Here is a 144,179-nt window from a genome sequence, read left to right on the forward strand (position 1 = left end):
CCTTTCGCCTTCATTGCTCTTGAAATTTGATCAAAGATCACGGCTGCGTTTTTCTCCTTTACTTTTAGCTTTCCGTGTATGTGTCGACAAAGACTGAACAAAACACATAGCCCAAGAAACGCGCACTCAAGCCCTTTAGTACAAGTATTTCACCGACAACAGATAGGCTGCCATCATGACGACTGGGTCGAGCGACACTGCTCTTATGTCAGTCCACTCAGGCCCACACAAAACCGGTTTACTAATGCAAAATGAATAGCTGCTCTGAAAATAAAGTGAAATACTTGTACTTACCTGCTGTCATTAGGAACTGGAATTACCGGTGTTAAAACATCACAGGCCAGCGCAACGCTTGTGATGCCCCGATTTATGCATCATTGTCTAATGCTTTGCTAACCTCGTTTCCTGCGTCTTCCGTTTATTGCGCGCCTGATAAGGCTTCTGTTTTATCTTTCCCATGTTGATACTTCGGCCGACGACCGAAGCAGATCACCAAGCTCGATCCGAATTATCGCTGAGCGAGTGGCAGGGCTGAGCGGCGGTAAGCTCGACGAACGCACGAAGACAACCACTTCCCGCGTTTCGCCCGATTTAAAAGTCACAAAATAGAAATAAAAAAAGTAAAGATCACCGCGAACCGGTTGGAGCGTGCATGTTGCTGGAAACGGAAACTAACACACGCCTTTCGGTGGTTGCGTTCGCTGTGTGTGCCTGGACACGGTGCACTGTCGCGTCTAGCTGGTTGATCCTTGATCCGTCTAGCAGGTTGATGAATCGATCCTTGCTAGAATATTACCAAGCGTATTTTCGAAGCTACATCACGCATGGTAAATGTCCTTTAAGTAAGTTATTATGTAAGCATATCTGCGCACATGAAAAAGTAAGTTTTCCGAAGGTCTATAAAGAGGAGGGGTGGGGGAGGTGGGGAGTCATGTAACTTTGGCGGTACTAAAGGCGCCATGTGCTGGAATAGTATAGAAACAGTGAGCTAGACCAACTCTCGCAATACCAGCGATCTGCGCGATTTCAATGCGAATGGTCGAACGAGCTCTTGACTCCCGAGTCTAAAAGAACGGACAGCAACAAAGCAAGTGCGCAGCCGTTCTTATGCCATTATCGCCACGCAGTCGTGATTGCTTTTTCATTGTGCCATTTTGGCAATGCTGCTGCAGTCATCGCGCCGTAGCCCTTATGCTCGTCGTTCCATGGTTCCCACGTCGTCGTCTTCCCACTGTCGTGCCGCCTATAAAAGATTGTCCGCAATAATGTGTGTTGCCGTCTTCAACTAGCATACTTGTGAAATGCGGAGGCATGAACTACTCGCTTACTTTGACAATTATCTTCAATGGCTTCTAAAATGCGTAGTTTTAGTATAGCGATATCTAACAGCACCGCCTTAGCTGCGTAGGGGGCCCATGAAATAGCAAAAAAATGCGCTCACCAAGTGAACAGGTAGATAACCGTGTCGTTAGATCGGCTTGTAGTTTGTCCGTATGTTTTCACATTCTGTAGCGTTTTAGTTACACTTAATTCCGTCGTGTCCCCGGAAAAGACCATTAGGTTGTCGTTCTGTAAAAAACACGTTTAGCCTATTATAAACTTTTTAACAGTACCTGAAGTTACCATATGAACAAATTCATAGCCTCTGATTTTGTGGTTACATATTCTGGTCAAATCCAAGCATATAAAAAAGCTGGCGTCGTATACTTGAGGATTGTTGTTTAGAAAATAAATACTCACACCGTCAGCAAAATATGAATAAACGATTATACCATACGTCTTGTGCTAGTGATTTTGTCCGTGGACACTTCCGCTGTAAATATGAAAAAAAAACATTTCCCCCCATTTGACCACAACTTATAATGATCCCTTTTTAATATTCTTCAGCTTTGTAACCAAAGAATATATTGTTTGGACAAATGCAAATTGTCCGTCGAGGAGTTTTTATAAGGATGTTACCGGTACGTCTTACCGATTACCTACAGGAAATAACATTTATTGGTTTGCTTGCTGCGCCGAAATGATTATTTTGAGTACTTCATGTTCAGTCATTGTTCAAGCTTACTTCAGCAACGGTTCCCACGGTGATATTGATCATTATAGAGTTATTGTGGAAATATTCTTCAACCTGTGTTAATAAAAAATAGTACAGAAGATTAGCGACCTTCGAGGACTGCACCTAAAACTACAGCCAAGCCTAAAATAAATTACATTGTGGTGTTCAATGTTCCAAAACCACGATGTGAATGATCGGCACGGCCTAGAAGGGGGACTTGGATTAGTTTTGACGACCATAGGTTACCTAGCTGAACACGTTGTACACGGGAGTTTTTAGATTTCACTCCATCGAACTATGGCTGAGCTGTTACTGTGGCGACGCTTCCTGCCACGACAACTGTTGCACAGCGCTCTTAGATTACGCCCTCCTAAAATTAAATTGTGTCAAATCAAGTAATTTTGTACAGCATGAATTTGTTTTTGCGCCAGCAACTTCTGGTCAACGTATAATGGTCTCCAGCAAGTACGGACGCGAGCACACGTAAGTAGAAACGGACAGGACAACGCCTGACTTACAACTTGTCCTGTCTGTTTCTACATACTTGTGCTCGCGTCCGTACTTGTGGGAACCATTATACGTTCACCATGCACCAACTGGCCCAGCAAACTACTCTTCTAAGCAATTTAAGGGCCGCAACCAATTTCCTGCAATGGCAAATTTTAAAAGGTCAAGTATTTTTGTTTTCAAACGTTTCAGCCTGCACACCTACTACTCTCGCCATTTCCATCATAACCTGATGATGGCACTGCAAGAACGGAATGAAATATTTAATTTCTAGTGCCCAGATACAAAATCTTATTATTGTAGGGAAAGCGCGTCACCCCCCCCCCCCCCCCCGTCCCTCCTGGCAGCAGTTCAATTTTAAGGAGACTGTGCATTTGCGCGCATGCTCTTTTCTTAGGCGCAAACTTCTTGTGGCACCATCATTCACAGCACCAAATCATACTTTCACAGGCACATAATTCAGATGTGTGTTTACTCTTCACACTGTTTATGGCTATACCTCATTGGTCGTGTGGTGTTTCGCACGGAAATTCAAGGCTTCAGTCCTCACACATTGAAATTTGCAAATGAGCTCATCACAGTAACAAAACTACTGCGAAGGCAAAGAAGTCGAGCAAAAGGCGCTTCCATCACGACATGGCAAGCTTTGAATGCAACGTCGCTGTTTGAACTATAAGGAATATATCTGCAGCAATTCACGTGCATGTTTTTTATTTAAGATCTACCATTTAATTTCATCGTATTTTTCACTGCCCTGTGGGCACGTCTAGACTTTCTTTGAGATAACGTTTGCTTGCTACCTTCAAAGCACCTTGGGAAATTTAATACACACATGTATGCGTGAGAGTTTACGAGCTTTGCAGATAAACTTCCTTAGCTCATGGGATTTGTACGGTATATTAAAGCATTCTTGGTGTAGAGATTTTTATCTGAAATCATGCACATTCTACACTATTACATTTTTGTATCAGTAAGGAAGCTTGCTGAATAAGTGAGACGCCAATCGCAAAGGACAAAATCTTGTTTGTCTGTCCATAATTTATTTAAAGAAAACAGGCTGGACTGATTGGATTTCCTGAAGAAAAACAGCGCGCAATGCGAAGACAAATGGAAGGTACACACAAGTCACGGCGCTGTCTTAGAATTGGAGCGTTTTATTTCGATGACACAATAACAATTATTGCCGTGTTCTATATTCCGCTAAACACAGATATATCGAGCGAAATGGCAGGTGAGGGACTGCGCAAACGTAAGTGGCCGGCACGGTGCCAAGCCTGCTGATGGTGCAGAGCGCCACCAGACAAACACAGACCACTAACTGCAATCACCAAACGTGTTCTAATTCACTGGTGGTGTAAAGTTTCGTGCGCGGCGTAATCGTGAAGACAATTGGGCTGGCATTTGAACCCGCGCCCTCGTACTTCGCAGCGCAATGTCCAAGCCGCTAAGCAACCATGGTTGTTGGCTGCACCCTACAGGCCACTCGCATTTGGGCTCCTATTGTTTTGTTAAACACTAGCATATCAGGCGGAATAGTGGAATAAAGCCCTCAAAGGGCGTCAGTAACCGTTCGTCGACGGCTACTGCGCGTGGGAGAGATACGGGTTTTTGTTTGCTCGTCGCGTAAGCAATAGGTTCATTCACCTGTAGTGTCCATATAATCGAAATCGCAATGAATACGAAATACGGTAAATTAACGCTAAACGTAGGACTAGGCACACCTACATTTCGAAAATAAATACTTGCCTTCGAAAATAGCGACTTGAAATACCCTTCTCCGACGAAGTTCATATGACTCTCGCTTGCAGTGGAATACTTCCTTGTGCTCTCTGATTTCTCGCGGTACTTTGAATCATAAACGACGTTGGCTTGCAATACAATGCCCGTGCCAATTTTTTCAGGACTCCTCCTTGCTGCGGAAAATGGCATAGCATTTTCTGAATTTTTCGACTATACGTAACATACGCTATGAAGTCGCAGTTGACATCAAAGTATTACAAGAAGGGACAGGTCGAAAATAAATACATGTTCTCTTTACCCTGTAGCATCGCTCAAGTCCTACTATACATATATATATATATATGAATAAAGCATTGCAATATTAAAATGCCTTACGGTGGGTTGTTAACTGGGATCTCCCACAAAGAAGCTTCGTGCGTTACCAAAGGCGCATTTTAACAATTTACTCACAAAAAGTGACTGCTGCTTCTTGCTGATGATGAAGAAAGAAGCTACGGTACATGTTCACCCCCGAAATATGTTTTGCATATCTGATCGTACTGTAACGCTGCGTCGTGTTTCTGAAGGCCAGGCCCGTCCTGCCTTGTAAGTCAACCTGTCATAAAGCCTGACAAAAATGGCACTTTGTCTATACGATCCACCACTGAGTCTGAGGGACGCATAGTTCATTGGACTTTGCAGCATGCCTGTTTTCGTAACTCGCAAGTTAGCGCTTACAAACTTATTCACTTAAGATTGGTTCTGCGGAGATCTTATTATTCCAAATTGCAAAGCATTGTGAAGATACTGCGTGTTCTAATGCGTATCTTTTAGCCTGTGAACGCATTTTCTCCCCGTGAAATTCACCCTTCAGAAAGCAGAAATTTGAGCAATATCATTCAGTGCGCCAAGAGAAAGCTGCGACATTTAATAATACTTAATCAAGGGCAGGTCCTATGATTTGTGAATAAATTTTACACAGAGGCGCTGGTAATATCAACTTTCAGATGACAACTAAAGCATGGTTTCTGTCATGTTCTGCAACTGCCATGATTAGGTTTAGCCACAAGACGAGTCGCAGGATTTTTTTTTACGGTTAAATGTGGATAGCCCGGCCCAGCTTGTGTGCTTAATAAAGGAAATTTCGCGGACGAAAATAATATTAGCAAATTGTTCCGCATCTTCTTGCTTCTTTGTGAGGTCGAAGAATTGCGCGGTCACATTTTATAAGTAAGCTGTTGCTACGCGACGTCCATAACGCACCAATCATCTCAAATGCTGCCTTGCAAAAGAAATTTTCTTAAGGATTTTTATTCTCGCTTCAATCGTGCATTCGGATTCTATTGGTGAGAGCATAGAGCTTGTTTACTGGGGAACGAGAGTTCGAAATAGGTCTTCCGTTATCGATATTTGTTTACCTATATATATCAACAGCAAACAACCACATGACACACACACACACACACACACACACACACACACACACACACACACACACACACACACATATATATATATATATATATATATATATATATATATATATATATATATATATAGCTGTAACGCAGATTGGGAGACGGAGTCTTGCAAAATATACGCTTCTCTTTAATGGCGGGCCAGGACCAGAGCGTGCAGCTTCCACACTTCATCGTCTTTCGTGAGGCCGACCTTTGCGCGCGCCGTCCTGCAGTGCGGGAGCCCCACATCTTTGTGTCAATTGCTCCCCCCCTCCCCCCACCCCGCCATGCGAAAAGCGACCGTCTCGGTTGCGTCAAAAAGTTATTTCAGCGACACAAGAAATGGAGCTCCTCAGGTGCATTTATTTCGGCGTTCACGTACGCGCATAGTATGGTTTCATGCGCACTACATGAACTTCTGTGCGAGTACGACGACGGAGTGAACCGGGGCCAGAACCTCAGGGGACGACTTCGTAGGTCACGTCAGTGAGGCGGCAGTAACCTTGTAGGGACCAAAATACCGGCAGATACACTTTTCCGAGAGTCCACAGCGACGGTCCGGACCCACACGCATGCGCCGGTATTGTAATAGACCTCGCGTCGACCCTAGTTATATCGGAGGGTGTCGGTATGCTGTTGGCTCCGGATACGATGCCGAGGAAGCTGTCGTGCCTCTTCGGCTCTTTGTACGAACTCTTCCACGTGTTCGCTGGTCGGGCTATTATCAGCCAGAGGTAGCATGACGTCAAGTGATGACGTGACGTGGCGCCCGTATACAAGTCTGAACGGGGTAAACTATGTAGTCTCCTGTACAACAGTGTTATACGCGAAAGTCACACAGGGTAAGATCTCGTCCCACGTCTTCTGCTCTACGTCGACATACATGGAGAGCATATCAGCCTGCGTTCTGTTCAGACCTTCCGTTAATCCATTGGTTTGAGGGTGATACGCAGTGCTCTTGCGGTGAGAGCTATGCGTCAGCTGGAGAACGTCCTGCATAAGTTCCGCTGTAAATGCTGTACCGCGGTAGGTGATCAGAACAGACGGTGCACTATGTCGTAGGACGATGTGGCGGACAAAGGACTTACTTGGCCACTTCATACGAATTTGCTTGCGGGATACCTTCTGTTTCGGCGTACCGGGTTAAGTATTCGGTAGCGACGGCTATTGCTATTGTATAGCGACGGCTGTTGCGCGAAGGGGTCCCTGGGAATGGTCCAAGTAGATCCATTCCTATTTGTTGGAGCGGTGCTTGAAGAGGGTGCACAGGATGGAGAAAGCCAGCTCGTTTAACTGGTGGTTTCTTGCGGCGCTGACAATTCCGGCAGGTCTTCACGTACCCTTGCACAGAAGATTAAAGTCGGGGCCAGTAATACTTCTGTCATATCCGTGCTAATGTCTTAGCGAATCCCAGGTGTCCCGCGCAGGGCTCATCATGGCAGGCTCGCAAAATGTCTTGGCGTAGCGCCGACGGCACGACAAGGAGGTAAGTATTGGGACCGCTTCCGCAGTTTTTTTCTGTAAAGGACGTTGCTATGCAGGTAGTATGATGATAAGCCGCGCACGAGCGAGCGGGGTAAACCACCTTCAACTCCTTGAAGGTGCTCGATCAGCGGCACAAGCTCAGTGTCAGCGCGCTGGTGCTAAGCCATCTTTATGGCGTGGATAACGCCGACAAATGGCAAGTCATGGTCAGGGTCCGATGACGTCGTAGAAACTGGTGCGCGAGACAAACGTTCAGCGTCACTGTCCTTCCTTCCAGATCGGTAGACAACTGTAATATCGTACTCTTGTGAGCGCAGGCTCCAACGGGCTAGTCTGCCTGAAGGATCCTTGAGGTTGGCAAGCCAGCACATGGCGTGGTGATCGCTGACACCCTTAAAGGGTCAACCGTACAAGAAGGGTCAGAATTTACCAATTGCCCACACAACCGCTAAACATTCTGTTTCAGTGGTTGAGTAGTTTTTCTCAGCCTTAGTGAGACAGCGGCTTGCATAAGCAATGGTGCGTTCCGCACCAACTTGCCACTGCACAAGAACTGCGCTAAGACCCACATTGCTGGCGTCAGTATGAATTTCAGTGTCAGCGCCTTCGTCAAAATGAGCAAGCATTGGGGCCGCTTGCAAAAGTTTGCGCAATTAATTGAACGACTGCTGATGCTTGTCCGCCCAAATGAAAGGCGCATCGTCACGTGTAAGCCGTGTCAGAGGCTCAGCAATTCACAAGAATCCCTCGACGAAGCGCCTATAATATGCACAGAAACCAAGAAACCGTTGGACAGCCTTCTTGTCTGTGGGGAGTGAAAACTCGGCGACGGTAGCTAAATTGTCGACGTCTGGTCGGACGCCTTGAGGACCAACGACATGGCCAAGAAATTTTAGCTCTCTGAACCTGAAGTAGCATTTTTCAGGCTTGGTGGTGAGGCCGGCAGTATGGATCGCGACGAGGACACTCTCGAGTCGTGCGATATGTTCGTCAAACGGGCTCGAGAACAAGGCGACGTTGTCCAAGTATACGAGGCAGGTTTGCCTTTTGAGTTCAGCAGGCACGGTATCCATCATTCGCTGAAAGGTGGCAGGTGCGAAATAGAGACCGAAGGGGAGTACTTTAGACTCATAAAGCCCGTCAGGTGTCACAAACGCTGTTTTTTACGATCCTGTTCATCAACTTTGGTTTGCCAATACCCTGACTTAAGATCCAACGAAGAAAAAAACGTGGCATGTTGTAGACGATCCAATGAGTTGTCGATGCGAAGCAATGGATAAACATTGCGCTTGGTGACACGGTTCAACGTTCTATAATCTACACAGAAGCGTAGTATGTTGTCTTTCTTTCTGACTAACAGTACAGGGGAGGCCCACGGGCTAGTGGACGGCTGGATCACATCGTCTTGGAGCATCTCTTTCACCTGATGCTTGATCGCTTCCCTTTCCACTGGAGACACTCTGTAAGGATGCTGACGAATAGGACGTGCGGACTCGTCCATAATAATGCGGTGCTTTGTGATGGACGTGCGCAGCACTTTGGATGACGTTGGAAAACAGTCCGAAAATTCATTCACGAGACTCCGTAGACGGTCATTCTGACGGTCTGGCAGAGCGGCGTTAACGTGAATCCCTTCTTTTAGGCTGGGTAACTCAGATTGCTGAGACGATGTGGCTTCCAATGTGGCAATGTCAGTAACATGAGTGATTTCGCGAAGGAATGGGATTTTCGTTCCTCGCAGTACATGCCGACACTCGTTGCTAAAGTTTGTTAGCAAAACAACTGAACATTTTTTTCGCGCCTGAAGAAGCCTTCTGGCTATACAAATGTGGCGCTCAAGAAGCAGGTGCATGTTTGGCTCAGCAATTCCATCGGCGTCGTCCTCCATGTCGCATCGGACAGGCGTAAGCACACTGCTCTTGGGTGGCGACGTGACGGGATCGTCAGCTACGCGAAGCGCGATGTCACGGTCGTTGTCATTACTGTTCGCTATGGCTTGCGTAGTAGCGAAGCTGACTCTAGGCTCTTGCAGGTCGATGACGGCACCGTTCGCCTGAAGAAAATCCATGCCAAGTATAAGGCCCTTTGAACATTCAGGAAGAATGGCGAAGTCGCCGTTGTACGTGAAGGCCGAAGGTTGACTCACGCCATGCGCCGGCCCATTGGACTTATGAGATGCCCTCCTGCAGTCTGAGTGCCGGTCCATTGCGTCAAAACTTTGTTCAGCATACGCGCGAGATTCTGGCTCATAACAGACGTGTCCGCCCCTGGGTCGATTAACGCCGTGATTTCGTGGTCATCTATGGTAATTCGTATGTCGCAGGATACTGACACGGAACTACACAGCTCTATCTGCGTCTCAATTACGTCATATCGTGGTCGTCGTAGTGAAGGATCTTCAGCGTTCGCAGCGTCAGCGACCTCACCACCGCAGGTCGCTGGACTCAGTTTTCCCGGGAGGCAGGGCTCGGTGAGTGGCGCTTTGTTGTGCTGGGCGTCAAGAGGGGCCTGGAAGCCCTGTTTCGGGTGGTTGACATTTACCGGGGTTCACAGAATCGTGGTGCAAACGAGGTCCTGGCGTCAGCGAGGTAGGCTTCAATCTCCAGGGCGCGTTCACCATTGCGCGTTCACGGCGCGTTCAGTGAAAATCCACGGAGTCTAGCTCGGCGGTGAAGACACGCCCTGTAGAGGGGATCGGCTTCACCGCAATGAAAAGACAAGGGACTCCGGTCTGCGGTGCGTCATACGTCGCTCTTGCAGGGTGGTCGTGTTTCAGCCATGAATAGCGCGCGACGAGGCCTGAACTCGCCAATAGCTTGTTCAACGGCGCGCACACCATGAAAGTCCGGGACATTGCTCACATCGCGAAAAATGGGGACAATGAACTTCGCGTAGCTTCCGCATACGACATGCGAGGCTGTGGCTGCCGTACCTCGTGCTGTGGTGTCCCGCTTCGCTCTGGGACTTGGACTGCCTGCCGGATTTCCTCCCGGACGACATCAGCCAGAGCGAGTCGCTGTACCGTTGCTGGAGTCACATGGGGCTTTTGGAGCTCTTCTCGAAGGATAAGCCTGATGAGCTCCCGCAAGGCGTCCGTATTTTCCATGAGTATAGCGAGATAGTCACGCAACAGGGTCGACACGTCGCGGTTGTACTGCCTTGTTCGTTGCTGCGGTGCCTTTCTATTGATATGGCTTCGGCGAGAAACTCTGCAACGGTCTTTGGTGGGTTGCGTATTAGGCCACTGAATAACTCTTGCTTGACACCGCGCATCAAGTTCCTGACTTCCTTTCCTCCGGCATGGACGGATCCGCGCGTTGTAAAAGTCGGCACATATCTTCGACAAACACTGCGACGCTTTCGTTCGGCCTCTGTACTCTCGCCTGAATTGCAGATTCAGCTCGCTTCTTGCGATCGAGGCTGGCGTATGTGCCGATTAGCTGCCGTCGGAATTCGTCCCATGTCGATAGGGCCGCCTCGCGGTTCTCAAACTATGTCCGCGCATAGTCCTCGAGGCCAAAGTATTCACCATACCAGCGTTCTGAGAGGGAGTCTACGCAGTCATCGAGTGAGAAGTACCTTTCAACGCATTCACGGTGTAATAAATACCAGACTGCGGCCGATAGCGCGTGATACGACAGGAAATCATCCAACAGAAACAAGTTTGGTAATTTTAGACATATAAACGCATGTTTCCGGTCTTCCCTCTCGCATGAAGAGCATGACATTGCAAGCCCACGAAAAACTTAATGCCCCAAATAGCAGTGCGGGCCGGCTTACTGCGAACATACCAAACATCCGGTAGGGCTGGTGAAAAGATCTGAAATCACTGAACAGCTCTCTTGACCGCCATGGGGTAATACCACAATTTTAGGAACTGTCCTTGCGGAAGCCTGTGAGACGTTGGTTCGATTCCTTTTAACGTCAAAAAATTTAAGGGTCTTTTTCTTCATTGTAGAGCGGCACATTCTCAGTGACACCTACCTAGTTACCAAAGTTGGCGTCAAAGACGTTCAATGAAGAGCCAATGCCCCTACTGGCACGTATCCGGACACTCAAACTGGCATCAAAGAGGTTCATTGAAAGCCAGAATAGGCCCAGTGTCAGATTGCCAGTGCTCCGAGTCGGCGTCAATAAGTTACTTTCAACAGTGGCGCCTACCGAGTCTCGCATCTACAGCGACCTAAGTTGGAGTGAAAGCGGTTCGTTGAAGAGCAGCATATACGTACACACTGCCACATCTTGAGTGACACAAGTCAATTATGGTTGGAGTCAAACCTTGTTGCCTCAGCAGAACAGCCTGATACGCTACTCACTCGTCTACAGACTAGTCAGTGACGCAGGTAGGTGGAAAACGGTTAGATAGAAACATAGATTAGTAGCTCGATCGGTCAATCGATCGATAGATAGATAGATAGATAGATAGATAGATAGATAGATAGATAGATAGATAGATAGATAGATAGATAGATAGATAGATAGATAGATAGATAGATAGATAGATAGATAGATAGATAGATAGATAGATAGATAGATGGCCCCAGGAAAGTTCGTGAAGTACCATAAGAAAGCAGGTCAATTAGTGCAGCCAGCACGTGCGATTCTTCAGTAACGATAACAAATAACAGGGTGTGATGGTTTCTCATTACAGAGAACTGCCAGCAGTATAAATTTGTTATAAATTAGATACCTCCCAGTTAAACTCAACTCATTATCCTTCTGCAACCGAGTAGTTGTGCTGTGCAGCTCTCAGAGATCGGCTGACGTAGACTGTGACACGGTTGCTACCACGTTGGTGTTGATCTAAGGCAGCACCGATTCCTTCACAGCTTGTGTCCGTAAAGACCATTGTAAGAGCAGATGGAACAAAGTGATACACGATAGGCGTGCAACCAGGATGTCGGGATGGTTCGAGTGTGTGACAGTTTCAGGGGCTCCCCAGGTAAAAGGCACATGCTTCTTTAGAAGGCCAGTAAGTGGCTGCGCCAAATGACGCAAAATCTTGGACGAAGCGTCAAAACTAAAAGAACACTCATACAAAGGTCTGAGTGCCTCGGTTTTGATAGTCGGCCATATGGAAAATAGCTTACCTTGAAGAACGTCGATAATAGCAAGGTTAAATAGGGACATAGCGACCAGACATGTTCGGTACATCGTGCACGAATGTATCGCCGGAATAAGCGTTCTTGACGCATTCATCTGAACTTTATAAGCATTTCAAGCTGCCATTTCTGGAAGATATCGTAAATGGTAGAACAACCGCTTTAGTGCAGTTGACATTTACAAAATGTTCCCTGCCCCCCCACCCTCCCGCATCACGTTCATGAAGGAAAAAAAGACGTGCGTCCCACAATAAATGTTATCATGTGGTTGTTGTATACCACTGACGTATGCGCACTTAGAGAACTAATGTTGTCTATAATAAAATTCTTAGTCCCTATGCATGCACGATGAGCATAGGCCATTGGATCTCTCGTTTTGGCATTGAAGAAAATATGAAAGGAAAGTTTCGACTAGGAGCCTCGGCAGCAGGAGGGTGAAATAAGGGCATAACATTTAATAACACGTGTTGGATATACTTTGCACTGTTCAAAATATGCTTAGTCCTTGTCGACCTTATCATGTGCACGTTATAGACATTCGAAATTGCGATTTCAGGCTCATGTCCTAAATGTCAGAAACGACCGTCTTGGTGCTGCTACTTGCGCATTGATAGGAAAGCACACACTGCGAACTGCTGTGGCCACTGCCATTCTGTGGTTAAAATAACAGAATCTGGGAAACGTTCTCTCTGACAGGATAAAAGAGGAAATGTTTCGTTGCATCTGGTGTTGCACGAATACTCTCAAATCTTCTTTAAATTCCACTTCAGACGAATTTGCGTTGCCAATCTTTTGTTAAATATATCACTAGTTTAGTACACAATACAATTTGTAAGATGTAAATAATTTTAGCGCTTACGCTGCGAGTTTCGTTGGGATGGCTGCACACTGTAAATTTGTTATATTTGTTGCAAGTACGAGTGTATATATCATCGTCCGCGTTATTGTTTATTAGAAAAAATATTATTTACGTTTCTCCCGCAGTGGGCACAATCTAACTCACGTAGCACTGTACCATTGCAATCAAACTATATACTTATTAGTATACAACACTTGTATTTGAGCCCAAATGAACAAGTGAATAGAACGCTTCCTACTCTTAACAATCCTGTTACAGTATCTTGCTAGAGTCATAACCGCTGGAGCTTCCATTTTCAGCATATTCCCTTTGGTATGTGGGCTCCAGCTATGTTACTTGTAAATATGCATAAACTGTCTGTATGCATGTTGTTAATAATAAAGTACCAATGATTCAGTCAATCAATCTAATGATATTTACAGTGCCGAGGTAACTGAGGCAGATGGACCGCTTGAAACCATGTAGGTGGGCGTCCATCATTCGTTCAAATCTGGCCGGGGCATTACATAAACCGAAAGGAATCACTTTGAACTTATACAGCTCATCGGGAGTAATAAATGCTGTTTTCTCGCGGTCCATGTCGTCGAGGGCAATTTGCCAGTAGCCGGAGTGAAGGTCGATGGAATAAAAATATTGTGCTCCATGCAGGCAATCCAGGGCATCATCAATGCGTGGTACCGGATAGACGTCCCTCTTGGTTACCTTGTTGAGGTGTCGATAATCCACGCAAAATTGCCAACTGTTGTCCTTCTTTTTAACTAGTACAACAGGGGATGCCCATGGGCTGCAAGAGGGTTCGATAATGTCTCGAGAAAGCGTCTTGTCAACTTCATGTTGGATGATTTGTTGCTCAGTAGGTGAGTCGCGATAGGATCGCCGATGGATCGGGTTTGCATCACCGGCGTTTATTCGATGATTTACGGCAGATGTTTGTCCTAGAGGGCGCTCTCCAAGGTCCAATATGTCCCAGTATGAGGCAAGGAGGCAACGTATTTCATTTGCACGCTGGGACGAAAGGGCGGGAGCAATCATTTTTGTTAGGGCATTCAAGTCTAAAGTGACAGGGGGCGAAGCAAGAGTTGAACACGCGGAGCTGTTACAAGTTAAACCCGAAATGTTGTAGTCTCTAACCGGTGGTATTTGCGCCAGGGATATTCCACGCGGGAGTACTTGTGTGCAAAGTCCAAAGTTCACAATTGGAAGGCAGAACGCATTGTCCGAAATGGTAATGACGGTGTGAGGAAAAGCGTCGTTATGCGAGAGCAGGACATCCGGATTAGGGTATACGATGTAGTCCCCGTCTTGTATAGGTGGAACGGGGGAGACACCTATGTAGGTAATGGCATGGTGCGGGAAGCGAATCGGCCCTGTTGAACATAGCCGTATCGGAGCCCTATCGGGAGGGTCAATAGCAGCAGGTAGAGCGAGTTACACAACACCAGCAGAACAGTCTATCAAAGTGGAATGTGTATACAGAAAGTCAATGCCCAGAATGAGGTCGTGAGGGCAGTGTTCTAGAACATAAAATCAAACAGAAGTATGATGTCCCGCGACACTCACGCGAGCCGGACACATGCCAATAACGGCTGGTGTTCCTGCGTCCGCGACTTGGACCACCGGTGACGAGCCAGGAGTAAGGATTTTCTTGAGACGATTGCGAAGCTGAGCATTCATCACATATATGTGCGCGCTAGTGTCAATCAGAGCTGTAACAGGTACACCATCCACGTTCACTTTAATGAGGTTCCGATGTGAGGGAACAATCACAAGAGGATTTTTGCGTCGCGTCGGTTTGGCCGCATCACCTCCAGGTCCTGCACCTGTTAGTTTTCCGGAAGTGTGCCCCAGAAGGAGCTAGGGGACGGTGATCGGCGAGATGGGGGCGATAGGGAGAAACGCCGACCTGGCGAAGGAGAGCGGCTATAGCGGGTACGCAGAGAAGTGTCGCCAGAATGTACTGGCTGCGTTTGCGTGGGGGAACCGAGGAGCAGCATGAGGGCCGTGGGATGGGTGGTGGGACCAGGGGGTCGAATTCGACGAAGACTGGCAGTGACGTGAAGTATGGCCGATACGGCCACAAAAGAAGCATATAGGCTTGTAGTCTGGGGTGCGCCATTCCGCCGGATTGCGATACCGCATTGGGGCATTCAGCTGCGAGTGCGTATGACAGTGCTGGACGGAGTGTAGTCAGGTCGATTAACTGAGCAGATGTTAGTCAAGCCAATGTTGGCCAATTCCTGGCGCACGACGGACTGTATCAGTGAGACAGTCGCCTGGCTATTATCGGGGCCTTGGGTTGGGGTTGTGACAGGAGATTCGGCTTCTATTTTACGTCGGATGATATGTAGAACGTCATCAGAGCGATCGGGCTTGGGCGGACTGCGGAGGTCCTTGAAGGTGGACGTACCAGCCGTGTTGGGAAGGCGGAGAAATGGCTGGGCAATGCGGCGACTCCTAGCTCCTTCAAACCGCCGAAATTCGGTAATAATGGCTTGCACAGTGGAAGAATTCTTGAAAACAAAGAGGTGGAAGGCATCATCTGGTATGCCCTTAATTATGTGCTCTGCTTTATGAGGTCTGCACATCTTCGGATGTCCTGGATGTACGTAAGGTAGGATTCTGTGCACGTCTGGACACGCGAAGCGAGGTCTTTTTGGGCGGCGCGCTGACGCCCAACAGGCTTGCCAAACAAATATTTCAGCTTCTGTTTACAAATGTCCCAGCTGGTAAGTTCCTCCTCGTGAGTCTGAAACCGGACGCGTGCCGTGCCCGCGAGGTAAAATATCAAATTAGCGAGCATAATAGTCTGATCCCAGTTGTTGCTGGAGCTCACCCACTCATATAGTTGAAGCCACTCTTCAACATCAGTGTCGTCGGTGCCAGGAAAGGTTCCTGGGTTGCGGGGATGTGCTAGAATGACGGTGGGCGTGGGTGTCGACGGGCACGAAGCATCCTCACCTTGTGCTGGCGTTCTAGATGTAGCCAAGGAGCGCCCGCTGCTTAAATCCGTCTTGATAATGATCCCGCAACCTCCATCAAAACAGTTACGGGGTAAAACACAGTCACACGTATATTGACAGGATATTTACAAAAATTGTAGCGGCTGACAAGATGGTAGATATCGCGCGAAGTCCAGAGCGTCAGCTTATTCCGACCAAGCTGACAACATCTTCTTCGTCAGCGTGTCACAATATTATTAGATGAAAAGGATCAATTAGAAAATATTGGGGCAAAAAAGAAAAACAGCGTTCCATTGCTCGATATCTGCTGCATAAAAGTGTCTTTCCGAGCATGACAGAAGCCGTGCAAAGTCAATCGTTAGTACGTGCGAAGTGAATTGAGGCACCAGTCATGCGGCAATTTCATTTTTAATTTCTAATTTTGCTTCTGTGTCAGTGCCTTATTGCCCGTTTTTCACGGCAATCATGCACAGGTGTCTAAAATATCAAGAAGAACAAGAATATTTTTTGTCTCTGTAATACACTAGATACCCTACAATAATTGCACTAGGTCCTCAGCTGAACATAGAAAAGCTGTCTCGCCATCCGGGCCCTGCGAAAGGAGACGGCCAGCGAAGCTGTTGAAAACACCACAACAACTGCTGAGGGGGTGCTGCAAATAAAGGTGCGCCGAGCACGAGCGGCGGCCACGGGCGCTGCTCGCGCAGTTACTGCCAGATGACAAACGCTTCAGACATCCGGGTCAGGATTTAATGCCCGTCGTTGTTTTCTACGTTTCAAGTGGTGCCGAAAACTACCCTGCTGTCTGGCCCTCGTGTTCCTCCGGGGGAGCAACTCCACATCAAGCGCAGCATTGTCCGGAGGGCCATTATCAAGGCCATTCCTACGACCGACACCCTGCTGACAGATGAGGCCATCCCTACCCGGGTGCTGCACCAGCATCTCGAGCTAGCTTTAGCGAAGGAGGCATAGCTTATCGCATTCGACTTCGCAAGATAGGATCAGGTATGCTGACCTGGAGGCAGGCCTGGTCATAGATTTCTGGTACGAAGGCTGGGAGGCCAGCTTTACAAGCATGCGCCGCGCTACCGAGCCACCTTCAACAATGAATCCCGCCTCCCTCGACTCCACCGCGAGTCCTGCTGCGCAACCTGCTGAGACACCGTGCCCAACTGCCCCTTCCGCCACGCCCCTAGTGTCATCCGCGGCGTCGTTCTCCCACGTTGCCCTGCCAAAGCTACATATGACGATGATTTCTGGGGGGGAGCGCTTCTCGCAACGCTTATGTGACCTTTACCAGGCAAGCATTTACGGTAGTGACTCGCCATCCACGATAGACAAATGCTAAAATGTGCGGTCGTACCTCTCTGGGTCAGATGAGAAGGCAATTCAGGGTATTTGCATCCTCGAGGTAAACTACAATGCCGCCATCAAGGTGTTGTCTGACCGGTTCGGCCGTCGTGACATGCTGGTCTACGACCACCGGGACCATCTGCTCAAAATGACACCTATTCTTTCATACTTCAGGAGATCACGACAAGCTTCGGAATCTTCGGTCACTTTCCCCACAAGCGCATTGGAGGGCCTTGGAGGTTTACTAGAAGCGTATGCTGCTGTTCGGTGACGCATCATCGCGAAGGGCTCAGCACCTGACCTGCATATTCTGTACCGTCAGTGGCCTCTTCGAGCCACGTTGACATGGGAACGGCTACAGAAGACAACTCCTAGCAAGTTAAATGTCTTATGGCCTTCATCCGAATTCAAGTCGTGGCGAGGGATGAAGTCGGTCTTGACGAAGCTTGCTCATCTGCAAGCCAGTGGCATCAGGATGAATCGCGACCTCTGGGGCTTCACCCGCGCTCTGCAGCGGCTTTATCATTTGAAGTAAGTTCGCCGTACAGGCGTTCCTGCCTCCGGTGCAATGAATCGGACCATACAGTTCAGTTATAGTCCACGTCACTCATTTCAAAAGAAGAACTCGAGAAACTCACGCGCAACCATGTCAATGAATGGCGAATCGGCCGGAGTTTGCATCTGCCCACTGTGCTGGACAACAGTTGACGCTGCTGTGAAGTGTACTCCATGTCAAAACTGATCAGAGCGTCGATGCAAGTCCTCGATGCAAGTAGTCCATGCAGCGTGCAAGCGGGAAGGAATCTGCCAACACACCACCTCGAGCAACATACGTGTCTACGAGTAGCACCGGATCCTTGCCCGTACTCTTACATTACAGACGAGCAGAGCTGGCTGTCGCACCAGCACGGTCAGGCTTGCTGCGGTTTTTTCTAGGCTCGGGCACTCTGCGTACTTTTGTTCGGCGAGATGTTGCTACAGAACCTAATTGTCATGTTCAATGCATTGGGCGCCTCAACGTACATGTATCCGAGTGTCCGTCACACCATCGTGCCAGCCCAGTACCAACCAGATCATTATAGATGCCCTTGAAGTGGCGGAAATTTCTGGGCTAACCACTTCACCAGCGGATGGCGCGATGATCACGATGATGAGAAGTCTCGCTCTTTTTCGCACTGATGTTGTTCGCACCGACGAAGCAGGTCCTTTCCGAGAAAACGAGATCAGCACAGTTCATTGGCTCCGATATCTACTGGGAGGTTGCAACTGCCCAGATATCTTTATTATCGCCTCAAGTCATTGCAGAGGAAACTAGCTTTAGATGGACAGTACAGGGAAGCCTTTACGAATTCTACTGAAGTTCAATTGTACAAAGCCCGTCTTTGGTTTTTATACTAGAGAGCCTTGCATAAACAATGAATCGTTGAAAGTAGACAGTTCTATTATGTTGCACCTGAGGTACAGTTGGCACACGAGATATTACTGAGGAAGAGAGAGCGATATGTATAGCAAAGAGAGGAAAGCCAGAGAGGTCAACCAGACGAGCGGCCGCTTTGCTACCTTACACTGGGGGCGAAGAAAGGTAGCGACTACTAGTACACAGCTATCCTCCCCATGGAAGGGCCCGAGACCGCGCCGCAGCTCTTGCAAAGTTTACCAAGCTTCCATACAAAAGTGCTCCTCTCGAGAGCACAAAGCATCGCCATGCCTCAGAAGAACTACAATGCACCAAGTACAATGAAAGCAAGTAAAAGCCAAAGAACGCAACAAGAGCCGCAAGAGTGGCAAGGTTGGCCATCATGGAGCACCGGCTAAAGCAGCCGCCACAGGCGCACCTATGGAACCCAAGTGCAGTAGCGGCGTCACCATGTCTCCCAAAAGCAAGTATTTACCATCTCCTACAAGGCTGTCCAAGCGTAATAGATGGGGCTCAAGGCTTGCCACCGATGGTTTGATGTACTCCAGACTGCAATTCAACGATGAGTGCAGGCACGACAATAGGTGACAACATAAAGACGCAGTTGTGGAAGCCCGATCGTTCCGGAGTGAACGCTAGTGCACAAGTGCCAACGTTCAACGAAGCTCAACACAGTCAGAAACACGTACTCGAAGAACGTTAAATCGAACCACAAGGGCGCCTTTGATGGGCGCCCCTGACACATTCAAGCTTATTACTTGGCAAACGTTCAACTCGCTCTCCTCAAGAGTTGGGCGCTACGCTATGCAAATCAAGAAGCAGTTATTTGCGACGTGGAAGCATACATCGACAAGTTTTAACAGGTCCTCTCTAGAAGCACTGGCGCAAAATGTACTTTATGTTTCTGCGCTGTGCACACCCTGGTGACACCCAAGGTGTCCCCCCATCTTTAAGTCGGAAACGTCGTCGTGGTGCACAACGAGCATTCGCAGCCTACCCTGTGGAAGCTGGCCCCGGTTTTCGGGGTCATAACTGCTTCCTGGTCGTGGCGGCACCCCTCATCCGAGCTGTCGGAAATTGGTGTCCTGATCCGTGATAAGGGTTCCCGTACATAATGGCAACTTTTGTGAAGCCGGTAGCCTTGAGCAATTTGTCGGCCGCGGGAGTGAGTTGCAAATACAGAAGATGGTGCGCCGAGCAGGAGCGGCGGCAACGGGTGCTGCTCGCGCAGTCACTGCCACACGTCGAACGGGTCAGACATCTGGTTCCGGGTCTAATCCTCGTCGTCGTTTACCACAAGGGGTATGCAGTGCTTCATTGCTTTGCAGTAATAGTAGTATTCGTAATTAAGGGTAGTGGGAGTACTAGCAAATTTAGCAGCACATCGGCAATGATGATATTGCGTTTCTTTTTTTTTCCTTTGCCACTCCTCTTATTGACAGTGCTACTCGGGAGTCCTAACTAGGCACAGCGTACACATAACGTACCCATAGCGGTAGCAACTGATGAAATGAGTGAATAGGCTGGTTCTTTTATATATGAAATGCTAGAGCCGTTACTCCCTACATCGCAAGCTGCCGTCACCGGGGCAGCTTGCGCAACAGTAATATGGCCCGACAAACGCATGCGGGGACCGCTACGTTCTTCGCATTGTTATCAGGAATGACCTGTCATAAATTAACTTGTGTGGTTAGGATGCTTATTTTTACTTGTTCTTTATTCAAACGAATGCTGTTCTGTATGTCGTATGCTTGATTTGGTATGCGCATTTCGCTTCACTTTGCTGAGTGCTTGAAGTCTCTGTCTTACGGGGGTACGCGGACAAGAAAAATGTCGGCCACCGAGACTCTAAGAGCTTTGCTGTGAAGAAGGAAAATATTAATTCCGGAGTAGCTTGATTCACTTAACCATGTCGACCTCGTTGCACCTGTCATTAACCTGCCACTCAAGGCAAGCATTGTATCCCACCTACTACAAGCTTTCGACAGTAATCTCACGTTTTCAATGCTTCTTGCGCAAATAGAACGATCCCAAGTTGTCGCATTATGCGTGCGTTGCTGGGATCGATGCCAAGACGTTAGACCGTTTCGTACCTGCGGCAAGTACTTTTTTTCGCGCACTTTCATTGCCATTAATTTACCATTTCTTCAGTTCAATTATTCAGTACAGGTAATTTCCCCTATGTTGCCCTTTGGTTTCCTTGTTTGTTGGATTCCCAGGATATTATTGACTAATGCCATAGAAGGTAAGTGCCGTCATTCGCTGGATCAATCATACCTAACTTATCGATCTTGTGTTCTGTAAAATATACATTATAGATTTGCCATTCTAAAACATACAGCACATGGCTAATTCCTCTGAAGTGACGCACTTTTTTGTGAACTTTTTCAAGACATTTGGAGCCGGCGAAGCAGCGCCTGAAGCACTCCATTTGTGTGTAAAGCACTAGTCGTGAATTCCACCGAACGGCTTCGAACCAGCGAGCCTTTTCGGAGAACACGCCGCGTGCGTTTTGCCTTCAGATGAGTCGACTTTTTCGCCTCCTCAATAATTCTTGCTATGTGGTTTTACGAACCACAAGAATGAGTGCACGTTTTTTCTAGCATAATACAACTATGAATAGGTTCGTGCTTGCCCTGAGCTTGTTGGTAGAGCTTCACGATAAAGGAAAGAAGTGACAAACAAAAGACAGCCATGACTAGCAGTAGTAGTGTTTATGTGTGACCACAAATTTTATCCTGAAATGTATTGACAGAAAAAAATAGTGAAAGTAATCCCCCCTCCCCTCTTCCAAAGCAAAAGCAAAGAAAATGTGTGTCTCTGTGAAACATTCAGGCAAGATAAACAATGGTGCCTGTCCTTCAGTGACGGAGATAGTTCATCTCAGTCACGGATAGTTCATCCCAGTTAAGGCAAGTGTGGTTAAGCGTATGCGTATCAGCCCTTCGAAGGGCATAGTGAAACTCTTCTGGATTTCGCAAGCCCTCACAGGTGTGCTGGATCATAATGTTACGCTACCTTCATGCTAATCGAAGGGTATCTAAAAATTGTCATTAGAGAACATTACGTTGTTTTATTTTATGTCTGCAGTGCACCTGCGTGCAATTTAACGGCAAAGCCTAATAAGAATCAGTATCTGTTGGAAACAGTGCATATTCGTCAGACTGCTTTCATGTGACCAAGAAGAAAATGAGTGCATACCATAAAAATTTATTCAAGCTTACTAAATCTGAAATATTTAGTGGATGCCATAATTTTACAAGAGACTTTGCTTTTTCTATTGTAGCACCATCATCAGTTATGCAAGATGAACACTTGCCACCTCTGCACAATAAGTTTTCCAATTTTCATGTCCTACTTTGAACATTTCGCCTTCCACAGTAGCTTGGCGGACGGTGTCCTATGCCGCGTCAAGGAGTGCCATGCTGTTTTGAAAACCTACAGGAGCCTCAGGCAACATACCTTAATCCATTACAGGAACCAAATCAGCGAGCACCAGGTACACTGCAATACTTATCAGTGTCCTGTGTCTCAATGTTAGATTAGAGACTATAGACCACGTGCACAGACTTTGTTTCGCGTATTTCTGACCACTATAACTGTGGTTTGAATTTCCCTTCTTGTCCGTTTGAAGGTTGTACAAGTGTGCTGCGTCTGGTGTATCATTTCGGACGCATGTGTGTAGATGCCACAATGCGAAGAGCGCTTTAGAGCACACGCAGGCACCAAGCATAAGTCCTGAACTGGAAGACCAAATGGTTTTAGGTAATGAAGTAATAGATGTTTCAGATAAAAGTTCAAAGGATGGTTTTTGTGGGGAGCCCAGCGCACGCATTTCTGAAAATGACTTTTACACAAAATTTTGCTTTGTCACTTCTCAAACTTGAGTGCGAACACCATGTTCCAGCTACAACTGTGCAATATAGAGCAGAAGGCATAAAAATATTCACAAGCTGAGCCAGTAGGTATCATTGAAAGTGGTAGCGACAATGTTCCAAAAGAGAAATTTGCTGCAGTGCAGTCTCGTCTTGCTAATGACAACCATAACACAGCATCGCAAACAGTGGCTTCATGTTATCAACGGTACAAGTACTACAAAAATAGGTTGTGTTATGTGAGCCAATCTGAGATTCATTTAGGCCTCAAGAGGCAAAGCAGTGCTTCAATTTGCCACTATGTACCAGTATCAGACCTTATACAATTCTTGGGGTACTTTTCACCCACAAGCAGTCAGTTGCCTACAACTCGGACTATGTCTGATGAATGTTTCAGTGACTTTAGATTTTGTCAACCTTTCAGAGAACAAGGGATTGTGATACAAATCGTACTGTACCAAGATGAATTTGATATTGTAAATCCATTTGGATCAGCAAAAGTAAATTTCAAGTTGCATGGTGTGCACATGACACTAAGCAATTTCCGACTGCATTGTAGATGAAATGTTAAACGCTTGCCGCTGGTGACGCTTTGTCGTAACAAGGATATAAGATAGTTTGGGTTAAACGTAGTTTTGCAGTCATTGATATAGGATTTGGTATCCCTTGAAAGCTCGGGATTGTCATTTAATTAGGCTCACTATGCTGTGCCTCAGTTTCATTCCAGAAGACAATCTTGGAAGCCACATGGTGGGAGGATTTACACTGAACGTTAGCTCATCCATGTACTTTTGCAAATTTTGCCTTGTGACCCACGCATAGTTTAGGGGGTGGTTAATATAGTTGGAAAATGTCGTACCCCCAAAAATCATATTAAAAATTCAGGTCGCCTTGCCAAAGAAAGTGATGCACAAACTGAGTGTGGTTTGGATGAAAATTTTCATTTCCATGCTCTAAAACACTTTCGTGTTTGCAACCCAGGTTTGCCGCCATGCATTGGCCAGGGCCTTTTTGAAGGTGTGGTGCAATAATATTTGGCATTATGCCTTCAATACTTCGTGAACAAAGGCTGGTTTACATATGGCTACTTGAACAACAGAATCTCTACCATGAAGCCTAATGCTCATGACTTGTGTAACAAGCCTGCTAAAGTATCCCGCCACATTACCAAACTTAGATGCCATGCACTCCAGAACTGGACTTCGCTGAGTTTATTTCCTGTGTATTCGGGCAGCAAAGTGGTAGACATGAATAATGCTGTTTGGGTGCTTGTCATCACTTTGATGCAAATAGTAGATCATCTAATGGCTCCAAAGTTAACAGCTGCCCAGGTTGCATGTATGAAAGTGCTGATTGAAGACTATGTTATTTCTCGTTGTGAACTGCTTCCCAGAGACAAATTCAGGCCACAGCACCAAAACATGTTGCAATACAGTGAACTCTTGCAGCACTTCCGCCCACTTTGTCATGTGTGGACGATGAGGTTCGAAAGTAAGCATCAGTACTTTAAAGAATGTATTCGATCTGTCAGGAACTACAAGACTGTCATCAAGACAATGAGTGAACGGCATCAGCTTTTTCAATCATTCTTGGCGGCACGTGGCTTATTTTGTATTGCCAGTGAGTTCACAGGCATGAGCATGTGTGAGAAGCTGAACATACTCGGCAGTTTGAAGAGAAAAGAGTTCTCTGATGAATGTATGCTGCTAATGAAAGCTACAGTAGAGGACTACACTTATGCAGTTAATGATTATGTGCTTGTCTCCGGGACAGGATCCAATGGAGTGTTTGTTTCCGTGACAGCCATTGTTAAAGACCATAGTGACGCGGTAGCCTTGTTGCTTTACATACACCTGCGGCACTTTTACCTGCCCTTGAACTTTATGGTCTGCAAAACTCAACACAGAAACAGTTCTTTTGCACGCACATGAACTTCTTGACAGAACAGCATATCAGCGGTACTAAACACAAAACTAACTTTTATTGGGCGAACCTTTGCCCACAAAAGAGGCTACACTTATAGCACAACGATAGCGGCGAACACGGTCGGCCATCGTCGAAAATCTGATCAACGGGTCAAGCGCGTCGGCTTTTATACATCAATCGTCGAATGTTCCAGACTAATCGTTGGGACCCGCGTGCCTGCCAGAAAGTTCTACACCATTCGCGTCAGGTGATGAAATCAGATAACGTAAGGTTCGGCGACAACAGACAGCGGATAGAAGCATCGATAACTTTCCAGAAACTTCGGATACATGCAGGCGCGTCCCACGCTGTGCGATTACATTTGTTAGGCGGCGAAACGTGGTTGCCCGATACAGATAAGTACACGTGTCAATATGAACACGTCCAAAATCTAAGGGTATATGATAGACAATATCTGAAGTGCATTCGTTGTAATTGGTTTGGTGGTTAGGATGAAATTGCATGCGTTTCTGGTGCTTCTTGTTTTGAAGGTTACACACTGCTGACAGTTTACAAAGCATTGAATAAACGAGATTGACATTATGTGGGTTTACGACCTTTTTGAAATTATGTGAAACTTCATCGAGGTATGGAATTACATGTCCAGGTCTTTTGTCACAATCATTGGCTGGGCACTTCCTTCCCAACTCACCCAAACAAAGTTCAATCATTTGGTTGTCGGAAACGCTGGACATTGGTGTTTGTTGGTTTGTCACCATGGCCTGGGGGTGTCACAACATGCACACACACTAACATTTGTAAGATGGTAAACAACTGTAGGGCAAAAGTGTGTATATCTGTAGCAAAGAATGTTCTCAACAAACTCGCAATAATTCGGGCATTTTTGATATCTGAACTAAAATCACTCGAGTGTTTGTCATCTCATCCACTGCTACTGTTTAGAGTGGATCTGTTATGATACGAAAAACGTTTGAGGCGTGTGAATGGGAAGTCATTCAGACCTATGGCGATTAGAGATGTTCACATTACTACTGATATTCTTGCAGGCGAATATGTGATATTATTCCTTACAAAGACAGCAAATTCTAGGGCAAGGCCTGCCGTTTGGCTATTCCTTCAAAGGTAGAGAAGCTGGCCCAGTGCCTCCGAAAGGAATGTGACTAGGAACTACATTTCGGTACAGTTACATTTGTGCATGTACACAGGAAGAGACCAATGAATTTTGTATACCTTTATAGGAGCTTTTAGGTTGGCTGTTTTATACCTGCCTTGTAGCAAGCAGAAACATCGCCGAAGCATTACTGGATAGTTTGTGGATAATTTTGTCATCATTAATAAATAGTGTCAGACAAGAAAATGATTGTCATGCATTAGTGAAAAATTCAAGCTGTAGATTTGCAGCCTCTAGAGGTGCAGTTGCGATGCCTAAAATTACCGACTTCAATGGCATTGTATTGTCCTCCTGCGGATGCCTAAATTGAATCCTCAGGCCTCAAGTACAATGCCCCGGTGGCCTATATGCGAAATTGGGAGCAAAACCCCATTGTAAACAATTATCCTAATCGTAAGCCCCATCAAGGTTCTGATAGAGTTGAGCTCACTAATAACGATACTGGTTTTAACAATATATCAGCTATACCAATTAGAAGCTGCTGCACTGTCAACTTTTGTATGCGTTCCATGGTGAAATCACCCGCATACTAGAATGCCCCGATGCCGCGTTATCGGTTATACCGATGAAGTCTGTCTACTGGATGCCTGTGCCGAAAGGTAGTGAAATGTGAAATCCTTGGGAAGAAAAAAAAGAAAACGAGAAATTCGAGCCGCTGAATGGTGGCCCTGATAGCCACCGCGCGCTCATTTTCCAGTCTTCTCCGCATGCCTCTCTCCCGTCGCCTTCGACCACGCTGAACACAAATGGGCTGTGCGCATATCTCTACGCCACACCACCCTCTGAAGCACGCACAGACAGTGCCGACTGCGCCACTCCCAGGTTGCTTGCTGGCTCCTCATTCAGCGCAGTTCTGTAAACAGCTTAATCGATCGTGTTTGTTTTTGTTGGTTGTGTCGAAATTGATCCTGGTTTCCCAGCCTCGTTTCACTAGCCACCGAAATTTAGGATGACTGATCCGCGTGCTGATCATCGTCAATGCACAGTGTTGCGGGGGAAAAGAAAGCACTCGGCGATAGATTAGGAAAATAAAGGCTTCTATCCGATGAGACAAAGCCGGCAATATGATTACTAATATGGATGAGATAGTTCAAGTGGCTGAAGAGTTCCATAATCATTTATACAGTAACAGTGGCACCCATGACGATAATGGAAGAGAGAATAGTCTAGGGTAATTTCAAATCCCACAAGTAACGCCTGAAGAAGTAAAGAAAGCCTTGGGAGCTATGCAAATGGGTAAGGCAGCTGGGCAGGATCAGGTGACAGCATATTTGTTGAACGATGCTGGGCAGATTGTTCTAGAAAAACTGACCACCCTGTATACGCAGTGCCTCATGACTTCCAGCTTACCGGAATCTTGGAAGAACGCTAACATAATCCTAATCCATAAGAAAGGGGACACCAAGGACTTGAAAAATTATAGACCGATCAGTTTACTGTCCGTTGCCGACAAAGTATTTACTAAGGTAATCGCAAATAGAAACAGGAACACCTTAGACTTCTGGAAATCAAAGGAACAGGCACGATTCTGTAAAGGCTATTAAACAATAGACCATATTCACAATATCATTCAGGTGATAGAGAAATGTGCGGAATATAACCAACCCTTAAATATAGCCTTCATTGGATACGAGAAAGCGTTTGACTTAGTCGAAACTCAGCGGTCATTGAGGCATTATTTAATCAGGGTGTAGACGAGCCGTATGTAATAATACTGAATGATATCTATAGCGGCTCCACAGCCACCGTTGTCCTCCATAAAAAAGCAACAAAATCGCAATAATGAAAGGCGCCAGGCAGGGAGATACGATCTCTCCAATGCTAATCACAGCCTGTTTAGAGGAGGTATTCAGAGACCTGGATTGGGAAGAATTGGGAATAGGAATTGGGAACTCATGGGACAACGGCAATGCATGCTCACTGTCCTGGAGAGGCAAAGCAGAAGGGTGGGTATAAATATTAATCTGAAGAAAACTAAATTAATGTTTAACAGTTTCGGAAGAGAACAGCTGTTTACGATAGGTAGCGAGGCACTGGAAGTGGTAAGGGAATACATCCACTTAGGACAGGTAGTGACCGCGGATCCGGATCATGAGACTGAAAATATCAGAAGAAGGGTGCGTTTGGCAGGCAATTTCAGATATTGAACCGCAGGTTGCAATTATCCCTGAAGAGAAATGTGTATAACAGCTGTGGCATACCGGTACTCACGTACGAGGCAGAAACCTGGAGGCTTACCAAAAGGGTTGTACTTAAATTGAGGACGACGCAACGAGCTATGGAAAGAAGAATGATGGGTGTAACGTTAAGGGATAAGAAAAGAGCCGATTGGGTGAGAGAACAAACGCGAGTTAATGGCATCTTAGTTGAAATCAAGAATAAGAAATGGGGGGCATGGGCAGGACATGTCATGAGGAGGGAAGATAATCGATGGTCATTAATAGTTATTGACTGCATTCCAAGGGAAGGGAAGCATAGCAGTGGGCGGATGAGAATTGGATGTTTGCAGGGACAACATGGCCACAATTAGTACATCACCGGGGTAGTTGGAGAAGTATGGGAGAGGCCTTTGCCCTGCAGTGGGCCTAACCAGGCTGATGATGATGATGAACTGATGAGGCGATCGTCGCGAACATGCTTGCATCGGATAGCGATGACAACTACAGCAGCGATGACACCATAGAGCAGGCTGCCCCAAAGTTGTCCTCACAAGAGGCCCAGCAGATGATCAAGTCCCTCCGGTGCTTCGTTTCCACGAGGAAGCTTCCGCTGTACCCCGTCAAGCACCTGGATGCCTTGCAGAAGACTGTCGGCAAGCCTCGCGTAACGCACGCAATGATGACAGACATGGGGTTTTCTCGTGGAAGCTAGTGAGAAGTACGTTTTGAGACGCTTGTGGCAATCTTGCCTCACCATTTCTCCTGGATTTCTCAAGCTGAGAGGCTGCCGCGGCAACCTTCTCACATAATTTAAAAGCCCCCATTTCTGGCTACCAAAACGATGCCTCGGCGGAGCTCGCGTATCGCTTGCCCCCCATGGTCCCTCTTTGCAGTTATATCAGTGCCATTCTTTAACGCTGGCAGCCATGGCTTGCTACATGCGAACGGAGCACCTCGGAAGCAGTTCCACGAGTGAACACAACCCGCACCCGCATGGAGCAGTCTGATGGCGAGGAGCCCTGGCCTGCCCTCCATTATAGATTCCTCACAGCAGGTCTGCCATCCCTTTGTTTGCTTTTTTTCATGCAACCCGGTTATAATAATGATCAATTATAGCAATGGAATTTTCGTGGCACTTGAATATTGTTCTAAATGGGTTCGACTCTAATTGTTTTACAGATTTTTGTTAGTGTTCACTGTGGTTACCTGAACATTTTGCACAAGTTTAGCACAATTTACGGCATAATTGAAATCTCAACTGAGCCCTTTCATTCTCCTGATGAATTTTACAAACTTTTTTATCCTTAATAGTATTTCATTAATTCTTTTCAGAACCTGAATGGAACACCAGATAGTGGCTGCCTTGTGTAAAAACATTGATTGTGTTTTATGCTGTACTTGTGATTCTTTATTAATCTGTGTTTATGTGGGAGCTCCATGCTGGTTGGTTGATAATGACAGGGAAGTCCATTAGGATAGATGGAAATGAAGATAATTATGCGGTGCTCTTTATGTGCTAGTGGCGGCAGGCATGAGGATGCCTTGTATATATAGACTTACTGGTTATTGTGTTCACAAGGCAATGAGAATCTGGATTAGCACTGGGGCCAGAGTTGGTCAAGAAATCTGCACCCAAGACGGTTAGGCATAGAAGGCTTGTCTGAAAATTATCCAACCTTGTTTATTTTAGAGGAGACCATATGACAGAGGTTTGCCACATCGTGTGACGTGGGTGAATGATGACTTCAGCCTTTAGCCTGCAGGTGCGTGCCTTTCAGTTGCTTTGGCTGTTCTGCAAGAGCAGTTTTGTTTAGCACTGTTGTCCTCTCCCAGTGTGATTTTGAGTGAATTAAGATGACTGAGGGACTTCAGCAAAGGTAATATGTGCAATTTATGGGCAAAGCATGGGGACATCTGAACATCTGAAATCTGAACAGCTTTTTAGACGACGCTATCGTAACGAAACAGAAAAAATGGGCTAAAACTCCCTAATTAATTATTATATGGGGTTTTACATGCCAGAACCATAATCTCATTATGAGGCATGCCGTAGTCGCGACTCCGAAAATTTGGACCACCTGGGGTTCCTTAACATGCACTTACATCTAAGTACATGTGTGTTTTCGCATTTCGCCCCCATCGAAATGCGGCTACCAAGGCCGGGATTTGATCCCGCGACCTCGGACTGAGCAGCCCAACATTATGCAATACCGCTAGCTTAAGGCAATAGTCCCTTCAACATGCATTGCCATCTTACATTAGTCACACTGCATAGGCCACCCTTTCTGCACATCACTTTCGTATTCTCAAAGCGTGTTGCAAAGAAACTGTACACTAACATTATGTGAAAATATGTGCGTGCTGTCGGGAGAAATGTTTATGAGTGAGGAGGTTATCCCTGGAAGAGGCTTGGAAAGCTTTTACAGGTTTAATGTAATGGGTGATCATAGATTTATTTATTTTCAATACTGCCAGTCCCATCAGGGACCATAGCAGGTGGACATACAGAAATGAAAGACATGGTAATAAACGTGCACATACAAATTGCTTGTCAATAAGCCAAACAAGGAACGTAAAGGAACAAGGTAAGAATACATAAAAAAACAAATATAGATATCATATTTCTAGGAGACATGCGCAGCAATACAGATAATACATCATGAAAAGAATAGCAAACGGGAACAAAAATAACAGTTAACACCTTCACGATAATCAGCATGGCTTACAAGAATTGCAAAGCATATTATGTGAATAAGACTGCATTACTGAATACTAGGTGTGGATTCTAACTGTGATGTGAACTGAGACAATGAGTCTGCAGAAATGACTGACGGATCGAGGCGATTCCATTCCCTTATCACGAGGGGGAAATAAGAGTACATGAATGTGTCATTATGGCATGAATATTCTGTTAAAGCGTGTGCATGTTTATGTCTCGATGATCGTGACTGCTAAAAACGTATGTATTTTGTTAGGTCAATCTTATAATAGTTGTGAATCAAGTTAAATAAAAATTTTAGCCGTGCTTGCTTCGCCCTTGATGAGAGCGTCACTAAACCCGATATAGCGGCAATGTCAGTGGGTGAATCTGTACGCTTCTACTTGTTGTGAATAAACCGCAGCGCTTTTCGCTGTACTTTTTCCAGTTTCGTTATGTTAATTACTGAGTGGGGAAACCAAACTGTGTTAGCGTACTCCCAAACCGGTCTAACGAAAGTAGTATACGCGAGAAGCTTAGTCGACGTTGGCGCAAGGCGGAGACATCTTCGCAGATAAAATAGCTTGCGTAATGCCTTCGAGGTCACGTAGGCAATGTGTATCGTCATAAGTTGAACAGAACTTTAAAAGATCGCCCGCTGTAGATAACATAATTCTAGTCACTGAGCTGAATTATTCAGAGGTGGACAGCACATGCACAATAAATCGGAACACATATTGAAATAATTATCAAGAATTCACTGGTTAATTTGTTGTTTAATTACTTTACGGCACCTATAGCATATACAGATCGTAGCTGGTGAGTTTGCGAGGCGCATCCACTTGGAATGAATTTGCAGAATGACACCAGTTCGGAGATATGCACCATACCACTCGCTGTAGGTGTGCACTGTTGTTGCGCTTCTTTTTTTAATAGGACACTCATGCCTTGAAGCAAAAAAGTAACTGGAATTTTCATGTATTTCATCGCATACTATGGGTAATATCTCGAAACTAGGGAAATCCAGGCAATTCATTTGAAGTGGACATGTCATGGAATCTCCCGGGGTACAACTTATAAATGTCAATACCTACTGGAAAGTAATTAGGAAGTTAATTAGCAATTTTTGTGGATTAGTTACATGTGTTCCGATTTCTTGTGCTAGTAATGTTTGCCTCTGCGAATAATACAGCTCAGAGACAAGAAATATGCTATCAGACACAGGTGATTTTTAAAGAATCCATAAAGCTTAAACATGATCATCCCTTAAAACAAAAATTCAAATGATGAGACAAAAGAAAAAAAATATGCATCCACTTACCCATTTACTCTGAAAGGGGAAGCAGTGAGCGCCGTTAAATGCAAAAGTGAAAAGTGGACCTTTATGACACCATCAACAGATATCAAGTTATCCATCTCTGTACCTTTCGCTTCACTTTGGAGACCACCAACATATTGTGTTGTAATAACGCTTCACTTTCCAATTTGTTCATTTCATACTGCTCACTGATTCTACTTTCCATGTTTGTGTACCGGTGGATACGCGTGTATTCTTTTTCTATTTTAACGCATCCTTTGATCTTGTTATAAATTAAACCTGTAGTAGCATGCGAAGCCTTTTTTTTGCTCAGTTAACCTCTCCACTTTTCAATAAAAAGCTCACCAGCATGCACATATTTTCACATACTGGTTGATATATTTGGTTTCCTTGTGATACATTCTGGGAATATGCAGGTTGTGTGCAGTGTGTGTGTGGGGGGGGGGCTATGTGGTGTGACTAATAAAGTAATGGAGCGTATCTTCCAAGAGATTCTTGCCGTAGCCTAGCGGTCTGGCATAACACAGCACCAACGATCTGAACAATTAGCTCATGAGACCCAAATAAAAAATATATTTTTTTGTTGAAGGCATCTGTGTTGCAAGAAAAGAAAAAAGAAGCGGTTGTTCAGGAACTAAGGTGCATTCAGACTGTTAAATCTTGAGCTTAGAGCTGAGGATGATGCTGCTGAATGCCCCGCTCAGAACTGTCTATAATTCTGGCTCTTAGTAAAATGCAATAGCATCATAGCTTAGACTTGTTAGAAAAATGGCCCATTTTCTTGTTGAAGTGAGACAGAGCTTCACAGTAAGATGGACATTTAAAATGATCAACAGTCAAGCGATGTTCGGTAATGTGGTAAGTTGGGCTAGTTCGTGATTAACCATCCCACCTCGGCGGTGAAGCAGCGCACTGACAAGGACCAGGCGAAGACACAAGTGTCATGAAGTGTCGCGTATTCTTGTGTATCTTCACGTTGTCCTCGTCAATTTGCTGCTTTACCACCAAGGTACTGTGACAGTCAAAGGAATATAAACATCAATCGACCTTTCTTACGTTTACATCTGGTTAGACGTGCACTCATCATCGCTTGTCTGAATTTAATTTTTGAGAGGCTGTTCACTGCTATATTATTATTACACACTGCAATATTGATGTATTCATTTTTTATATTTGAGTCAGTCTCTGTTTTTGTTTTTTTTTTTTTTGCTTTTGACATGTATATCCATGTCTTTGTCTTCATTTGCCCTGCTCTTATTGGAACAGATCTGGACACAGTCTTTTTCCCCCAGTTTTTACAATGATTACTTTTATATTATATGCACCAGCTTTTGGTCCAGCGTAGTGAGGTTGTGAGTGAGCTATGCATACATAAAATGCAGCGAATTAAAACCATTGCTGCCCTGACGACAAGTACGGTTGTCAAAATGTTGGCTACAGCAACATCCCTTGACTCAACAATATTGATCCATGGTTATGCTTCCCCAACACATAAGGTATCACGTTGTTGTGTTCTGTGATTATCCTTTTGTGCCACTTTCCTTAGGATGTAAGTTCACCAACAATCATACATATTCCTCTTATGGCAGCAAGTTTAGTCTGGCAGGGTTGTAGGGTCAAGAGAACTTTCACCTAGAAAAGGTGTAGGACAAACACTTGACGAGAATAAAGATGATTCTGCTTACTAAAGAACTTGTCGAGTGATTTTTTTCTCTTGGTGTGTTTCATTCATATCACAAAGTGAGAAATCTATGACCTTTCCAGCTGTTCTGCAAACTCAACCCGTACAACCTATGTTTCACAGCGAATTCAAATTTGTAGAATGTATACAAACATCGGTTCGCTGGCCCGACAATATTCCTCAATGGAGACCTGCTGCTGCTGTAATGAGACACCTTCACAAAACTTGCGTTATAGCATACGTACATTCTACAAAATCACATATGCTCTGTAAAAGGTATAACATAGTAATGATTCAATTCACATATTCTTTCTTTTCCAGATATGGGAAGCACCTGTATTTTAACGGTTGGTTCGTTTAGTACAGATTTAGCACGCAGAGTCACCTGCCTTTTTTCAATATGGGAAGTACCTGTGTTTTAACGGCTGGCCCGTTTAGTGCAGATTCAGCACAGAGTCTTTCGTTTTCTTAATACAGAAATTACCTGTATTTCAACGGTTTTTCCGTATAATACTTATTAAGCACACAGACTCTTCCATTTTCTGAATACGAAAGCACCCGTCTTTGTATAGCGATTTATATTTTACAGGTGTCCTTTCCTCTGAAATGAACGTTCTTTAATTACGTAAAAGTGTTGAGTCACAAATTACCGGCCCATCTTCCGTGAATGAAAGATGTTTTTTACAGTATATATATATATATATATATATATATATATATATATATATATATATATATATATATATATATATATATATATATATATATATACATATATATACATATATATATATATATATATATATATATATATATATATATATATATATATACATATATATATATATATATATATATATATATATATATATATATAAACTATATATATATAGTTTCAGTACAAAAGAAAACAAAATACGGTTGCATAATGCGAGTGGTTGGAGTCCCTAGTTCAGGGCTCCACTGGCTTGAACGGTCCATCGTGCCGGGTGGAGGAGCTCTAATTGCATCTCCCGATCCTCGCTGGCTAGCCAAGTGTCCCATTTCTCCCTTCCGGAAAGTATGCCGGCTATATCGGTATATTAATTTTGGGTGGCTTGTTCTGGAAATTCCACGTAATATGGGCAACATTTTCCGGTGTCCGCACCACGGACAGCGAACGCTGTACACTCTGAGGTGAGTGGCATGTTTCAAATAAAGGTTTGGATATGTTTCGGCGCCAGTCACAAGAGTCCCGCCTGGATAGGTAAGGGTGTGATGGACCGTTCTGTCGCCGCTCGCGCCGTTGGTGTTCAAGGAGGTCTCGTGGTAAGAATGGGTTTTCGTCAGAGTGGTTGGCTGCTCGGTTGACAAACGCATGAGCTGCACCACCTGCTCTCTCACTGCCCTCAAGTCCCGCGTGAACCACGCACCAGATTATCATGTGTGGATGCGTTAGGATGAATCGTAATAGGTGAATGGCTCTGTCTGGTATCCTCCCGGTAAGGAAGAGTCTACATGCGACTTGAGAATCAGTAGGAGCTATAGACGATTGTCCCGGAGCATCGTTAGTTTTATTAGCTAGTGCAATGACTGAAGCTTCTGCGGCACTCGCAGATGCAACTCGAGGCGTGGCGCAAGTCGCAAGCCCTACATCTGCGGCCGCTCCTACTTGTGTGTACCGCATCGAGCGACATCTGTGTAGACAGTATACCGATTTCCACTGAATTGGTGCATCAACGTGCGAGCTTGAGCAATTCTACGACCCCGGTTGTATTTTGTACTGGTGTTCTTGGGGATTAGAGCTACTATGATCCTTTCACAAAGGACTTTGTGCAGGGATTCCAGTTCTTCTTCCCACTACTCTGAACGCGTAGGGTAACCTGCGCGGCAGAGTAATTTTCGGCCAGAGGAGTTTAAGTTAATCTTCTCCCGTTGAGATATGAGCACCGCTGCGTGTACTCCTCGTAGTGATTGTGAATACCGAGGGCCAGCAGGCGTTCAGGGGAGGTTCCCTGTGGTAGGTCGAGAGCCGCTTTGTACGACGTTCTGATAAACGTACGTAGGGTCCTTAGTCCTGTTTTCGTGGGTTCCTAGAAAGGGAGGCTATATGCGAGATGACCTAGCACAGGAGGATTAAAAAGCCCGATCGTCGGTTTTCTTGAAATCCTTTCGGTGATAGGTTACTCTACGAATGATACGGGAGATCTGTTTCACCGTATTCCTAAAAGTTTTAATGGTGTGGTCTACTCCTTTGTTGCTTTGCAGCCGCAGTCCGAGATCTCCCATTTCTGGGCCTTCCCTATCTGGCTGTCTCCTAAAAAAAGTTCGACCGGCTCGAGAGTTTGACAGCCGCGACCTCGGATCCTGACACAGTCTGATTTATTGGGCGCGCAGCTCATTGCGCTGCTGCGAGTGAAGGTGTTAACGGTTGTCTCTGCAGCTTGGAGTATTTATTCTTTTTGTTCTAAAGAGCATGCTTGCGTCATGAGCAGTAACGAGCCAGCTGTGGAATACGACGGCCGCGAACACATGAGCAGTGGTGTGAGCGTGTTCACGAGTGTACACCAAGGCGCGCCAACGAGTCAGCTGTGGAAGAGGACGGTGAACCCGCGAGTAGTGGCAGAAGCTATTGCTGATAATGATTGTTTTTTGATCGCGTGCATAAAAATTTCTCGGAACCACTGGCAGAAACAGGTCCGCTGTAAATTATATAGTTATCGAGGGCATATTGCCATTTGCTCACTGATAGCACGTTAGAATTTCTTTTGGATGATCCCCTAGAAACGCTAGTGTTGAGAAGCCAAATAGCTACTTTTTCGCACATTGTTACGGCTTGTTACGATAGAATAAAAGTAATATAGGCGCTGTCCTATTCGTAATCAGCAGGCTTTCTATATAAAAATAAATCACGCGGCCGCATATTGCTCGCAACTCGCCCAATACAAGCCGGCAGAAATTCTTCAGTAATAAAATTCAGACCACCCTGCGAGGTGGTGCTCGAGATATTCAGATAACAGCTATCCTCGTCACTTGTGTTTGGCTCTTTTCGAGTGCCAGGTGGACCTTAAACAGAGGCAAAGTAGCATACCGATTGCACATTGTTAGGAAAAGTGAGTAACCATTCGACTCCTTGTGCGCATATTAGTCGATATTCACATTATCAGATGAACGTGTGAGCTTGCTTGATGAGTGAGGCAGCAAATGTGTCTGAAGAAAGTTCAGATGGCTTTCTGCTATTGCAGTGCCTATAATTCCATCCACTGGGTGTACTGAGCACTGCGCTGTGAAACACAATGGCAAATGTACAATCCCTGCAAGAACACGGACCACCATTCCTACCGGAGGTGCCGGAGGGGCGTCTGCGTCAGCAGGTCTTTTGTCTGTTTCGACACCACGTACCTGAGCACATGAGGGCTGCACCTTGCCTTGTGTAGTCGTGCACGGGTTAGCTGTGTCCAGAGAAAAGGGGATCTAGGGGGTTGATTTCATGCCGGGCGTTCGGACGGCTATGGCCCCCTGGAGGAGACAACAGACTTCTTTGGCCTCTACTTCACGTAGACGGCACCCCCGGACTGATCCACCTGGTAGAAATCAGTACTTGTCTTTTCCTGTTTCTCTCTCCCTCCAACCTTCGTCTTTCTCTTACTCTACACATATCCTGTCTTCTCCTGGCTTCCCCTTACTTCCAATTTTTTCTAGGCAGCATGGGTTAGCTTTTTGTGAATAGCCAGCCTAGGTTATTTTATATTTTGTTATAGTAATAAGCCACAGCTGGAGTTTGCGAGACCTGTTTTCATCGCCTCTGCAGCGTCCCTTGTAGGGCTACATGGCGGGTGTCTGGAATTATTGCCGAAAACTACATATTCAGTTATGGCTAGTTCCTTCCCTTCACTCCCTGATTTTAATTACTTCAACTTTTTCGTTGTGGCATGGGCGGTTAAAATTGATGAGCAGCAGCGGGATCTTCTGCAGCGTCATTCTACGCAGAAATGTCACACAAGAAATTATGATAGACTTCTACAAAAATTTTATGCTGATCCAGCTCAACGTAACATTTTCTTGGTGTACTTTAAGATCAAGTGTGAAAATAAGCTTATTCACGAATATTGAAACTTTCTCCTGGTATTTTTTTACACAAAAACTAAACTTTCTTGTGGAGAATATGCTGAATTTTTTTTCCTATATAGCAATGCTAGTGAAGTTGCCTGAATGGAAACAGTGCAGCGCGCATCTTCCGCTCAACAATCTTTTGTAGCAGTAATGAAAATTTTGTTTTATTCAACGATTTCTTGTGCGCCAATTAAATATGCGCCAATTTGTTTTGACTGCTATTAATACAGATATAGGAGAACTTTAAAGCGAAGATTGGAAATCAATTGCTCAAGATATGGCGAAATGAATTGGAAATTCACAATAAGTAGTTACAGCATTGCAGAGTAAGGTGGCTTGGGAGAAATCATTCATTGAGAGAAAGGTTGATTAAGCTCACTCCCAAGTGCTTACACTAAGTAGAATCAAAGTGTCACCGAAAGCACGCATGCAGTACACAGATCTCGCAAGCTATGTTTTTCAGTGATTGAGTGTCTGGAGCCAAGTGAAGGTACCATGTCGTAATGGGGCTGGACAAATAAATATGACACTGAAACACGTGATCTGCCTAAAGTTTCCATGCGGCTGTGTTTCTTGTGGTTTTTGTGCGCCTGGTGATTGGTATGCCCACAAAAGAAATTGAACGTAACCTCATCATGCAGATAGCCAAGTGAGCTGGATATTTGCTATGTGCGTTGCCTTGTTGAGCGTAATATTCTAGCCATCACCTCGAATCTATGGCAAGGGGAAATTGGACCACCATTTCAAAATTTTTCCATTTCTTTGAACACACCAGGGTAATTTTGGACACGACAGAAGTCTGAATTCAGCGCCCATTGTTAACAAATGCACAGCGCCAGACTCTCTCCTCATATAAGCAATACGAGACGTACAAAGTCCAAGTTGGCTGCACACATGACCACTTTCTAGCACTTGTGTCTTGTTTTTGAGGTGGACCGCATCCGATAAGACAATGCTTGGAATTAGTGGACTTCTAGAGTCATTGGAAGTAAGGGATACCTTAGTGGTCCACAAAGGCTTCATTTTCCCCTGCTTACCTGCTTGTCTCGCAGTGTAGCGACCCTAATTCTGGGGAAGTCAGGAAACGCAAACGCCTGTTCAGGATGTGGAACAAATACCACGTGTTCCCGCTGCAAGTGTTCCCGCTGCAAGAGCAATAACCTGAAATATACGCCTGGAGCGTGCAACGCTCAACGCAAGCGCTGGCAGCTGTGATGGCCTGAAGCCTGCGAACTGCTCGACATGAGAGAAGGCAGTGCGAATGCGGCTGCTTCTGTAGAAGAGTACGCATTTGGGGCTTGTTGGTTCGTGGTTACGAGCAGTAAACAGCCCAGAACAACAGGAAAAAGAGAGGGACAGCGCTGGTATCAGTGTCCCTCTCTTCGTCCTGTTCAGCGCTGTTTACTGCTGGCTTCTCTAGGTTCTTTCAAAATTGATCGAAGTTAATCCTACTGCATACACGAAACTCAGATCACGCGAATGACGCACACGCAAACGGGCGGATGGGTTGCTAGTAATTCATATTGTAAAAATGTGTGCAAGTCCAACGCACCTGTTGGTATGCACGATGAGCGAAGCTTTCTTAAAGCGTGTAATTAAATGCTATACAACGAATCCAATTCTGTCTCTTGTTGCTCAGAAGGCTGTCTCCCGGAGATGGTAACTTCGCGATGATAATCTGTTCAGCGTCGGCTCTCGGAGTAAAGTGGCCTATGCGGGCAAGAGTTAAAGAGACAATTGCGGTTTATTCGGCCGGAGACCGAGCGAACAAAGTCGTCGAGCCCCTGGAAACAGAGCTTAGAAAGATTTTTTTGCTTTTATAGACGATGTGTTTTACAGCGTATATTTGTCACAATGAGGGTATTTATGTACCGTTTCTTTGTGAAAACAATGTGTTGTCGAGACACTGCCGCTTTTCCGCGTATGTTTGATTGTAATATAAGCCTTTTACCCAGGCTTATTCCGAATATACAGCAGTCTACACATCAGGGATTATCCAGAAGGTAACCTTCATTAAATTTCGGCGTCCTTTCTATTGCCTTCACATGAAAGCTGACGCGACATTACAGTGCGGTGCACAGTGAGACAACCATTAGTTCGTGGAGGAGGGCCACGTCGCACTCCCGCCGAGGATATTTGACGACATCGAGTGCTTGGCGAAGAATGAGAGAGGCACTCGCTAGATCTCAACTCGTATTCCCATTGCCATGCCGCACCCGAAGAATCTGCGAACCGAAGCGCAAAATAAGAAGCGGTAGAGCTACATTCAGGCGGTGCCCGACGTCGCTTTGAATGCACTCAGATATGTTGGAAGGTGATTCAATCTACAGCGTACCTGTTATAATAAGCTATACGGTTCTGACATCCTTTGACACTTCCAACTAAGTGACGAATTAAATGGAAGGAGCGCAAGATAGCAGGGCGTGCGGAAAGGACAAAACCAGCGCTGTTGTTTGTCTTTTTCTTGCATCCTTTTACTTCGCGGTGTTCCCTCTTAAGTCAAGAACCCGCGAGCGCAAATGCGTACGCTTCTGTAAGCCACGAAGACATTGTCGTTTTACTAATCAGGTTTAATTTATTAATTACGTTTAATTCATCATGAGGTTTAGACGCAAGGTTTCCGCAACAGATTCTGTAGAAAACGGTGCCAGCAGCCAGCAAGCAAATTTTGGGGTAGTAAAGACGGAGTTTCAGATTTGCTCGCTCTTGGAACAGTGCTGCCCTGTGAGAGCGCTCTCCAGCAATATAGCAGCGGTAGTGTTTTGCAAACTAGAAAGCCAGAAACTAGCCATCGAGAACTACCGGGAAGTACCCACGGCGTAGGATTTCAGCATGGGCGGCACTGTCTGCGACGCTCCTAACCATCATCGATGGTGGTAACTGAGGCTTTGACCTACGCTAAAGATGACATTCCGGACACTCCCACGAAACACGCACTGCTCCGTCTCAATGTGCCAAAAGTATCCAACATCGCTGACAATGTCAACGCAATTGAAGAAGTGACCAAACAGAAGGGCTGCAGGAGTCCTAACACATAATTACAGTGAAGTTATGTGCCGCTGCCGCATGATCAAGTGCTACATCGAAGCTGGAGTCCCGAGGCATCGTTGTTGTCAACGAAGTGTCGGTTCTATTCACGAATATTGGCTCTTCTGTTGTACATGGTGTCTGTATTCCGAATTTATTCGTGGTTCGGAGACGCAGTACTGGCTACGGCATTGTCAGCATACGAAATCTTGCCAAACTTAAGGAAACCCCTCTTAAACAGTGTTCTGGTCTTGCAAAGGCACCTGCGTCGCCCGAGTGGAAATGCTGGAGCGCATCCTCAAATCCCTGTATATGTACTCTCACAACGTCATTCGTGATTATCGTGGCGCGAACAAGGAATGCTTGAGGCGCTGAGAACTGCACATAGTAAATGATTGCAGCAGGCCCGCTGTGTCCAATGTGAATTGTTCGGGCAAGAACCTGAAACCGGTACCCTCCCATCCCACCGGAGCTTTGACACTGCACTGCGGCCCATGAAAACGCCAGCAATGTGCTAGAGTTTCATCGGGATTGCGGAAGTTGCCGTGGACGCTGACTGCGTTCTATCGCGTTCATATGCAGAGGCAGCAGCTCCTCATCGACCACTGAAGCGGCAGTTTCCTAAGAGGCTCCTTTGTCTGCGAAGGACTCAACAAACCGTAGCTCGGCGACACAGCGACCGTTTTGTATGAGGAGATTCCATCAGCAAACAGCACACACAGTGAGACACTTCCATTTCGGGAAAGCTGACCGTCTAAATAGTGATGAATCAGTGCCGGAATCAAATACCACGCAGGATATTTCGACACTACAGTACTTTCGTCCGCTAACATCGACAGTCTACCAAAACTTGTGTGAACACTAGCGACGAGGGAACTGAGTCTGCCGGCCCACCGACGGAATCCTATCCAAAAAGGCACCCGCAACCCCCAGCCTCACGCTTCTAAAATATGGACAGCAGTACGCGTAGAAAAATCACCAACTATGCGTGCTACATCCAACGAAGGAATCTTCTTCTTGGTGCTCGGGTATTTATTGTCCCTTCCTTGTAATGCGGTTATCATAATAAAGTTTATCGCCGCATGCAAAATAATTATGCACCGCTGCTTCTTTTTTGTACACGTGGTCAGCGCTTTTAAAATATTTAGTGTTAAAATGTCCAAATCCAATCAGCAAGGTTGAGTGTCCAGTTTCATTGTATTTGCAGTAACATGTGTACTGCCTGGCCCAAACAACAGTGAGCAAGCACAGCTTAGCAGCGATGCTGATTGTCAGTATAATCTAACAGCCTAAAGCTTTTACACAGGTACTCGCTTTATTATTAAATAAATGGTGCGCTTGAACGCGTACATGCACTCATGGTCGCTCAGGAACACGCTTCTTGTGTTAGTTATGCGGCCTGCGCAGGGGCATAGAGTAGTACAATAGGGCAGTGTGTCGTCCGTATATAGTAAAATAATGGGAGAACCATGGTCGCTTCGGCGATAACGCCACCGGACTGGTGCTGGGATCTACCTGTATGCATAGTGCGATAAATTTAAATGTGTTGTGCAAACATGTGTGCATTTATAAGTTAAACGCTATCTAAACAAAATTAGAATTACTTTAATATTGAATATAAATAGTACAAACTGTTAAGATACATCAATAACGTCGTCTAAGCATGCACGGTTCCAACTACAGATCCTTCACTGTTCCTGATCGTATGCGGTGCATTTCAGTTGCGGAAGAGAAACAAACGCTCTTCTGCTCGTTCCCTGCGGTAAATACGCACGTGTTTTTGCTATCAAAGAATTTTTAGACACGCGAGGGTGAGAATCTCGGAAGGCACACTGCACTGTACCAGGTGGATTGCACGGGATTTCTTTCATGCTGCATGAGACAGAAATGCGGTAGTCAGGTTTTACTGAAGAAAAAACAATAGTCCTGTGTGACGAATGCTGCCACAATAATTTGGACATTTGGCTCCGCGTAAGGGCGCGGAAGCGGGAGAATACAGCCAATGTGCCTAATATTAGCCCAATGTGTGCCCGAAATGAGGAAGCCCGGAGTTTTTTCTAGTCGTTGTGTAGCATCCACAATGGAGTAATAAAAGAACTTTTACAAACCCACCGTTTGCTGCGGCACACACACAAAAAAATTTGCGAACATGCATGAAAAACGGCAGCAAACAATCGGGGAACTCCGCAAGAACATGCATGATCTCCGCGACAACCATAACTGCTTATCCCGAAGACCCTGTGTTGCCCCATTATGCCCCGCTTACAAGCAGACTCCAGAGTGTAACGGCAGATGACATTGCAGTAGACCGGAGAGCTCCAGCACCCCAGGCGGTCATCGTGGACAGAGTCACGGTTTACCGGCCAGGCGAATCACTGCCCTATTCCAGTGCACCATATCACAGCTAACAATCAAAAGCTTGCAAACGCCCAGTGCGGTTGAAGATGCGGGCCCTTCAGCGCACGTAATTGGAGCAGGGACAGCGCAGCGGTGAGCGCAAGATCTTTTTTTCGAACACGTGCAGCGAAATATTCCGGACCCTGTATACTCGTTAGGTGAGGACGCTTGCGAGACGCGATCGGTCAGATAAGCAGCAACGGCGCGCATCCATCGGCCCGGTGACTGCAGCGGATAGCTCTCTGCGGCACGATGGAAATTCAACAAAGGTAAGGTCTACATGCGGGAAGGAAAAAGGAGAGAACATTACGGCACGCAGCCAGCCTTGGCAAGCGAACGCTCCGTGAGCGCCCCCTTTGCACAGTAGTGGCCGAACACGTGACCTCTTTAGTCGAGATCACGTAGCAAGAATCGAGATTTTCTGACACGTTTGGTTCCTAGTAGCTATGCCAGCAGTTTTTATTCGGTTATAGCTCAGGCCGACCTCTCTGCCTTTCTGTAAATAAATTTCTCTCTTTATTCGGTGCACGGTCGTGCGGATGCCCAGCCTTGGCTCAGCCTGCACAGCGGGAACACTAAAACCAACCGCGCGCTTTGACGTGTTATCACGTGTTGGGCCTCCACACTCGGCTTAAATCGCGTTTCGGGATGCTCTCTCCTTTTTCCTTTCTCCATGACGTTTCATTAGCTTTATCTCCCGTTCATATAGCAACCAGCGCTTCGCTGTAAATCTGAAATGATTGAGTGGCATCCGAAAGTAGGTCACTGTATATACAGTAACTTTGTGTACAGGGGTAGCTCTAGGACTGCGTAGTGAAAGGATAACATGGGGGAGAGGCCATCGCCTCGATGGAGTATATACGGTGGCGCGACGCCGCGTTCAGACGCCATTCTTTGTTTGGTTATGCTATAAGCTCACGCCAGCATTCTAACTGAAGTTGCGTCATCCCCCCTATAGGTATTCGCTGCCGTAGTCGGGTCGATGGACGCGCATCGTGGCTACTTTATCTGGTCGATTGCGTCTCGCAAGCAATGCGAGAAATCTCCCCGCATAAAGGACATATACCTTACACCGTGCCTTAGGCACGAGTTTTTCGCTGGCTTCAGAAGGATTTGGCGTATGTGGGATCAAAGAATCTTGTAACTACTTCTGGAAAAAGGATTGATTAGATGACTTGAATATGTCATCCCTAGTGCAAAACCCAGCGTCCAGTGTCGTGCCTGATTAAGGACCGAGTGTCCCGTGCTTGATGATGGAGTTCCGTACTGGCACGGCATACTGGAAGGCGATGGATACGCGGTCCCTGGAAACCGTGTATATATTTATTAAATAAACGATTGCGACATTTTAATGCAATAATAAAACGGTTTAAGAAATGGAAAAAATAAAACTTTCCTTGATTAGAACGCGATGCCCTCTCCTAAGCATCATAAGCTCTGGTACTTTAGCACTAGGCTACACCGAAAGCCGGAAAGTTTGAATAATTTACTGTGTGCCCACCCAGGAATAACTTTAGTTGGTCCTTCGCCGCGTGAGGAATATTTACGCCTCTACCTGAATGAAAAGTTGTCTGCGTTGAACAGTATGCCTTACAGTGTCAGAACACTGATTTTTGTTTTTTATTGGTACTTGAACATCTAAATATGTCTTCAATTAACCACCGACTCGGTATACTGTACGTGCTGATACTGCAGATTTTATAGCCGTTCCTCGTTGTTCGCCCACGGGAAATGCAAGGTTCTCTTAATTAAAGAATGCGTTCTAATCGACACGTTTGTGTTGTCACATACGTCCGTCAGGAAAGCATCTGTTAGTGCGGCTGGCAGCCTTGGGCGATAACACATGTTCTATCGTGAGCTATAGGAGTGGGAACACGCGAATGCGTGACAAGCAGCCTCAAAAGTGAGTTAGTGCGATACGCGGATGGGCGCTTTTGCAAACCGAGGAAAAAGGAAGGGGGGGGGGGGAGCGCGCTTCCGCTAACTTTTTGCACTCCCGACTCGCTAGCGTTGCTACGAAGCAGCAGCTGTTTGATCCAATGATTCAAAGCACGTATTTCCATTATAGAGAGGATTACAGCGAACAGGTTGACCATTTGTTCAAATATAGCAGTTATCCACTGAACATGAAACGCTTCACGTCAGCGGAAAAGTTGTGTACTGCTTTCACATCCGTCGGTATGGCATTTCGAATGGGGGCGCCGCGAAATTCTACTAGCCTTCCAGAATAGGCAGTTCTGTCAATCGGTCAATCGGTAAATTAAAGCGCTCGTTTGCTGCAGTCTTTGTACAGCGCGCACGTAACGTAAAGGTGTTTAGTCGGAGAGGGTCCTCCTTATTAATTATTATATGTATTATATCAGCAACACTTAATATGGGAACCGAGTCAGATGGAAGTACAGGCGCCAGTTGGTATAGCTGTTTTGTGGTATCCGTCCTATTTGACAATGTAATAATTCTCATTGTTCTATTTTGCAAGCTGCTTATAGATTTCAAATAAGTTTTATGTGTGCTGCGCCACGATACTATGCACTAACTCAGATAACTGTGCGCAAATGCGAAATATTGGGTACGCAAAACCGTTGTGTCAAGGCATTCCCAGAATTTCGGAACCTGTGACAACCATACGCGAGCTTGGAATATGTCCTGCCTATGTGCGATTGCCAGGTCATAGCTTCTTCTAACATAACCCCTAAATAACATAACGAGGCTACTAGCTGCAGCAGTGCAGTCTCTAAAAGTAAATAAGTCCTATCAAAATGAAGCTGCATCTTCCTGGAGTGAAAAACTATGTGTTTAGATTTGCCTACATTAATATTTAGGTGGTTTTGTTTAAACGATGAATAAACTATCTGTAGCTCCTCGTTGATTTCGTCTTCTATCTCGTTTAAACTGTCCCCAACAAAGATTAGCGCCCTATCGTCTGCGTACATTAAAGCTCCAGAGTACTATAAAATGGATAGGAATCGTTAATGTACGATGAAAAAGGAATGGGTCCAATAGCTGAGCATTGTGTTACCCCAGAGGCTGCTGACTGAGTAGAGGGTACAACACCATCCATCACTACTCGTTGCTGTCGGTCGGAAAGGCAGCATTTGAGAAGATTGTGAATTTTGCCTCTGAAACAATAGTCATGAACCTTAGTTAACAATATGTTGTGGTTACCGGTTGTTGCATTAACAATATTTGGTGGTTATTGTCGTTAATTCAATCGAAAGCCTTCCTTACGTCTAGAAAAACTACAACGGCGATCCTATTCTGGTTCAGCGCTTTGCTAACTTGTTGGAATAGTACAATAACTACGGTAGATGTGGATATTTGTGACCGCAAACAATGCTGGCTTGGGCAAATTATACTATGCGTGGATGGAAACGACGTAATTTGTGCTGAAAATATTTTTCTCGAATGTTGTCCTAATCACACTTAAAACGGACATCGGTCTGTAACTTGAGGCATTTCAACGGTCTCTGTCTTTGTATACAGGGGCGAGTTGGCCCAACTTAAGTTCCTTTGGGTACATACCACACTCCTGCCAGTGATGGAACATGTGCAACAGGTGGACTGCCTGAATATCTATATCATTTTAAAGTAATTTTACTGGAATAGTATCCAGCCCGGCCGCTTTACTAACGTCTAGATTTTCAGTATCTATACGATATGTGTCATGTCTGCTAGGAACGAGGCTAAACTTTCAGAAACCGCCCATGAGAGGTGCGGAAGATTCGTGGTGTTAGGAAATTGTGCATCCAAAGAGCGCCCGACGTCTGCAAAATAGTTATTAAAACGATCGACCGTGTGTTGGGTTATTACATCAGACAGTACACGTCTATCACAGTCAAGACCAACTGCAGCTTTTACTGTTTTCCAAACTGTTTTGGTGTAGCCCTCAGCCCCTTCGATGAGCATTGTGTAGTATTCTTTCTTTCATTTCGTCATCAAAGAAACTGACCTATTCCCATAACGTTTGAATTGGCTTAAGTAATAACCATTATGTCTATGCTGCTTTCATTTGTGGTACTAGCAGCATTTTTGTTTTAATATTTCCAGAATACTGGGTGTCATACAAGGGCAGAGGGGGTTTGGATATTTAGTGCGGGTTGTAGAAGGGGATGCTTAGTAATACAGCATTTTTAAGAGATCCTATGAAATTCCTATATTCTACATTAACATTCCAATCATACATAGCACAAAAACCCATCTGACTTATTTCGTCTCGTAGTACCTTGTGAGCAACCTTTGTGTTAACTCTTTCCCTGGAAGGTTTAGTATTGAGAGGCTCAATTCTGATGGCAACAAGAATGGGCGAGTGGCCTGCTACCGGAACAGGAAGCACACCAGCATGTTTAGCCACTGTCAACATTGCAAACGACATGATCAGTAAGGGTACTTCAACTGTTAGAAATACGTGTAGGCTAAGTTATTACGTTATGCAAGTTAAACGATTTCAAGAGAAGTGTGTATTCATTCCAGCTATCCCAGGGCAAGTCAATAATAAAGTCCCGGACAACTACAATAAGACTGCAGCGCACGCAGGAAACTCTCTTAAGCACAGACTCAAATTCTTTCAGAATCATTTTGCTCGAAGAACTGGGCAGGCGGTACACACCACCAATGACTGGCCCTCTTTCAATCTTGATTAATAGCGATTCTATAGTTTGATTAGTAACAGACGCATCAAACATTACACTGTACACAATATTCTCCCGTACAAACAAGGCGACTCCATCCCCTTGCGGACGCGAGTTCCTTGGTTGCAACAACAGCCTGAAACCCTGCATACTGCCGGTTTTATCAGCCTTGAACCATGTTTCACTCGTAGCAATAATACCGAACACAGCATCAAGTCGCGCTATATAAGTGACCAGGGCGTTTAAGTTCCTACGCAGACTTCGCACATTGTTATGAAAACCGAAAAAAAATTTACATTTCTGTTTTTTAAGATGTGAAATATTAAGCATATCAATAAATACAGTGCTCAACTGAACACGAGCATCTACACAATTTTGGCGAGGTCACCTTCAGACTGAATATGTAGAACCGTCGAGTTTTCAGCTTTCCACATCAGAATCCGGCCCTGATGTATGTACACTTCCATTTTATTTTGTTTCCGCCTCATGAGTTTCCTCAAGAATATCTTATTTTCTAAGCAAAGATTCTTATTACGCTAGACTGGATCGGTATCCTATAAAGACAGCTGACTCATGTTTAGTCTTGCTTTCTTAGCTGCAGACAAAAATTTGTCGCGGATGTCTTGTTTGCGAATCTTACGACAGCATGTGGTTTATCCTTATCCCTAGATGGGACATGATGGGCCACATCAATGTCGCCATCAGCCAACGCGATTCCCAGGCAAGCAGTCATTGCACCCACTGTCGACTGTAGATTTTCGTCTGCAGTATGTGGAAGCCCAAGGATGTCCACGTTTATGTTGCTTCCGTGCTACTCATGTTCAATTATCTCCCTCTTTGCGCCAGCCAACTGTCTGGTCATCGCTTGCTTTTGTTTTACAATCTCTGGGTTTTTAGTCTTCCCCTAGGTTAGTTCCTGTAGAAAGCTCTCGACCCCCCCCCCATCTTTCTTAAACTCCTAGAATCTGACATTTATGAATTTGACACACTCAACCTTGACTACCTCTTGGATGCTACTAGGAGCCTTTTCAGCTTTCCCTACTTCAATAATACGAACAATATATGCGTCTGCCACATGGAAAGGGGGCAAGGACAGCTACAGGGTTGTAGCAAGTAACCACACAACACTGCAACACTTCACAAAAGACGCAACACACACAAGTAGTTATGGCATTGGGAGCATCGGCATTGCGTAGCAGAAAAAAAGAAAAGTACAACCTACCTGAGAAGCGGACGAGCGCTGTTAGCCTACGTCCGTGAGCCACTGCCGCCGCGGTCACAGTGAACAGTTCCACGCCCACCAGCCACCAATGACAAGATTTAAGAACTTTCGTCTGTTGTTTACAGATAGCAGAATCAGCAGCGACTCCCATGGGGGGGGGAGGAGATGAGTTTAGGATTAAAAAAATGGGCTGTGGCCTGCCAAAAGGCATCTTCAGTCTGTAAATGCACGCCAGCATGTTATTGCAGCCGAGCCTGAAAGGAGTACGGGAGGTCTCCTCTTGGAACGTCGAAGTGCGGGTCGTCAACTGAAAAACAGAGGGGCGCTCTCAGACTACGCCCCTGAGCCACTGCCGCCGCTGCCAAAGTCCTCGAAGTTGCGCACCGCCAAGCCTTTCGTTGCGATTTCCCATGTAATTTACAGGTCGGTTCCGCTACATTAGCGCAATTTCCAAAATGGTACCGGTGACCACATTCTCCAAAAGCATTCCGTCCCTTTTCCTACATCTTGTGTACCGCGTAAACCATCACGTTTTGGAGACATAGGAGTCTATTTATGAGGAAACAGAATATAGCATCAAGAAAAAAGACATCAATAATAGGCTGCGGCAGCGGCGTAACGAGAATAAAGTACTACTTTACCCAAAATTCAAACCGCCCGGCAGAGCTTGAGACAACGAAGATTGTACTATGCATTCTTGCCGGCACTGCCGCCAAAAAGTCCACCTATGCGTGGACTGTCCCTGTTAAAGTAGAAGACTTGGGTGTCACTGTCAGTGTTCCTTGAAGCAATAAAACGATGGTCACCGACCAACATAAGTGCCAAAAAATGATTAAAACTAAAAGACGTGTCGGCTTCCCTACGGAAGCCTTGTTCACAATGGTATGACGGAAGGTTCATGGGTAACCTGCACAGATTGCGACTGCACATATGTAGATGAATCGGGCAACTTCAAACAGAGACTGAGGCAGCCTCAGAAGGATGTTGAAAACAAACGTAAGTTCCGAATGCCCTTGCCGAGCACACGGATGCAACGAGCCACAAGATTGACTGGGATCGCTCGAGAGATATCGGCCAAGAAAGAAACCTAAAGTCACGACTGTATCTGAAATCACCGGAGATACAAAAAAGAAGAACACGTCACACGCTCATCGAAATGAGGGAACCCTGCCCCCGTCATACACGCGCTGCTTACGTCGCGTTCTGAAGTATACATAAGCTTCCACGAAACTTCCGTCCTCCCATTGTGAACAAGGCTTCCGTAGGGAAGCGGAAACATCTTTAAGTTTTAATCATTTTTTAGCACTTCTGTTCGTCGGTGTCCATCGTTTTATTCATTCCGACCTGACGGGCTTCCGTCGAACCCTCGATTTTATCAGTGTTCCTTACACCGCCTGTGCTGCTGAACCACGCGGCAAGTGGGCAATGACGGGAACTATAATAGGTGGCGCGGAATAATTTCGGCCAACCCGAGATATCTTTACCGTTAACATAAAACAAGTATACGAGGTTATAATAACGATCATTTTATGTTTGACTACAGTGCCTTTCAAGACGATGACGAAACGTCAAGTGCCCCATTGAGCGACAAAGCCGGTGTCTGTCGTCTCTGGAAACGAAAAACGGCATATGAATTCCCATTGGCGAGGACGCGACGTCACGAGCTCGCCTTGACGTAAAAGAACGGGCGGAAGGCGAAGCCTGTTGGCGCCATTGCGCGCCAGGTGTTGCTGGAGGGGAGGCGGGCATCTTCGCGACGCCACGTCACTCTCTCTCTCTCTCTCTCTCGGAGACCTGTGTTATCAGCGCATTCCTTGTGCGCGCAAGCCTACACTGGCGTTCTAATAGTGTTACTGTAATCACTCTAAAAAAATTACTGTTTAGAGGAACAGAATGAATTCGAAGGGAAAAACGTTGGTGGTAGCAAATTTAAAGCCTACGAACCCACACGCAGAAGCCGAGTGCCTCACCAACCAGGCTGAACCAGCGCCTCCGAGATAGCAGGCCGGTGCACTCTCTTTTACGGCAGCATGCTACATGTACTGAAATTCAAGCTCGGCTTGACGAAGGTGATGACGTCAAAATCATCGCGGCTAACATGGTAGTGTCCCGAATACATTCTATGGCAGTCGGACAAGTTAGCATGACGTCACGCATCGAAGTGCACCGGCCTTGTGCTATCTCGGAGGCGTTGACCAAGCATCTCAGCGTGCTCGCTTGCGCGCGAAGAGTTCATAACTCTAAGGCCCGCGTTCGCATTCACAACTAATATGTCGTTAGTGTGTAATGTGTTAATATGTCGTTAGTATGACGTTAGTGTGTAACTAATAGGCGCAATGTAATGTGGTAATATGACGTCAGTGTGTAACTAATAGGCGTTATGTGTAATGAGAGCCTATAATGCTATCGCATTAAAACGAACCGCCACACTATCAAGCCTTCTCAAAGAAAAACGAGCAGTGTCTCGTGCCATGAGCCCAAAGAGTGTCCACAAAATACGGCAACGCATTTCTGATAGACGTCCTAGATAAAATATTAAGGTGTTTCAAATGGCACCTACGTCGCCCGAGCGTACGAAGTTTTGCTGATGAACCTATCCCTACGGTTGTTCTTATGCGGTACATGCCGAACTGGATCAGTTGCCATGGCAACGTGCTGCTAAGCACGAGGTCGCGAGTTGAAATACCGAAATAGCCAGTTGTATTTCATGGCAGCAGAATGCCAAACCGCTCGAGTGCTGTAGTTGTGTACAGGATAGGAAACCTAGAGTGCTCGTAACCTGCAGGCCCTTATTACAATATCTGTCGTGGCCCGTGAGTTAGCTTATGGTCTGCAATGCATATACAGGGTGTTTCAGCAAGGACTTTTTAAAAAATTTTAAGAGTTGCATGTGGCAGATAAGACAATTATATTTTATGAGCTGGTCTACTCGAAGCGGCGGACACTACTTACAAAAGAAAAGGAGTGCGAAATCAACTAATTAACAAGAATTCAGTAATTAACTTTTAGGCGAATTATCTTATGACCCATATTGCAATTTACAAATTCTAGCAGTGGACATGAGTGCTTCAGTGCATGAAACGACGTTTTGTTAACACATTAAGGGGAACACCAATGCATTTCTCCGCAAAGTTCGTAAATTTATATGTACAAATTGCTGTCATCTTGCAAATTCGTTCGAAGTGGATCCGGCTTGCGAACTCCACGGCTAGAAGTAGTATATTGCAGTATGCGCCATAATGTAATTGGTGAAAAAGTTCATTAGTGTATTTTTCCTAATTAGTCGATTTTGAATCGCAATGCTTCGTGCAAGTATTGTCGGCCGCTTCGTGTAGACCAGCACACAACTAGCATTGTGATATCTGCCACAGGCAGCTCTTAAAGATTTTTGAAGGTGTTCGCTGAATCATCATCATCATCATCATCATCATCATCATCATCATCATCATCATCATCATCCGGGTTACGCCCACTACAGGGCAAATGCCTCTGCCATACTTCTCCAACTACCCGCGTCTCGTACTAATTCTGACCATGTCGTCCCTGCAAAGTTCTTGATCTCATCCGCCCACCTAACTTTCTGCCGACCCTTGCTACGCTTCCCTTCCCTTGGAATCCAGTCCGTAACCCTTAATGACCATCGGTTATCTCCCCTCCTCATTGCATGTCCTGCCTATGCCCATTCCTTTTTCTTGATTTCAAATAAGATGTCATTAACTCGCGTTTGTTTTCTCACCCTATCTGCTATTTTCTTGTCCCTTAACGTTACACTCATCATTCTTATTTCCATAGTTCGTTGCGTCGTCCTCAATTTAAGTAGGACCCTTTTCGTAAGCCTCCACGTTTCTGCCCCGTACGTCAGTACTGGTAAGACACAGCTGTTATACACTTTTCTCTTGAGCGATAATGGCAACCTGCTGTTCATGATCTCAGAATCCCTGCGAAACGCACCCCAGCCCATTCTTATTCTTCTGATTATTTCAGTCTCATGATCCGGATCCGCGGTCACTACCTGCCCTAAGTAGATGTATTCCCGTACCACTTCCAGTGCCTTGCTAGCTATCGTAAACTGGTGTTCTCTTCCGAGACTATTAAACATTACTTTAGTTTTCTGCAGATTAACTTTTAGACCCAACCTTCTGCTTTGCCTCTCCAGGCCAGTGAGCATGCATTGCAATTGGTCCCCTGAGTTACTAAGCAAGGCAATATAATCAGCGAATCGCAAATTCCTAAGGTATTCTCCATTACCTTCTATCCCCAATTCTTCCCGATCCAGGTCTCTGAATACCTCCTGAAACTTCCTGTATTTAGTAATAATTCAGGGTTTTTTGGTACACCTATGCTATACATGCACGCCACAGTTTTTGGATTTTCCAGCTGTCATTGAACGCACACTATTGATAAGTGACACATTACTGTATTTCAAAAGCTCATAGTTTTGCTTAAGTGCGTGCGTTTGGCGTGCAAAAGCTAATGAACAATTATTTTACTTACCTGGTTTAGTTAGGGACCTATCGGATAGAAATAGCTCACCTGGAATATAAAAAATTGCACCCCTCGAACCATAGCGTGCTCTAGGAAAATCAGGTTAAATGGCTCTAAAATACTCGGTAATGTACTAAAGATACCTATTCTTCAAAGAACCGAATATAGTGTGTGATTCATGTATAATGAAATGGTGGAAAGATTTTGAATTCAATCTGCCGAGTTCACAGCATGACGTAAGCTGACGTACGAAGATGATGTAATAATCAAAAAATAAAGGTCGGTATTGAAATATGTATCGAGAAATAGCATAATTAAATATTTCTAGCGTGTTGCCAGGGGCAAACACCACGAGCTGATATGGAAGCGTCTCTAAAAGTTATTACAGCCGAACAATTGTTCCCATGCAATCGCAAAAAAATGCCCCTACTTGAAGAATGCACTATCTTTCAATATCATCTTTGCTGGGTACATCATACTGCTCACCAAAAAATTATAACTGTATTGGAAGTTCGTGTCTATTGTCAGCAAGCTTACCGCCTTTTTATGTTGCTAGCATTTCCGCAAGTAAAAACAGGAAGGTAGTCAGTCATCCGAAAAAAGTTAGCTTTATGGTTTTAAGCAACAATGTATTTATGGCTCTTTTCATTGTTTCTGAGTAAGGGAGAATTAATGCGTCAATTCAGTTTCGAACAATAACAAATATATCACGCACGGTGTAGGTTATTGTCGCAGAGCCCTTTTCGCTCCATTTCTGCATTGCAGTGACATTACATCCTGACCAGTAATGCACTTTGCGCCTCCACGTGGGTCAATAAAATGTTTCTTGTTTCTCTGCTTGCCGGTTCCACTTCCCTTTCCGCTCGACTGAAATAGTATATACATCTTTTTTTACCGACCATAGTTCTCTCGCTCCCGGGACCGTGGGATCTGTAGGAATGGCCACATCAAATATCTTGTTGGGTTTACTAAACGTTGTTACAGTTGTTGTTTTCTTCGACCTGCCGACATTGAGCGTCTACAACACATTAATAATAGGAAGCGAATACGACTACATAATTGGTAAGTTCACTAGCTACTACCTGCTCAATCAATGGTGTGAAGTGGGGCCTGATGAAGAAGCATGACTCGCCACTCATAGAAACGCAGCAAATAGTCTATTGATTAATTCATTTATGGCTGCTCTTACAGAAGAACTTGGTGAAGACAGAAGTATCCTTGGTTTATATTCAGTGAACTGCTTCCTTATTTTGTTAATACCCGCGTATACCGAGATGTCTCCCCACGATACACCTTTATTTCTGGTTAAAGCCAATAAATGTCACCTCCCAAGAAAACCACAATGGCTTTTCAGTTTACCCTCCGAGAAAATCTTAATGACTTTCGATTGGAAATTATTATACTCGTAACACAAGCACAGTGCAACAGACGGGGTAAGATCCAAGGACACATACAGTGCTGCGCTGGTTTTCTTATCTTTTACCCGTGTTTAATCACCGTGATTCGTCAACGACGAATTACAAACAGGCTCAAGCGTCTACGCTTGTTATGGTTAATGCTCTCTGATTCGTCCATCTTCTTTTTGGTTACTGCAACTCGCCTTTAGTTTTTTCTGGGCCTTAGTTGTTTTATGGTGTAAGCTCTTATGGGGGGGCTGATTCCAACAGCCCTTTTTGGTGACGATGGTGTTTGCCGCTGCCGCAGCCGCCGATGTTCGTAGAACTAACACCGGGAATTAGAAGGGAAAAAAAGCTGTTCCCGTCAGGATCGAATCTGGGCCCGCTGCGTGGGAATCTCTACCACTGAGCCACGCCAGAGTTTTTCTATTCTTTATTGCTTCGAATTTGGAGAGTTCGAGCGCTTACTAGAATGTGACGGAAAAATATCCTATAAACGTACTAGCGCGCGAGGGGACGCGCAATATGACGTGCGCGTCACATAGCGTCGGTCCGTGCACATCTTGCATTGCAACTGCACAACCTTACACCAGGTAGAACGTCACGTAGCAGAGGCACAAGTAGCCGCATAAGGCAGTTAAAGAAATTTTGACGAAAAAAAGAAATACAAGGATGTTAGAAAATATACATTGCGTATGTAATAAAATCAAGCTAGCTAGGGTGTTCTGTCACTGCCGTATTTCAAAGGAGATGACAACAAATCATCATCATTATCATCGTATCGTGCCACTTGCGATGTGAGATCCGCGCTGACTAGTGTCTATACGTGCGCCTTCTGCATTGCAGTGGCGTATTCTTGCACCAGGTGGCACGCCATGAAACTTGTGCAAGGGTAGCTGTACAAGAGAGATAGAGAAGTCACGAGGAAGAAAAAGAAAGTTATGTAGTTGTATAAACGAGAAATGAAAACACGTATGGCATACCCGGTTATTTCTAGCAGACTAGGTTGCTGCTTTTCATCATCCCGTTTTCCGAGAAGACGCCGTTAAATCAACTTCATCATAATTACCATCGCATCATATCATTTGAGGTACACGCCGCATAGCATCGATACTTACAAACTTTGCATTGCGGTTCCGTTATACTCCAGGAGTTGTCCCGAGATGTAGCAGTTGCATATAGCAGTTGCGGGCTGCATGTAGTGGTACCTGGTTAACGCAAGCAGACTAGGTGACTATTTGTCACCAGCCCGTTCCGAAGGTGATAAATTAAATCATCATCACCACCATCAATAGCCCCTATGGAGCCGCTCCTCCAGCTTACGCTCTGACTGTGCTGCATGAGTCACTCAGGCATGTTAGTTTTTTTTTGTAATAGACTAATAACTAGTGCTGTATTTCGCAGTTGTTGTAGGCGTGAGAGATGGGCAAACTTGTCAGAACTAATTTTTAACCCAGTTAACGTCTTATGGGGGCTCGGCGGTGTACTATTTTCCCGGTTTGCTGATAGTATTGTGCAAGTATTCTAGGGAAGCGTGTCTAGCGCTACGAAAGCCAAAAAGAACATGGAGTTCTGAATGGGCAGTTGTTAATCGCCTTTACGCAGCAAAATCGCATAAGAACGACAACAAGACAGTAAAGTTCCTACCTTTAATATTTGCTACAAAGTAACCAGGGCCGATATATTTATACGCTATTCCATTCAGATTTTATTACCATCTCTTCGCATTAAATTTGCGCAACCATCGATGCAAACATTGGTGCCCACCCCCTGACCCGTAAGCAGCCCACTCAAACCCTCGCCTTGCGGATAGAAGGTGATTGTTGTTTGGCTTGAAAGCAAATAGCATTGTCTGCCACGACGTGTCTTCCGTATCGGATTGACTCAGTAAAGGCTAAGAGAGCGCAGAAAAGGATAGCAATTTGGTTGTGCCGAGCTACCGCAGTAACGCAGATTACGCGGCAAGGAGATAAATGTCGGTGTCTACGATTGGGCCGCTTTCCTTTGCTCAGATTACGGCAGCTATTCTACAATTGTAACCGAGGAAGCTTTGATTGCGGTGGCGTGCAACAGGGCGTTAAAAATATAGGACATGCAGATGCTCCGTAAAGAAACATTGGTAAAGCGATGTCGTATACGTGCCAGAAGGGCTGGACAGCGCTATACGGCCAAACAAAATGTTTACTTAATGCAAACAAATCAATTCCCTTTTGAGCAGATCGGTCTTCGACTATCCCAAAAACAAGATTGTATTGCTGGGCATATAAGAGCGTCTTGAGGGGGTGCAAGTACTTTTAACGAGGTGAGTTTTCGTGCTTTTGTGGTTTTACGCGACTAACAGGCTCTCTGTGGCCTAAACACATCTTCAACATTCGCGGAAGGCTAGCGGTGACATAGGCATATTATCGTAAAGAAATGTGGCAGGGTGACTATGTAAAGGTTGTCTGTACACATGATCTTGAGGCAGGCAGTTTTCGAGGTTTTCGTGACCCCTCGGCACGCACTGTTGAAGTGGGCGTGACCCTAAAAGCGTTTCATCCATCATGGAGCGCTAAAATAAAATAGCTACATGAGGAGTCCTAGGTGGTATCATTGCTATTTGCAGGATTGCAGTGTTTCACTAGGAGTCGTCTACCCCGGTAGTGTACGCTTGAGTTCCCAGTTATTTTTTTTTCGGTAAAGTGTAAAGCTGAAAAGAAACATTTGCCCAAACTTGTACGTGACTACTGGTGCAGTGGGTGCAGGCTCAGCCGGCTGCGCTTTGGCTAATAGGCTGTCCGCGGATCGTAGCAAGACGGTCCTCCTCCTAGAAGCCGGTGGCCTGGAAGATGAAGCTGTCCAGGTGCCCTTTTTCGCGCCATTGCTTCAGCGGACATCGCTCGACTGGAGTTATACGAGTGTGCCACAGCAGAACACCAGCTATCTTTACGACGGCAACGTAAGTCCGTTATACATATTGCATTGATTTGCAATGAAGGCATGGTATCAGCACAGGGCTTAAGAAGAGATCACAACAAAGAGAAATAAGCCCGGATACTTGTGATATTTATACGCAGCACTTCTGATGCAGTATGCTTGACCTCTAGTGTTCGATCATATAGGAATCACGTGAGAAACAGGTGCGAGATATTATGACTGGCTATTGTTATTAAGTAAAACCTCACTCGAGCATTATCCGTTTTACAATTGCGAAGAAGTTTTCTACGCAGTGCAGCCATACTACATACACGGAAATATGTTCAGACGAAAGCACCACACTGAGTGATGTTGCCTGTACTTAACATAATTGACACAATGTTGCTGTGATGAGGCAGTCGAATATATTGTGCAGGGAAAGGACGCATGCTCTGGGTGGTTATTCAATTTAGGAATACATTTTTTTATTGCGACACCAATTATATGGACACTGCGGGCACATTTCTGCCGCCACCGTCGCCACCAGGCTCCGTATAAAGTCCATGGGTGATAAAATCGTCGCCGCGTGTCCTATGCTGTACGCGCGAGTGAAAGCGTCAGAGGGCCAGGCCGAGAAGGTGGCTGAATCCCGCATGTGCGGGTGAGGAAGGCGGGCCGAAAACGAACTCTCTCCTGTCGCGCGCGAGGAACGGGGGTGATGCGAGGGAGGGAGAAAGCCTTCTTCTCCAGCGGTTGCTTCTTACGGCGCGGCCAAGCGGACGTCGTTCCTTCAAGACAATCTGCGGCGTGTCCAAAATGCGCGCCCGCGTGGGCCTGACCTTCAGAGCGATCTGCGATGGCGATACCTAATAAAGGATGGTAATCATGTTAGTAAATACACAAAAAAGCAACATAGAATCAACGCAACCTGCACTTCTAGCCTTACGCATACCTAGATATGTTTGTCAGCTCAAGCACAGAGACGTAGAGAAGGCCATTTAGTGCCTACCAGAAAAAGACATTTACCGGCTCTTTTGGTTCCTTTCATGCCGCACTCAAGCGGGATCCCTCTCACTTCTCTTATGTTTTTGTTATTGTCCCTCGGTAAGTAAGCGTTTTTCGTTAAGCACATATTCCCGACATGCTCTTTCTTTCGGGTTGTTCATCGATGATACTTGCGGCGTTGTATGTATATGTATAGTTGGACTTCATCAAGCATTCATTGATGGTGCCTGATTTCAACTGTCATCTTTGAAACATGCAGGTCAACCGGTTTCCCCGAGGAAAAGCCTTGGGAGGCTCAAGTTCCATCAACTATATCATTTACTCCCGAGGCGACAAACGAGACTACGACACCTGGAATTCCACATACGGCGCTACGGGATGGTCCTACGATGACGTGCTTCCATACTTTGTGAACCTTGAGCGGTCATACCTAGGATACAATACCGGTATGTTGCTGTTAAGCTCGTTATAACAAATTGTGTGAACACTTTCGGTTTCTGAGCGTTATAGTAGCCCAGACTCGTTCGAGACATCCAAGAACTGATGTGTCAGCAGAGACACAAACCACTCACAGGAGTTCCGTTAATGAAACGCGTAATAAAATGTAGAAAACAGCGCAGGTTCAACTAGAAATCTCGAGCCCAGCCTGCCACGCGTAACGGGCTAGCAATTGAGCAAGCCCGGTGGCTGTGACCCAGTTCCTTGGCTATCCTTTATCCCTATTGGTCAAGACTGTTTTTCAGCATTTCTCTTAGCAGTGATAATCATTGTCTGCATTACATTCTCTATAGGATTTGTAGGTGCAACGCCTTTTGTATACAGTGTTTGCACTAACAGTCAAACACAAAGTTACGACATATTAAAAAAATATGATCTCGAGTTGAGTTGTCTAGCATTTATTGTTGCCTGTTAAATTAGGGTAATTACGTAGCCAATCGTTTAAATTCCCACTTCGGTGTGTTCTTCAGAAGAGTGTTTATGTTTCGCATCGAAAAAATTCACTTTTACTGAAGCCTTTAGTAAACGGTTTTCACTGAATGCAGCACTATAGTAACACGATATATAAACTGAAACATGGAGAAACGTGCTTTTTAAGGATGAAGATACTAAGAACACATGTCCTGGGCTATAAAATGTTATAATTTGCAATATACAAACATGACTTCAATATACTGGAAATACTTACAATGTTGTGATGATAGCACAAGAATGAAAATATAAAATAGCCTGAACTACAGAAAAGTGCTTTCAGTTGAATTTTCTACAGGCCATCAAAAATTTTTATTGTTTAGCTCATAATAAACTTGACCTACAAAAAGACATTGACATCGAAATTGCCTATTACTTGTAGATACGACAAGTATCTGTGTAAACGTAGCATTTTATGTAATTAGGCATAAAAAGACATTGTATGAACGTTCAGCAGGCAAATTAAGAGGTGTAATACTGTCAACACATTTACAACATTTCAATTGCCAGAAGGATTCCATCAGACTTCAAAAGGCAGAAACTACAGCTCAGTGCCGTACAGCTGAAAAGTGCCCCTGTTGATATTCGGGTGGTGATTCTATAAAATAAAATCCCATAATGCGACATCATCCTCGAGCTCGCTGCTACACGTGGCATTGAAATTAGTGTCTCAGGATGCAACAGGATCGGTGAACACTTTTGCACACTCGGTAAAACTCAACTCTAGACGGCAAATATAAATAAATAAATAAATAAATAAATAAATAAATAAATAAATAAATAAATAAATAAATATGAAAACAGGTTCGCTTATAGACTGCTCTGTAGGCAACGCAGAAAGTCCCAAAGGGTGTTGGGAGAGTTAACGTCTACTCGGACCTCATGGGTTACCTGTGACTTATGCTCAATGTAATGTTAAGGGAAGAGTTGAAGCAAGAGATTTCAAAAATAGGACTTGCTGCTACGCTGTTCAGCACCATTTGTCATTACAGGGCACCTGCTTTGTCAATTGCGTCCTTCATTTATTTGATAATGTTTTAGGAAAACAGCGCACTCACTGCGCAGTCCCAGCGAGCTCCAGTAGTCCCATTGTGCTAGATCCTAGATGAAGCGGTACTTGAGGGAGATTTTGTGACATCTGTAATGAAACCTCTCCAACCTTTATTTTATGCCCTGCATTTTGTATACTGTTCAAATACAGGTGCGCGCAGTTCTAATTCAATGTACATTGCGCTTTCCGCCTGCTGGAGAAAGAAAAGTAAATTGGTACATAGCTCATTTATTTTGCAGTGGGACGAATTGTCTCCTTCCCCCAAAAATTAGCCAGATTGACTGTGGCCAGATTTCATTCACGTGCTATTAGGATTTTATGTCATGCTATCGAAACGATTTATGAGAAAAAAACACAAGCGATACAAAGCACTCAGCATCGAAAATGGCGTACATAACCGAATAATAAAAAAGATGCCTAAGAACCCACTTCTCCATTAATAAAAGTTTTGTTGGGCGCACAATCATTAGTTCGTGCTTTAATCTTTTGCAGCACCTCATTCTAGACAGGTTGCATAAAGCTGTTCAAGAGCAATTACTAGCATACCCTAGTATGGAATTAATATAACTGTTATAAAGTGCATAACGTGGGTACAAATAATAGCACCGTGTTGCATGCCTGTATACCAAACAATTTTTGCGCATTAGACGTTGGATAAAGAAAAAAAAACATACGATCTTTTTTTTTGCGAGAATTTGTTAGCACATAGAACTTATTCTGAGCGTTTTATTGCCTGAAGTTCCTGCGAATCGATTCGGCATAGAGCTTCATTCAGTTGCTCCTCAACACTATAGTAATAAACGCGCTTTGTGCTGTACAACGGTTATTAAATAACCCAGCAACATTAAATCAGGGTTCTGTGCTTCGGCGCATGTGCTGTTTCGATTATGTCATCTGTTGGAGGCGCCATTGTCGAGGGGTACATTTCAACGGGGTCCTTTCTGTTTTTCGACTTTTCACCGGAAAGCATATCTTGAACGAACATCAAAAAAGATAAGTCGGGTTCCTCGTCCATGATGCATTGACTGATCCTTACTAAACCCACGTGATCAAAATTGAACAGGAGCCATCCGCTACAACGTGCCTCGCTAATAACTCTGGTATTACGGGACGTTTCAAATTTGAAGTCTAGTTCAACAATTTTAGCTCTACCTCAGCTTAGGCCTACTCGCATATAAAGCTGTAATTCTGCCGATGCTAGCCTATGCATGTGCATTTTGGGACCCTTTTACTAAAACTGGCATTAACAAATTAGAATTCTTTCACTTCAGGACGTCTTTTTGTGTATTAACATCTTGTAATCTTTCTAATTATCACAGTAAAACCGATTCTGATTGTGAAATGGTGTAAAAAAAGCAGTTCGTTTCATTTATAACAGAGTCGGACGCACTTCAGTCAACCTGCCGCCATTAACGAAAAGAAACCATGTATCAGGGCTACAATTCCTCCTTCAACGTATTAACAGTCAGTATAAGACAGATCTCAAGAGAATAAATATTTTTTCATCTGGTTATGCTACTTGCCAAAGATACAGTCGAAAAATGGCCCCATTTAGTACACGTGGTAATTGTTTGAAGTATTCCTTCTTTCCACGAACAGTAGTTGATCGGAATCATCTAACCAATGACCCAGATTTAAAATCATTACTTTTGGCGTTTGTTTGGCGTATTAAGTAAACATATTCGAAGGCCCAATCCACTCTGTGAAGTTGCATTGCCAGCGAAGCTGTTACCAACCACTTAACCTATTCTAGTCGAACGAATGAAATGAGCACGCCGCAATATGCAGTGTATAACCATTTATTGCACAATGGCATTCACAACGGCTTTATGATCGCTGTGGTATACACTGAGGTTTTAGGTTTTGAGAGTTGCCACGCTCCTCGCCAATGATAGGTCGACACACGAGTCATGGATGGTGGTTGGTAATTTCTTTTCTGTGTAACACTTTAGCACAAACTCTTCGAAGACAAAGTCTAAGAACAACTTATTTTCCTGTTTCGAAATGTCGACGTTAGACTCCCCCACGATGGCGAAAGGCGTAGTGTTATCACTCGCCAACACCGCCAAGTGCGTTCGCATGAGCAGCTCTGCGTCGGCCTTGCAGGGGCCCGGCGAAATGTACATGACGATTCCATCGCGGGTTTTCACGGCACACAGATCGTTGCAGTTTACCGGTTCAGACTTAAGCGTGCACGCGGTCAGGCACGCTTCTTTTCTTGCGTAGATGCGACTCCGGCAGACCACCACGAAAGAATCGCCGGCTGGTAGAGGTAAACAGCTTCACTGTAAAAATTGTTGTCTTGCTGTGCCGCTGTTATGTTCTATCTCCATGGACCTTATTTGTATTGTGCTCGTTGCCTATGGTATAGTGTTCTTTATATATGTAGTGTATCCTACCCTGATAAAATCCCCACTGGGGATTGCAGGACTGATGAAAAACAATATTGATCGATTCAATAGACGTTTCATTTGATTCTATGGCGCTTCCATCTAATAAAAATAATAATACAGGGGGAAAATCCCTCTTCCAACAACATAGGAAACACTTGCTGAGGAGCCTGGTACAAAAGCAAATGAATGCCTGCCAAATCGTTAAGACGCCACATTATAAAATGACACATGACTTAATTTGATATGCAGTCGCGTGAGGAAATGACAAAGCAGTGAGGTAAATTCTACACTAAAAAATCCCTTACATGCAGGCATTTCCAAATGCCTCTGCAACATCTTGAGATTCGGCTCCCTTCTGATTTTGCAGCATATCGTGGATCAAGTGGAGAAGTCCCCGTCACGTTTCCTACGTCGCGTACAGTGGCTAGTGATGCATTTTTAGAAGCTGGGCAAGAACTTGGGTATGATCAAGGCGACTACAACAGTGGGAACCAGCACTGTGAGTTACATTTTGTTCGATTGAGTGCCATTTACATTGTGCGTGACCTAGACGTCGCCTTTCAGCTGCCATCCAAAAGAAAGATAGAATACCTGTTACCATTGTACGCGCAAGAATGCTATATGCTTCAGTTGATTCGGGAGCTAGATCAAGTGAATACGCTACAGAAGTTATCTGCTAATTTTCAACGCTAAACCCCATCCTGATTTAAAGTTTATTTCAAACCATATTTGTGCACCTTAAAATCGAAAATCATGCAATATTGAGCGACGTCTCTGCGCGCCATTCCTGAGTCGCTGCAATTTTCTCAAAGTGTGATAAGTACGTACGTTAGCAGACCTGGTTTCATGCTTTTACCACGTGCACAGTCTATACGCTCGTGTTTCCGCCACTGGCACCACCGTTTCCGCGCTGTCACGGTAGCAGTGGAGCATGCGCACAGACTATTAGGAGGTCTCAAGGATCAAAAGATTCACTGCATGTTTGGTGGTTGGTTGAAGTATTGTATTTAAAAAGCTTATGGTCCGTTATACGCAATGATTGACGAATTCAAGTTTGCAAAAAATCTGACAGAGTGCTAATAACCACTACACGGAGGGAGACAATAAAGAATAGAACAGTCGTAGGTCCATTACCTTGCTTTCAGCATCGTACAGCAAAGACGTTTCAGAAGGGACTAACAAAATGGTTCCTTCATTTAACTGTAGTCCTTCTTTTTACTGCTCTTCTCCTGCTCCGGTATCCAAGCCACTTCTCGCTGGTGTTCTTCCTCGGAACCCTGAATAAACAGTCATGGTTGGAACAAGCAACATGTGACGGATAGACCCCGCGTCAAATGCTTTCTCTGTAACGCCTGTCTAATTCTTGGACGCCCTGCATCAACATTCAAAATCTTTATTACTGGTTTTTCACAGACTTTTCCCGTGTGCAAAACAACATCAGGAATGGCGAGCGATGGAGTTCAAGCAAGTCTTTCATCCCTCCTAATATACGCGCCCGGTCAAACCTCGACGTGGGATTGTTCTCGCGTGTGACAAAAGTACGTGTGCTTGGCAATAATTTTCACATGGCAGGATAGAAGATTTAGCATCCTTGAGAGCTGTGGTCCTGTAAAGTGAACTTAATAAACACAAAGGGTTAACCGCCACCGTTTCCAGGAGAAGAAAACATATTTACTTTTGTCGTCATTAAAAAAACATTTTCGAAGACATTGCCGTATGAAAGTACACGGACTCAATTTTTTAACAATTAAAATTATTTTTCCAACTTTTGGTGGCACCTTTCTCAGACTTGAGATACCAAGTGACTTTTCATAACAAAGCAAGTGGCCTTTCATTGTCGAAAGTCATAAAAATTTGTCACTCGGCCATGCTGGGCGCATGACACTACTGCAGACATGTTTTGACTGAACGGCAGGGAACTAACCGCGGTATTAGAGCATACAATAAACAACCTCAATTCTAATTGACTGTCAGTGTCTGCCTTTTACTCACTCGGCATTGTAACAAGCATTTCTTAAACTATGTGTTTTGCACCCCATGTGTTGCGTTTTAATTTATAGTGCAAGTGCTCACTTCAGTAAGTGAGGCGTAACTGTACACTTCGAAAGACAATGAAGGCAGATCCCAATTATGATGATAACTTTTTGGCTGCCTAATGATTTATAATTTTTTAGGTGATCTTTCAGGGAACCACGGCTGTTGGAGTGCGATACACTCGGTACTTGTGGTCACAGACGGTAAGAGCACGACGCGAAGTCATCCTGGCAGCCGGCGCAATAGGCTCGGCGCACATCCTGTTGCTTTCCGGCATAGGACCGAAGGCTGATCTCCAATCACTAGGGGTGAGCAGACAATTCACGTGGTGACTGATCTTATTTTGATGAACTTGCTACGAGGTAGAAGTCATATGGGGAAAATGGCTGCTGCATCTCAGTCAAGGCGACAAAGCAAATGAGGTTCAAAGTAAAATAAGTTATTTTAAAGGTGCGAGCAGTTCTGATACGCAAACTACTGTTCTTTCTCTATTTTCCTCCTTGTATCCCGATCACCCAGCGCAGACCAGCAAAAGGAACGAACGTCTGGTTAGCCTCGCTGTCTTTTCAAGCGGAGCTTGTATTGGCTCACAAATTTAGCTGGCGGTCTAGCTACAAAAAAAAAACAACAACAACATAGTTGCTCCCAGAGCAGTAGAGCTGCGGGAAAGGGCGGTTCGATAAGGAAGCAGCTGCGCTGAGGCCATAGTGTGAATCAATAGCAAGGATTCCAGCTGCAGACTTACGCTTACGCCATGCAAGCAACCAATGCGAGTCATTTTGCTTCCGCCTGAGATGGAAATGGCAGGAAATGGTTTGACGCGCGATACGCCGGATTCACTTCCGTTCATTTTATTCTCGGAGAACGGTTGGGAAGCCCACGCGTTGTGCGTTCCCTCGAGGAGCAGGAAGCCTTCGACGAGCGGCAGCGAAAACTTTCCCGTGAAAGGGCTTGTCTCGGCGCGCAGACCCAGCCGTTAGTGCCTCCCGATCCCAGGCACTCCGACAGCAGCAACGAGAAGATGCCGAGCTGAGGGAGCAGGAGGTCGAAGCAATCCGGCACTCTTACTTGTGGTTTACTTAACTCTGACGATAGTCGGGTGCACGTACGACAAGCTTTGCTTACCCCCAGTTTCCAGTAGGGGAAACGTTGGCAATTTCTTTTTCTGTTCTCTCTCTCTGTCTCTTTACTATGTATGCAGTTGGATAGTATGAAGGTGAATTTAAGAATTTTTGTAGTATAATAATAAAATGAGCATCTATGTGCAATTAGACATGCTGGAGCCCGTGCCTTCTATTCTAGGGGCTATTTCTGCCAGAGATCACGCAACGGTATACCCGTTGTTACCCAAGAATATTTTTCTTCACAACGAAAACAAAGTGGAGTTATAAAGGCACATGCTTCCTTCATTTCTTGGACAAGGTCGGGATTCATGCGAAACTTGATACTATAAAACTCATGAAAAACGAATGCTATATTATCCAACGCCGATGTGCTCCTTTGAATCTCACTGTTATTGCTTTTTAACTAATTATGAAAGGAAATAAAGTAATTTCATACCTGCAAACTTGTTATTCGCAACAGCGTCCACAAGAAAAGAGTATCTGCATTTTGAGTGAATGTTGCCACCTGGCGTTTCTGACTTTTCTACCCCGCTTTTCTAATAGTCTTCACTGTGAATCTACGCTAGTGGCATTGTTCAGTGCACGTCAGTACTTTTAAACGATATGCTACAGTGGACTTTGGCTATATTTAATTGTATGTCTATTATGAAAAAGAAATGCACGTTTAATGTTACATAAAACTAAGCAGAGCTGGGGAACATAATTTAACCAAACGCCTGACATGCTTCTTCAGATGATCGTGAGGCTTGATACTCCGTCAAAGTCCGTGTCAGAAAGTGTTACTGTGACAGGAATTTGTGCAATGGAAAATGCGTGTTCATGTCATTGCCTTAAAACCAACGTCGCTCAAAGCCTCCCTAGCACAGAATACTTCCGCTTCACTGATGCTGCTACGGATACATTTTGTATAAAAATCTACGTTGTCACCGCATACGCCAACCATTATAAATACGAAATATAAATATAAAGTAGAATACAATATATTGCTAACTTCTTTACGTGCAATGTTAGTTACCTCATCGCAAGCAGGTACAAAGGGTACAAGGTACAATTTATCCATAATAATTTAGCCATAATTTGCAGAGAATTCTTCACATTCTTTTTATCTTTTTTACGTGAACACTTACGAAAAAATAGGCCTCACAAGAGTGTAAGCTAGATAGGAAATATAACGAGTTAAATGGCAACAATATGAATGACTAAGTATTCCAGGCACCGAGAAAACCAGGAGGATCACAATTTGCTTGACTCACATGTTAAGGCCGCTATAGCATGAGAGATTGCTTTTCCGGCCACTATTGATTTTTCAGTTCGCAAGTTTTTGGGCAAACTTTATGCAGTTGTAGGACTGATATATACAGGGCTAAAATGTTAAGCGCTATCCACACAAAGTCTGCCTGTAGCAGGAATTACCAGTGAAGAGAACGTTAACGCTTGGAATGCAAGGCGTTGAATAGCGTGTGCAAACGTGGCAATGCCACTTCTCTTTCAGATACCCGTTATTGCAGATCTTCCCGTCGGCCAATACTTACAAGATCATTTAACAGTAAACGGCGTTGCAGCAACCGCGAAAGAAGATATTATCATAGATTACTACGACCCTTCCATCATACCTCAGTACACGTTTACAAGAACAGGTAAGCGGAATTTCCCTCAATAAACATAGTTCTCTCCGCATTTCTGCGGCCTGCAAGATCCGTGTCAGTGCTTACGTGCGATACTTATGTGTTTGTGAAAGCAACATTTCTTTAGCGGTTGCTTCTGAGGTCTGGTTTACTAGCTATCCTTATGCAGCTGTGCACCGCTTTCTTGTGTTTCTTTTTCCATAATTTCTTAATGCATAAGTATTTCACTGCCAGGACAAATGGACTGTTGATAGAAACGCAATGTATTACTATATTGGCGTGAGTTTGTATCTTATGTTTATTCTCATGGTCGTAGTGTTACTTTTTTTAAATTTCTAACGTAACAACGACAAGAAATTCAGAAACTGTGCAAAACATTGTTATCTATTGTTGTTCACTCCTCTGTTTCGTAATAAAGGTGTGCTCAGCCGTCCGTTCGGGGTCGAGTGCGTGGCGTTTCTCAGCACACCACAAGCGGATCCCGAATACCCGGATATTCAGTTTCTGCTTTCAACGCTGAATCCGACGACACCAGAGGCTGAGTATATCGCCAGGCAAATTGGCATATCGCAAGTGGTAAGCAATGAAAGGTCGCCTAGAATAATCTTACGATCAGTGTAGACGTTAATGGAAGTATCGTGGAAGTAATTCAATGATACACTGTACGGCTACCGCAGAGGCGCGTCATTTACGAGGAGCGCGTTAAGCTGGGCTCTTCCCTCGCGCTTACCTCTCGTCGAGCGCCGCCGCCACCAAGCCCACTCTTGGCACGTATGTGGATAATCAATCGGAGAATTGCGTCTCCTTATATATGTGGCATTCTAGCCAGCACCGCATATATATTAATCTGCTCCACCATTGTGGACCTACGCATACTAATCGGCACATTGGCACGCAAAACACCATCCATCAGAGATGTTCGTCGAAGAGCGGCGAATAGCTGTGGCACATACCCACTGACATAAGTTGGCGCCAGTGAGGTTTGTCAAAGAGCTGCCTATACCCACCGTAACATAGTCAGTTATCTAAGTTGGTGTCAAAGTCCATTGAAGAGCATCACATACCTTGTCGCGCATATTCGGTGCCATAAGCTGGCTAGAAATTCAAGTTGGGCTCCTAACTGACCACACACTGATGCCAGTTGCAAGGTTGTCATCAGAAAGTTCATTGAACAGTTCCCAATGCCCCAAGTTGGTCTGAAGTTTGGTTGCGTGCTATGTAACACACATGGATATTAGCCGAGTTGGTAATACTCAATATAAATTTACGCATGTGTAAAGGTTAATACAAAAATTGTAACCGGGCAGAATTAGTGCAGCGTAAGTGTATTTACAAGCTATATACAAGTTGCAACAGCACTGCGTACGCAAGATGGCTGCCCAAACCGGCCCCGCGCTCTTCTCGCCGAAACGCCGTCATTCTTCGCAGTCACACTATTCCCCAACGCCCCGTAGCATTTCGCGAAGGTTGGAAAGACGCCGTCTCGGCCCTAGTGCTTATGCGAGTGAAGTCACGCTCAAGTAAGGTTTCAGCCTAGAGACGTGGATAACATCACTGGGCTCAAGGGGAAATGATCAACGACCGTCCAGCGGCCATACATCGTAGCTGACATCGCCGAGCTGGCCCACGATTTTTTAAGGCACTGTGTACCGCTGGAGTTTTCCTGCAAATTCGATGCGGCGTCATGGTGCCCATAGAATAACTAGAGATCCAGGTGTGAAACGAACGTCCTGGTCATGGCTTTCGTACCTCGTCTTCTGTGCAACCTGTCAGTCGGTGAGCGGTGAGCAGGCATCCTGGCGAGCTGCGTGAGCCCGGGCGAAGACGCTGCAGCATACTCAGTTGTAATTTTGGTTCCGGTAAATTTTTTGACGGGTTTGGAATTTGCGTGGCGGCTCAACAGGAGATAAAATCGAGAAAAGCCCACGGTGTCCTGGCGAGGCGAATTATGTGCCAATGTTATGTATAGTAACGTGTAGTCACAGTCACTATGCTCCGGAGGAACGTATATGGATAGCATCTCCATTAATGTCCGGTTGAGACGCTCACTTAGCCAATTGCACGATGGATGATATGCGGTGGAAAGATTACGCACGGCTGAACAGCAACGAAGATTTAAAGGGCGCCTAAGGTGACTCCCAAATGGCGGCTGAAAAACAATACGTCGGAAAAAATCTACAAAGTCCGACAGGCGCCTAAGGTGACTCGTAAATGTGGGCGAAAAAAGTGTCATATCGTCTATGAACCACACACAAGTGGGCCATTTATAGATGCGATGTAGAGAGCCCATCATTCGTTCTGAGGCTGCCGGGGCGTTATAAAGGCCGAACGGCATAACTTCTAATTGATGAAGTCCGTCGGGTGTTAGGAAAGCAGTCTTTTCGCGGCCCATGTCATCTACAGACATCTGCCAATAAGCCAGAACGAAGGTCTATGGACGAGAAGTTCTTGGTTCTATGCAGGCAGGCAAGGCGCCATCAATACATGGCAACGGCTAGACGTCATTGCGCGCGATCTTATTCAGAGGGCGGTAACCAACACAATAGCATCAGCTGCCCTTCTTCTTAACAAGAAAAATGGGCATTCCCACGGACTAAACGAATATTCGAAGACGTCATTAGTGAGAGTTTTGTCTTCCTGAAGCTGTATAACTTGACGTTCGACATGCGTGCGAAAGGCGGTACTGATGTCGGCATAGGGGATTGGCGTCGCATGTATATACACCATGAGTGGCCACTGACATCTGGTCATAAATGGCGCGATCAGCCTTCAAGACACGATGTATGACTGCAGCCTGCGTAAGAAGATGGTCAGGTGCGATAATCTTCCTTAGTTCATGTGGTGCAGGATTAGACTGATCGAAATTGCCTGCGGGCAATGGTGGAACGTTCGCGTTTAAAACGAATATCTTGCAATCGTTGGAAGGGAAGGGATCAACCAGCGACATGCCTCTCTGGATAACCTGAGCGAAGTAGTTAAAGTTGAGGAGAGGCAACGTGGTTCAATTGTCTGCAATAGTGAATAGGGTGTACGGAAGGGCGATGTTCCTTGCAAGCATTACATCAGCACTGAGACACATCACATGGACGCCGTCCGGAACAGAATAAAATGTATTCACAGCAACGCACTTCGTGTCCTGCGGTGACAGGAGGATGTCATCAAGGGAACTTAAGTGCTGTAGTGTCTGTGGTGGAATGTCGCAGCTCTGGGGCAGTCACCGCCGTATGCACACTCAAAGAGGACGGAATGAAAAACTATAGTGTTTTACGTGCCAAAACCACTTTCTGATTATGAGGCACGCTGTAGGAGAGGGCTCCGGAAATTTCGACCACCAGGGGATCTTTAACGTTGTTGTGATCGGCCATACACCCCGCGACCTCCTTCGGTCACGGTTGGCACGATTGTGGGGAACGGGCCGATGGCCTCGTCGGGATGTTTCTCGACACGGATTAATTATGACCAGCGCGAGAATACCTCGTTCATGAGAGGCTTCAGCGATTAGGAATGATACGGCTGTCACCTGTCAGCAGCACAAACTGGCGTGTCCAAGCCAGAGATGCGCTCAGTATGACCCCGCCACCACCCATCAGATTACGATTGGCGGCGGCGAAAAGGGCGACCTACCTCCCGGATTGCTTGGACCTGATGTCAGCGGCCTCCTGACACCGAATCGGCGGGACCAGGTGTCATCGACCCCCTGGCACCAGATTGGGGGAAGTGAATAAACAACGATCACACACAGCAAAAAAGGAGCTACGGACGGCGGGACTACCACTTTACCAAGTTTTCTCCATTTCTTTGTATTTCTTCGCATTTCTTTCAATTTCCTTGCATCTGTGTAAATATATACGTGTTTTTCCAACGTCCTGAATATCGGACCCAGCGTCACGTTCCCTTACCCATCCGCCGGTATAGAGGATCCCACATCTTCGGACCCCGAGTCGCAACAACGTGCACCTAAATCAAAGTAAACTGGTGTTTTCGCATTTCGCCCCCATCTAAATGCGGCTGTCGCGCCCGAGATTCGATCCCACGACCTCGTATTCAGCAGCCTAACACGATAGCCACTGAGCAATAATGGTGCGTGAGGCCGGAATGAGATGATAACAAGTCTGATTCTAGGATTATAACGTGAGGAAACTGTTCTAAAATTGTAAACAATTCACTGGTAAGGTGCCCTGCGAAGCTGATGCGACCTGTGCACATTCCGTGCAGGGTGGGCATTCCTCCATCGGTGACGCGGAGTGCTCTTCACGCGGCAGGTGTGAAGGCATTGTTCAGGCAGCGATGCAATTCGGCAGTAATTACAGATAATTTCGCACTAGTGTCAATCAACGACGAAATGTCTACGCTGTCGACTATAGGGTAAGTGAAATTTTGTCTGGTCGGTACAGGGAGCAGATGATTTTTAGGCCGAGTGGTTAGTGCAGCGCCACCTCCGGGAACTGCAGCAGTTAAATTTCCGGGGAAGTGCCTCGGAGGTTCATTTTCGAAGGCGGATGACGAGCTTGAGACACTAGGGACAACGGCCGAGAAGCTGGTTGCGATTGGGACGGGTGATGGTGGAATAATGACGAGGAGCTGTTCCATGTAACAGTAGGGTTGGCGTTCAGCGGTTATTGGTAAAATGGAAACTGGAACGGCGTGGACTCAGTCCGGAGTGGTAACAACGACAGGTTGGTTGTGAAAGTGAAGAAATGGTACGCTTGAAGAAATGGCGGGCAATATGAGCAATTTCACGGCAGACAATGCTGAATGGTCGATCATCTTCAGTTCCCCACTGTCTGATGGAGCTTATCCTTCGGGAGGTTATCGAAAGCGTGCCGAAGGATACGGTTCATCAGAGAGTTGTGAAGTTGCAATACGGCTCACGGAAGGAACTCCGAGGTTTTCGGATCACTGACACGTGCACAAAGCATTGCAGGTGGCATTGCTTCAATTTCGCGGCGCACAGTTAGTGTCACGTCCTCTGAAGTAATGGTCGCTGCATTCTGCTGTATTCGCATGAGGTAGTCTTAACTGTGTTAGGCATGCGGGCGAACTACGTTGCAATGCTGGTTTGCCTGCTCAGAGTGCTGGCAGTTCTTGATAACATTTCAGTCTGTCGCAGAATTCTTACACACTATCAGTTTGAAATAAGTGTCCGCGATGTCCTTCAAAACATCCCCGACCTTGTCCGACTCGCACCTGTCATTGTCAGCCTTTCGGGACAGTGCAAGCACTTCCTGAATGTAAGCGACATATGATTCCGCGGACATTTGCCCATGAGTCGCTAGGTCCTTTAAGCTGTGTTCTTCCACCCGAATTGACGGCTGAAAAAGTCCTTCAGCTTCTCTTTAGATGTTTTCCAGTCCGTAAACTCTTCTTCGTGGTTGTGAAACCACACCCTCGCCTTGCCTTGCAAGTAGAACATCAGCTTGGCCAACATTATGGTTGCATCCCATCAGTTGTGGGCACTCACTGGCTCTTACATAGCAACCTAATCTTCCATGTCGATGTCATCGGTGCCAGACAAAGTGACTGGATGTTCAGGATGCGTCAGGATAGCGGTTCGGGCTGTTGTTAATGGTGCAGACCCCGTTCTATCCATCTTGATGATAATACCAAGGCGACGACCGCTGCGGAGTTCCGGGGTCTCTTGGCGATACCTTGCACCCCCTCTAAAATGCCACGGGGCAGAATAAGTGAAGCGCAATTGTATGTAGAAGTTACATAAAGGTTGTATCAACACTGCGTACGCAAGATGGCTGCCCGAACCGGCCGCTCGACTTGGTTTGGTGCCTACGGATATGGCTGACCCGGTCGCACGCCCTCCTCGCCAAACCGTCGTCATTGTTCATAGTCACACTACGCCTCATTGCTCCGCAACGATGTAAATGCTTACGCCAGATTTTCATCCACACACAATCTAGTTACACTTTGCGTATGTCAGCTACAATGTGCAGAAAATTGAACAAGAGAACCCTTATTCTGGAATAGAAATTCACTTTCGACGAATGGCTCGATATGTTGGCTGCGAGCTTCTTCCTTTATAAAAATAAACAGTGTAAGCCGGCATTTAAATTGGTTGCTTTTTAGAGCAGCCTTTACAGATATGGGGCGCCTGCCATAATTTAATTTCTATGGAAATTATGTATGTAAGCGAAGTGGTAGTAAACTTTCTATTACTAATGCTTAATTTTGGAAGAGCGGGGCTTAGATTCCCTGAGAGTATTTTGCTGCATTTATACTTGAGATATTCTAAGACTATTCCATTAATAAATATCTCTCGGCGAGAGAATGTAAAGGTTATCGGTGACACTTTCATAAAAATTGAATTGATACAATAGTAGTATGCTAAGTTTGATGCAGGGGGACATAAAGGCAGAGAAATGACCCGAGCGTAACGAGACACAGCGAGTGATTTTTGAGTCAATCAAACATCTCGTGATCAATACCATAAGTGTGCCTCCAGGTAGACGCGCAGTGAGATATGAAAGGTTAATCTGGCTCTAATGCATCAAAGATTCATACAGAGACGTTTACGCCGTGTACTAAAGCATCACGTTCTTGGCCGAAAGTTATAAGGTGAGAGGTCATCTGGCACTTATATAGTGCTACCACAGTGAAGGGTAATGTGAGTTATTTAAGAACTGGCACTTTTGCATCAGCATTGCCTGCTAGAAAAATGGATACCATTGCTTTATTTGAGCAAACGTGGTTACGCAGAAGTACAAGTCGACTATCAAACTGTCTGCGCACGGAATTTATACAAATGATCTCGTAACATCCTGAGATGATGGCGGCTACGATCCTTACTCAGAATTGTCTATATAATGGCCGCTGCCCATAGATCATGAAAGTACTTTGATAACATCGACATAATCAACAATTTACTGTCTCGAATTGTTGGAGAGTTTCATATTGCTAATACAACTTACAGATGTTGGATGGCTACTACAAGCAGAAACGAGGCCAGTACGTCTTCCAAATTGTGCCTATTCTTCTACGACCAAAATCAACCGGCTTCATTAAACTTAACAGCACTGATCCTACAGTATATCCCATCATTGATCCTAAGTTTCTCTCGAACGAGGCCGATTGGGATGTCGCCATTGCTGGTAAGTCTACTAGGTATAAGAAATATCATGGCTTTATTCTGTACTATTCTGAATGCGTGATTATAGGTCATCTGAGGGGTGAGAAGTCACAGGAAATCAGATATGCATGATTCTAGATGAATGGACACTAGCTGATTGATTTTCGAATTATTCTAGAAACCGTCTTTTTCATACTGCACGTAGAACAGCGATCATACCTGTGTGAGCCGGAGCTGTAGAATAGTTCTTCCTGCTTGGATTGCCACGTATACTAAGCGGAAATGACTTGGCGACAAAAAGATTTCATTCGGGCCTTAAAGCATGGAGTTCTTGACTGAAACGGAAATCTTCGATTCAAAAGAGCGCAGTGCCACCTTACGAACACCTTGGGTGGAATGCCCTGTTTATAAATATTTATAACAAAATCTTATCGGAGCAACCGCTTCTTGTAGAATTACAGTGAAGTACTTAACAAAAAACACTCTTAAACAGGTGCTACTATAATGTCCTGCAGCATCCTGTCTGATAAATATTAGTTATATAAATGATATCCTACAAAAGTGCAAGGAAACATGCGTATAGGTGTGGCTTTGTAGGCTGACAGGAGACGCTGCTTAATATTGTCACGTGGTGGTGACGTCACGTAGTGGTGACGGTGGTGACGTCATGATGTCAGGTGGTGGTGAATAACACAGTAGCAATGCTGTGAACGACAAAAAATAACTTTTATGGGAGAACCAGTGCCCACAAAACAGGCTAGACTGATAGCACAACGGTAGCGGCGAACACGGTCGGCGATCGTCGAAAATCCGATCTGCGGGTCGAGCGCGTCGGCTTTTATACATCAAGCGTCGAATGTTCCAGACTAATCGTTGTGACCCGCGTTCCTTCCACAAAGTTCTACAGCATTCGCGTCACGCGACCAAATCAGATAACATAAAGTTCGGCGACAACAGACAGCGAATAGAAGCATCGATAACTTTCCAGAAACTTCGGATACATGCAGGCGCGTCCCGCGCTGTGCGATAACATTTGTTGTGCGGCGAAATATGGTCGCCCGATAAAGATAAGTACACGTGTCAATATCTAGCACCGGCAATGAAAAAAAGCGGGTGCACTTAGAAAGAAAGAGGTTGATCTCTATATTCATATATGTGGTTTTGTACACGCGTGCTCACTGTGACATCAAAATTAGAGATATTGCGCAGCCCCTCTAGTATCTTTAAAATATAGCATCTTGGGAGCAGCGGACGCGCTTCTGATAGCCTACGAACTTTACTCGTGCAAGCATAGTGGCTATAATTACATTTTTTCCAAGTATACAGATCGAAATAAGTAAAGCTGAGGCAGAGTAAAACTTAACCTGGGCCCGCATTCACAAAGAGCTATTAGGTAAAATTATTCGTATGCGCAAAAAAAGCAAATCCTGGTGCCAGACATATAATTAACAACGACAGCTGGTAAATGGTAAATCTCAGTTGCAATAGAAAAGCTTTGTGAATTGGGCCCATGGTTCATGCCTTTCCCAAGCAGTTCACTTCTTTCTGTGGCTTTTTTTAAATGACTACTCACAGTACAATGTCCAAATATAGCACATTCTCGTAGTCGACACTCGATTCTCCCATTGGAAACATTGCCGTTCATATTGAGTAGTCCAAGTGAACAAGCAATACGTTTTCAGAGAACATTTATGCAACTAGCTGCAATCTTCTTGAAGTTCTGCTTATTAAAATAACATTGCGCTGGAAAGTTTAGAACATGAAAGTTGGTATTGACTTCGCTCAATACTGGTTAATTTTCGGTAATATAATGCTTCAGCCTGTTTCTTAGTGACTGTTAAAACGTGTTCTGTCACTACGGCGATATCACGCACGGGACATGTTCAGATTACCAAAGTTCCAGTTTTCATTTGAATATCACTTAATTCAGCACTATTAACATGAACTCACATTACAAGCTGGATCTTCACTGACACATGTAGATTTTGTGTGTACTGTGCTTTGGTAAATTGCCATGCGTCGTTCATAAAAAATAAAATTCGTTCGCTTTACGCGCCAAATACACGATTTCAGTTTGACGCGCGCTGTGGTGGGGTCTGGTATATTCTCGCCATGTTCTCTTTTGTTGCTAGACTTCAATCTAATACGCAAGTGATTTTGACTATCATTGTATTAGTACGGCGGAGCAGAGACTAGGATCCAACTCACTCTCTCAAGCTCACCAGCCCAACTCCATAGCCACTAAGCTAACCCGGTAGCTTTGCTATTTCTTTAAAAGGAATAGAAATCAGCCAATGCTGATACGGGGTCTAACCTAACAAGGTGCATACCTTCCCCCGGCACATCACATCTTGCTGCGCTCGGATTTTGGGAACAGTTCACAGTAATATATCGAGATACAGCACATTCTTGAAGTAGAATTCGATTTCTCACATTAGGAAATGACGTCCATATTTGCTGATCTAGCAGTGTGAGTCATATGTATTCAGGAATCATTTACGTTGATAGGGCCAATCTTCTAGCAATTGTGCTTATCAAACCCAATTTGCACCTGAATGTCTAGAACAACCTAGCTGATATTTTGTTCGGTTAAATTAGCCCCTAATAGTAGCTGATATAATGATACAACCTCGTTCTTGTCCTCTAATGACGTGTTCAGTCACCACGATGCTATCACGAGTGAGACATGTTCAGATGACCAGACTTCATGTTTTACTATGAATATTACTATTTTCTGTGCACTATGAACTAGAACTCAATATTATCAGGTGAATTTTTACTGGCACCAATAACGTTTCGGTCAACAGCCGTGCTATTTTATATTACCACGCTTCCGTCTTTGAAAAATACGATTACAGTGCTTCAAGTGCTAAGTCCTGAATATCTTCATGAGCACGCCGCTACTTAGGGGCTTTTGTATATTATGGACCATCTTGCGCTCTTTAACGTGAACAAGATATAAATACACAAGTGAGTTTGCATTTCTCTTCGTCACCCCTCTACCTCAATCTGCGCTGCCCAACGCCACCGCCATAAAGCTACCGCGGTGGGTTTGTGATTCTATTAGTTTTTTGCCACAGTTAGTTTTCAATGAATTATCACGGTTATCAAAATATCGCTCAACGCATGGTGCAGGTGCGAAATCTATGCGGAATTTCTCGAACGTGTATTGACTTCTGTAGCAACGGAAGCAGGTCTGATCACACCGTGCGCCAGTGCGAACGATGTTTAACTTTAATAGTGTACGTGGTCAATAAAAATGTGCCTTGAATCTACAATATTTCGTGCGTATAGGAGCGCCTAAACTGCCCCATGACACTTAATTCCATTACCGACGACTGCCCAAGCCTTATTGCAATATGAGCGTTGCTTGGTTTTCACGGCACAAGTTAGCAAAATAAAGCGTTACATGCTTAACTCACACTTTGGGCATAATGTTTGTCCTTCACCGGGACTAAAACATAACGATGAGCAAAACTCTGCGTTACTGTATGACATGAGATGCTGCGCTACACTTGCTTCCAACACACTAATATACAAGGACACATCGGAATGAGTTAGCGTGTTCTTTGCAGGGGCTCGTCTGGCCGTGCAGACTTTTCAAACGGAAGCAATGAAGAGAGCCAATGTGACGTTATTCGACATCCCCGTTCCTGGCTGTGAGACGGCGGGTGCGTTGTGGAGCGACTCCTACCTACGTTGCCTCGTGCGGCAGACGGCGCACAGCGGATGGCATCCGTGTTGCACAGCGCCGATGGGCACCCACCCCGCAGCGGTGCTGGATGCAAGGCTCAGGTGAATGGTGTGACATGCTAGTCTGCTAAAGTATACTTCTAACAAAAGAGCAGCACGGCTTATGTGCACCTTTCCTACATTCACGGAGAACTTCTCGTGTCTGATGTGCGAAGGCAACAGGGGTGCAGCTTCTGCAAGAATGAAACAACCATATTCTTTATATTCCACGCAAGAAAATGCTAACCAAACTACGGGACCAGTCCTAGTGGCGATGCCACAGTGACGCTTTCGTTCCGTAGCTTTCGCTTCATATACAACAAAGGATGTTCCGCGAGTATGGTGTGTCGCAGCCTAACGTTGAGCGCCGTGATATCGTCGGCGGGGACAATAATGCTGGCATTCATTTGGAAATCGCGTTGTCTTTCCCCATGTAATTATTATGTAATGAATTCGAATATGATCTTGTCTGCTTGTGCACCTTGTAAGAGAAAGGCTGTTTCAGCAGCAAATGCACTGGATAAACTACGCTAAAAATTCCTTCCCTAGCATTATCCAAAATGTCAGTGTACACCAACAGCGCCATGCAACGGCACTCTTTATCCTGATTAGGCGACGCGCAAGCCGCGGATTCGCCTACAATTGCATTCATAATCCGGCTTTGACTAAGACATCGGTATTTGAAAAAGCGCGGGCTTGCCCATTTTGTAGCATCAACTGGGTCTACGTGAATTAGACAAGTGGCGCATCGCATCGCTCTTCTAACCCGTTGCATTCGAGCAAACAGCAGTGATTTGGTCATTTACTTCGAACGTTAATCACATTCACGCCACAGGAAGTGGTAGCTCGAGATAGAGACGGGGAGTGAATGTAAACGTTGGCGTGCCGCAATGACGGACATAGCTGCGGATATGTTTTCTCTTCTGTAATCCGGCGAAGCGCAAATTGCTGAAGCAAACGTATCGGCGGGCCCCGGATCAAGCCGAAAGCGCTACGTGTGGACGCTGTCTTGTACTGACTACAGGTACGCGCACAAACACCAGAGGCGCTAGTCGCATTCATTAAACGCGTCTATAGAGTGTTGTTTTCATTGCAGCAGCAGCGGGCGGCGGTTTTCCCTCCTTGAGCTCAGTGGGCAGCAGGTTTCTGCACCTTGTTCTGCTTTTACACATGCTAAGGCCGCGCAAGAGGCAGACAAAGACAATATCAGCCCGGCGCTTGTTGGGCTAGCTCACTTGTTTCATGAGCACACATAGTCAATTGTTTTGTTCCCATGAAGGTGAATGCATGGCGTTCTATGTGATTATCGCTGTTACACAGTTCCATAGCGTCAATATTACAGGGTGTTTCTGCGAACACTTTCAAAACTTTTTAAAGGTTACCTGTGGCAGAAAATTCAGTTCTAGTTTATGAGCCGGTCTACTCGAAGCAGCGGGCGCTATACTTGCAAAAAGAATTGAAATACAAAATCGAGTAACTCAGAAGAATTCGCTAGTTAACTTTTTAGCTATTTATCTTATGATCCATATTGAAATTTACAAATTCTAGCAGTAGACTTCGCAAGGCGGATCCAGTTGAAACGAATTTTCAGGGCGACACCAGTTTCGAGGTATAACTTCCATACCTTTGCGGAGACATGCATTAGTTTTCCAGTTATTTGTGTGCTTCAGTGCACAAAATGACATTTTGCTAACAAATTAACTGCAACGCCAATGCATTTCTCCGCAAAATTCGGCAATTGAAACTGGTGTCATCTTGAAAATTCGTTCCAAGCAGATCCGCCTTGCGAACTCCACGGCTAGAATTTGTAAATGGCACCGTGGGTCATAATGTAATTTGTTAAAAACGTAATTAGTGGATTTTTCATTAATTAGTAGATTTTCCATCAGAATTTTTTATGCAAATATTGTCCGCCACTTCGAGCAAACCAGCGCATTAACTGGACTTGTTATAGCTGCGACAGGCCACTATTAAAGATTTTTGAAAGTGTTCACTGAAGCACGCTGTATATATATATATATATATATATATATATATATATATATATATATATAAATGAGATGAAAGGAGGTTAACCGAGGGGCCCGCTTTTTATTAGTCATATCATGAGACGCCAACAAACACAGACACCAAGGACAACATAGGGGAAAGTACTTGTGCTTAATGAATGGAATGTAGAAACAGTAAGTTAATGGAAATGAAAGTGGATGAAAAAACGACTTGCTGCAGGTGGGAACCGAACCTACAACCTTCGCTTGTCTCGTGCGATGCTCTACCAATTGAGCTACCGCGGCGCTCCTTTCCCATCCACTTTCTTGGGTAGTTATGTGTACTAGTAGAGCCCTGGTAGTTATATATATATATATATATATATATATATATATATATATATATATATATATACGCAGGAAAGAGACGACGAACTTTTTGGGAGACTTCTTTTTCTTACTTAACGTTTTCGGCTGGTGGACCAGCCTTCGTCAGAGTACATATATATATATCTGTATATATATATATCTGTATCTGTATATATATATATATCTGTATGTGCAGCGGTGGCGTAGAGGTAGAACAGCCGACGCCCGCCTCGCGTGAAAAAGGTCCGTGGTTCGAATCCCGGTGCCAGCAACTTTTCACCGGATTTAAAAAAATGATCCGCGTATTGATAAAATTGCATAAACAGGCCTAGAGTGTGGCCTGATCCCGCTGACCAGAACCGGTAACGCACTCCCTCATCAGGTTCAGTACTTGGCCCAACCTCCTATATGAACACAAGGTTTTCAGGGACGACATGACCACAATTAGTACATGACCGGGGTTGTTGGAGAAGTATGGGAGAGGCCTTTGGCCTTCAGTGGGCGTAACCAGGCTGATGATGATATATATACACCTGTTATCGTTTTGCGCCAGCTAGTTGTTAAATATCCTTGTGAGAAAACTGAATAGTGTATATTCACTGATAATTTCTAAGTGTATATGTTGTATACCGATGCCTTTCGTGAGTTCGTCGTTAAGCTGGCCATGTAATTCGTTTCATTTATTCGCGAACATATTTGTTTTGCGAAGTTTTTTGCCTTCAGACGCTGATAACTCCTATAGGGTCAAATGCAAGGTTTGTGTATTTGCCGTCTTTATTCTGAGGTCAGCATCCAAGTATGAATACATTGCTGCCGCTTGTAGTTATAATAACGCTGATTTTGTTACAAAGCTTTGTCTAAATACCCTAACTATGTTTACGACATATTTCTTATCTTTTCAATTGACATAATGTTTATGGAAATGCCTTGTCGGTGAAGTGACAATATTTCACTTCAATGTGACCAGCCTGCTTCTGTCGGCAGTCTCGACAGACGCTAAACGGTGGACGATTATAACTTACGAGGAATGATGGTCACAAAGGAAGTATACGTAGCTCGACTTGAAAGAATAATCAGGATGTAGATTTCCGAGTGCATCCGGGTAACCTGTCTTGCTTGCGAGTAATGGCTTCCTGGGTTGTGCTGCATTCGTGCAATGTCAAGTTACTAGCTGCTGATTCGCTCGTAACTCTGTTTTTCAGGGTTCGCACAGTCAGTAGACTTCGTGTCGCCGATGCGTCGTCGATGCCCACGGAATTATCCGGCAACCTTAATATTCCCATGATGATGCTCGGAACGAAGGCCGCCAAAATGATAATGGAAGATAACGCTTAAGCAAAAAGAGCAGCTGAAGGCAAGCACACGGAAGAAGGACGCGCGTCTAAACATCTCCGCAAGAATAAGCTTGCTTCCAAGAGAGCAAGGGGCCCAAAATTGAAATGCATACCTGCCTCCATTGTTCGTTTCGCTCGATTGTTCCACCTGTCCTTGCCTTTGTTCCTGTAGCTGTTGTGCCTGGCACGATGGTTAAATTGCTTCTTCAGGATTAAATGGGCATACATGCGAAGAGAACATCTTTACACTCAGATTGCAATAGCGTAAGGAAGACGGTGACGTAGCGTGTTGGGTTTTATTCAATTTCCCCCTGTGAAGCAGTGCAATTCAACCAATTTGTCGCGTAGACATCCCCTTGTGTCTGGATATTTGTGTGCTGTTTCACACGTTGACATGTAATAGCACAGTGTAAACATAAACAGTCCCCCTTATGGACAAGGGGTACTGCTGACTTCTTGCGAAGAGACCTTTCTTTGGCTCGTCGGCCTATTGTTACAGCTAAGCAATTTGAAGCATGACAGTAGTGGACCCATTGTGTAACCCTAATGCGAAAGAGTTAACGGGCCAGCCAGTGATCGCCTTGTAACAGAGCGACGCGACGAAATCAGCGATAACAAGAGAGATCAGCAAGATATGAACAAGTCCTTACTGGTGTCAACGCTTCGCACTGTGGGAACACGCTGAGCAGCCGGTTAGTTGATGCTTGCGCAGTACTCTTAATGTATTGGTCGAATGTACGCTCGAGCTTCTTTTCCAAAACCGAGTCAGTAAATCAATAAATAGAAGAATAGGTTAATAAAATAAATAAAGCAATGGGCCCATCGCACGTCATCTGTTATCTAGAAACGATAGATTCTCGATTACAAGCTGACTGTGCCATCAGTACAAGTCGTGTGTCTTTCATAATTGCTTTTTTCCAGCGGTTGACACCAAACGAGGGGTAACGAGGACGTTGAGAAACTAAATAAAAACAAACACAAGAACTGCCAGCCTAATTGGTAGTATGTATTATTTTTTTCATTTGTTGCGGTCGTAAAGAAAAGCTCGTATACGAGGTGAGCACGAATACAAGTTAAGCAGGAAAACTTGCTCTTCAAGTAGTGTGGGAAAGCGGAAACATGAAAGGATTTTTTTTTGCTTTTTTTTGCTCTAAGCTGTTGTGAGAAGCGTATGGAAATGCCTCAGTAATATCATGTTCTTTGAAACAACGCGCCTCTTTGTAAGAACACAATCAAAACACGAAAAATAAAACTAAAGCATAAGGCATTTTTTTCCGGAAGCCGGGGCACACATTTATATTAGCACACAGTGGCGTTGAACTGAAGGTCACTCTGAAGCAGTGGATGTATACACATTCCTTCCACTGCGTTACTCTAGTTACTAGGTCACGGGAAGAAGTACATTTGAACTGAGCGAATAGGCACAGTAATTGAATCTGGACTACTGAGCCTCTTTTATTTCCACGAGTGCCCTGAGAGTCAGGTTATTAAAAATATATCTCCGTTATGTATGTTAGACTCTATTCGATGTGCATATTCGAAGCTTCTGTGATGCAGCATACATGGTTCACGGCACTGCGGTCGCGCAGATATGCGCTTCAGGCTAGAATTACTTCTAGACAATACCTTTTTTCCAGACACAAATATAATTTTATGCAAAGCGCACTAAACGGACTAGCATCGCTTTAATAAGAACGTTCAAGAAGCACTAGAACTGGCAAAAAAGTGCTTAACTCATTTATGGACCTAACTGGAAGAGACAATATAAGTGTTGTGCAGAATGAAAAGATTATGGTTCTACCTGTTTTTGCAACGTCGTGACTTTCACGCACAATGCTGCACTTCGTAACACAGCACACAATGCTGCAACTGAGTACACAAGTGATTTCGCACTGCCCCAGAGTATTTCACTCAACAGTGCTGGTGCAAATGGTACCGTGTGTAGAAAACCGCCGATGTGTAGGACCTGCAGGTAAATATCATTGCACTTGTGAAGTTCACAGTTACTTTCAATACGATAATTTAAGTAAGACATGTCACTGCTTCCATGAGCAAACCAGCAGTATTTGTACGTAGCCGCAGACGCATCCTCCACTTCAATATTTCAAAATTATACCTATAGTGAGGTATATGAAATAAATATATTTATGTAAAAAAAAACTATGTTTTTGCTCCGCATTTGTTATTTTGTTATCTGTACCGCCCCCCTCACGCAATACTCCTTCTGGAGCCTGTGAGGTATATGAAATAAATAAATAAAAAAAAATATATTTGTGTGAACACGATGCATCAAAACGAACCAATGTCGGTTACACAAATTGTAAGGTTGAGCACTGTTCAAAGAGCACTCTCATGGAAAACTTTCAAAGGTGCAAGGAAAAAAATTGGCTAGAGATGTGCGGTCAGTGAATACGCAGACCCACACACAAGGTCATTGGGCCCTTAGACAAAGCAATGGATACAAACTTACGATGCTCCTGTAAAAGTTGATCACCGTACAAGACCGGGATCACTTAATCTTTCCCAGTGTCATAAGATATATTTAGACAACTCCCCCCACGCCCCCAAATTGACTACGCACATCATCAATAGAGTGGTATGAATAATGACGGCGCAGGCACTCGGCAGAGAGCTTTAATTCTATTGTTGGATGTAGTCTTTTCATGCACAGATGTAATAAACATATTTCGGCTGATACCTATGACTGTTAAATCATCATTTGATACTGTAGCTGCATCGACGATGATATTTTTCTCTTGCGCAAGAAGCGGTGAAGTCGGTCAAGGCTGCAGATGACGGTAGCAGAAAGAGAAAGCAACAACCATATTTGGAATTCACAACGCTACCAATTTGTGATGCGCGGCTGTTAGCAACATTTATGTACCCTGTGCATACGGGAGTCTTGTTATGCCCACATTGAAAATGTTACAGAAGGCACTTCCTAAGGCTCACAGACATTGAACAAATTTTGAAAAGTTGATAGATGTGTAGCATTTAATGGCACAAGGGCCAGCTATGACCAAAAAGTGCCAAAACACGTGATGACAAATTGTCTTTGTTTTCTGTATGAAATGATCGAATGAGTTGGAAATGGTAGTTGTAATGTGGCCGTAAAGAGGCCTAAAACATGTCGCTGTGAAATGGATACAATACATAAGCACTGAACTAATATCAATGACTCAGGATGTGAGCTATGAGCATAAACCTTTACCTGGTGGTGGTGGTAAATATTTATTGCTTGAGCCTTTTTACATTACTTGTGAGGGGGCTCAGGAGCGCGTAGTGTGTCCGGGAGTTTGTGGCCCTCGGCGACCCTCAGAGCCCAGTCCACCAGCCGTATTTGGTCGGCTGGGTTGGAGCTGGACACCGCGGTCTACCATCCCTCGACGTTGGTGAGTTGCCACTCAGAGGGTGGCTGGAGCTCAGGGCATAAGAACATAATGTGATGAAAGTTAGCTCTCGACGCGCCGCAGAGCGTACATTCCTGTTGATAGAGGCCTGGATGAACCAGGGCGAGAAAAGCTGGAGAAAGAAAAGTTTGTGCCTGAAGCTGGCGCCAGGTACTTTGTTGGAATTTTGTTAAGGATTTATCTGGGGGAGGGTATCTCAACCGCATTTCGCGGTAGTGGAGGGTGATCTCGTGATATTCGACCAATCGGTCTCTGGCGTTATCCAGGTCATCGGACGGCGTGGCTCGGTTGACGGCTACTCGAGCGATAGAATGGGCCATCTCACTTTCTGGATGGCCTGCGTGCGCGGGCACCCAGATGAGCTTAATTGGTCTGAGGGGGGTCTGATGATTGAGAATTTTCAGTGCTGGTTCATGAACTCGGCCTTTTGAGTAGTTGCGGATTGCAGTTATGGAATCACTAAGGATAACCTCGGCAGCGGTGGTTGATATGGCCAGCGCTATGGCAGCCTTCTCCGCCTCTTTGGACGTGCGCGCCTGTATTGTGGCAGCTGTGATGTAACCAAGTTGATGGGACACAGCACTTACGGCATAGGCTGGTTTCTGTGGGTAACTAGCGGCGTCGACACACACAGTGAGGTGGTCGTGTTGGTGTTGTTTGTAGAGGCTTTTGCCCTAGTCTGCCTGCGTGTCTCGTGATGCGTGGGGTGCATGTTTTTAGGTAGAGGGAGAATAGTGATGCAGTTTTGTATGTCCGATGGTAAAGGACATGTCTGATGGGCCTTGGAAGTCGGGATTAGTCCAAGTTTGTCCAGGATGTGACGACCTTTGTTGGTAGAGGACAGCCTCTCAATTTGGGCTGTGCGATGGGCTTCCGTGAGCTCATTAAATGTGTTATGTACCCCCATGCGAAGGAGGCGCTCGTTTGGCGTGTGCCTGGGGAGGTTAAGTGCAGTCTTATACGCTTGACGTATAAGGGCATGCACTTTTTCCGTTTAGGTTCGGTTGAGATGTAGGTATGGGAGCGAGTATAGTACTCTGCTTATGACAAAAGCCTGTACTAACTTTCTCAAGTCATGCTCTCTCATCCCATTGTGTCTATTGGCTATCCGCTTAATCAGGCGCATAGTGTGGTGTAATGTAGTGGTGAGTTTGTTCAAGGTCGCCGTATGTCTGCCGTTGTTCTGCATGACCATGCCAAGCACTCGTAGCTGTGTGACCTCTGGAATGGAATACGTTTTCATGTGGATACGGATGCTGGGGTTTGGAGTTGGGTCTGTGCGACTCTTCGGGGGGTGAAGAACAAGAAGTTCCGACTTGGTGGGGGAGCACGCGAGACCTATTGCCATAGCCCGCTCCACCACCACATCGGCCCCTGCTTGTAAGGTCGCCTCCATGTCGCCTATGCTGCCTGTAGTTGTCCACAAGGTAATATCATCTGCATACAAAGAGTGCGAGAGGTTGGGAATATTTGCCAGGTCTCTGGCCATGGGAATGAGAGTAAGGTTGAAGAGGAGTGGCGAGAGCACTGACCCTTGCGGTGTGCCTCTGCTACCCAGTTGGACCTTGTCTGTTGTCAGTTCTCCCACAGTAAGGACCGCAGTCCTGGCCTGTAGGAAAGCTGTGACATAGGCGTGAGTTCTCCCGCCTACGTGTAGATCGGATAAGGCGTTCAGCACTGCGGTATGTTCCACATTGTCAAAGGCCTTGGTCAGGTCGAGTGCTAGTATGGCTCTTGTGCACTTGGCATGCCGGGGGTGCAGGACTTCTTCAGAGAGCTGAAGCATGACGTCTTGCGTGGATAGATGCCCGCGGAAGCCAATCATAGTGTGAGGGACGAGATTATGTGTTTGCATATGCTGTTGGAGTCTTTCTAGTATGACATGTTCGAAGAGCTTACCTAGACATGAAGTGAGTGAAATCGGACGTAGTTTTTTTAGGTCTAGCGGCTTGCCTGGCTTGAGAATAAAGGTTATCTTAGCATGGGTCCACTGTGGTGGGAGGGTTCCTGCGGCCCAGTGCGAGTTAAAGAGTTCGGTTATCGCCTGTATCGACCAGTCATCAAGGTTTCGAAGGGCTTTGTTCGTGATGTTATCCTCCCCTGGAGCGGATGTGGTTGTGAGCTTATGTAAGGCTGCGCGGACTTCCCAGACAGTGATGTCTGCATCTAGTTCTGGATTGTCCTGGCCGGTGTAAGTAGGTAAGGGGACCCTTGTGCGGTCCGCCAGATATAGGGGTTGAGAGAGTCTAGTAGTGCTTTGTCTTCCGCTGGGTTGCTGTGCAGCAGCCGCGAAAGATTCTTGCGCTGTTGGATCTTGTTATTTTCGGGGTTTAGCAGGCATCGCAGGAATGACCACGTGTTCTTTAGGCCTAAATTCGCACTCATCCGGTCGCAGAGCTGCCCCCACTGTTGGCGTGTTAGGTGTGTTGCGTGCTCTTCTATTTCCCTAACAAGGGCCGCGATTCGGGTTTTGAGTTTGCGATTGTCCTTATTTGCTAGCCAGCGTTTCTGTAAACTGTTGTGTGCCTCCCACATGTGTAATAGCCTACTGTCTGCGAGTTCTGAGTCTGACGCGGTTGGTACCTGGGATGTGGCCATTGTGGTATCTGCCATTAGTTGCTGCACCCACGTGTCCAGGTTATCGATGATTTCAGGTGCGGCTGCTCTAATCCTTCGAAACCTGTCCCAGTCAGTGATGGCGACTTGGCGGCGTTGTGTCTTGGAGAGCGTACGGGTAGGCATGTAGGTGCTAAGGATGAAGTGGTCACTGCACAATGAGTTGAGCGTATTGAGCCATGTACCATTGGGTATGTGCTTAGTGAGAGTAAGGTCCGGGTTTGTGTTATGTTGGACACTGTTGCCGATCCTTGTGGGAAAATTAAGATCGTTGAGGAGCGAGAGCCCCTCATTTTGGATGAGCGTCCATAGCGTGGTACCCTTCAGGCAGTTCTTTTTGTATCCCCAGGCAGTGTGGTTAAACCTTTACCTGCGAGGAAGTGTTTTATTCAAATGGACACAAGCACTGTTGTCTACAAAGGGCTCTAGAGGTTTAGGGCTGAGAGGCAGGTGTTTTAAAAATTTGTCACTGCGGCGACCTACCGGATAATTATTCAGGTCAATTCTATGTACACTTATAATTTGTGTCACCAGTATAAAGTTGATATAGTCAACAATACTAACGCGCTAGCAACATTAGCTGGACCACAAACAAACATTGCAAAAGATAATACACGCAAACCGGAAGAATAGCAAATTAAAAAAATGCCATACAAAATACGCCAAGCACGTGCCACAATTCTTGCTACCCACATTACTAAGTATAATTAGTAGAGAACAGCTCTTTGACAGTTCACAACTCTCATTCAAAGAACTACAGAGAGCATTACAGGAAGTAACATCTTTACCACAAACTCATACACGTTTGTACGGAATTGTTGCTGATTTGTTTTAGTTGTGCTCTTTATGGAAATAGTGTTTGTGTAAGTTTTCTGACGTGTGCCATACGCAAGCATGTTTTGCCTGTACGTGAGTCATGTAAACTGCACTATGTGTTTCCTTTTTACTTTTTGGTTTTCGCCCTGTTTCAACTACCGTTATGCCAACATGTGTGTACGGTGGCCAGATGCTCTGAAGCTGTTTAAATAGCTTTCACTGCTAGTCTCCCACAAGATTGTTCCAAATAAACTGAAATTCATTCATTGATTCATTGAACTTGCGGTAGATCGTCAGTAGAGGTTGGACAAGGGCAGAGTGATGCGCAAAGTATTATTGAACGCGTAGCTTCGGAATATGGAGAAATATTTTCTAAAAGAAACGCAAGTCGGCTGCATTCAATGCACCGGGGCAACCTGCTCAGAACAAGAATCTCTTTAATGGTTTTCAATGCCTTCCTCTTACACGCTGAATGTAAATTATGCACTTTTTTACCAGAGCCTACGGGCTGAGATTTGTGCTCCTTGTTTGAAGCATAAGGCAGGTTGTAGAGCTATGTTACGAGTTTCATCATTGGCTGGAGGTCATCCGTCACGAGAACTTCGTTCTCGACACAATAGGGAGACGTAACATTCTGGCACAACTTGCTTTCTTTGCGTATTACGGTTATTCGTTACTGCCGAAAGGAGACCCTGCCCCCCTCCCTGCCTCTTTTGTTATAATAAAGAAAACAATCAAGTCAAGAGTGCTGAGCAACATTAGTACATGCACAACTCTACTCAAGTAAGCTCAGGAAGATTCCAGCATCTGAAGATCCATGTATGGTAGCTATGCAATAACCTTTGAAGAGGAGGGTGCCAGTATGGAAACAATGACTGTCTGCAGAAAAAATACGTTGCACCCTGTTCATGCAGATATGAAAATATGCCGAAATATTTTCTAAAGATATGATAATTAGGAGACCGCCCTAAGAGCTATCGGAATTATAAAAAGAAAATATCAGTCAGATTATATTTTTTAATTCTCAAATTCTTTTAGCTTTGTTTTTGCAATGGATTTCCTCTCACGCTGTGTTTTTTTATTTAAATTGATGTCAATAATGTGCAGCATAAACCACGCACAGCTGAACTACTGCAGCAGATCTAGGCGATGCTTATAAGAGCAAAGGATTATTGCTAGTACGCTGCAGTTTAGCTTATCTTTCAGTACAGTGGACACACTGCACAACTGCATGACCACACCAATGTACTCCGGAAAACATTTACCCATGACGTTTCCTTCCTCTTGCCATAATGGAGCGTCACCTGGCACTGCAAAGGTTGGTAGAACTGTGGGTTCACAGGATACATCAACTTCTGAAGCGCTTCCCTCGTGGTAATCTTCCGGCAGGTCTTTAAGTTCGCTGACGTGCGCTACCTTTGTGTATCATCTCTCAGTCGGTTGATGACGCCTTCGGTCTCAGGTGAGTATATTTACCGCATTTGGCATCGCTGAGGCAATGTAAAGCCTGCAAAGATAGATCATCACAACATCATGAAAGGCTAGTTGGCAAATTTTTGCCGACGTGACGCGTTGTGTCAAGGGACACTACACACAGGACAAGCGCAGCGTCCTATTTATGCTTCAGTCTCATGTTCCACTGTAAAGATAATTCTATTGGCAACACGTGCGTGCCATATGACATCGCTTTACGTTTACGGAAACACGACATGAAAAGCCCGTTCATTATCACATCTCTAGTGCACCTGGCAAAAAACGCGTATGTTTTCGTGAAATATTCATTTTAATCGATGCCGTTTTGTTCTGATTATATTTGGTTGCAGGACTTCAAGTAAAAATAGGCTTTCGAAATTTCCTAATGAAAGTTCTATGTTTTAGAGCTACTATACATCCATGTAACATGTTAAGGCTTGTTGGTTTCTTAATAGCTTGCTAAGAATACTAGGCGTCAGTTTTGAGAGCTAGTTTTCTTGATCGATGAAAGTTTTGATTCATCTTATTACGCATTAGATAATTGAGCATTTTATTTACTTTGGCTTGATTTTTTTGCAATATACCCATACGAACAATACTAACCTCCCATAGTAACCCGCCGTGGTTGCTCAGTGGCTATGGTGTTGGGCTGCTGAGCACGAGGTCGCGGGATCGAATCCCGGCCACGGCGGCCGCATTTCGATGGGGGCGAAATGCGAAAACACCCGTGTGCTTAGATTTAGGTGCACGTTAAAGAACCCCAGGTGGTCAAAATTTCCGGAGTCCTCCACTACGGCGTGCCTCATAATCAGAAAGTGGTTTTGGCACGTAAAACCCCAAATATTATTAACCTCCCATTGTTTAAAGGTGCTGGGCAAGTGAGTATTGCAATTTTGCAAGGGAAAAATTTCTGCTATAGAGTGGCAAACCAAACATTGGAAGTTAAAACGGTAACGCACGGCAAGAACTTGCTTCGCTGTGTCGTATGCTGTAGTGCCCAGCGAGGCGCCACATTTCACGAACGTCCATTCCCTGATTGTCAGCAAAAACTCTTCCGCTTTCTAGTTTAGCCTATAATCGCGAACATCGCGCACCGCAGATGGGCAAGCGATAACGATACACTAACACGCACGTGGTTTCTTGGCGCACGCGCAGTGAATTTCGCTTCATAAATTCCCATGCCACCCGGCGCCGTATCAAGCGACGAGGAAGAGACAGTGCTAGCCGTGCTCATCTTGCTTCAGCCGTCCCCTGTCAAGTGGTATTTGTACGAAAATAATGAACTACAAAAGCGCGGATTGGTAACTACAAGTAACTTGCTTGCAGTGGTATGCTCTTCCACTCCCAACACCGACCCCAAAAAGGTCGGCGTAGTCCCTTCCTCTGATGTGGTCTCAGCAGAGACCGTAGCCATTATACATGTGCTCCAGGTCAGCCCGGCCTTTACCGTCATTTCGCCATATGTCACGTCTCAAAAATAGGCAAAATACCGCGTGGTGATGATTAAAGAGCACTTAAAGTGAAACGAAAGCTCAGCGTATCAAGAAGCGACTAAAATATTCAGCCGTACTAGGCACAGCTCACAAAGTACATCTAACCTATTTTATCACACAGGCAACTCGAACTACTGGTAAATCAAAACGCAAATGGTGACTGCTACGTAATTGATCTTTTTCGTTTTTCACTTCTGCCATGTTCATGGCCATTCAAAGGTGGTAATGTAATAACAAAAAACTGGTCACTGGAATGCTGTCCAGCGTAACCAGTTTGTGCAGCAAGCATTCAAATACCTTAGCCAGATATAAATTGCAAATTTTCGACTGGTGGAAAAAAATATGAAGAGCAAAGGCTAACTTATACCGAAGCGAAATTTCAGCCTGCGGGTAGGTCACTTAGCCAGGGGGGGGAGACTACGTATAGCTCCCATATATAGCTCCCAGACGCTCTTTCGACGCTAGCGCCAAGGTCCCCTTCAGTTACGGCCCTAACCAATGGGCGACGCATAAGCAAAATGGCGGCTCACATGATTGTTTACGTTGTCATGGCAACAGCAATAGCAGCCGCGCGGCACCTCCTCTCCCAAACGTTTTTCTTTCCTTTTTTGTTTTTATTATGCCGACCCGTTCCACTCCCTTTCCCCCTTTCCCCCATGCCGCGCGCGCCGCTCACTTCTTTTTGTTTTTACTCGTAAGCGGCGCGCTTTTTTTTTATAGCACGCTTGTTACGGCGCGCCATGTGCCAACTCGCAAGCAATGCGCGCGCTACGCAGCGCATTGGCATTGCTTGCGAGCTGGCGCGTGGTGCGCCGTGGGCTATGCGTTGGCATGCACGCAGTCTTGCCCATACTTATATTATACCAGCATGTGCCGGGACATAAAAAAAAAATTCCACTTGCAACACAACAGATGTTTAGTCTCGCTTTATTGACTTCGTTTCCGAAAACAGATTTTTCTTACAACGTGGTGTGATACACACTCAAAAAATGAGCAAAAGTGAAAGGTGCATGACATATACAAGAGTACTAAAGACAAAAGTTCACAGATCGTGAAATAACAAAAGAAAGCGTTAGAAAACGCGAAGGCCGTTTCATGTACACACATAAAAAAAAGATTTTTATATAACGTCCTCAAGGCCGAAATGTAGAAGAGCTCCTGATATATGCACTAAGATATGGCACAAAATTGGACGACGTGTATGACATAGTCATGACAACTATAAAAAGGGAAAACTCACTGGTAATGGCAAAAACAATGACACGCAAAATACCTGAAAAATAGAATAAAATGCTAGCATTGCTTGATTGAGAGCCATACCAAGAGAAAGCTTACTTATAAATCTGCACGAAAGTATGTGAAATCCGTGACATGTTCATTACTGCTGAACAAATTGAAAAAACATGGCAGAAAAAAAATAACATTGTACTAAAAACTGAAACACACATTATCACATTATTTTGCACTTGGTCACAACTTGAGTAACGGTGGCAAGGGGAACAGCAGGTAGTCGGCTTTTGCAGCAGCACATAGAAAACATTCGCAGAAAGAAAGGCTTATTCCTCAATCAAAGACCAGGTAAAATAAGCCAACAACACTACTTTGCTTTCGACCCGAATGCAATGCTTAGCAATAAAAATACGTCACTTATGGCATTAAGTCGTACTTACTGGGCTCTCCTTTCTATAATAAACACGAACTGCAAAAATCTGCATGTAGGACACTTGCAATGCTCATGCTTTCCAGAAGAAAAAAAAAGCGTATCATGCCTACACATGAAGATTGTTCGCGCGGTTTTCCCATCGGGGGTTACTGAGATAGTACACAAACACTAACAGTAATTTTTCAGCTGTTAGTAGGTTTGTAGAGCTTGACACACAGAAAAAGCACTGAGGGCGGTATGGAAAGCTGGGCAAGTACTGAAGTTGCCGAATGAGACTTAGCACAAAAAAACACGAGTCACAGACTAGGTGACCATGAGGAGGAACATCTATGTCAGCTTTCTCTACAGGGAAGAGATGAGTGTAGCACAATAAATGCGCAACGACGTCCGGAGCCTCATGGAGCAGACGAATGGACAGGGCTGTGTTCGTGTACATGCGCCTTCTGATGTCCTTGGGTCTGAGCGCTCACCTGTTGTCTCTAGGCACCAGGAACAACCTTGGAGGGCTTGTTTTTGAGGTGTTCGTGCACCACTGCACGATGCACGAGCGGTACGAGTCGTGAAACGGGTGAAACATCGCGGAGCACAAGCACACAGCTACCGTGGTCCACGAAACTGACGAAACTAGCCACGCCGGTCAACGCACAGCCGCGCACGCTTCGCGATAACAGCAGTTAACGAAACATGAAACGTCATGCAGCGGGCTGAGCTGGCTCCGGGCCGGCGGGGCCGCACGGCGTGCGCGCGGAGACAGTCGAAGGTGAGGGAGTTGCGAGGGTAGTAAAGAGAGAGGGCGATTGGAGAGGAGTTGCGAGGGGAAGGGCTCGGCCACCTGGATCGGCGCGCGCGCGCGCGACGATCTACGAGGCCATGCAAGGGAAACGGATTTTTGCGTTCGGCCATTACAGCGATGGCGCCAATATCCTGTGCCACGGAAACCGGGGAGTGTCTCCCCCCTGACTTAGCATAATTCTGACAAGTAGCCTGAGTTTGCGCCACGCCAAACCCAAAAATGTATTCACCTGAAAACAACCGCGGAAGATATTTCGTTTTGTATTATGGCTGTTTTCATAAGCACAGCGCTTGTTTCTTCATGACGACTACAGGAAAGCGTGCTTACCTCTCGTCCGCTGGGGAACGTAAAAATTCTGCCCTTGCGTTGCTCCCCCAGTTGCCACATCACACAGCTGCGCAGCCAGACTTGTATCCTTCCCTCGGTTTTTTTCGACATTGCCAGAACGTTCGCAGGCACCAAAAGAAAGTTTTAAAGAGCAGAACATACGAAAAAACATGCAAGTGCATAGAAAGCGGCAGGAGCAGACGAAGAGAATGGCAGCCGAAGCGACAGTAGCGAAATCCTCTCCAATTGGCGCAAAAAATGAAAGGACCAAATAAAGATATAAGATGCCGAAAGAGAAAATAGCCAAAAGGTCATTTTATTTCTACACATAACTGTATCATTTCACTTTATTGTTAAGTAGTTGGAAACGTTATATGGCTACATATGGAAACGTTATTGAATTTTTCTTTGGCTACTGGTGTCATGTCGACGCTTTATTGCCACTATCAAAACCAGCCCGAGTGTCCACCCACTGGTTATAAGAAATGCGAAATTGACGTAGTGTACTGCAGTGCGGGAACCACTTGACAACGTGAAATCTGCGCGTAGTGGAGCGCTAGCGACATTCAGCTCAAGCTACTGTCCACGCAGCAGTATCACATCGCCTGACAGCTTTTGGACTCGTGACCGTCGTGGCATTGTACGCTGTTAAGCTTTCGGTTTGCTTCATTTAATCTTCGCCATCACGTTGCTATACTGTCCGGATGAATTGAAACAAATTCAAGAAGGAAGTAGCTTGTATGAGAGTGCGCAAAAGGGCGATTATTTAAACTAATACGAAACTTGACAGATTTTCAAGCACAGGCTTCATGCGCCGTTGTGGCTGCTGTCGAGCTCAGTTAATTCGCGTCTCTGAAAACTGGAGTGGGAAGGAGCTTGCCATATCAGACACAATGCAACACGTTTCAACCCCTAAAATGATGAAGTTTCAGGGTCGGCACGAAGACGATATGGCCAACGTGGCGCTGTAACAAGATGGTAAGCGGGGAAGTCAGTCAAAAGAGGTAAGCCTGTCATCTAATCCATGTTGCGGCATAATCGCTAGCTATACTTAAGCAACTATTATGTGGCAGTGTCCACCACGAAGCTACACCAGGATACGTACTGTCGCAAACAGATGCCTTGAGGAATACAAGATGTAAATGGTGGAAACAGGGTAAAGCGGACGTATCATTTTATTGCACCAAGCGACCTTGTCGGACTGAGCTGGATAGTCATCTTCATAACTTCGTTTCTGCACCGTACAAAATAAGAAAGCTATTCAAGGATTTAAGACTTGCCGATTCCACGAATTGCGTAAAACGTTATTTTAGTACAGTGGTGAGCAGCCTTGTCTAGAGCGCGCCGACGGTGCTCCGCGGAGCAAGTCAGCGCCACCTAACGTTGCGCTCTGTGTTTGAGTTATGCGTCCCGCGCGCATGCGCGGCAGAAACAGAGGCATGCCTGCTCATCGCTCCCTTGTCCAGCCACCGCCTTGCGAGTTCGTTTCGTGCCGCCAGCGGCGCGCTGCCTGCAATTGTGACGCTGTGACGGCGGCGAGGGCGTCGCCATGCCGCCGTGTTTCACGAGTGTAACGAGACGGCCAGGCAAGCAAGCGCGAGTGATAGCAGATCACCGCGCATTTCTGCACAGGCACCACTCGCCGCGGCCATAATGTCTTTCGGCACTGCGTATTTAGCTAAGCGCGACAACCGACGAAAATAGACACCAAACAGCCATGTAGGCTCAATTCTCGCACTCTTAGCCTGGTCTGCGCCTGAAACGCGCGATCACCCGCTATCGCTTGGACGTGCTCGAGAAACACGCGATCACCCGATATCACTTGCACTTGCTTGCCTAGCCGCCCCGTGATTCGCGCGAAACGCGTTGGTTTTCCGGCCGCTGTTACATATCCTTCAGCGCGGCCCTGGCGGACTGATGCGCAAGCACTGAGGCCGAGAACCCACGAGCAGGCACCGCTTTAATTTGGCCGCGCATGCGCACGAGACGCATAGCTCAAACCCACAGCGTAACGTTAGGTGGCGCTGACTTGCTCCGCAGAGCACCGTCGGCCCGCTCTAGACCAGGCTGCTCACCGCTGTACATAGTAACTCGCAACCCAACGATACAATGAGCCAACTTTTTCCTTCAAATCACTGCCCTGCACACTGTGCGGGGTTGCAAATCATGCAACCAATATGCTTCCGACGGTTACCTTACTTACGTAGGACTTGCGCTAACTCTAGCTCAGGAGTTGCTAGCCTTCCGTGCCAGAGGTGCGTACACCATGCGGTGTACCATCAGCTGAACAGGTCCCTCGTGCCGGCAACGATACCACGTTCATCGGTGCATAGTGTATAAACAGATTTCTGCTCTTGGGCAGCGCACATAAAAATGAATCAAGAAGTGAAACAGGGCAAGTTGTCCTGTTTCCTTTCTCGCGTTTCGTTTCTATGTCCACTGCCCAAGTATAAGTATGTTCCAACACGCCCGTTTTGCAATCCTTCATAAGCAGCTAAATCAAGAATTTACATGGTAAAAAATGCACTGCCTTTATTAGACACAGATAAATAGCAGGAGCATTTGAGAAGTTCAAGTCGCAGAATGATGAAGCAATATGCAATGCGGTCGGTCCGATATGTCAGGTGATAGAACAGGTCACATGTAAGAAAAAATGAGAGGATAGAATAAAATCCAGAGCACAAGGGCAGCGTTAAGCCATGTCTGATTGTCATTGTTTTCCAAGAGAGCACCAAGTGCCACACCAAACATGTAAAAGCAAGTAACGTATCGCGATATCTCTTCTGCCCATTCTAAAATCAGTTCGTACCTCAACCACTCGTTGTCGTGATCCTCACTTGCGCTGGGGTTGGCGTTTGGGACTGGTCGCTGTCTTTCCACATAGGTTACCGTAAGACCTACTGGCTGCGTTACGGTTGCAAATGCATGTGTCCGAGTCGCTGGTATGCTCTGGTTCGAATCAGAGACATTGTGTCGCGGATGGCGCAAGGCAACGCGTCTTGAGGCACCGGAGGCAGACGCTAGGGACTCACATTTCACGCTGCTACTGGCTTCTTCACTCGTTGTCGGGTCCCCTTCATCCAGGTCCATCATTGGCACACGTCTTCTCAGCCTCAGGTGTGAAGATTCTTGATCTGTCTCGACTGAAGCTCGCAGGGGCGAAACATCGGGCGAAGCGTTTTCAGTTACTGCATAGGTCTTGTCCTGAAGGGCCTGTTCTTCGCAAGAGTTTCGTTCAGACGCGGAATCCTCACAGCTACTCAGCTTTCCAGCTTGAGTTAAAAATGAAGGCGTGGGTAGAATTCGACCGCTGTCCCCTCCTTCAACGTGCGCCGCCCCCTGGCTTGATGCTTGTACGAGCGAAATCTGCGAACGTGATGCCTCAACTCTGTCGTCCTCCATAAGGTTATTTTCAACGTCCAGTTCCCGGTCAAGCTTACTGTGTGTTTTAACGTCGTCCGACATACTCATACGCTCACTGCGAAGTCAAGTGCAAACGGTTCTACTTCACTGGCTGGCGTGAATGACTGGAAAAGTACAATGCGGGATGTCCGCTACTTCGGTGAGCGCTAGAACAGTACAGTCACATGAGAAAATGGTTCCGCACCTTGCTTCTGCGCAGGTCAACACATAATTCGATTGAAGCTTGTCGCAAGGCGATAAGCGTCTGATGTCGACATTGGTATGTCAATATTTCGCGACACAAGCGAAACGCTTTCCTTCTTTTTCTCTGGACCTAGTGACACTGTTGACATATAAAGGGCAGCGGTAATCCACGCACCTTAGTCTACGTGCGTGGCCTTACGTGCGCAGGGATACCACAATCCTAAGCACGTTTTTGTGAGTCGATATGAAGCAACCACACAACGCGTTATTGTTTCACAAGTCAGGATGACCTTTTTGTTTCGAGACTGATTCGCATTTACCTCGCGGTCACCTGTGGAGTCCTGCCTCCTCCATCTATCACCTTGTTTTGTTTTTTAACGTCGTTATTTATTTTATGAACCTTTAATGCCACAACGCGAACGGTCTCACTCTCTGCCGCTATTTCATTTGCAGACGCTTTGTATTTCATCTACTCGTCTGCTTTCTTTCTATCCTCGTATGCGGAGGATCTACTGCCCTCGATAGGCGATCCTACCTTGCGGAGTTGTGCGAAATTTCCGATAGTATGAAAAATGAAAACAAACCATCCACATGTCACCGTGTGTAAATGGTCAAAGCACAGAAACCCATTCACTGGAAATTGAGCGGTCAATGCGAGAGCATTGCATTAGCATTATGTCTTACCTTTTTGAGGCTCCGGATCCATTAAACAGGCTATCCCAGGTAATTTATCGAGAGGTTAAAAATATGTGAGTGCCAAATAGCTGGAGGGAACCAAGGTAATGTGGCTTGCCGTCGCTTGGAGTTACTCACACTATATTTTTCATTTCACCCAATTCGGTTATAAGTCTTAATAAATGAATTTATGAAGTATTATAACTAGATGAAAAGTTTCAATGAAAGAATTGTTGATCGACATAAAAAACACCCGATGCAGCTTTCTGTTGCTCAATACGTGATACATAAAAGTGCTTTCCGAGGGTGAAAGGAGGCCGGAAATTCACGCAAAATTGTCGCGCGACTCGCCGCTCGAGGCACTCTCAAACAAAATTACACCCTTTGGGTCGTATCTCGTAGTAGAAAAATAATTGTCATCTGTCTTGTCCTCGTTTCCTTTCTTTAACGCTGCGGGCCCGGTACTTATGCGCGAACGGCATGCGCGTTATCGACGTGAGAGAGCATTCTTGGCAGGAAACTAGCATGCGCCGCGTTTTCAAGGGAGACGCCCCCAAGACAGATGACAATTATTGTGTGGCAGATAGACAGGCCAAAGGGTGTACTTTTGTTTAAGAGTATACCGTGTACACCGCCGTTCCATCTTGTCATCAGATGAGATGTTCATAGACAAGGCCAGGCTGTTCAGACCAGGCTGGATATATATATATATATATATATATATATATTGGTCAGTCAAACAGCCCTGATTATGCACACTGCCAGACGTCCGAAACACTGCAACTACAATGCGGGCAAGTAAAGCGCTGTTTAAGTTTCTGCAGGACGCAAAACTAGACGAGCGGCTTTAGTAGGGTCACCGAGTAACGTGAATATACACTCACAACAGCTCTTACCATCATCACCCATCCCAGTATTTTCACTCCGATTCCACATTCACTTGTGCAGGTCACTCGGTTGTCTTATAAGAGAACAAATGCTCCCTGTAGAAATTTACAAAACATCAGCGCACTTGCCATTGGCAAAGGGCATGTTACGCGTACGCGTATTGCCAACAGATGCGGCCGAAAGACGGCAACCGGACGCCTCGCCCACCCGCTCGGTCGGCGACGTCATCTCTGGAACAAGGTTTACCGCTGCCGAAGAGCCGATCATCAGAAAGAGAAGCAGCCGTCAGCTCCGACTAACGAACGATGCGGGTCATGTTCAAATGAGAAGCCAAGAAGAAAGAAATATAAATGCGGCCCCAGCGTTTGCTAGCCACTTTTGTTAGAAAAAAACATTAGTGTTCCTAAATCAACCATGTCTCGTTTTCCATGACGCTTACTTCGTCGGCGGCACTGTGAAAAACCTGCGAATCGAAACATGATAATAAAAACGCCTTCATATGTTGGTTTATTTTTCTTATGGATGTTGGTCTTAATTTGGTGGCGCAAGTAGCTTCATCGTTTTTAACCTGTTAAGAAAAAAACGAATGAGTTACGACCTCCAGATAGTTGTGTAGCTCTTCCATATGCGCTAGCCGGCGGGCTTGGTGTCGGTCGACTGGAACAGCACTCTAAACCAAAAGTTTCGTCGGCCTCCAAAGAAAGTACGTTCTGAGCAGGGGTGCGATTTCTACACCCTTACTCATGTTTCTATGTACGCCGAGACCCAGTGCTCGGCCGCTGCACCACCATGCACCTCTCGCACGTGCCACATATCTCGGTACTTTATTTGGCCGAAGCGCCAGCCGGCAAGCGCCCCCCTAGATCCTTCTAAATATACACGCGTACAACTTTCTCTGGCAATGAAGGGAAAACTAGAGCGCGTGGTTGTCGCACATGTGTTACAGTGCCAAGTAGTCCGCCAGCATCTTGCAGTGCTTTTGATGGCTCGGAACAGACGCTCAATCGACGCATCTTCACGTGCCGCGGTATTGCGTTTTCCCAGACGCGGAAGGGAAAAGCCGTAAAATAAGTAAACTTTTAAATTCAGTGCTGTGTTTTATATTATTTAACAGTTTCTGCTAAGGCGTTTGTTCTCTCTTGCCCTGCTTAAGGTAACGTGGATGAAAACACGCGACTCTTCTGAAGCGCTCTCACTTGTGTGCGCTTTGCCTCCATAGCTTTCCCTTCAATGCGACAGAAACTTGTCCGCGAGTTCACGTATTCTGTTTTATGTCCCTAGGGACTAAGCAAGGAGTGCTGTACCTGGGTGCGCTGTCTGTTGAGCCCAGCCAGCCGTTATGCGCATTAGCAGGGTTTAGCCGGTGTACTTTCAGTCGGTTTAGCCGGTGGACTTTTCACGCCCTGTCCGAGAAGCGCGAAAGCACCTTGTAAAGTTTGCCAAAGCTACTAACACTAAATTTTCCTTGCGCTATAAAACCTTGTGTATCGGTACTAAACGTTATGCATTCGACGAGTCATCACAATCTGTACATGAAATCTCATAGCATACGACTTATCGCCGCACTACTAATCTTCCTTGTAAAAGCCTCCGCTGTAAACTGCCAAATCTTTCTTTTTCTATTATCTTTACCAACATACGTAGCTTCCTCCCAAAGCGTGAACACATCTGTAATCTTGTTTCTTCATCTGCCAGCAATATACTCGTACTAACAGAAACGTGGCTAACAGACGACGTCACCAATCCAGAAGTTTTGGCTGATTTGCCGCAATTTAACGTTTTTCGCAAGGACCGCAAGAGCTCACGAGGAGGAGGTGTTCTTATTGCCACTAACCAGCTGTTGCCTTGTTCTGTTATTAACATCCAATCGGAGCTTGAAATACTATGGGTAATCTGTCGTTCTATACCACAAATCGTCATACTAGGCGTCTGCTACAGACCCCCCTCCAGTAATGCAATCTTTTCTTCGCAGTTAAACGATAGTCTGAATCAAATAACTGGCAAATATCCCAACGCGCGCATTATTCTTTTTGGTGATTTTAATTACCCCTCCATTGACTGGCTGAACCTAACACCAACAGGCAACACCGAAATAACTAACTTCGTTGACGTTTGTTTGAATTTCAATCTCACCCAGTTAGTAACTGAACCTACACGAGTCACACATGAATCCTCCAACATCTTGGATCTTATTCTAACTAGTCACCCAGAAAGTTTATCATCGCTTACTTACCTCCGCGAAATAAGTGACCACAAAGTTTTACACGCTACTTTCACCGTCACCCCTGAATCGCGTCAAACTTTCCACAAAACAATTCGCCTCTATGACAGAGGAAATTACGAAGAAATTAATAATCACCTGACGGCGTCATTTCCAAACTTTGAGACGGGTTTCGATGATCGATCCCTGGAGGATAATTGGCTCACTTTCAAAACTAAAATTGCCGAACTCACCGCGAAGTTTATTCCCACCATCACATTTCGTGCAAGTCACAACAAACCATGGTTTTCAAAGCTCTTGAAGACACTCGAGAACAAAAAAAAGAGACTTTTCCGTGCAGCAAAACGCAACCCAAGCGCATGCGCCTGGGAGAAATATTACAAAGCCGAATCAACATACCTGCAATCTATCCGTAACGCAAAACGCGATTTTTTCCAAACTGACCTCCCCAAGATCCTAATGAATAACCCGAGGAAGTTCTGGAAAGTACTAAATCCGCAACAGGCTCCGATCATCACACTAGCTAACCCACTTGGCGAGATGACAAGTGGCATTGACTGTGCAAATATTTTTAACACCGCTTTCTCATCCGTCTTCACACACGAAACCGATATGCCACTTTCTACCGCAACTACCAACCTAAGTTTGCCTATGCCTTCAATCCCGTTTTCTGCGCATGGCATTATATGTATTATAGAAAATATCAAGATGTCATCTTCAGCGGGTGCTGATGAAATCACCCCCAAGTTCCTCAAAAATACTGGCCATGCTTCCGCACCGTATCTATCAAAACTTTTTGCACAATCACTTTCCACAGGTAGCATTCCCAGCGATTGGAAGGTGGGGAAGGTTGTTCCGGTCTTCAAATCAGGTAATAAAGAATCTCCCCTTAACTACCGCCCCATCTCTTTAACAAGCGTGCCGTGCAAAATCATGGAACATGTCATTTATTCCCACATAATGAATTTTCTTGACTCTATTAATTTTTTTCTTCCTGCTCAACATGGCTTCCGTAAAAACCTATCCTGTGATACACAAATGGCTATTTTCATCCATGACGTGCATATGAACCTTGACTGTAACCTTCAAACTGATGCAATATTCCTGGACTTCGCGAAAGCATTTGACAAAGTACCCCACCAACGCTTGCTGCTAAAACTTTCATGGTTAAACCTTCATCCTAACATTTTACAGTGGATAAGTGAATTCCTTGCTAACCGCACCCAGTATGTTTACGTTAATAATCAAGCCTCTAGTACTCTTCCCGTAACATCAGGTGTCCCGCAAGGATCAGTCCTTGGCCCGCTATTATTTTTAATATACATTAATGACCTACCAACGCATGTCTCTTGTAACATCCGTATTTTCGCCGACGACTGTGTCATCTATCGCACAATCAATAACACCTCTGATCAGCACGCCCTCCAGAATGACTTAAACAGCGTACAGAACTGGTGTAACCAATGGCTCATGGAACTAAACCCCAATAAATGTAAACTCGTGTCTTTTAACCGAAAACGTAATCCTCTCCTCTTCTCGTACAAAATCTCGCACGCCACGGTAGAATTAACTCACACTTATAAATACCTCGGCGTAACATTGTTCATTGATCTAACCTGGAACGCACATGTCACAAAAATCATATCATCCGCTAACAGAACCCTTGGATTCTTAAAACGTCATCTACGACATGCCCCACAAAACGTAAAACTACTTGCCTACAAATCACTTGTCCGTCCTAAATTAGAATACGCCTCTGCTATTTGGAGCCCTAACCAAAATTATCTAACAATTTCCCTAGATTCAGTACAAAGTCGAGCCACAAGATTCATATATTCATGCTATTCATATAACGTTAGTATATCATCATTAAAAGCAGAGGCAGGTTTAACATCTCTAGCTTGTAGACGTCGTATTACTAGTATGTGCTTGTTTCATAAACTTTATTACAGCTCACTTCGTCAACCGCCCTACATCAATCCGCCGGCACGTATCTCCCCCCGCATTGGTCATCCCCTTCAAGTTGCACGGCTTCGTACGCGCACTGCTACTTTCGCATCTTCATTCTTTCCACGCTCAGCCCCGGACTGGAACGGCCTTCCACACGACATCGCCGCAATCATCTGTACATCCAAATTTCTGAATTGTATAACTACTATATTTAACAGCGAATAATTTATGTTCATTACGTGTTTTCTTTGTTTATTATGATTTATACATGTAACCCACCCCTCATGTAACACCCCCAACCCCGGGGGCCTTTAAGGTAATAAAGTGAAGTGAAGTGAAAGTAAGTTTAAATTTTTTTTTCTTGAATGGCGCGCGATAGTTCGTTTAATTTACGTCGTGGGTGATGCCTGTGCCTTGCTACTGTTTCGACTGAACGAGAAATAGCGATGTAAACATGGAAATAACGCTTGGTTGCAGCGATGATATGGCTCATGGTGCGAGAAACCATCCATACCCACACGATTATCTCAGCTTTTCTAGATCGAAGCGCCTCGTACACCTCGACCAACTTCCTATGACGTTCCTTTGTCCCCTCATCCAGGCTGAAAAACAGATAGCGTAGGCGGCATTATCGGAAAACCTATTTGATCCTTAGCGACGAAATCAATTGTACCAAGTACAAGTGTTGCACATGAAGAAAACATCATTTTTAATAAACTGGTAGACACTCGTGCCCTCCTTTTCAATGTTTTACGATGTATATTTTTAGTTTCCGAACAGTATCAAACATGGCGTCATACCAGTAAAAGCCATTCCTAAGGAAGTTTTAGTGACTATGCTTTACTCTGATCTAAAACGCAGGACAGAATATGTTTTCCATTATTCATCATTTTGTAATTTTGCCACGCCGTGCTGCACTCCTGCAGTCCCATTTACCATGGTGTTATTTTGCTTAAGAATTCGTGTTTGCAGAATTGTTTATGCGAGAAACCACGTCAGCCGCGCCGAAAGTCGGAGGTGCAGAATTGCTGTCCCTATAACTCGGAATTTCACTGTCGTGCGAAATTCGTCCTTAGAAAGAAAAAGTGTTTTCATAAAATATATGTTCCTGGCCTGCGAAAAGGACGACCATAGCAACCAATGAAAAAATTATGGTGTTTTACGTGGCAAAACCACTTTCTGTTTCTGAGGCACGCCGTCGTGGAAGACTCCGCAAATTTCGACCACCTGGGGTTCGTTAACGCGCACACAAATCTAAGTACACGGGTGTTTTCGCCCCCATCGAAATGCGGCAGCCGTGGCCGGGATTTGATCCCGTGATCTCGTGGTCAGCAGCCGAACACCATAGCAACCACTGCGGGTACGCAAACAATGCAGAATGCCAGTGCAAACGCGCATTTGCGATCATCACAAATGCTAAAACAGAAACCAGAAATGATGAGTTATAAGTATTCACAAGTTATGATGGACAGTGTTGATTTAAACTAACAAAAACATTGTACTCGTTTCTCTCTGCGACGGCAGGCTAGCGATCAGAATTCGTTTGCGAGGAATTGGTAAATTCAAGAGCAGACGTGAATTTTTACTACTTACTCCCTTGTTGAACCGAGAAATGGTTCCGCGCGACCAGTGTTTCACCAAGTTTTCCGATCAAAGCAGTGATTAATCTGGTAAGTCTGTACTTATGCTGGTAAGCTGGTAAGTCTGTACTTATGCCTAAACTATTTACAAACGTGAACTAAATGAACAAAATGGTATGCAGCTAAGTTACGGCACCCTGTTTGTCTCTGGTTTGATAATATTCCAGCATAAATGAATTTGTTACCAGAAATGACGCGGAACTAATGCTCCGTGGTATTTAGCCCGGATCACCTGCTTTATGAACGCACCATTCGATCTTCTGCTACGTAGTGTGCCCTATGACTTAGCTGTGACCTGTACTGAAGGAAAGAAAAGCGCTCTTAAGACAACATGCGAGCGCTCCGTTGACGGAATGCCCTAGGTATATGCAACATGGTAGCGAAGCTTCCACAGACGCCCATACGTTCAAAGCATGGCGGCTCATCAACGCTTCATGGGGCGGGCGTCATCTCTGTGACGACATAACACTTCCGTCTGTACATAGATAATGTGACAGCATTTTTGCTAAAAACCGACTGGAGGTGATATTTGGTGTCAAAGGCACGTAATTTGTTTTTATGACCTGCCATTGAAGCTGTATTTTCAAATATGCCACAGTGCCACTCGGTGTGCGGTCCGTGCTTCCAGCGCAGGAAGCAATGCAGTCAAACGTCAGCCGTATGGGTGCCAAAATCACATCCACGCACGGAACATCTCCAACGAAAATTGGAGGACGCTTGAGCTTCGCCTTCAATTGTGGAACACGATAGCGTTATCGCACCCCGTTCGCACCGCCCTCTCAAAACGATCTACGCCAGCCAATCGTCATGATCGGCACGGACAGCCGGGCCGCGACGCGCCATGAAGGCAGACGCGATCATGGGGCGAGTGGCGCGCCATGTGTCAAGGCAGCACCGTACATTGCGAGGAGAGGGTCTACTGTGTTTGCCGCAAGATGGCTCTGCGTGGGCGCAGAGCGCAGAAGAAATGTAGCGGAAACGTACTTCGCTACTCGTGTAACTGCGACTTCTGTATAAATTACAGAAGTCGCAGTTACACATGCTCCTAATTAGCGATATACTCCGCAGTATAACTTTCGGCGGCACGTTTCTAAGGCAACACCGCATACACAAGAGGCGCTTTTGTCGCGCTTTCAACTATCGAACTCGTGGCTGAGTGGTAGCGTCTGGGTCTCACACTCCGGAATCCCTGGTTCGATTCCCACCCAGCCCATCTTGGAAGTTGTTTTTTATTGATGAATTGCCTTCCGGGATTTTTCGCGCACGGCCTACGCTGCAGCGCCGACAGCGGCTTTTCTGCGACACGAGCTCCCTAACGCTGTCGCGTTAAAATTGCTGGTCGCATCGTCGGAAGACATTCTCGGCAGCCATACTTATCCAGCGAGACTAAACAACTAACTTAAGGTCGTTAACTCCCTAATTATGATTGGACAGGTTGAACAACGATGAAACACACCTCGCCATCAAAGCAAACACAAACATATAGGTAAAGAGCGGACACTCCCTTAGGGCCCGGCGGCCGAGGTATGGATGGATGGTTGTTATGAGTGTCCCTTTTGGAACGAGGAGATGGGTGTTGCCACCAAGCTCTTGTTATTGTATTGCCTAATATCCTACCTATGTTAAAAAAGAAAAGAAAAAAAAATCCACGATGAACTCCCACAACCAAATTTTCTGATCCCGTATTGCGAACTTTGCTTATGTACGTCTTCGTTTTTTGCCGTTTCCCTATTTTTCTTCCACCGATCCTCCAATCGTCTTTTACTAATCCCTATTTTGAACATGTTTGCTTTTCCACTGTTCTCACTGAACCAAAGGGCTTTAAGCAAGCCAGTGGTGCCTAAATCGACCAGTGGGCAGACGTCTTCACATTCTAATAAAATATGCTCCATAGTTTCCCTAGCTTTACCGCAGCAAGCACATGCTTCTTCCTCATTCTTATATCTCGCTTTATAGGTGTGTGTTCTAAGGTATCCCTACCTCGCTTCGAAAAGTAATGAGCTTCCCTTTTGAGTTATCATACATGGTTTCTTTCCTGATTTCGTTTTTTCCTCTTAAGTAGTTACTCATGGCAGGTTTCTTTTCCATTGCCGCCACCCATAAGATTAATTCAGCCTCTCTGACTTTCCGATTAACCTTCCTTGTTGCTGTGTTGCCCACCCCACAGGCCGCATACTTGCTGGTAAGCTTCCTAGTTCTTTTCCTCCACTGTGAATCAATGTTTTGCCTGTACAGATACCTAACCCTCTCCCAGCCCATTTACTTTCTTCCATATTCCACAGCCGTTCTTCATACTCAATTTCACTGCGAGCTTCCCTCACTTCAAAACTAGTCCAGCGCATATCACCCTGCACAGCTTCATTTGTAGTCTTCCCGGGAGCGCCCATTGCGAGGCGACCCACTGACCTTTGGTTCCCGTCGAGTGCTGATTGTACCCCTGATTTATAGCAGACAACCGCATTTCCCAAAGTAAGGCCTGGGACCATTACACCTTTCGACATACCTCGGAGGACCTCGTACCTATTGTATCCCCATAGCGCTCTGTGCTTCATTATGGCTGCATTTCTCTTCCCCTTTACTGTTATGGTTTCTTCCTGTGTTTCCATATATCCATTGCCTTCGTTTCTCCATATACCAAGGTATTTATATTCTTATACCTGAGGTATTTCTTGGCCCTGTATCTCCACTGTCTGTTCACTGTTTCATTGAATACCATAACCCCTGATTTTCTAACACTAAATTTCAAACCTAAATTGTTGCCTTCTTGTCCACAGATATTAGCCAGACGTAGCAGATCACTTTGCTTGTTAGCTAGAAACACAAGGTCGTCCGCATAAAATAAACCTGGGAGTTGCTGCTCTATTACTGTACCCGCCTGTTTGTATGAGAGATTAAACCCGATATTACTTCCTTCTAGCGCCGTCTACAACCTCAGCATGTACATCATAAACAGCCGCGGGGATAAAGGGCACCCCTGCCTCAGTCCCCTGTTGATATGAACTTTCTCCTCGCTCCTCGTCCCTTCCCATTCAACGCAAACGGTATTTTCTAGGTAAATCTATCTCAAAAGCTGTATACAATCGTTACCTAAGCCTTCCCCTTCCAGAATATCCCACAAAATGTTGCGGTCTACGTTGTCGTAGGCTCCTGTAATGTGTAAGAAGACAACACACAACGGCCTGCTTTCTGCTTTTGATATTTCAATACACTGAGTAAGAACAAACAAGTTATCATCCAAACGCCTACTATTCTGAAGCCATTCTGAAGTTCTCCAAAAATGCCTTTATTCTCTGCCCAAGTTTGAAGCTTTAATTTGATTGCCTGCATTGCTAGCCTGTATATTACCGATCTAGTGGTCATCGGTCTATACGAGTGAATTCTGTCTTTGTCCCCCTTGCCTTTATAAATAAATTCATTCTACTTTGTCGCCAACTGACTGGTATTCGTCTATCTTTTAAAGTTTGTTCCACTCTTTTCACCAGGGCTTCCTTAGATTTGGTCTTAATTCATTAATCAGCCTAATGGGAACCTCGTCTAGCCCTGTGGCTGTGCACTTAGAAATTTTCTCTTCCGCTTTCTTCCAGTTTAAATTTATCAGCTCCAGCTCCTTTTCCACTTGGGCCTCTATCATGCTCTTTTTTTCTTCAAATACAACTCGTGATTGCTTTGGAAAGATGCGGCTGTTACTTTTTGGATGTGATTTATTGCCGCTTCTCCTTCCAGTCTCTTTTGATCTTCGTCTAGGATATGTTGTTGTATTGTTGTTGACTTCCTGCCTAATAATTTTACGTCATTCCAATATATTCTTGGTGCGGCCTTCTTTTTCTCACGTATTTTCGACAACCAACGTTCACTTTCCCCTTTTAATTTTGCTTGCACCAGTATTTCAACCATCGACTTTTTCTCCCGGTATATTTCCCATTTACTGGTTACTTCATCCTGTGGCAACTGCGCCTTCTTTGCCTGCCTGTGCTCTCGAGATGCTTTCTGTCATTCGGCGGTCGCTTCTCGTATCTCCTTGTTCCACCAGCTTTGCGGTTTCTTTTTTCCTTTCCAGCGAACATGTTGTTTCTCCTTCCCTATTTCTGTCGTTATTACACTTAGAAGCTCGCCATATTCCCACTCTTTACTTGGCTATTTGCCAAGTTCTTACTCAACTCTACTGACTATATTGGGTATTTGTTCAGCTTTCAAATTTGGATTGGAAATTTAGCTCTTCTTGCTCTCTTTTCCAACTACATATCCCATCTTCAAGATGATGCGTTTATTGTCACTCCCTATGCTGCTAAACCCTTCCTCATCGATGACCATTTCTGTCAACTTATCATGAGTTCCTTCTGTCATCAGACAGTAATCAATGGTCGATTGCTGGTTTCCCACTGCCCACGTGATCTGTCCTTCACACTTAGGCCCTGTATTCACGATCCCGAGGTTATGTTGCTCACAAAGGTACAGCATTGACTTCCCGTTATTTTCAGTAGATCCGTCTAAATCCTGTATGTGGGTATCCATATCCCCTAATAGGACAATTTCAGCAGCGTTCCCGAAACCCCTAATATCAGTGCTTATGCATTCCACCAAATCTTTATTCTTCTCTGTGCAATTTTTTCCGGTCCACAAATACGTAACGCCCAGTCAAGTGTGTTTCCCACTCATTGTACCTGATAACCAAAGATGCTCTTGACATTGTGAATTTACTCTTTTCCATTTGGCTCCCTGATGGATCAGCGTTCCGACTCCCCCTCCCTTTCTTTCTGACTTAGTTCTGTTGCACCCCTTCCCAAACATAATTCTCAATAACTGGCGACTCTTCTGAGTCTCTAAGGTGCGTTTCTGTAACCGCATACCCCCCAATTTGTTCTCTGTGTAACTGCTCCTCAATCTCTGCCCACTTTTCTTCTGCCGCCCTGTATATTTATGTAGTCTGTGTATCTAGTTGGACCTCCTAAGCGCCCGCGGGCCCCCTAAAAAAGCAACAGCGCGACCACCAATTCGCCAGCCCACTTCTCGTGCTAGCCTGTAATTGAAGTGGATCCCACCTCGTTTAAAACCACTACAACATCTCACTTACCTGTTTACTTCGACAACTTTCAATCCTTTCTCTCGGCTCAATTTCCATATTGCCTCATTAGCAGCCACTACGGCTCTTTGTACGTGACTGTCACGTACAGGCACCTCCGGCACCGTGCACACCACGATCTGAACCTGAGCGGATAGCTCACGCAAGTGGTCCGCCCCCTTCGCCAAGCACTGGGCTAGTCCTGGCCCTTTCCTGTTTAGGACGTCATTTAGCCCACCTGCTACTATCACGAGGTTGCGCACATGGGCATTTTTCGCGAGCTCTTCTTTTGCTCGCTCCATGACAGAACCCAGTGTCCGCCCTGGAAATGTCCCCACCGCCACTTTTTTATCGCCTTTCACCCTCTCCACAATTGCTTTTGAGCACCCAGCCAGGTTTGAGTCGCCGGCGATAATCACCCTTTCACTCTCTCCTACCTCGCCTTGCTTCCCTTTGTCCTTTTCCGCATGATTCGGACTGGACAATGGGCATTGACAACTGGGCTCCTGCTTTTCCCGCGTGGCGGCCTCAAAGTAGGTGCCGCTCTTTCCAGCTAACCCTTCATAACGCTGCATGGATTCCACGTACTCTGCTGACACTCCCTCGCCTGTCGCGTTGGGGGTCTGCTTTTCATTGTCACGCACATTCTCGTTCACCATGGCGGCCCTGTTCAGCTTTTCCTCGGCTGCTTCAAGTCTCTTTTCAACTACCTTCCGTGCCTTACGCTCCCTCTTTAGCTCATTTTTGAGCTCTTGCACCTATTTGAAAATTTCTTCCTGGAAAGCCTCTATTTTCTGCAGCCTAGTATTGACATCACATTGTGTGCCAGTTCATTCGACGGCCTCTCCATTCTCATCCATCTCCTCATCGGCCTTGATGGCCCCCCCCCCGTACTGCCTGCTTTGCCGGCTTTCTCGCCATGTATTGCACGGCTTTCTGCAAATACTATAACACTATATCAATGCAGAGCACGTGCCTTTTAGCAAAAACCGATACGCACAGTATCCAAATCCTCAAAATGCCGCAAAGCAACTCTCACCACTGTTTCAAAAACAATCAATGGCGCGGAGACCGAAGGTATGACACGCTCTCGCACGCGCTCAACCACGCGGCCAAGCTCTCACTTCTATACCAAACGCGCAGTAAAACCACTAATAGCTATTTGTCTAACCGCTTCGAAGCTACCATTTAAAGACTACAAACACTCAACTTCCCACCCGGCTGCACGTGTTGGAACACATCGCACGAAAGGACGCTGTAATCATTCTAGACAAAAAAAATGTACACGAAGCACACCCGCGCACCATGAAATACGAGAAAAAAAAGGAAAGAAAAAGAAAACCCCCCAATTACTATTTAAATGCAAAAAACCAGCAAATAAAAACAGAAGCAAGCTCAAAGCATGCACAAAACTTATGATTTCGTAGTGGCCACGAAGCCCCGAAAAGCACGCCCATTCGCCACGAAATCCAAACAAAGAAAAAACACTGCCACCAGCGACCCCAAGTGTCTGGTCAAACAGCTAATTTTGTCTTCCGAGGTCTTGCACGCGTGGTTTAGCTGTGTTTTGGTTTCGGTTTCGATAGCATTGTATTCGATTCTGGTTTTCCTTTGGCTAATAAAATGTTCAACTACCTTGTCTATAGTGGAGCGCAAGAACTTTCATATTTAAATTTCAAGCATGCAGTACACAGAGACGTAATAAACTTGAGGATCGCCACCTTTTGTACCGGTAAACCCACAAAGCTTCTCGAAGAACATAACCAAGGCTGACTTAGATCATTCAGATTGGAAAAATTGCTCGATCGGAGTTGCATTGCAATTTTCTGCTATAAAGGGGTTTATTAGTCAGCCGCGTTTGGGATCGACTGTAAGTGCAGGCCATGGACTCCTAGCACGAGCTATATTCACGAGCCAAAGCACTGAAGAGGACGATCCAGTACATCGTTTCGACCCTTCTCTGCAATATATATACATATATAGATACCTGGCCTCACAACACGATATGGGTGCTTTCGTCAGGGCGGCTTCGCGTCGTGGTGCCAAGGTGTGGGACAACTACGAAAGCCACAAGTACGGTACTGGTCATACTGGAGCGTAACTGTTTTCCGTCCGCTCACGTATGCCTGCGACGAGCCCGACCAGCACTGCTCTGCGGCTGGAGGCTCTGCGATAAAACACCTTGACGTGGATATACTGCCCACCAGCGCCTCGACAGAGAAGGGCACGCGCTGACATCGCCGCAAACGCCGGCTCACTGTGTGTCGCCGTCATTTCCAGCAAAGACGGTGGAAGGCGAATGGCGACCGCCGCTCCCGCGTCCACCCCACCACCCCCCTCACCGGGCCGCACATCACAAACCGGTGCCACACGCTCCACCGCAACCTCTAAACACACAGCAAGCCACTGCTGCTCGTTCCACGCAGAAGTATACGCCAGGTAAGCAGCTGTGACAAACACCCTGCGGAGCATTGAATCTGCAGCATATCGCTGCGGCAGCTGCACCCAACAAGGGGCCGTATAACGTAAAACTATTCCAATATGTTTTTATTTCAATCTACTGACGTCAAATTTGCGTAAGCACCCACGCAAGCACTGGGCGGTTACCCGCAGGGTTGTCTGAAAAGACCAATCAAATGGTCTTCTCGTTTACAGGAGGTCACCTTTGTTTGCTTTACAAACGAATAACATTACCTACACCGAGCTGCTTCTCTTATCTGATTGGCTGACAAGAGGCGACACGCTCAAGTGGAGAGGGATTCGATGGGGCCGAGCCCGTGCACTGAAAATCGATAACCCGATGAAGAGGGTAGTACCGGCGTCTGCGATTGGCCCATTTTCCCTTACTAGCTTGCGGTGGCTCGTCGAAAATCGCGGCGACACGCAACGGAAGGTTAAGATTGCAGATAATACGGATCCTCGTCAAAGAAGAGTTGGCAGAGCGAAGTCCTAAACGTGCCGAAAGTGCTTGAAAACGTTACAGGGCCGCGCAAGAAGTTTTATCGTACGCAAATAAACCCGTGCTCTCCGGCAGGTGCAAGATAGCCAGTGCCTGAGCGATCAGCGGCAGCCATCTTTTATCCCTTTCGGAACGCGGCAGCCTGCGGCTATTCAGAAGAAAATTCAGTTTTGTTCGGCATATTAATGCATCTTTCACGCGTACACGTCACTTTGACGGGGCGAGTTTTTGCGGTTTTGTGACGTCGCGCAAGAGGCAGGTGAAGTGGGTGCAGCCCGAAAATTTTGACCAATTACAGAGGGCTAGCGGCAAAAAGGCGTCGAATCAGAAAACTATTTTTCTTTTGTTCGGTCAAATCATGCATAATCAGTGTGTACACGTCATATGAGATGTGGAGCTATCGCGGTTTTCGTGACGTCGCGTGACAGACAGGTGAAGTAGGGACGGCCTAAAAAAGTTCTTGACCAATAGCGGAGGGCTGATTGCAGAAATGGAATAGAAAAGTTTGGAATAATTTGACGTTATAGCGCCCCTGGTTTAAGCGGATGGGTAGCGGTCTGCCCCGCTGTAGATCCCGGTTGCGAACTGCTTTACTAGCCTCGAATCTTGGACTCTGCATGGCCATCTTGCACGGTACCGTCTCTGTCAGAGCCCGAGATCTCATCCCATTCGCTGCAGTTGGCGACAGAATGCTTAAGCTCTACAAAGGAACCACACCACACCTCATCGGGTTAAAGCAGCCATTGACCGAAGTCGGATACATTCAAACGCCGCCGAGAGGGCAGACGCGCAAAAAGCCGTCGGTTTCGGCACAGACACTGCTGTCTACAGTTTCGAGCCTTAAAAATTTCGATACTCATACTTTCGCACCGCACATTATCCAGGCCGGTTATTTCATTTAGATGGCACGTATTCTGACCAGGGCCATTCGGTTACATGCGGCTTTTCGTCAAGACCTGCCAATTCGAGCACCTCGCAGAGCCTTGGCCCAACAGCTGAAACGCTGCGAAAGCGCAAGTCTCGTCGCGTACCTGAGACGGCAACTCGGTCCGTCGTTGCCTGAGACACAAGTTCTACCAACCCGACGCATTGCACGAGACCATGACCAGTGCAACCATCCCTGTTTAGCGAGACAGGTGGCGGTTCTGCCTCCCAGACCACCTGCCATATTTTACCAACTGCGACGGGCTGATCATCGGCCAGACATGCAACCCGAACCGAACACTCAGTGTCAATCCCCAGAAATAATGGTTACGCAAAGGACGGCCTTAACGACAACTCCCATTTCCAAGTAGTGAAGACCATGCTTTTCCATCACCAGCGCGCCCCTACCGCCTGAGCTAACTCGGCGTCGTGTAATGAAGAGAGATACACACTTAGGCTCGTGCATGCAGGTCGAGGGCGAAGGAAAGAACGACGAGGGAGAGAAATGGAACAGCTGGCACAACGAACACGGGTTGTCTCTGCCTTTTCATATATATATATATATATATATATATATATATATATATATATATATATATATATATATATATATATATATATATATATATATAAGTGTGTGTGTGTTAGTGTGTTAGGAATTGACCAAGCACATGCTACGTCAAAATAACGGTGCGACTATGATGAGCTCGGCATAACATATTCCCACTTGCGTTTCACGCGTGTCCGTCAACACAACACACAAAGGCCCTGCTTTCTCTGAAGGCTCGGCGTCTGTTTTCCGTTCATATTTAAATTCGGCTGCATAGAATATAAGCGTGCTGTCCGCCGTGAGAATAGCAGTCACATCAGGAAGGACATGTCAGCAAAACGAAGAGGTGGGAAAAGCATGCAGTATAAATTGGAGTAAATATAAAGAAGATAATCACAGTCCGACGTAGTCGGTAAACGCAGCTTGCGTAGGAACCACTGGGCCTGAAATCATGAGAGTGTTCATAAGCATGACTATATCTATGGTGGTCGGATTCTGGGTGTCGGCGTTTAAAGGTACAGTAGTTGATGGTTTTTCTGAGTCTGAACGATATTGCTATATGTCGACACATGAAAATTTAGTTTCACTAATTTACATAAATATATGGCTACTGTGTTTCTAGCTGGTGAGAAATATTCTGAGCAATACACGACCTATTCATGGTACATTGTTTTTAGGAATGAATCAATGCTGGTCTGCCGGACTTATAAGTGGCCAGCGTAACAACTAATGTTTGTGTTCCCGTAGACGCTTTTTATAGCGAATAAGAGTTACAAAGAATAAACTGGCAAAATAATTGCTATTTACTGTGAGCAGCTGCCAGGATATTTGCGTGCATGACGTCACAGGCTGCTTAGCGTTTATGACGAAGCTGTCAGTTCGACTGCACTCTGAATTGCGTTCCACTTAGGTTCCAGGTTCGCGCACAAATTTTTTTGAAAATATTTCCACTTGCCAAAGTGGAACGGCGTTCTAGGTAAATATGCAAAATATATGGAACGACCTGACGGATAGTAACGCAAGGTAAACACAATTACAAGGAACAGTAAGATGAACAAGCTAAGAACGTAGCACTTGGTTCTCGTATTTTCTTTTGCGAATGTGTTTATTTTGTCCTGATTTCCGTTACAAGTACCTCTAAAACATCGAGTAGAGTATTTCCTCTGCCGACATTGTTGGTATTTTAGCAAACATTTAGCATGGGGCGAGATTGTATATATTGCAGTTTTTATTCTAGTAGTGTAAGCATAGCGAGAAATGAGTGGAAAATTTTTGTAGTCATGTACCAAGTGTGATGCAAACCAGCGCGCCCATTATCAATACCCATTATCCTGAGCATCGTCTCGCCCAGCTCTTGCTATAGCCGTGTTAGTTCATTCGGAACATTGTCTCACAAAAGCGATTGTGTATCTCGCCTACACTGTCCGCATCTCCTTTTTGCGCAATTGTACTGTCATTACGGGTCACTAAACACAAATTTATGTGTTGTAGAACAAAGTTACGTACAATTCTCGCTTTTCCAAGGGAGTACTGTTCTATACATTTATTGGTAATTGCTTTTCTTTAAGAGTAAGAGAAAAAAGAACAATTGTCATTTCTATTATTTCGATGGCAAACGTCTATTAGGTCCGCCTGCCAGAACCATATCTAGCGTAGGCATATTATACGACTATTGCTTATACCTTGCAAATGCCGCTACTTCTGTCTCGTAGTTTAATGTCATTGTATAGAGGAAAGGAAGCGTTTACTCGATCATGCATGCGTGCTGTGAACAGACGGTGCCGTTCATTCATCATGCATGACGCAGTCAGACAAATTCATCTTCTTGGTTGCCTTTAGACAGGCTTTCAGAAAGAGCCTCAGCGGTACGTTTACCGATCCGAGAGGGAGCGGTGGTGCCTGCTATAGTTTACAAAAATGTACTACGTACGTTCCATTGAACTTCAAACTGTGTTTATGGGGAGCCTTAAGGCCCTTCAAGTCTGAAATTATGTTTTTTTTTCCTTATTTTTCCTACTTGCTGAGTGTGGCGCCAGTTCACGGCAGAAATGGTGTGAAAAGACACGGGAAGCAACACGGAGAGATGTATAGAATTCACGCCCGCCACCTTTGATTACTGAGGGTCCGCTACTAACAGGGAGCGAGTAGGATTGTAATATTAAACCGTAGAACATCCACTAGGTGCACGATAGCGTAAACTTGTAAGCGTTCTAATGCGTGAGTAAATTTCACGCACCTTGCTTTAATATCGCTGTGTGGAGGAAACAATTCAGTAGTTTATCCTGCACTTATCACACGTGCATATCGCGCCTTTGCCATGCCACACACATGTGTTTTGTGCTAAATTTAGCCACGCGTGCAGCCTTCAGAGACACAGCTCGGCACTTTTTGTTGATCCAATCGGGAGTGGTAAGGTTTGAGAGAGCTTTCCACGCAACAGTAGGTGAAATTATTCGAACTAAAAGGAGTGGTCACCAGGAGTTACAATGTCTACGCGTGTGGAATTTATTGGATAAATTTTACGCTTTCTCGGCAACGACGCCTCCACGTTTGGCACATAGCGTCCTTAAATTACATGAATAGATCTGCACACAAAGACCGAGAGATACCAATTCCCTTTCACCAAGGGGGAGTGTGTCCGTATTCTGAGGGATTGCGCGCGTAGGAGCCCCAGCCATTTAAGAGGGCGGTGCAAGGGAGTGTCTGGTGCCACCATTATGGAGGCTCGTATTTGCACCCTAGTGCCCAAATACCATCTACGAAACAAACGGGCCCACCAGAAATTGTCAGCGAGCACCACGGCAGAATTGGACTGCAGGACCTTCTCTACAATTTAGGCCGCTGTCTTCGGTGAGAACAATTTCCACTATGGCGACATTTAGAGAAGATGACAAGATGAGATGAATTTCCAGAATAATTTTCAGTATGACGGCAAGTAGAGAAGATGACAAGATGAGATGGTGTGTCGTTGAATTAGGGTCTTTCTGAAATATCCTAAAGTAACGGTTGAAAAACATTATCTACCAGTTATCTACTATTTGCGCCAGTTTTGGGAGAGAAATCTACGTCACACCAAGTTCACATACGACTTTAAGTAGGCACCGTGTTTCATAGGAGTGAGCGGACAAAGCGTTTACCTTTTTAAATTAGATATGAGAGTTGCAAACGATTGGTGAATTTTTCCCCCATTTTTTAGACAAGATACTGGTGGGTCGCAGTTTTCCCAGTGTGGGAACGGAACTAAACAACGTGCCATGCCTATATTTGACCAATATAAAATGACGGTAATATTTAATGTATAAGCAAAGCTAAAGGTTCCACGGTTACATAGGGCTTTTTCTTGAATACGCAAGAAATGGCTTATGAGGGTTATAGAAAAAAAAAGAAAAATTTTTTCCTTCACTGGTGGAAATATGCATGGCAACAGATTATACAGTATCATCGCGAATCTCCTGGCTGTAGATGGACCTTCTGTACAAAGTTTAAGAAAGAGATCAGGTTCATGCGAGAACACCGCGACCTAAGGTTGCCGCTAACCGAAAGATCAATTACTAACATAAAAAGGTGAACTCGTCAAGACATAATATAGCATAAAATAATGAGGATTTATGCAGAACTAATGATTGAAAATGTGTCAAAGTGAACTAAGTTCGGTAAATACAAAGGCTTGGATATAATCCCAAGTGAGACCAAAAAAAGTGGATATATTTGTTTTGCAACTGTCTACACTCCGATCCACGTGCAACTTGAAACAGAGCTCTAAAACGACAGCGTCTTGAACGCAGAAGGTAATTTTCAATGATTAGTTTCAGTTTTAGGCAGTAAGACGATAATAGCTGATATAAATCGAGTGGTGTTCTAATTAGTACATTGTTCTCCGTTAAAGATTATCAAGGCAATGTTTGAGTCAGGTGTGTCAGATGAAACATGACAAGGATTGCCATGTTTATTTGAAACTATTTAATAATCGTTAAAATTTGATGCTCTCTCAAAAGGTTTGATGCACTTCGTCGGTGTGAATGGAAATCAGTAATGCGGATGGCCAGGTTTTAGAGGTATTCTAAAAGAGCTAGGTAAGAGGGACTCTGTCTCCTTAAGACGCTATCCAGTGGGTAAAACGACTAACGATGTGATATAGAGCAAGCAAAATTTTAGGCTTAAGTGTGGGCTTGCTTTTATATGTATCCGGATACCAAATACTGTTTTTTTTTCTTTAGATGGGACCTATAGGAAATATACTTATGTTTAGAATCTAGGATGACCCCCCAAAAATTGACAATGATTAGTAGCATTCATAGGGTTACTAGTTTATTGGCGTAATCTCTTCGACCATCGTTTAAGAGTAGTAATACACACCATGAATACTGGTTTCCTGGGGCTGAATCAGCGAATTGACAGGAATCAAATAACATAATCAAACGTTGTTTAAAGGCAATGAATACTTTAACACTATCTTTGCCGGCGTGAAACAAGTGCTTAAATATATTGGTGAAAGCACGAATGTTAAGATTAGTACAGTAGCACGCTAGAAAGCAAACTGTGTGCAAGAACGAACATATAATTTTGTTCGCTAATGAGCTAGGCGTTTTTCAAGGCACTTTTCCATAATTTTACTAAACAGAGAAATTATTGCATTGGGGTGACAATTTGAAATCAATGCCCCATTCCCATTTTTAATATAAGGATGATGTTTCTTTTATTTGATGTAAGTGCACTGTGTTTAATATTAGTGTGTTTTAGGGTGCCACGCGTGTATAATTTGGCCTGTTGTCTTAAAGAATAACCATCATTGAGATTAGGATTGGCGAAAATCGTGAAAGTACCCAATGAAGGTACCTGGCTTATGTACGATGGAAATGTAATGTACATTATTAAACTACATATGTTAGCATACATTCCTTCTTTATTGTATATACCCCTTAGTGCACGATGTTCTAGCAGTCCAGGAAAGAAATTTCAGACTTTGTGGTTCATTTGGCTCGCGCCCCTGGATTGAAAATACACTGGAAAAGTTTATTGCGCAGCTGTTACTACTCTGCTCAATTTACGACTCTGCTCAATTCGATTCTTCTTTCAATTTTGACGATATATGCGGCTGGACATGCACTTCAAGAATGCAATTTTTCTGGAAGCGCTCTTCATCTTATGAAAACTTATGAATTCCCTATGTGTGTTTCGAGTACTGATGGGAAAGGAAGAATGTCTCCTTCTGCTTAATGAGGCAGCGATGAAAAATGCAATTGGAGCGCACAAAAAGCACGTGTTCTTTGCAGTTAGGATACCTGCAGCTATGCCGCGTGACTTTGACAAGCGGCCAATGCCATTTCTCTTATCCTGACACCCGTTGTTTGAGCTGGTTTCACCTACGACACTTCAGCACTAGAAATGTTTGCATGGATTAGGGCTGTCTGATGCTCTACTTTGAATAGTCTGCGTACCCGATTGTAGAACATGTTGCTCATTACAAAATCTATGAAATTCTCAATCGCACTCATCACGCACTGGCTCTCAGGTAGAACTTGCCCACTACTGCACCTAACATTTCTCAATGCAGGGTGGCTTTGCCTTCTCTATTTTTTTTCTGAAGGTCGATTTTCACCTTTGCTGGCACTGCAGATTATTGTAGAGGTTCAGTCTTGAAATCTCTGTGCATAGTGTTCGTCAACTTTGTCGCTGAGAGGCATTGTGTCCGTAGCACGAACCAGTTAGCCCACCAAAGCCCACCAGACGCTGTAGAACCCAGGAACCAACATTTCGTAAATTCAGGTCGAGAGTCTCGACAAAGTAAAAATTATGCTGACCACTTCATACGATCGGCGTCACCGTCGTCTTGCTGTGGTCACACACACAATTGCTCGCCCGAGGCAAGCACGTTGGTCCAGCTGTGACGATTTGCGGAACCCCAAACGCCTGCGAAATGCTTCGCATAGCGTCGATTCCCACATTGCGAAGGATGTGTATAATTCTTTATGAATATTAGAAGAAATTGAGTTTCCGCAGAGAAGTTTAATTAAATTCATGTGTGTGTTATGGGCCGAAAAAACGACCTCATATGAGGCACGCCGGGGTGGGGGCTCGGAAATAGCTTAGACTCACTGAGGGCCTTTGACGCGCTCAGAATGGGTTTCACGCGCTCGTTTTTGGTTTCTGTACCCATCGAAATACGGCCGGCGTCACTGGGATCAAGCCCGCGATCTAGAGCTTAGCTGCGCAAATCCGTAGCAATTGGGCCAATCGCAGCATAGTATCTCTATGGAGTGAAGCATATGAAAACGCTTGTGTATAGTGCGGAAACTGCACCAGATATAGCTAGGCACTTGGAAAATTTAGTTTGTATTATGTAAATGCCTATGACTTTTCAAGGACGTGTAAACTTCCCTAATGCACAGATTCATTACTTTTCATGTACGACTTCCTCACATTCGCGCCTACATCGGTGAATGTTTACTTTTTGTGCGTGGTTCTTCTTGTAAACAGAATGAATTCGTGGGTTTACATGCCAAAGCCACGACAGGGTGTCTACCGACCGGGAAAACCGGGAAAACCGGGATTCTCAGGGATTTTCAATAGTCTGGAAAAACTCAGGGAAAACTCAGGGAATTTGTGCTTCTATCAAGGAAAATTCGCAGTAATTTTATTGAAAGGGAAAGAAAGTCGTGGTAAAGCTGGCTCGAGTAGGAGGAGTTACCAGTGTTAAGTCAACGACCAACTTTCCGGACTCTCGAAAATTCGGACGGCTTCGCGGCACCACCATGTACCCCATAGCAAAAAAAAAAGAAAGCTAGGCCCCATAGAGCCTATGTATAATAACGTCTGAAATTTGGGATGCAAGAACACTTCGCCATCCGATTTTCCGGATTTTTTGCCGTCATGGCAGGTCCGAAACGGCATTAATAAAACCACCACCACCACCACCGTTTTGATTACCTCGTCGCTGCTGGAATGCTCTCGCACGCAGATCCGCTGGCAGCCGAGCCACCACCGCAACAACGCTAGGCCTAGCTGCTTCTGCGTTCGCTATTAAGCTTCTTGCCGTTCTGTGCCGTGTTTTTCATTGAAATAATTCGCCGCTATCAGCAATGGCTCCGACTCCGCCTTTGTGGTCCTCGCGATTGGCTTCGAAGCTCGGAAAGCACGACGCGTTGCATAATGCCTGTTGCCGAAAGTTAGCTTCGCCTCACTACAGCAATATTACGCGGTGAAGCGTGCGAAAATTATTGCGGTGAAGCTCAACAAGCGTGGGAAGGGGCAATTGTCACGGGACACGCGTGCACCCGCTGCCTTTTGTCACAGGATGAGCACCGATGTGCCTAATAAGTGTACTGGCCGGCCCTCAGAGCTTTTTCTGATGTTCTACGGCAGTAAAAGACATGCAGTGGCATACCAACTATTTCTGGTGTGTGTGTGGGGGGGGGGGGGGGTGTTGGTGCTAACCTCAGATATTCTGACCTTTCGTTCTCTCTCTCTCTCTGTGTGTGTGTGTGTGCGTGCGTGTGTGTGTATATATATTTTGCCAATTACTATTACAATAAATGAAATAGCCTGAAATGCTTCTATTATAAGTATATTTAACCGACAGGGACCTATTTATCAATCACACATGGTGAACCATGGTGGCCCGAAAAATGAGCTGAATTTGCATTTATCTCTTGCAACTATATAACATCTCAAGATGATACAGGGGCAAAAGGCAATGAGTGCACCCACAGTGGTCTCGGATCGCGCCCAGTGGCAGCAGTACTGCGTACATAAAAAGGCACATTTGCTACAGAGAATTTAAATTATTCAACAAAGAATTTTACTTGCTGTTTAAGTCCACAAAATAAATGTATGGCTAGTTTAGGTAATAGTACTGTCGAGGTTATAGGCGATGACGTACAATAAACATAAACAAAAATTGCTTGCAATATTCACACATTAAAAAACGTGGACTCGCCATATCGGCCCTGCGACAATTGACATCCAGCGAACCTGTTGAAAACCACCACTACAACTGCTGAGGGGGGTATGCAATGCTTTAGTGCTTTATAATGCCCTCCCCACCCTTCCCACACACTCAATTTCCACTAGATTTGATATCTGTTAAGTTCACAATTATTCCAGGGCAATGGGATAAATTCTTTGTTCACAAAACGCATTCATAAAGCTCCAGATAGCTTACATGCGTAATATACTAAAATATCATAATTATTTCTCTATCTTCGAAGTTTGCCTTCATATTGGTGATAATGCGCCCTTTATTTTCGCCAAATATAAACAAAATGTATTGTTTACTTCATGAAGGACATCGCTGAAACAAAGATGGAAGGTGTTATGACACATGAAAATAAGGGAAGAAAAATGACGGCTCATTATTATTTGCGCTTTTAACCGAACCAGGAACGTAAAAATTTTGTCACAAATTGCAGTTACAATGGCCCCCCTCCACTTTCCACAAAATATGAACCTGTTGTACACTACAGCTATGTCGGGACACCGGGAAGCATATTTGATAGCGGCCATATCACACACTCTAATGCTTGAATAAGAAAATTTTTACAAAAACTGTATTTGATCCAACCACTTCGCACAGGAAGTTTCCATTGGGCGCCACGAATTTTCGCTAAATTTGGTCTTGGCGGCTTTTATAGTGCTGCCAGAGCAGCGGGCTCCATTCCTCCGCTCTCATTAGGCGCACTCAAACACACTGGAGTGCTTGCATACGTAATTTATTACGAAAGCCATCTATTTGGAACTTCACTTCCACGTCACCCTTTAATTTGTCCTTACAGTCGCCAAACCTAACGAAGCTCCCTTCTTTAGTTCAATGAGGATACCAGCCGAAACTAATGTATCACGTATGACAAAGTAAGTACAAAAGAATGAGGGTTCAATGATTATTCGTAACGCTTCTCAATAACCCCGAAATATTAAAACTGTGCAACACATTCCACTTGAAATGCTGCCTATTCCTTCAAAATATAAAGTGTCTTAAACTCTCTTGGGACAATAGCAGTAACGTGATAATTTCGAACACTTCTTCACAATTTTTCGATGTTGTATTTGATCAACATGCATTTACCATCGCACATAAACTTGGCGGATTTCTCGTCTTATGTTCGCACAATTTTATCTCAGTTGTTATTGTAATTATGCAAGCGCAGCAGTGTAAGTCTTACACCGCTCGTAAAACAAACTAATAAGGCTATGGACCACTTGCATACCTATTCTACTTGAAAATGTGCATTTAACGCACCCATTTCGAGCATTGCCTACACCTTATCCATACCATGCCTTTAATTTCACCTGGAAATAAACAAGATGCCTTGTTAAGCTCACCAGAACACCGGAGAAACAAACTGCGAATCTCGTAATTTCCCCTTCGGTCACGGCATAACATTTGCGAACGCAACTTATTTTTGCCCTTACTGTGAGGTGGTTACAAGGAATAGACACTGAACAATAGGCTTTCAGTAAATTGCACATTCTGCTTTCTTAAGGTACACCCATTACACTTCTCAGTGGAATGCATCCCTTCAAACGACCGCTTTCACGAAGGGATTGCCCTCTTTGACGTCCCTTCTAAGAGGACAATGCCCTCTTTGAAGGAATTCCCTCTTCCCTTGTTGTAATGCTTGGGCCCAATAATTAACCTTTACAAGTAATGTGAGCGGATGATTCAATATATTTATTGAAGAAACGAAGTACAACTCACTTTACAATTAATGAATATAAGTTACTATATATTTACGATGGGTCACTATAAAATTCAGAGGCATTCTCCCACCTTGACTTGCCTTCTCTATGAAGTCTCTAGCAAATAGCTAATCTTCGAAAATATATGCTTCTGTGTGCATCTCGTTTTTATTTGTATTTGAGAATGTCTCACTTTGAGATTTACACATTTTTTTTCCAATATATCTTTTTTCGCTGTGCATTTTACTAACTCCTCCCTTCTGTTTTCTTTTTGAATAAAATAAACACTACCCTTTACTATTCAAGCTGGATTAAGTCGTTTTATTTATTTTGTAGCATGCTTACTAGAGAGTGACACCATCAGGCGACATGATGTCAGCCCGTCTCTTGACATAAGACAAAGTTCTGTGTCGCTCAGGGAATTTGGCAAAGGCACTCAGGGAAAACCTGGAAAACTCAGGGAATTTGGAAATGTCAACTTCGTAGACACCCTGCACGATTTGATTCTGAGGAAATCCTATGGACGCCGAGGCACACCGCACGAATGGGGGAAACGGAGCCGCTCACGCAGTTGCCGCGCAAGCGAGTGGTCTTGATTACACGTACAGCTCCCCACACTCCATTTCCTCGCCAAACCCCGTGGACCAAAATCCATACCTACAGATATTGGCCGAAGACTCTCCTAGCAGAGCACTGATGCGTTACATTCGCACTAAAATGAAATCGGACAGTAAACGGAGATTATTAGAAGCTACACCAGCACATGTGTTTGACGACAAGGGCGGGCTTACTCGCACGGAAGAGATTTTTTTTAATAAGGTTATGGCCAACGCTGCATACACACCACACATACTTGAAAAATGGCACCAACCGAGACAAACTACAATTGCGAACACTTGTACCCGATGCACATGTTACCGAGAGTCATGAAGAGTATACTTGCAACACCTCATTTGGCGCTGTGCAGCTTTTTCACAAGGGAGATCCAACATTCAACATTTACTACACGGAGACATTAGAACACTAGGAATTGGCATACAAGCTAACCCTGAAACACAGAAAGCCATTGCGACATATGTCAGACAAAATGGCTTGTTTTGAGTAGTGTAGAAGGGTCGACCAGCCCATGCTATAGCGGCGGAAATGAACATACAACTGAGACTGCATAAAGCGAAAAATCACACAGATTTGAAGATGTGCTTAAGCCAACAATCCCGGCACCCACATTCCTTTCTCTCCTAATCCCCAACAGCGGCCTAGAGCCTTCCTTAAATTGAAGGCTTTCTTCATTCATTCATTCATTCATTCATTCTGAGGCACGCCGTAGTGGGGCACACCGGAATCATTTTGACCACCAGGGTATACTTAACGTGCTTCCCCCCCCCCCCCCCATGCACAGGACATGGGGGACATTCTTGCATTTCGGCCCCAGCAAAATCCCGGTCGCCGCTGCCGGGATTTGCTCCCGCGACATCGTGCTTAGCAGCGCAACAACCATAACCGCTAAGCCGCCGAGACGGGTCCTTCTAAACTCGAGATCTAGGATTTCATTTATCCATGAAGTGGACCGGACAGCGAGAGCACTCAGGGCGCATCAGGTGGCGGAAGGGGGCCGAGAGTGGTTGATCATGTTTGGTTTTGTTACTTCGCATGATAACAACTAGCATGGCTCGTCTTGGGATACCAGCTCACACTGCAAGTTCGGACCCTTGATTACGTGTACTGCATACCGCAGATAAATTTTAAATATTCACCATTCACGTGAACTTTAAATATATTGTATCTTTAACGTTTCAGCGTGCGTGGTAAACAAAATATGTTCTATAATAATGAAACAAGCGAAACACAGACGTTTCAGTGAATAATTATCCTAAATTAGAGACGCAAGTTATATTTACTTGATAATTCTGGTTAAGAGGTTCTTGCATCCTGATACAAGGCACAATGCCGTTCTTTCAATTCTAAGTGAAGTGCACGCTGTTTTAGACAAGGGGGCAATGCAGAGGTACTTCTTTATTTGTATGTGGCGAACCAGAGAAGAAACGAAGCGGCCCACTTATTCTTGAGCAATCTACAGCCGCAATTAATCATTCCAGGTCGTCTCCTTTTCTAGTTGAATTGCACAAGTCGTAAATTTTTTTAATTAAGTATATAGCCGGACTGAATAGTGATTTTGTGCGATATATAAATTTCATGTTTAGGTATGCATGTGCACGGTGGTATTTTATGAAAGGAAACATGCGAGCGCGTGGCGTCTGCTCTGCGGCGGCTACTTGGAGCGCTAGCAAGTGGGGCAAGACGAAGTACGTCCACATTTGACGTCATCTATTGGCTGCCAGGATCAACAGGCATAGCCTTGCCAGAGTTATCAGCATCGCCCCCCCTTCTTCCCCTGCATTCTCATGGCTGTTGCGCAACGAGCGGCGCCTGCCACGCAATGTCCACTGCTAGCAAACTGCACTGGGTACGCGAGCGCTTTGGAAACGTAGAAGTGCCAACGTGCGCCTGGTAGTTATTAGGCACTGCCAGCATATATTAATGCGTATACGCATTCTAGGTATACTTCTCTCGAAACGCTGTCTGTCTGTCTGTCTGTCTGTCTGTCTGTCTGTCTGTCTGTCTGTCTGTCTGTCTGTCTGTCTGTCTGTCTGTCTGTCTGTCTGTCTGTCTGTCTGTCTGTCCGTCTTTCCGTCTGTCTGTCTGTCTGTAAGGCGTGAGATGATTCACTCCATGCATAGGTATTCATGGGGCCGTATGGAGGTGTACAGGGTGTCCCAAACATCATGCACCAAGATTAAAAAAAATATCCAACTGTCACGTAACCACACAAACTCAAGATAATGCTATTCCCGTCACTTGCAGATACTCGGATAACTTTTTTTGCATCTCGCCCAACTGCATATTTAGTCCTAATGAATTAATTAACTTCTCAATTATTGTAGTTAGATGAAAAGTGTCAATGAAAAAATTGTACAGCCTCATGAAAAACTTTCCATACAGTTATCTGTTGCTCAATACGCGCCATATAAAGGTGCTTATCGGGACGTGATTAAAACCCGCGAATACACGTAAAGTGCCTGGAGCAGCCAGTCAAGTGGCAAATATTCGCATGCGTGAGTGCGTTCAAATTAATGCTGAAATCACCGGGGATGTAATAAGACAAACCATCTGTTGACGATTCGCACCTCTATGAGGACCGAGCATACTTAAAAAGCGTGGAGGATGAGAGAGGCCTGCATTATATCACTGCCATCAAATTTCTGGCCAACATTCGTACCTAAATCCTCTAAATATACGTACACATTACGCTTGATACCGCCATATTGTATTATATGTGGAAATCGGAGTAACGGAGGAAGAGCATGGCCCAGGAGCACTTAAGGAATCCAATAAACGCTGCCCAGCTTTTTCATCAAAAGTGTTTTTCATAAATAAATGTGTATATTTCATTTGTTGCCCAAATGAGAAAGCTACTTTATGTGATTGACGCTACGTGGCGCATTTCATCTTGTTTCAGCCGCTACGACCTTCGTGCATTCTCTCGGTGACGCTATACAACATCGTCTCTACAATTCTCCTGCTAAGACGGTTCAGCCGAGCAAAGCGACAGAAACATCTGCTGCAAAGGTACGCCGATGATTCCTTGCTAACTTCTGTATATAAATCACAGTGTCTTTCCATGTCTCCCAGTTAAGTTCTAAAAGATAACCATTACCTTAAGAAATCATGCATCCCTGTTTTAAATCTGAAAAATAGCGACTACAACTTATTTTTGTTGCCGGCGTTGCTAGCATCACATATCTCATGGAATAGTAAGTTCACTGATTTGCGCACGTTACATACAGATGTCACTTCGGCACATAAACGTCATTCTCCTGGGTGGTAACTTAGACGCAACATTTCGATTTGCTATCCCCTAAAACAGTGCTAATTCTGCGCCACGTGGAATCATTCTTAGGCAGAGTCAAAACAAATGGCAACCTGGATTGACTAAAAGGTGGCAATGTTTGCAGACGTTCTTGTTACTGAAAGGCGAACGTGCAATGCAAACACGGAAAGAAGAAGGAACGTGAAAATTAATAAAAACAATCACTCTACAGAATGATGGGTGCGAAATGGCACATTAAAAAAGACAGAAATCCTATTTCTCCACGATATATAGAAGCTAGCGCCAGCTTTTTAATCCTGGACACGTGGGAGCACTCCCAAAAGTGCACTATTTAGGCATGACAATGCTTCTTTGTACGAGGTAATCCTAGGCTGACGTACGCAGATACCGCTATAAATGATATGCCAGCTTTAGCTCATAAGTTGTATTTGCACGATCCTAAGCCGGAACGAAAGCAAGCTCTCTTCGAATTTTTTTTAGTGAGCGTACAATCGCCACTGTGCAACAAAAGCTTACATGGCGGTCCACCAGTTAAAGAACTTTTACGCTCCAGCAATATCTTATTCATGCCATGATCAGTTGGCCCTACCCAAACGTCACTGCAGCTTAAAAAAACAATATGACCTGTCACCGTTCGGAGTTCTGGGAACTAGCCGTGTCGGTTTACATAACACATGTCATGCTAGCACTCTTCTTGTAGTTCCGCTAGTCTTTCTATATTGGTACGCGACGCATATCATTCCTATCTCATTATAAGCTACAAAAGTAGCATTAACCGCGTATCGACTCTACGTTCTTAAGTCGACGTGACAGAGAGTGAGTCCAATGAATACCCACAACCAAGTTCTTCATAATCTGAGTGTTTTCTGCAGTTGTATTTAATCTGAAAGACACAATCTAAGATATTCTGCGTCTTTATTGAGTCTAGAGCAAGTCGCACAGGAAAAGTAAACATTTACCGTTTACCTACGTGCTGTTGCTATTGAGGTCTGGTGTGGTAGCAGACATGAGTAAAGACATCGTTTTTATTTCCTCCCTTGTGCATTGCGCGATGCATGAACTGGCAGTTCCAAGGGCAAGTGGCCGTTTAGGCACGTTTAATTTGAAGAAGGTATATACGGTAAAACATTACTGGCATCCATCATTTAAACAATACCGAAATTCGCGTCATAATTAGAAATGTTATTTGCATGACAATATTAGATGGCTGGCACACTGGATGCAGGTTCACGGCATGTTGATTTTAGGTTCTATTCGAATTAGGTTTAATGTAACTTTAGACTAGGCCTTTAATTAACTTCTAAAAAATACATCATGTCGATATTGTCGCAATAAAAGATGTTTTAGAACAGCTCTATGATATCATAAATTTCAAAACAATATAAGGAAATTATGGGGCTTTACATGCCGAGACCACTACATTATTATAAGCCACCTCGTAGGGGGGGGACACCAACAGAATTCTTACCGCCTGGGGATTCTTACCATGAACGTCAGTGCAAATACACAGGAGTTCTTTAAGTGCACCATGATGGAATTGCAGCCGAAATGTTCCGGAATTGAATCCGAAGACTCGCTCTTAGCAGCGCAACGCCGTAACCACTTTTTCAAGGTACGAGCCTTATACATTGCACACGCCGCATGGCTGGGTTGAAGGCGTATGTAAAAGACAGAAGCACAAAACTCCAGCTGACACCGAAAGCATGTCGCCAATAGTTCTGTTGAACCATTCTGTTAAGCCTTTGATATGTCGGTGATGAGCGGAAGTGGTTCGTAGAATAATTTGGCTTTCGACGAGAAGTGACCGGATATAATCTGGGAGGAATACTTGACCGCGACCGGTCAGCAGTTCGCATGACGCAGCATAGCATAGAGCAATGTGCATGTGCAGGATAAGCGAGGTGCTGCGTGGTGCTGTTGTATCAATTAGGACAGTGACTTCGACAAACTATGTCAGGTGATCCCTGGTGACAAAGATTTAATGGTTCCAAACGCGCATCGGAATAGGTCGATACAAATCGCGGAAAAGGTCGATACAAATCAATGTCAACGCTGTCCATTTGACGGGCTGTGATGGCAAGCTGCTGGAATTGTGGGGCAGGGGAGATGAGACACAAACTTACCTCGTCGGCAGGCCAAGCATCCAGCTTATCCTGCTTAGTCTGTGGACGACGTTGCACATCCTGCGCCAATTGTATGGTTGGCACAGTCACATGCATACGTCTTAGACACTCTGCCATAGTGACAGTGGGGGCAGAAGCAAAATGTGCCGCATAAAGCCGTCCAGAGATGGTATGGTACTGTAATAGCCATCTGCGGCCACCATCAATGTCGTTGAGGTGGCACAGCAGTCCGTCGTGGATGGCGGAATATTGTGCTTTAGGCGTATTGCACGAAAAGCTGGAGCCCCGGTAGGGCATGCCTGATGATCGAGGAGAGTGGTATTGCATTGGTACTTCCATTGCTTGGAGCCATGTCGAGGATATCAAGCGGCAAGGTAACATGACCTGAGATAGAGGTACTGTCGTCGCCGGAAGTGATTCGAAAGTGTGAGAGGGCATCAGCGTCAGAGTGTTTGTGTCCAGAGCGCTACTCAATGTGGATATCACATTCCTGTATTTGGAGAGCCCAGTGAGAGAGAGGTGGCTAGACAATTATCTCGGAGAAGACAACAAACAAGTGAAAGCGCTCAATCATAATTTTATAGGAAGAAAAGACGCTGGACAATGTATTTACCAGATGTATACAACGAGCAGAAGGAAGGCATGGGAGATGGAGCCAGTGCATGCGACCGACGGCGATTGCCGTTTTCTTCAGTCCTCTCATCATCGTCCACTACTACAGTGCCACGTAGCATGACCCCAGGAGGCGAAGGAGATATCCCGGCGCTTGGTGGGTTTGAGTGATATCGCTTCAATCGAACGACGTGAACGATATCAGGGGAGGATAGGTTGTAACTCGTAGGTCGCGTCTGTCACTTGACGCAAGACATAATATGGGCCTCAGAAGAGTGAAATCAGCTGCTCACAAAGACCAACTCACCGTACTAGTTTCTAAAGAAACACGATGCCACTGAGACTAAAGTTTCCATCGTGGTGACGATCATCATATATGCGTCGTCGCTCTCTTTGGGAAGTGGTCGGACAGAGTCGTGCAATCTCACCTAGCTCAGTAGCTCTATATATGACATCCCTGGGGTATTCTGACGTCGTATCGAGAACGGCTGGGAAGATCGTGTCAAATTGTAGTGCAGGGTCTCGTCCATGCAAGAGAAAAAATGGAGAGAAACCAGCAAAATCATGGCGGGACGTATTGGAAGCGAATGGCAGAGTGGCAGAGTGGCATGCCAGTCATGGTGGTTGGTAGAGATGCACATAACGAGCATTTCTGTGATAGGTCTATTGATCCGCTCTGTGAGGCCGTTGGTCTGAGGGTGATATGCTATATGCCTGAACTTTGTGTTGCTTTTTTGTTGTTACCGACCATTGTATATGTAACGACTGCTCCCCCCCCTTATGTAATGCCCTAAGCCAAGGGCCTTTAAGGGTAAATAAATGATGATGATGATAAACTTGTGCTTTGTAGCGCAGGTGTGCAGGATGTTTTGAACAACCTTTGATATTAGGTAGCGGTCTCGGTCAGTAAGGAGTTGTCGGGGAAAGTCGCGGCGAAGTATCACTGCGTCCACAAGGAAATCAGCGACGTGGGTTTCACAACTGGTATGGGGCGTGCATGTGATCGCGTACCGAGCGGTGTGGTCTGTAGCAACTGCTGTGCACTTGCTTCCAATAACCTATAGAGTTAAATGGCCAAGTAGATCAAGAACAACCCGAAAGAATGGCGCAAATGGTGTTTCAATTGGCTGGAGATGGCCACCTGGTAGGGCTGCTGGTTTTTTTGCGGTGCTGACAACGGTTACAGTATGCGGGCTAACTGCAGACGGAAAGGTAAATACTGGGCAAAAAGAAACGACGCCGAGCACGGTCATATGTTATTGACACTCCCAAATGACCAGCGGTCGGGGCATTATTGAACTGTACGAGCACAGACTCAAACATATGCTTGGGAATGACCAGTAGCAGTTCAGCGCCATCAATGTGCATGTTGCTCATCGGTGGAGTCACCAAACACGGTAAGCGCAAGGACGCAAATTGACTCGGTGGTCTCACGGAGGCCTGGTAGGTCTTGTTGATGACGGGAGAAGCAATCAGCGTCTTAATGGAGTCGGCCTGTCTTACAGACCACTGCGTAAGAGTACCCCTGGAGCCGTAGAGCCAGCCAACCCAGACGTCCAGCTGCATTTTTTAAAGACAAAAGCCAGCATACCAGTGGCCAGTAGTCAGTGATAACCATGAAAGGCCGTTCACAGAGGTAGGGCCGAAATTTACCCACTTCCCAAACAAGGGCGAGACATTCACGTTCAGTGATTGAGTAATTGCGTTCGTCTAGTGACAGAAGACGACTTGCGAACGCAATGACATGGTCGCGACCGTGCTGTCCTTGCGCTAAAACAGCGCCGAACCGTGGCCGCTGGCGTCAGTGTGAACCCGTCGGGCAGGACACGTCAAACTGGCCAAGAATTGGTGGCAACGTGAGTCACGTCGTAAGCTTACCAAATCCACCAGCTCGGCTCGGACGCCCGACGAAAGTCGCGTCTGTCTCAAGAAGTTCCGTTACAAGAAGTGAGATGTCAGCAAAATTCCGAACAAATCTGCGCAAGAAGGAGTAGAAGCCTACAGAGGTTCGAACTTTGGTTGCGCAGGTGCGCACAAGGAAATCCTTGACTGTGCGAAATTTCTCCGGATCGGCACGAACACGGGAAGCGTCGACGAGGTATCCGAGAACAGTAAGTTGCGGGCGGCTGAAGTCGAAGTGAGCTGAAGCCTCGCCTTGCGGAGAACTGAAATAAACTGTCGAGAGGCACTCGAGTCAAAGCACGGCGAAAAGACAAGGCGAGGTAGCATAAGCTGATTGACACCTTTAAGCACTCAAGGAGGGCGTGCACCATTCGTTCGAATGTGGTGGGAGCAATGCATAACCCGAATGACCTCACCTTAACATGATAGAGCTCACCGGGTGTAATAGACGCCGTCTTTTCATGATCGACAAGGCCAACTGCAATCTACCAATGCCCGGAATGAATGTCTATCAAAGAAAAATAACTGGAACCACTGAGACAGTCAAGGGCGTCATGTATCCGAGGTAAGAGGTTCACGTCTTTTTTGTTACTTGGTCAAGCTTACGGTAGTCAATACAGAAGCGCCAGCTGTTGTCCTTTCTAACGAGCACAACAGGAGATGGCCATGGGCTCGAATAAGGTTTGATGATATAACGGGCAAGCATTTTGTCAACTTCCTTTTGTATACTTTCGAACTCAGCTGGAGGGACACAATAGGCACGTCGGTGTGTGGGTTTCGCATCGCCGGTGTGAATCCAACGCTTTAAAATTGTTTGGGCCAGTGGTTGGTCAGTGAGATCGAAAATGTCCTGGCATGACTAGAGCATGCCCTGAAACGCGTGCATGTGTTCGGGCGGGAGGTCAGTGGCGATCACCTTCATTATGTTGTCTGACATCGCGGGGCTTGGATCAAGAGCAGCAGGAAGTGGGGCAGCAGGATCAGTTAGGACGAAAACATGATAGCCGGAAGCTCGAGCTAGAGTTCTAAGAGAGACACTCTGGGGTATCCCTTGAGGGTATAGTGCAAAATTCACAATAGGGAGACATGCAATATTGCCATCTATACTGAAGACCGAGTGCCCGAACATGACACTGCGAACAGAGGATGGTGGCGTTGGGGAACATTATGTAATAGCTGTCGTCCACAGAGGGATCAAGAGAGACGTCGATGTACACCACAGCTAGATGTGGTAGAGGAATATAATCGTCGGAACACAGCCGACTCGGTGCGGGATATGAAGGCTGAACGGCATTAGGTAAGGCAAGCTGGATAATTCCTGCAGAACAATCAATAAGAGCCCAATATGTCAAGAGAAAGTCGTCCTAAGATGATTGCAGGTGGGCACTGTTCGAAGAGGTGACAGATAGCAGAATTTTCGAGTCTGGCAACAGTGACAGGGGTGGTACACAACCCAGACACAGCCATAGTCGTACCATCAGCTACGCGGACTAAGCGATCCAAGGAGGGGTAAAAAGTTTCCTTAGACGAATACGGAAGTTCGAGTGCATGACCGATATGTGGGCTCCGGTGTCAATGAGTGGGATGACAGATGTACCGTCCACGTCTACGTTGATGAGGTTATGATGTCCAGGTAGTGTGAGAAGAATTGCGGGTCGGGTCGTCGTGGCAGGCTCGCCGCTCGGAGCCGCACCCGTCAGTTTTCCCATGAGCCACAGGAGTATGAGGCAGAAAGAGAGCGACGACGCAGAGGTAAACGGGGCAGCTGTCGGGATGGCGAAGGGGAGCGCTATTCAGTATGACGACATGTAGAGAAGATGACAAGATGAGATGGTGTGTCGTTGAATTAGGGTCTTTCTGAAATAACCTAAAGCAACGGTTGAAAAACATTATCTACCAGTTATCTACTATTTGCGCCAGTTTTGGGAGTAAAATCTACGTCACACCAAGTTCACATACGACTTTAAGTGGGCACCGTGTTTCATGGGATTGAGCGGACAAAGTGTTTACCTTTCTAATTTTTTTTATTATGGGGTGTTACGTGCCAAAACCACTTTCTGATTATGAGGCGCGCCGTAGTGGGGGACTCCGGAAATTTTGACCACCTGGATTTCTTTAACGGGCGCCTAAATCTAAGTACACGGGTGTTTTCGCCCCCACCGAAATGCGGCCGCCGTGGCAGGGATTCGATCCCGCGACCTCGTGCTCAGCAGCCCAACGCCATAGCCACTGAGCAACCACGGGGGGCTCAAAGCATCTTTAATCCGACGTTTGCTAGTTCTTGATGCACAACGGTTTGGATAAGGAGATGGTTGCATAGGACTCGTCAGGGTTTCGCACCTGAAGCCGAACTGGGAAGTCAGCTGAACTCTCGCGCCGGACGATGCGCACAATTTTGTCAGATACAGATGAAATGGGTGGAACTACTGGGAGAAGGAGGTCCTCGCAGGTAGACGTCGAAACCTTGTTCAGAACACGGGTGAAGTTTGGAGTCACGCGGTGGTGACTTTTTGCTTCTTCAAATTCTCGGCATTCATTGGTGACGTCTTGCACTGTGGATGAGCTCTTAAAAACGAGAAGTGTAAACGCGTCATCATCGATACCTTGTATGCGCATCATTTTCTGTTTCGGGCATCTTGTCATCGACTTTGCAACAAAGCGCGAGCAAGTCCTGGAAGTAGGTCACATAGGAATATGTGCAACTCTGAGCTTGGCATGCAAGCTCTTTCTGCGCATGCCCGACGGCGTCAAATGGTTTAGCCGAACAGATCGTTGAGTTTTTGCTTACATACTTCCCAGCTCCTAAGTCTTTTCGTAGTTCAGAAACCACACTTGTGCCGCGCCCGTCATGTACAATACAATGTTCACTGGCATCAAAATCAGGCCCTAGCTCTTGCTAGCCCTGACCCCTTCCTACAGTTGAAGCCAAACTTCGACATCGATGTTGTCAAAAGCTTAGAAGGTACCTGGGTCACGCGGCTGTGTCAAGACGACGGGACGGTTGTCGGCGGATGGTTGAGGCACGGTTCGTGACCTGCCCGAGGCATTCTGGTCCCAGCCTTCCACCGGGATTGTACATGCGGCGAAGCAGCGTCTGTTGCGTAAATCCGTCTTTAAACTTGAAATACCTGCCCTCTCTACCAAAATGGTAGGGGGAGAAAAGACATTGGGCAATAGTTTCACAAGATATATACAACAGGCAGAAGACAAGCACACAAACTGGAGTTGGCGCGCTCGACTACCAGCAAAAGTCTTCATCAGTCCTCTCATCATCGTTCGCTACACCAGCGCCTTGTAGCAATATAATTATGGGAGGCATTTTTGAAAAGCCCATGCAATATTCAGGCACTACATTTATGGTATCGTATGCTAAAACTTTCTTCCGGCCCTTCGGAACGCGCGTCAGCACGTAGCGGCCTGCTCCCCCGTCGGTACATGAAGGCCAAGCCTCTCTTCTGCGTCGTGGGCCCGATGGGCAGCCCATAGCTGTGCTTCAAGACCAAGACTACTTAGAGCACCCTTCCATTTGGACGACGTGACACCGTCGCCGCCGCGTAACGCGAGGCACCCCCGAAGCATGTTTTCTAAGTTAGCTATGTTTGAGCATAGCTCGCAAATATTGGTCGATTGTATCGCTGCATTGATCCTGTGTATCAGTGCGGTCTTTGGGTATGCCGCGACCAGGAGTAACGTGAGTGTTAACGCCTGTGGTCTGCCTAGTTTCCTATGTGGCGGAGGATATCCTGTGCATCCCATGTAAAAATGTTTGGTAAGTTCGTTATATGATAAGGGAGGGTCCTGCTTGTCCATAACCTCAGCGCCGCGTCGCGTGGTGGCTCCGCGGTCGACAACTCCTGGTGCAGATCTAGAGGCATACGAGTTGAGGTTTGGCGGGGTGCCCTCTATATTTCCCATGCCTCCGGGGAACCACATAAGCGTATGCGGCTTGATCTCCTTGTCCTGCAGAATCCGCAGGCACCTGCTCCGCAACGGTGCCCCTGGTGAACGCTCGGACAGTGGTACTCGAATTGCTGTAGATCATTGTCCTTCTGTCGGCCAGCAAGGTCAGGGCTATCGCTACCAGCTACGCCACTCGGCCGACTTTGTTCTAACCCTAGTTCGTGATTTTCGCATCGTCATCGATGTTCACCGCTACCAACCGTCGGGGTACATGGCATCATCAACAAAACAGCAATCTCGAGCCCGTTCGCGAGCCTCGAACAGGAGAGCTTTGACCCTAGCTCGTCTCCGACCTGCGTTTTGTTGGGGATGAATGTTGCGTAGAATTGGAGCGAAGACAATGTGTTTCCGCTGTTCCCTAGGGAGACCACAAAAGCGAGACTCAATTTCGGCTGGAGGAATCCCCAGGTCCCGCATGATGCCCCTACCCGCTTCGTTGGTGGACAGCCTAGCAACCCTGCCCTGTGCTTCCGCAATGTCTTCCAGCTGCTGTGCATGCCGACACGCATCAGTCTCTCCAAGCTTGCATACATGGGGCTCCCAGGGCTCTTCCTGATAGTCCTCCTGATCAAAGTGTTGAGGTTGTCTCTCTCCGAGCTTTTCCAATTGTGCATGGCCGCCATGTAGGTAAAATGATACATTACAAAGGCGCGCACCAGTCTCACGCGATTGTTCTCTCCGAGGCCCTGCTATCGGTTGCAATCTCTCCGTATGAATCAGACCGCATTATTCGTTTTCTTCGCTAGTTTAGACACTGTCAGGTTATTGGAGCCGTTCAATTTGATCGTCATACCCAAGACCAGGAGCGTGTCCATCCTGGGGAAGACACCGCCTTCACTTGCCCGTAGATTGATGTTGTCGTCCTCGTGTGGCTGCCAACCCTTTGCTTTAGGCCCCCTTCGTCCGGGTCTGTAAAGGAGATCTCATTTTCTCAGTGAACACCGAAGAGCAGTCTCCTTGGGATATTGGTCCGTAATCTTGATGGTTTCCTTCAACGCAGCCTCCACCCGTTCTTCACTGCCTCCGGTACACCAAATGGCGAAGTCACGTTGCGTATATTCTGTGTATAATGCCGTTGACTTCAGAGACTATGCTCGACAGACCACAGAACCCTGTGGCGTCTCTCTACAATCCAGCCTAACCAAATATGAAACGACGCTCCCGCCCTGAGAGTGGCTTCTCTGCCCACCGCGAGGCTTGAGATTTGGTCAAAAGCAAAGGAGTGCAGAACGCTGTCAAAGACCTTCTCCAGGTCTAATCAGAGTATGGCTCTCGTGTCTTTCGTGTTATCGTCAATCTTTGATCAGTTTCGTGGCATCCTGCGTTGATAGCCCAGACCGGAAGCCTATTATATAGTGCGGGCAAACATCGCGGTCTTCAAGGCATTGCGCGACCCTGTTTAATATTGCGTGTTCGGCCTGCTTAGCCACGCACGAACTGAGTGAAATCGGTCGGAGCTTGTCGAGACTGGCGGGCTTGCCAGGCTTGAGGATGAGGATCGGGGCAGCCCTCCTCCACATCTCCGGTACTTTACCGTCTTTCCAAATTTGGTTGATGGCGACCGTCAGGTAATCCACCGCCTCGCCATGTAGTCTCCTAAATGCATCGTATAACTCTATGCGGACCCAGAGCGGACATGTCATTTAAATCCTGCAGGACCAGCCGGATCTCCTCGACACCAAACTCCGCATCCAGCTCCGGATTCGCGACGCCCCCATATTGTAGGACGGGGGCGCCGGACCGGTGTTGGTGTCATGCAGCAGATATTTGAGGAGACTCCGGGTCACCCCGTTCCGCATCTGGCCGTCAATCGAGTTACATACTTCGTTCCACTGCTGTCTGTAAAGGACCTTGCAGTGCTCTGCGGTGCTTTGGCTGATCTCAGCAATCTTCTTGCGGACCTTTCCATTTAGCACTCACCCTTCCAGCCGGCCAGAAGGGACTGCTCTGTTTCGAGTAGGTGGGCAAACCTGCTGTCCATCTTCGCCACCGGGAGGTCCGTGCTAACATCCCTCGTAGCACCTTCAATGTCTTCACTAATCTGTGCAATCCATCGCTCTAGATCGGGCCTCTCTTCCCCGGTCCCCTCTCTCTCACTTTGCAGAACATGTCACAGTCGGTAAAACGGGACATGCGTTGTCTGTTCTGCTCGATCTGAAGGTCGGTGGCCAAGACGTAGTGGTCGCTGCGAAAGTCTTTGTTTGTCGTGTCCCTGCTAGACGACGTACCTCACTGGTAGGGAAGGCAGCCTCCGTGACCAACATTAGGTATAGCTTCATCACCTTTCTCTATAGGTCGTCCCCCTTTGCGGCTGTCATATGGGTAGCCCCACGTATGACACTGAGCGTGCAAGTCACCCGGCGCAACAAGGGGGCACATCTGACGAGCTGTGCTCCTTTGGAGGCGGGCGATTTGAAGCGTTGCCTCAGATAGCTGAAACTGCTCTACACGTGCAGAAGAAAGATGTTTTTCTGTTCGCTGGGGCGGAGATGATTTCTATCATAACGTGTTCAACCTCCCTCGACGCCACCTAAGGTCGTGAACAACTTGCGTTAACTAGTTAGCCTAGGTTAGCTTGGTTAGACTGGTAGCCGCACAGCACGACGCAATTAGTTAGTGTCGCCTGCAAGAGTACTACGTGCGGCTTTTCCAAGTGCGAGAGAATGAATTGCTACAAGGAACTTCTTTTGTTCAGAAACACCATGCAGTTCACCTGCCATATTCTGAATGAGTTAGTTTGCACGGTCATCGTCTTGTTAATGTTGCTGCTGCGGTACTGAATTGGCTTTCTGAAGAACCCAGACGTTATGGCCTCCCGCGACCATCGTGAGTTACCACCTTCTCTAAGAACACCTCAATCTTGCAAAATCACTGGTTATACACCTCCTCCATGGCCATCATACTGCCCCGAAGGTGCGAGACCGTGTCGCTTAGCTGCGCCATGCTCGCGCTGGCTGAAGAGAGCATCTCACACATTTCGACTTTAGTCATGGCCAAAGGCTTGTGCTGCTCGCTAATTATGGCCCGCTTTTTCGCGAGCCTCTGTGTCTCGCATTCTGGTTCAATAGGTGTTTCCGCCGGCTGAAGCATCTCACTATCGACTGCGGCAAGCTGTTTATCTCCTGCCTTCTTAGTTTCTGCTGTCTGAGCCATCAGGTAGCTAGTCGAGGTGCGCAAGCCTCTCGCTCTATTTGCTGTACTCTGGCGGTGAACGCCGCGCTACCTGCTCTGTATCTCCCTTGCGAACTCGATCGACCCAGGTTGACTCTCCGACGGAAGGGCGATCCCGAGACCGGGACCTCTCGAGCGAGTCACGTCCTCCGGCTCCTAGGCGCCGGAAGCTGGAGCCTCCCCTGGACCAGGATCTGGATCCGGCTCTGGAACGGGATCAGCCTCTGGAACGGGTGCGTCCCCTACATTGGGAGCGTCCCCTGGCCCGGGAGGGCCCCCTACTTTCGTATCTCTAAGGCTCACTACACCGTTCACCCCTACCGGCATTGTCAGGTGGCGCTGCTGATGCCTGGTTTCCAGAAACTTCTGCCGCCTTCTTCTGCCTTCTTCCTCTGAAGGCGTAGATGATTTGATATCGCTGACAGGCACACTTTGTCTGTCGCCGCTGAGCTTGCATTTTGGGGAACAGTGTTGCTGATCGCCCCTGTTCGACGCGCTACAACCCCGGCATGTCACGGCTTCCGGACGTCGGGCATATGCCGACTCGATGGCCCAGCTTGCCGCACGCGTAGCACTTCTCCAGCTGCTTGAGGTACAAAATCATCGCACAAGCGCTGGTCCGTAACGCACAAAGTTCTACACCTTCAAGTCATCAAAAATCGCAAGAACCGTTCTCGTGTTCTTGACCCTCTTAGCCCCCAACGCCAGGGGTTTCCTTCCGTTGACGACTTTCCTCTCTACCTCTCCCCGACCGTCGCCCAACGAGGTGGCCCTTAACACTCCTATTCACGTATAATGCGGAGCCGCCTCATATGCGCTGACTTCATAGGACTTGTTCGCCACTTCAGCCACCTTGATTAGTGTGTACCTCACAGCACTCTCTCGATCTGGAGTACTGACCACCACAATGTTCTACTCGAACTTCGGGCATATTACGTCGGCCCCTGCCTTAGCATCCACGATCCTCGCTGCCTCCATTATTGGTCTGCCAGCAGTCGTTGCTCCGACCCTGGATACGTCGAGCCCGCACCTGTGACGAATTATAATCTTGGTATCTCAACTTTCTCAACAGTCTATCTCCACTTTGCCCCTCGCTGGCAGGTACTGCAGCCTTAGGCCAAACGCCTTCCATCCTGGTCATGTAGCTCCTGGCACCGATATTCGTGGTGGCCGCGCGCCTAGCCACGGCCGTCTGACAGCCCAAGTATTCTGAAAATAGCCCCAGGAGTAGCTGTGCCCCCGCTACGGTCACTTGCATTTCGGCTAGAGTGAATCCAGAACCCCTTTCTCGGTAAGATGACCGCCGAGAGAGGTGCCGCCCCAAGATTAGGCCTAGTCTCGTGGTCCAGACGAGAAACACTGATAAAAAGGCGAAAAGCCTAGCCACCGGCAAAAATTCAATGTCAGCGTAATTCTCTTGTCATGATAGGTCCTTTGGTACAAAAATCCACCCGGAAAACTTCCAAAAAACGGAATAAAACATGTTAAAAGTAGGAGCTGATGTTCGCCCCCAGTGGCGCATATTCTTCGTGTCCCTCCGTCTCTTCCATTTATACCAAACTACGTTTATGTCACCTCATAATTACCGTCAGGTCTTCTGAGGGTACAACAGGCGTAAGCGACTAGGTAATCGCCAACGAAATGTCTAAAGCTGCATCGAACGTGCGTGCGAACAATTCAGTATATTATCTTTATGCCAGAAGCGCTTGCGCAACCGCATCCCGCAAAGCTTCGCGCTGCTTTCGAAGCACATGAGCAAGAGTACATACAGAGCTGCTTACTATACAGATATACCCCCCCCCCCCCTCTGTTCTCAACGGAGCTAAGAGGGACTGGCGCAAAGAGGAGCGATAATAGGCGTGCCCATTGAATGTATACTGGCAATTAGTTCTTGTGCTGCATAGGGCTCGCTATTCTAGAGACATATGCCTGTAGAATAGTTTCTAGGCGTTAAATGCGTTATGTATAAAACGTTATAGCAGAATGTACGTAAACTGCGCAATAATCAGCCTTCAAAACGCCAAAATCACCAAGAATACTGCATTGGAAGCCCGAGCCGCCTTTGGGCAGAGGGTAAAATAACATCTGAAAACTCAGCTAGGTAAGCTTCAGGCGCTACCTAGAGGTAGCAACATTGATTACCATGTTGCACTCTTGAGTTGGATTCCATGCTTACGACCGTTTCACCAGTTAGGTCTGACAATGGTAAATCACAGAAAGCAACTGGGTATGACTGACGCTCGGCTGTCATATCTATTGCACCGTTGTTTCACACGTTTCAATACGTTTACGCCGCTGCTTTCATGCTACGCTTATTCCGCTGCTTTTACATGTGTTTTATAGCCCGTCTAAAAAGAACGTAGTCTACTTAAACGCATTACACGACCGTCTGATCAATGTGGCTTTTCGAAAGGCCTCAGGACGCAAGGCTGACTGCCATCGTCACTTGTCCAATATAAGTAGGCAAAAGCGTTATCGCCAGGTCAGGCGAATTGTCGAAAAAAAATCAAGGATCGAAAGAAGAAATCAATGAACTGGTACCATACTCAGGTAAACAGCGTAGCAAGAGGGATATTTTTCGCAACGCTAACCAAATGGCGACTTGCAATCGTTCCTCTACTGTAATATTAAGCATCAACTATCAATCATACAGCATTCTACCGCATGACTTTTGCTGATTTCGGCTTTTCGTACATAGTTTCTGCTCTAACCGTTTATCGACCACTTTTTGAACACAAACAGCCACTTCTACGCGTCCACTAACTTAGGAAAAAGAACGCTCAGCTGTGTTGGTAGGGTGGGTAGCGCTGGCACTGATTGCTTGAGAAGTCAGGTATTGCACATACATTTGCCCCCTCGCTTGCAGGGAACCCCACCTATACAGCATTCACTACTTTAAGTCGACGAAACAGCATCAACGTATGAGTGTTTAGAGGCGAAAAAGAATCATGGCGTTTACGTGCCAAATCCACAATTCGATTATTAGGCACGCCTTAATGGGGGACTCCGGATCAATTTCGACCACCAGGAGCTATTTTAAGTGGACCTAAATCTACGTACATGAGCGTTTTCGCATTTGGCCCTCATCAACATGAGGCCGCCGTGGCCGGGATACAATTCCGCGACCTCGTGCTTAGTAGCCGAACCCTATAGCCGTTAAACAACCAGGGCGTGCATTTAGAGACAAGAGCCG

General features: G+C 45.6%; 1 protein-coding gene across 1 annotated transcript; it reads left to right on the plus strand.

Annotated features, from left to right (window-relative positions):
- The first annotated feature begins 28,524 nt into the window (after positions 1–28,524).
- On the plus strand, positions 28,525–83,025 carry LOC142563396 (4-pyridoxate dehydrogenase-like). The gene is made up of 11 exons (XM_075673951.1): positions 28,525–28,702; positions 57,730–57,932; positions 59,154–59,340; positions 63,675–63,806; positions 64,721–64,845; positions 65,482–65,649; positions 67,958–68,102; positions 68,509–68,666; positions 75,013–75,190; positions 78,744–78,963; positions 82,460–83,025. The coding sequence occupies exons 1-11, from the start codon at positions 28,525–28,527 to the stop codon at positions 82,590–82,592; spliced, it is 1,827 nt and encodes a 608-aa protein (XP_075530066.1). The 3' UTR covers positions 82,593–83,025.
- Positions 83,026–144,179: the final 61,154 nt, after the last annotated feature.

This window comes from Dermacentor variabilis, chromosome 11, assembly GCF_050947875.1.
Source record: "Dermacentor variabilis isolate Ectoservices chromosome 11, ASM5094787v1, whole genome shotgun sequence".
Taxonomy (NCBI): domain Eukaryota; kingdom Metazoa; phylum Arthropoda; class Arachnida; order Ixodida; family Ixodidae; genus Dermacentor; species Dermacentor variabilis.

Bases quoted from the DNA above. Each gene is read 5' to 3' on its own strand.
- LOC142563396 (XM_075673951.1), top strand. From the start codon at position 28,525: ATGCTTGCATCGGATAGCGATGACAACTACAGCAGCGATGACACCATA. The intron at 65,650-67,957 runs GTGAGCAGACAA...CTTCTCTTTCAG, and splicing joins CTGATCTCCAATCACTAGGG to ATACCCGTTATTGCAGATCT. The intron at 78,964-82,459 runs GTGAATGGTGTG...TCTGTTTTTCAG, and splicing joins GTGCTGGATGCAAGGCTCAG to GGTTCGCACAGTCAGTAGAC.